Raw genomic sequence first — 137,106 nt, forward strand, 5'->3', positions numbered from 1 at the left:
AGCTTATCCGAAACTGTACAAGTAGAAGGAATAATCTTTGGTTGTAAGGTTGCAAGAATTTCACTAAGTGAAGGTGCATGAACTAGCAAATATAAAATGCAATTATATGAATGAACCCAAAATCTCTTCTACCATGATAATAAGAAAAATGTGTCACTTCTATAAGAGGTAATAAGCTGCAAGTTCATTAGCATCAAAATTACAATATTCCAAAGTAGCTTTTCTGAGTTCTTATGGATTGTCTGCCTATGATGATATCCCATAAAATAATTTTATAAGAAAGCAGTGACATAATATCATATCAATAGTTCATGTTCACCTACAAATCTCAAGAAATGTCATCTTACATATAGAAAGACTATAATAATGAGCAACAACTAAATTATACAATTGACCTGCAAAGAAATCATCATAGAACTAGTTTGAATTGGCTTTTGAAAAAAAGTAATTATTCTTTTATCTTTTTTAAGAAAATCATTTTTTATAGATAAAAGTTATTTTATATTTGGGTAGACTTTTTAAAAAAAGTTTTCAAATATTAAAAACGTCTTTTGCTTCTATTTTTTTTTTTAAAGCAAGGTATTACTGGCTTTTAGAAAAAAGCAAATAATTTACTTTTTTAATAAAAATACTTATTTTTAAAAGATGTATCAAAATGTGTTTAAAACTTAAAGTACTTTTTTTTTATAAAAAGTACTTTTTAAACTCAAATAAGCTAATTTAAACCAACATATAATCAGAAAATTTTTACTCCTAAGTACGTCCAGAGAATTATGGTCAATTATTCATCTTAAACCAAACAAATCATTATCTAACATTTATTAAATCCAAAGCATAGGATCATGTTTTAGATGAGATACATACTTAAAAATAAAAAGAATGACAGTAGACTTAAGACAGAGCAGAGAGTTTCAACCCTGTGTTTTCTCAACGAGGCAAATGAACTAAGAATTCATTCATAAAAGTCAGTTTGCACTTGGAAGACTTTAATTATCAAACCTAAGAATAGCATACTATATCTTTTAAAGATATAACCTTTGCATGTAATATACTTTTTCATAATTCATAACTAAATATGAAAGACGTAACAATGATTTGTTATCTAAAGTCCAATCCCAAGAATTTCGATGAATCTATCAATCATAATACATGTAACCTACCCCACTTATAAACAAAGTTGTACGTACCAAAGCCTAAGCAAGTTGTAAATCTGGCATGTAAAATTGAGCTTGGCATCCTGTTTTTGTGTCGAAACCCATTACCAAAGCCACATTGTTAAAAGTTTTAGGATCAATCAAGCATTCTACACAGTTCCAGAATGCAAACGTATAAAAAACATAACTCACCATGCCAAATGAGTTATATTTACTGAACAACTATTAAACAAAAATTCTTAGGATGGAAAAAAGAAACGAATATAACCATATATACTTCTGCAACATACACAAACACAAGTAACCTAGAGATAACATTTTAAACAAAATCTTTTTCAATATAAGGGCAATAATATCCACTTTTCTACATCAAATTATGACTATACCATAGAGTGAATATGGGAGTGTCCTCACCTCCGTAGTGCCCCCATTTCGCGCCTGGTGCCTCTGAGTTGTTTCTTCCATTTCGCTACTGCCACCAAGAAAATGGGAGTAGCCATTTCGTGGAAGCTGCACCTGATATAGTTGGCCCATTTTGTGGGCACCTGCCTTGAAATGATATGGAAATCCATTTCGCGGACGCCGGCCAAAAAATGGAGCTGTGCATTTTCAAAAAGATTTCAATCCATACGCATTTTGGGAATTAAAGTGTTTCACATGCGCATTTAGGTAAAAAAACCTATACCATCATATATCTTCACATTTCTTTGTTATGTAACTTAAAAAGATTTATTTATTTATTATTATTATTATTATTATGCTGGGGTTCTCCATTTTGAGTAGTTTTTCATTTCCATAGCTCTTACCATTAGGATTTTTTTCCAATAGCTATATTTAATCTTTTTCTCTCAGACTTAGATTGTTTTTATAAGGTTTTTTTTCTTTTTCACATCTTGTTAGAAATTTCTCTTTTTTTTCTTTCCTGTCTCTAATAAATGAATCGTACCTTTAACAGTTGAACCTAAAAAAGAAACCTCATAAATTATTGGCACATAGTTGTTTATTGGGTAGTAGTGATAAAAAGGATATTTTAGAAATTGTGAAACTGGACATTACATAACAATTATTTCTCTAATTTCCCTTAGTATAAGTATAGACAATAATTATTTTTCTGAGCAAGAAAATAACAGCTAGTGTTCTTACAATATTATTGCATATACTATTGCAAAAATGATAAAATTAAAAAAATACCTCCATATAATCACATCATTCTTCACATGATATTATTACACATTTTTATCTAACATTTTCAAAACACTTGTACTTAGTATTACTATGGTATTAAAATTAGTAAACTAAACATAAGACACGCTAAACAAAACATGTAACACCCATGTGTCATATACACCTGTCCTTTTAACTACAAATATAAGCATGGCAAAATAAATTTTTTTTATGACCTTAGTAAACAAGAGCTTTTCCTATGTTTTATTTATGTTGTGATATATTAATAATATTGGTCTTTTTATTGTTCAAAATTAAATTTCAAAATTTTAAGAACTCATCTTTAAATTAATATCTTCCTCTTTCCAATATTAACGATGTGTCATAACATAAATGAAATAGAACAAAACTTTTACTCTTAAAACACCTAGGAAACTCTTATTTACTATTATTAGCATGGTTGCTTAGATTAATTTGATTTGAATATTTGCTTAAATCAAAATCTGCTAAAAAAATAATTTGATTTGATCGAGTTGCTTAGATTAATTTCATCATTTTTGTCTTTAAAATTAAGTGATGGCACGTGTCTACGGCTCTTTTTTTTGTATAGAAATAAAAGTAGGGATATATTTTAACATGATAATTTTTGGTATTTTTTAAAAGTGTGAAAGATATACAAATCAGATGGTCCGATTTTTATACTTCAAATTTTTAAAATTTTTTTAACAAAAATTCCTCGGTCTGATTTTTATACTCTCACAAATCCCTCGACTCGATTTCACAAATTTTTCAGTCCGATTTTTATATCCTCACAAATCGGACGGTCCGAATTTTGTAATTCTCACAAATCGGACGGTCCAATTTTTATTTACCTAATTAAACATTTTTACATTTAAAAATAACATCCCATCAACCCACATTTTAAAAAAACATTGTTGTTACTCCAATATCAAAAACAAAATCTGCCTTCTCCGCAAGTGGTTTTTTCCCTTTAATCTGAAAAACGGAATTAATAATGCATTTGAAATTAATTGATTTAAGTTTAGTGTAATTAAATTATAGGTAGTAACAAAAAACGGGTAATCAAACCTACTTTATTCCTCTTGGGAAGTCTTTGTGTTGGACCTTTGAAAAAAAAGTCACCAAAAAAAAAAACACCTACTTTATTCAATATATATAATAATAAGCTAATATTTTTTTTTCCCCATAACCCAACTTTATTCTGTGAGAAATTTGTACTTATTTCTTAAAGATATCAGCTACTTAATTAGTTAACTCGAAAAAGTTTGGGGAAAAGTTTAAATCCCACGCCAAACAAGGTTATTATGCGATCAAATAATCATGTTTTGCTTTTGTTAGAGTATGCATGATTGCAGTTAAATTTTTTTGGCTGTCTGATTGCAATTAAATATAAAGCCAAATCCTTATTTCTTAACTGTAAAAATAACGTTTATTTTAAATTTTCTAAATAGAATCCGCGTTGTCTAATATATAAATATATATAATTAATTAATTATAATGAATGTAAAAGAAAACTTAATGATAAAAAAGTAATTTATTAAAGGGTATTTTAGTAAGCAAAATTTAATGATAAAAGATAAAATTTTTGTTAATAGATATTTTTTTAAAAATTAATTAATTTTTTTTTTAAAAAATAGATAAAGTTAATATTAATTAACACAAAAAATTTAAAATAAATTAAAGATGAGGTTTTATAAAAGTTAGAAGAAAGAAGAATGTACATTTATAAATAGAAGAAAAAAAGTGTCATTTTAATATCTCGTAGAAGAAGGAAGTGAAATTTTCTCTTATTTTTTATGCAAAAAATTATGTTAACCTTTTTTTTTTGTTAGTTTCCAAAAGTAATATATATTTACTGCCATGATTTCAAAGGGCTATAGAATTATCTACGCAAAACAAAGGTTCTAGAATTTCACATTACACTATTGTAGTTTTAAATGACTGATATTTAAAATCCATTAAATTTTAGCTAAATCTAATTTTTAAATTAAGTTTCTTTATTACAATGGCAAAATTATTTTAAATTTTAGTTTTTCTTTTTATATATAAGGTAGAATTAACATTTTATTAAAATATGTTATTTTGAGCTATACAAACTATAAATTACTACCTTTATCTAAAAACAAGTATTATTCTATAAATTTATACAAACAATTGAAATTCAAGCACGTTATTACATTTAGATACAAATATACTATATGATTAGCATATTTAGTAGATGATTTCTTGTACTAGAACACGACTTTGATATTTTAAGCTTGATAAGATGATTCTAACACGTAATTAATAAATACCTCTATATTTTTATAGAAACTATAGTCATATTCTATTTTTATTAGAAACCGGATAATGAATACTAACTTACATAAACTTTATGCTAATAAAAAATTAAAATTAAACAAAAAGGTTTCTTAAAGATATTAGGTAAAAAAATTAAAATAAAAAGATTTTACTATTACAATACATTACTAAATAAATTTATTCAAAGGAATTTCTTATGATATATTTAAAAAAAAATCTTATAACGATTAATAAAACCGTAAAAATTTACTCCTAGATTTTGTTTAAAGACATAGATTAAATACTAGATTTAAGGAATTAACAATAATAATAATAGTAAATTTAATTTAAATTGGTGAAATGATGATCTTATTCGTTTATTTAAATAAATGTTAAAAATTTAAATTTTATCATATATATATATAATAATTTAAATTTATCAGTCAATACAAATTTTTAAATAAAATTTATATTCATAATAAATTAATATTTAACTTAACAGATTAAAAAATAAATTAAAAAAATAATACGATAATATTAGAAAAAAATTAAAATTTATTTTATTTAATATTAATTAATCAAAGTTTGACTATTTTTTATTAATCATTATTTTATTAAATATTTTTTAAAATAATAATAATAGAAATAGAAATAGGATAAGGATGGAAAAATAGTAATAATATAAAATAAAAAGTAGAAAGTAGAAAGCGCAATTAAGCTTAAAAAGATAATAATAAGAATCAATTGTAATACTGGTGAGTGGGCGCGTGGCGAATGTTGTTGTTGCTGCTCCCCACTATTTCTCTACTTTCTTTCTCTACGACATTTCATCAAACACATCACAGCATAACACAAAACTACACCATTCTCACAATCACACAGAACCAGACCCAAAACGAAGAAGAAGCTCAACGGTCAACACAACAACGAGTTGAGTTGAGTTGAGTTGAGTTGAGTGTGAGTTCAAGCAACAATTAGCAATGGGGAGCTTAGTGGGACCCATCACCTAAAACCCACTTTCTCTCTCTTTTCCTCTCTTTACTCCTTCCATTGATTATATTTTTCACCTTTCACTTTCACTTTCACTCTCTTCCTCTTCTCCTTCTTCTTCTTTGCAACATCAATGGTTTATGGTGGTGGGTTTTCGAGAAACATTTGTTCTTTTGCTTCTTCTTTCCAAACTCAAAAGGCAACACCACCTTGTAATTTTAAAAGATCAGATTCGCTTTCATTCTGTCTCCTTTTTCTCAGGTACATTCATTCTCACACTCACTCACTCCCTCACTCCCTTTTACCTTCCTTTCTCTCTCTAAACCTTTCCCTCCCACCCTCTCCACCTCCTTTCTCTCACCATAAAGTTGAAAGTGATGTCTATTTTGTTTTATTTAATTAAGATTTGTTGTTTTGGGGGGTTCTCTATGTAATTATTCTTAGCTGAAAATTCTACCGTTCGGGTCCTTTTTTTTTCTTTCTGGGGGTATAATTTATTAGCAACTGGTTTGACTAATGAGATTTTCAACACTCAGGAGCAATATTTAGGACTATTCTTGCTTCTTCATGTTTTACAAGTTGCAAAAATTGATTTTTTTTGTTCTTTTTAGTTTTAAAAAGGATATAACTTAACGTTTGTCTACCTGGTTTTGACTGCAACTAGTTATTTTTTTTTCAAGTGTTTTCTGTGCTGTTTTTAGTTGGATAACGTGACTTGAATTTAGTCTCATCTCATTTTAATTTTGGTTTAGTTGGGTTTGGTTTACTTTTCTCTCATTCCTTTTTTCTTTTGAAAATAAATAAATATATGAAGGAATGCATTCAACTATGAAGGCTTTTTAAAGTTTCAAGTTTCAACGTTTGATTACGGCTGTTGATAACTGACTGATTCAACTATGCAAGCCTCTTCTATATTGTATTCTTATTCTAATTCAAAAAAAGAAAAAGAAAATTTATTCAAGGTTTCTCTGTTTCTAGGTGCATCCCTATTCTTTGATGTGCCGGTTTCCACTTGGTTACAAGCATTTTGGAAGTTGATATTCTGTAGAGAAGTTGACATATAAGTATATATACTTTATCACTCATGAAGAAGGACTTGTAAATTCAAGAGTTGTGAATAGAGATTGCAAAAGTATGGATCAAAATAAGGGAGAGAGTTGGAGGGAATTGGTTAAGAAGATGCTTCCACCTGGTGCTTCTGTACCTGATGATGGCTCTAATCTTGACTACTCCATAGCTATGGAGTATAAAGGTCCACCAGTCTCATATGAGGTACCGAGAGTCGAGCCTGTTGATGTAAAGTCAAGAGCAATTCCTACTGCTGTACCACTCTCCGGATCACAAAGATCGGTTGCTCAAGCTGGCTCTACGGTGATTGAACCAATCCCTCTGCCGGTGTCTAGAATCGCCGGAGTAACAGGTTCTCCTAGTCATAGTCCAAGGTTGTCAGGAAGCTCAGAATCTGTGGTGTCTGTCTTACAAAACCCTGATCTTTCTTCCGCCTCGCCTTCGGCTTCACCTGCTTCAGTTCATAACCCTCCAAACAATCCACCTAAGCAAGTCACTAACGAACCGAAGAGGGCACATGTTGTCACTTTTAGTACTGTTGAAAGATCTGAGAGGAAAGAGGTGGAGGTTGTGAAGCCAGTTTATCCAGAATATGTTGGGGTTATAAAAGAAAGGAAAAAGAAGAAGAAAATAAGAGTTTGTTATAGGTGTGGAAAAGGGAAGTGGGAAACCAAGGAGTCTTGCCTAGTTTGTAATGCCAAGTATTGCAGCAATTGTGTGCTCAGGGCGATGGGTTCAATGCCGGAAGGGCGCAAGTGTGTAACATGCATTGGTGAGGCAATTGATGAATCGAAGCGTCTGAAATTGGGTAAACATTCAAGGGTATTGTCTAGACTGTTAAGTCCTCTTGAAGTGAAACAAATTATGAAAGCAGAGAAAGAATGTTCTGCTAATCAGCTTCGGCCGGAGCAGTTGATTGTCAATGGGTTCCCCCTGAAGGATGATGAGATGGCAGAGTTACTTGGATGTCCCTTGCCTCCACGTAAACTGAAGCCTGGTAGATACTGGTATGACAAAGAATCTGGTCTATGGGGGAAGGTGATTATTTGTGCTCTATTACTGAGAACTTTACTGTTTCAATTTTGGCTTGATACTGAAAGTTTTTATTTTAAAATTCATGTGGTTAAACTTATAAAATTCTATATTTCCATTTGCTACCAGAAACTGGCCTTTTAACTTTGGTCCGTGTCTGTTTAATAGGAAGGTGAAAAGCCTGACAGAATCATAAGTTCAAACTTGAATTTCACTGGGAAACTTAGTTTGGATGCCAGTAATGGAAATACTGAGGTTTACATCAATGGTCGAGAGATTACAAAGCTTGAACTGAGGGTCCTCAAGGTGAGCTTTCTATATTTGTTTACAAAATTTGTGTTTGACATATTAAATCTGCAACTAGTTTGATTTTGGCTCAGAAGATTTTGACAAAATGATAAAATATCTTTTGATAATAACCAAGGAAAGATACTAATGGATGCACCTACATCTTTTTGGATGATACTAACATTATTACAAGCATTCTAAGAGGATAACAGTGAAATTTCTTGAATCAGCCTATAGTTTTTTGTTTAGTGATCTGGTTTATTGAATAATCTGCCTGGTGATATTATTGCAACAAACAGAATAACTTGATTTTTTGAATTTTCAGCTGGCAAATGTGCAGTGTCCACGTGATACACACTTTTGGGTTTATGATGATGGTCGTTATGAGGAGGAAGGACAAAATAATATCAGAGGAAACATTTGGGAAAAGGTATTCACCTGAACATTTCTAGATTCAAACATCTTGGAGTCATTCAAGGATGTATAATATTAATGGAGGTGTTTACTTTTTCTTTAATAGGCATCAACAAGATTTGTTTGTGCCCTGTTTTCTCTGCCTTTTCCCCATGGACAGCCACATGGGCAAAGAGACGAGACTAGTAATTATACTACAGTTCCCAATTATCTGGAGCAGAAGAGAGTTCAGAAGCTGCTGCTTCTTGGAATTCAAGGATCCGGAACTAGCACCATATTTAAGCAGGTATGGTTTCTATTGCAATATGTTTAGACGTGGGAATCACTTCTTTGGTATAAGCATCTGAGTTGTTTGGAATGGCATTAGAAGAGCGACCCTTTTGGGCCCTAGTTAGTATATGCAAGTGTTTAAACAAAATCATTTCAGATATTTGTAAAATTACCGATGAGATAATATTGGCTTAGAATAGTAGTCATGAGTAGTTTTTTGTTATATTTTTTTTTTTGCTCGTTCTCATGTGACATTATTCTTATTTTGTGGTACTCTTGTAATTGCTGAGCAGGCAAAGTTTTTGTATGGGAACAAATTTACTGCCGAAGAGCTGCAAGATGTTAAACTGATGATCCAGAGTAACATGTATAAATATCTTAGCATTTTGCTTGATGGAAGAGAGCGCTTTGAGGAAGAGGCTATTTCTAGAATGAGTGGACAAGGTTCTCCTGGTGAAACTACAGAACCAGGTAATATTTCATGATGTGGTAATTTCTATTGAAGTTTTGACATGTTTACTGGATAGCTAGCTGAAGACATTTAATAAGAAACAGAGTAACTCAATGTATGAACAACTATTATCAATTTGAAAAAATTATATCTTGATTTCATTTAATCAAATCCTAGATTGATTTCATTCTATACAAGAAAGGAATAAATACGATCTTTATTCAGGTAATAATGGTGAAGCAAGCAATACAAATGAATCCATATATTCCCTCAATCCAAGGCTGAAGCATTTCTCTGACTGGCTTCTGGATATTATAGCCACTGGGGATTTAGATGCATTCTTCCCTGCAGCCACACGTGAATATGCACCGTTGGTTGAAGAAGTTTGGAAAGACCCAGCGATACAAGAAACATTCAAAAGAAAGGATGAGCTTCACTTTCTTCCAGAAGTTGCAGAGTACTTCTTAAACCGGGTATTGCTCCACAAGTTATCCGTGAAATTATGTCCTTTTATTTGGTTAAAATAGCATGCATTCCAATCGATATGCTTTACCAACCCATCAACTTTTGTTGCTGCCATTTGTCATTGTTCTTTTTGTTATCCTGAGCAGAGGTGTTGCTTTTTTTTTTTCAGTTGGCCAAATATGTGGCAAGTTTTTACAATTAAGAGACATCACCTGCTAATCTCAATGTGATATCTGTGCCAAATATTATGTGCTAGACTTGTATACAGATACCTTACTCATATTTGATTAATCCATTTTATACCTTTCTAATTTTATTCCTACGACCAATCAGACTGCTGATCTTTCCTTGTAACCACTGGAATCTTGAGACTATGGTCTTTCTTGAATCAGCTATTTTTGTATCTTCATTCTTTTTTATTATTAAGCTTTATAGATGTTGTAGGCAGTCTAGTTGCTATGTATCATTTGCTTGAAAGTTGTTATTTTGCATTTACCACTTTAGAAAAATAAATGATATTCACACACAGCTAGATAATAATGTTCTTGTTTCTTACAGGCTGTAGAGATATCTAGCAATGAATACGAACCTTCCGAAAGAGACATACTCTATGCAGAAGGGGTCACTCAAGGCAATGGTTTAGCTTTCATGGAATTTTCACTTGATGACCGTAGCCAGCGGCCAGAAATGTATTCAGAAAACCTGGATGCTCAGTTACCTCCTCAAACCAAGTATATACATAAGCTATATTTATTTCTGTTTGAATCTTAGAAAGTGTTTTTTTAATGAGTGCAAAATTTTCCAGTGTACTTGAACTTTATGTCAGTTTCTCTGTCATGGTGCTTTTTCTCTTGCAACAAACTAGAAATTTTTAGCATCAATTTACATTACATAACTTATGCATATAAAAAATAAAGATGCATATAAACCCGGAAAGGTATGTAACTTGTCTTTTGATGTCTCAGGTACCAACTCATAAGGGTCAATGCCAAGGGTATGAATGAGGGCTGCAAGTGGGTCGAAATGTTCGAGGATGTTCGGGCAGTGGTCTTCTGCGTCTCCCTAAGCGACTACGACCAATTATGTCTCACCCCAGACAATGGTGGCAGTGGAACCCTCCTCCAAAACAAGATGATGCAAAGCAAGGAGCTTTTCGAGACCATGGTGCGGCACCCTTGCTTCCGAGACACCCCATTTGTCCTTGTCCTAAACAAGTATGATATCTTTGAGGACAAGATAGGTAAAGTGTCCCTCAATGCCTGTTGCGAGTGGTTTAATGATTTTTGTCCTGTCCATGCACATCACAACAACCAGTCACTTGCACATCAAGCATACTTCTATGTTGCCATGAAATTCAAGGACCTTTATGCATCCCTCACGGGTAAGAAACTTTTCGTGGCGCAAGCAAGGGCGAGGGACAGAGCAACAGTCGATGAAGCATTCAAGTACATAAGAGAGGTCCTCAAATGGGATGAGGAAAAAGAAGAAAACTACTATGGTCCACCAGAGGACTCATTTTACAGTACAGACATAAGCTCCTCTCCTTATCTCAGGCAAGAGTAAAAATGGACGGTGGCGGACATGCCTAAACTTTTGTGGTCCTTAACTGATATATACATATTTGCCCTTTTGGAGGTACATGGAAAAATTGGGGAAGGGAAAGAGAAGAGGAAAAAAGATTAGGGGGTGTGGAGAAAATATAATGTAGCTTGTGTTTTCTCTAGCATTTATGTTATTCTGTGAAATCTGAAAGATGTAAGTTAAAAGTTATTGATGATTTTTGGTAGGGTTCTTTCCAACCTCTGAAGCCTTTGTCGTGTATCTGCATGTATGCATTCCATTTTGCATGTGGAGGAGCCTGTGCATTGGTTCCCGAGCTTTTTGAAGGGATCAATTTTTACTACAGTGTAATAATAATAAATAGTAGGGACAGGAAAACCGGAATAATTGAAAGTAAAAAGAAACTTTTAAAAAAATAGGAAACAAAATTATTTCTGATTTGGTTCAAAGAGAGTAGTTATCCAAGTCAAATTAACATAAATGAATAATTTTGAATGCTAGGAGAATGTTTCATCTATATGGTTTATTTTTCAAAGGTCAATAAATGTTCCTCATGTAGTGACGTAGATTCCACAACTACTTTATGGAATTTGCTTGGGTTACAATAAATTATATATTATGCATAGTAAATGAATTTAATAAAACCGAGGGAGTATTTGTTTAATTGAAGTTTTTGTTCTAATAGTGTTCTAGAGTCAAATATGAATGTTAATCAGAACAAGATGAACCCAAGAGGTGGGCAATTACAAATTAATTAAGGGGGAACTTCTTGTAAGTGAGAGCGGGTTTTTCCTTTTTGTTAATTTTCTGTGTTTGATAGTTGCATATGAAACATGAAAGCATTGATAAGATAAGATATAGTACACACTTTTTGCTTCACGATTGAACCGATCCAAAAAGAGTCTGAAATGTACGAAAAAATTAAGCAATTATTGTTGCTTGCATGAAGCAGATATTTTGCCCCACTTAGATTCCTTTGCAATGTAAAATTACTTCACATGAAATTATCACCATGGTATACAATAAGTGAAAGTCTTATGACATTTTCAGGAGAAATGACTGACACAAAATTAAAATTTCTATAGATTTTATTTGTTTTTAACCTTTCTAATTTTATTACATTATTTTTTTTAATATGCAAGATCTAACCTGAAGATTCTATATATAGAAATAGCTATTGAATCAGCTGAACTAAGTGTTGGCATGTAAGAGATTAAATAATTGTTAAAGAAATAAAAATTTATATGCTATCATTAACTTTATGCAAATAAGTGAATAACTCTCTTTTACATATCGAGTAAACAACTAAGAGCCTCACAAAAGAAGGGAAAAAAGAGAACCAAAATAAGTCACCGCAATGAAAGAGTTTATAAATTTAGAGTGTATATCTATTTTGATCTTTAAAAAATTTTAGATTGGACACTTTAGTCTCCAATTAAAATTAATTACTCGATTGATCCTTAACAATTAATTCGTCAGTCACTTAGGTCCTTTATTTCGTTAATTCTAACGGAGGACAAAATAGTCATTGACAACTCTAACAGGAGACAAAATGGTCACTGATCTCCTCTGTTCGGAAACGACACGGTTCTTTTCCAATTTCCATCATATCTCACATAACACTAACAGTCTAACACTGTAACTTCAAACTACACAATGCATACTCCATAAATTTAATGTTCACAAGAAAAAAAATCCTCAACTTGTTCTCAACCAATTCACACTCAGAAAACTAATGCCTATGTCTCTCAACTAGTTGTCGTCTTCGATGGATCCCATGAATCTAGACAGCAAGTCTAATTGGTTAAGACTTGTCATCGTCGTTGCCATCTCCCTCCTCCTCTGCCCTAACATCTCCATGACCACATTGTCCACCACTCCGATCGCTTCCTTCAACTTCTTCTCCGAACCAATATTCAGTAATCGCTTCAGTTTCCATATGAGCGGCAAGACGACATTGCTCGTTGTAATAGCTTGGATGCAGGGTCGAAACTGTCTGCCAACTTGGAGTTCGGGAAAGAAGGAATGATGCACTCGGTGTCTATTTCAAATGAGAATTTGCATATGATGTCGAAGGAGAATCTTCTCATGATGTCCTAATGTCCAACAATCTATATTGCTTGCCGGAAAGTGGACAAAGGCATGCCCTTGGAGTAGTTGTGGAACTTGGTCTTGAGGATGTCGTGGACGTTGTTGGGGTTGGAGGTAATGTTATCAAAAACGTGGAAGTGGATGCTTTTGGTGGGTGAAGTGTAGAGGAGGTGGATGTACCAGTCACAAAGATTTAGGAAGTGTGTGGTCCATGACATGTTGAGGTAGGTGCGACACGTGTAATAATTACACCATGGCTTAATCTTGGAGCTAAAAAGAAGGAAGGAATCGATGGAAAAGAAGACTATAAAGGTGAAGAATGAGAGTATGAATGTTAGGGTTATGCGAGATATGATAAAAATTAGATATGATAAGAACAGTGTCGTTTTCGAATAAAATGGTCAAGAATCATTTTGTCCCTTGTTAGAGTTTCCAGGGACCATTTTGCCTTCTGTTAGAGTTGACGAAGCCAAGAAATTAAGTGACTGACGGAATTAATTGTTAGAGACCAATCGAGTAATTAATTTTAGTTGGAGACTAAATGTCTGGTTTAAAATTCTTTGAGAACCAAAATGGGTATATACTCTTTTTATAAACGTTTTTTATTTTATGACAACAATATGTTGTGTCATCGGATTGGTCAAGAGATAAGTTAATTCATCCATTTTTCAATATTCAAGTTTTCGAAATGATAATAGTCGTGATTCCTACTTCCTCACACCAAATTAGACAAATACTATTACCAGTGACAAGGAAAAATTAGGGGTCAATATTTTTAGTAAAAAATATAAAAATTAGTTAGTGTTAACTTAATTAAGAAAGATGCCGATTACCTACTATTTGTTTTCTAAAAATCTATATTACGAGAATACTATGAGCTGAAATATCCCTATGACTTTTTTATTATTATTTAAACTTGCTAGTACTAAAAAACACGGCATTGTAAGTTGTAACCTCAAATTTGTACTGAGCATTGTAGGAGCACTTGGTGATGAAGAATTCTGGCAAATTTATGACTGACTTGTCATGTGTGTAACACGTGCCAGTCCCCAGCATGCCTGTCCTTTCCATATGATTCCTCTTTCATGAGACTTTACCATGTCCATGTGACATTAAATGTGCCATCATGAAATGATGTAGTAACTTGCAGAAACTCAGGCATTTCTCTATGACACCAATGTGTTTATTTTCATTTGGTAGTTCCCACCCACTTGTCTGACACCTCTTATGTGTAGTCTCACCTTCTCAATTAATGCACCAATTGCTAACTCAAGTAATTGCTCTTGGATCTTCTACATTCTATACCACTAATTTGGATTACAACTTACTTTCGTTTATCTTAACTCTGAAATTTCATTTTATTAGAGATCAATCGAATCGGTTCAATCCAATCTTCTGAAATTTGGATAAGCTGGTCAAGTTTCCCCCACAATTAATTCCACCTTATTTATTCAAAACGAAGCTACCCAAATGATAAGTTCATTCATTCACTATGAAAAGTAGGTTTCTTTTTTTATTGTCAAGACTTCGAAGCTGATTATCCGAGATACTATGCATTAAACGCAACTATGCCCCCACCAAGAAATTATTGTTACATTATAGAATTTACAACTAAAACACAGCTATTAATTCAGATAAATGCAGTTTAATCTTTAATAGCACCTCAGGCATTATTAAAGGCAATAGATGATTGTTTTTGGCAATAAAAGGAATGCTCGGCAGAAAAAGGAACTTGTGAAAGTGAATTAAAATGGCCGTATCTAATAAAAATTCCAGGTACATAGTAGTATCATCACTCTAAAGCATAAAAATAGCCTGCTTCCAACTGAATCCGATGTGTCTATGCATGAAACCATAGAACCAACAATTTCTAAGTGGAGTACAAGGGTCTGTTCTCTCCAGCATTCATTCAAAAGCAGCAGATAAAACCAAATGAAGCACATATACTCAGCTATAATTCCCATGTGAGTTGGAAGTCTCTCGTTTTGTCCCCTCAGCATGTCTTCCCTTTAACTTAAGAAATTCTTACAATTGGCAGAAAACAAGCAAAGAAAAATCACGATCCAATTAAGTCAGGTGTTTCAGCCTCGATGGACAACAATGCAGTGTGTACTTTCCCCGTCCAACTGTCCAGTCGATCACGTAAGGATTTGATCTGTTGAATACCCAGAACCCTTGGTTGCACCCAGGAAACATGAACTGTGCCATCAACTTGATCAATTATACCCTCAATTAGATGAACCTGCAATAAATATTTTTTTCCCAGCATCATAAGCATTGCAAACAAAAGCACTTCAAAAAATTTTTTCCCGATCGGTGTTTACAGAATCTCAACCCCGGAGGGGAGAAAAGCACTCAGTGCTTACAAGAAAATTAACAAACGACAAACTTTAACAACTTATGAAGAAACTAATAACCAAGACAAAAGACAGACTCAAACATGAAAAGACAACCAAAACAAAACATTAGACAAAGCACCCATATCTCCTTTTCTTGATAAATCAAACACCCTCGACCCCCATCTGAGAGACAAAGAAAAACCAAAGGACACAACAGAGACCTATACACCTTAAATGCAAACATTATCAATAAAGGAGCATAATACTTTTTTCAGACCTACAGCCGATTGCCACAACACATTCTTGAATTCAATCAGCAGACAGCATATAGTTTGTGCAAGGTAATGCCCACTTCCATGGAAGAACAAGGTAAAGGAAAGAACAAAGGAAAAAGAAAGTGAAAATAATAAAATTCCAAAATGAAATTACCCTCTCAAGTATGATCTAGGACAATCTCAGCAATTCCTATAAGATAAGGATCCGCTCATTCAAAATGTACATAAAACTTGTCAAGTTCACCTATCTAGCATTGATTGTACATCTTTTTAACTTCTTATTTTCTAGAATAATCAAAACAATCACAAAATGTGAGTCGCATGAGAACGTCATCTTCATTTTAAACATGCGGGTATATTCCATTTCAATTTCCTGCTCGAGTTTCCAACATAGATAACTAAACAGTTCCTTCCATTCAAAAACCAGAAAGTTATAGAACTAATTTTAATTTCGAAACAATAGTGTGTCAAAGACGACAAATTAAACTTTGACCAGCTACATAGGTATAGCAGACAGCAATACAAGCCCTTTACATATGTATGCCTCAAATTAAATCGAGCATCAAGAGCACTTTTGAAAATGTTTAAGCAGCCAAGTCACGCAAGTCACTCCAAGAGTCCAAGTGACAACATTAGACACAAGGTTTACAAAGTAAATAACAACACAACACAATTCTTCTAGCGACACGACATCAACTCAGCTAAAATATTGACATTATGGTTAAATGTCACTGAAACAAGTACTACAATATAATACAAACCAACCGGTGGCTACTGAAAATAGGGTAATCAGGAAAGTTCATAGAAAAATTTAATTAAACAGGAAAAAAAAAATTGAGTTAATTACATTCACCCATATAAATAAGTTGAAACAGTGCTAAATTGTATAGTTGTGAAGAAAACAATATAAACTCCTATTTTATTTCATTTTATTTTTCTAGAGCTTTTGATAGAACTTACAGATAGGCTCTTCATTAGGAGATGCTCCACATCCTCTATAGAAAGTCTAGTACGATCTGCAATGACACTCAAGGGTATAGTTCGATCTTCTGAAGGCCGACTGCAAATGAACAGAACCCGTGTGAGTTGGCACTGGGAATAAAATAAATAGTTTTCATGTTCATCTACACAAAGTGAGAATCATGAAAATCTGAACACATTTGTACCTGAAAATGATCTCCATCAAGCAGAGAATGTTAATCTTTTCCAACAATTTCTGCTCATTTTGAACTAGTGCCGGTTGAGCCCTTAGAGCAGCACTATGCACCCGGCATAATTCTTGATATCGAACTAAATCACCAGAATTGAAGGCCTGCAGAATATAATAAAGCCATTCTACCTTTGTCCCAAGAAGGCTCTTAATCTGTGAAAGATATCAGAGATATTATCAGCAAACACTACAACAAAAAAGATACAGTAAAGAAATTGAGAGAGAGAGAGAGAGAGAGAGAGAGAGAGAGAGAGAGAGAGAGAGGCATTCCTAGATGTAAATACTTACAATAGGATGAGCAAGCAGTTCTCCAAAGTTGTATATGTTATCCCCAAGCAGAGCAGAGAGGGACAAATCAAACGCCAAATCCTATCAAATGACAAAAGAATACAATACATTACTTGTAACATTTGCATATAAATATATAACAGACCAAGATGACATAACAACCGTAAAGAAGACATCTGTTGAAATGAATTTATAAGAACCAGATTCAGTTCCAGTATACCAAAACTCAAAAGGATCAACATATCTTCAAATACAAAATACATCCATATTTATTTTGCTAGAGGAAGACTTTAAAGTGTGGTGATGAACTAGTATTAAAATAAAATAAAATAAAATAAAAAGCCTAGTCTTCCTATCATATGATGCATGAAGCACAGCAAGATCTAAGCAGCATAACTTGAACTAAATTTACACTAGGACAACTCTTCCGATGTAAATCTTGCCAACTTCATAAGTCAACGTAAAGAACCCAGTCCTACTAAAGACATTTAAAAGAGAATGTTCACCTCAAATAGCTCAGTTGCCATGGGATTCATTCTCATGTCATAAACCATAAACCCTAGTACCCTACAGTTAGATGCGTGCAGCGAACTACAATTGTGAGTCAGAGTCACTCTTCCCATTGTAATTTTAATATTTTATCAAATAGATATCCCCAAGAAGTATGTCTACACTTGAAGAAGATTTCAATTCTTAAAAAGCAAAACTAAAAATCTAAAGACAAAAAGTAACATCATTTTCTTACAGTAGAACCTTTTAATTCTTCAATCAACTACACATTGTACGAGACAAGCAACATCAGAAACAAAAATAGTTCATGACATCCCATAAAAAGATGGTTAACAAAACACTAAATTAATAATTAATATTAACTATTAATATACATTTTGTTATGGCAAGTATAATTCTTTAATGCTGCATGCATTAATTTTCAGAGCTTTGGAAAGGAAATGTATTTAACAGTCAAAAAAAGAAAAGTTTCAGATCTACTTGATTACTTCTGATCTACTGTTTGCAACCAAACTCTTAAAAATCATAGTGAAAGTCATAAGCAAAAGCAACATTAACAGCAAAAATTGTAATGAACTAACTATAACTTGAGACAAATAAATAAATAAATTAACAAACATTTGAAAATTCTCATGACATACCAGCTTGAATGAATCTGAGAGAGATTCAACTGATGTGTATGCCAAATAGAGAAGAGCACTTTTGTAGAACTCAGCAAACTCCTGACGCGATTTGTGGTACTGGGATGACACCCAGTAATAGCTAGCATATACAGATGGATCAATGTCTGTCATGCTATCAAGTGTACTCTTTCCATCTTCCAGAAGTTTCTTGCATTCCTTTTGGTCACCTTGCTCAAGCTTAATTATGGCAATTCGCATCTTAATGTAAAGAATAGGTTCTTCAATGCGTTGCTCTCTAGTAGCTTGAAGCTTCTCAATGACTCCATCAAGATAACCAACAGCAGCTTCTTTCTCAGAATACTGCCGGGAAACTATCACAGCAAAATGTGCAAGCTTGAGAAGGTTGATTTTGGTCTCAAAGTCTGTGATGAAATTGTTATACAACTGTATAAGAGCATCGCCAGCCTGAAGAGACAGTAAGAATAATGAGTAAAATAAATAAACCTAAGAACTAAGAAGAACATGCACCGTTTAGCTTGCCTTCTTTCACACACAGACAGTAGTCACCAAAATTTTTATTAGAAAAAAACGGAAACACGCAAACAAAATCACGCAACATAATGGATGACATTACGTAGGCAGTCGGCACACAGAAGTATAAGTACATCAATGATCGATGTAAAGTAAATATAAATTTAGCTCTTTCCAAGGTTGACAGTCTTGGATCTTGATAGTTGAAAACAATGTCAGTTGACAATTTGGAAGGAATGATTCGATCTCACAAATCGAGATTCATATATCAAATAGCAACAAAGCATTCAGGTGTTTACAAAAATCAGACTGAATGTTGATCAACGATGTTTAAGAAGGCATTCTTGGTGGTTAGCGCAATGCACCAATGTTGAACTGCCCAAAAGAATGTGATTGGATGAGCTAGGACTACTTAAGGACTTAGGATTTGGGATCCTCACTTTAAATAAAATACCCATAAAATGGGGACTATTCCATGAACATACCTCACTAAATAACTAGCAAAAAGACACTGCTGATTGAATTAGTTGAACCTTGTATCAGAACTTCACAATGCTGATCTTATTAAGTTGAACATCTATATTGCTCTGTATCTATAAGTTCCATCATATGACACTACACTCTGACCCTAAAGGCTTTAACATATTAGTCACATCTTCCTAAAAGGGTAGGTACTTAGGCTACCATACAATCTCAACCTCCACATGACAATAAACCAGGCTTCTGCGCAATTAAGAAGAAGCAAGACTTAAATATGTTAAATGACAGGGTAAAAAAAAAAAAAGCAAACCAGCCAATAAGAAGCTTCATTCACAAAACCTGGGATTTTACAGGTTCCTAAAAGGAAACAAATAGCTGCAAAAAAAAAGCCCCAAATAAGAAAGTCTAAAACCCCAGTTCAACCCTAATTCGCCAAATCCCACCAATCGAAGACTTCAATTTCGCAACAATCCCTTCCCCTTCCCGCAGAAGGGAAACACCACCATACCCTACCCAACCATGCTCAGATCCAAATCGAAATAAGAACGCCAAAAACCAAGGTAGTCCCAAAGGGGGAACAAAAAAACACTATCTGCCACACTTCCAACCAGAACAACTCACCCAAACCAAAGCAAAAGAAAGAAACCCTATCGTCAGTACAGCAGTTAGCTCCTCCACTTAAGCTCCAAAATCAAGTCCAGAGCAACACGAAAGAACCAAAAACCATAATATAAAATACATATATTTAAAAAAAGAAACCCTAATCCAAAGAAAAGAACAGAAACACAGGGGAAAGCAGGGCATGACACGGAAGCTCGAAATTCAGAAATTTCGAGTTGAGAGGGGAACCTGGAAAGCGGCGAGGGCAACGAACTGCTCGAGCTTAAGAGTAAGCTGGTGCCAGAGCTTCTTCTGATACAGATCTGCGAGGGAATTGTACCAATCAGAGAGCTCAGGATGCGCGTTCCTCAGCGATTCCAAGTATTGAAGTGCAGCCATCGCGATTCACACCCGATTCCCAAACCCAACAACACGCACCACCAAACTTGAGCTTCCTTCGCTCTCCCTTTCCTATTTATACCTCCCACTTTTTTTTTTAAATCTTGAATTAACCTTTCTTTCTTTTTCGTCACTCCAGTCTTTTTTTTTTTTTTTTTTCTCTCTCAATATAGCATTTATTTATATTTATTTTATTCTTCTTGTGCTCAAAGAAACGAATCACTTTTTTAGTTTTTTATCATTATTTATTGCTTATTGGTCTGGAAAAACTGAAAATGCACAAACCTTTGGGCTTCAGGTTACGGAGATTTCGATGCAAGGTTGGACTCTACTGAAATTATTAATTGGGCCTTTGTAAGAATAAGGCCCAAATGTTTTAGCCCATTTCTTGGTTTTTTCTTATTCAATCCACTGACAAAAAAAAACTCATATATTCGCCAACTAACCTTAGTTTAAGTGGCATATGTGATATGTTCTCCTTTCTTACTAAGAGATTTCAGATTCAAGTTCCATTTAGTGTAAACTTGACCATAAAAAAAAGAAAATATCATATGTGTGTGAGTCTATAATCTAAGATTAGGAATTGTCCAATTCATCGATAAAAAATTAAAATAAAAAATCCTATATTTAGTTTATTTTAAATAAAAAACCTTTTACTTAATTAAGTTGTGTTGATTTAATAATTAATTTATTAATTTATTTAAATAAGTGTCAAATTCTAATACTAATTTATGTAACAATCCGTTGATTAACAGTAGATTCTTTAATGAAATTCTGATCCGATGAATTAATATATTGCTACTTGCACAAAACAAATTGGAACATGTTTAATTTTGGTGGCAACTTTGCACATGTTTATTTCCCTCAGAGAGAGATTTTTTTGTAAAAAATTTTTGTCGTCTTTTTCCACAACTTAGATTTATGAAGGCCATGGTTTGTCACGTGGAATTTATTTAGGTCTTTTTTTGTTTGGTTAAGAAAAGTCAATTCGAATTTTCTTTTTCTGCTAAATAGAAAAGAAAATGATATTTATGTCTCATTAACAAAAGATAACACGTGGAAGAGCCTTCACAAATTAAACAATCTGTTCTAAAATGTTAATTTCTCAACTGCTATATATCCATAGAATTTTTTTTTTTTCATAAGTTAGAATTTATACAAGAGCTTTAGCTTTTGATTCATTTTACTGTGTTTCTCACCACTTTTTCTTCTTCTTTCTTGTTTTCTTCTGTGAGAAAGCAAAACTAATCAAACATAACTTTTTCTTTCTTTACCTTAGGCATCAGTGCATCATGCACCCCACCTTTAAGGTGAAAATCCCTTCCCTCCTTTTTACTCTTACTCTCCAAGAAGTTAATAAATGAAGTAATTATGTAGTCATATTTAGAGCACAGAATAATCATCAAAGGTTGTTTATTATGTTTATTATAATTTTAATAGTAACTAAATTCTTTTTTTTATTATTAGTAATGAGTTCAAGCTTTAAGAATGGAAAAATATGTTATTATAAAATAACCACAATTTCTCATATTATATTAATTAAATTTTAATCATATTCGTGAGGTTAAATTCAATTAGCTAAATTCTTGATAATAAGAACTAAATATTAGTAGTTCTAATGAAATAAGAAAAATAATCTTAATACCAATTATAAATATTAAAAAATTGTTATCATAGGCGACAATAATTTTAGGTAAAATAAAGATTAATTATTGTTCTCATGCACATTAAAAGCTAATAAGGTTTAAATGGTGGTGGATTAGGCAAGCATGTGATGATAATATATAATACATAAAATAAACAGCAAAAATTCCCATGATTGATGATTCCTTGCTTGCCCACCATTGAAGATAGGGAGTTTATGGAAGTCTAGCGGGTATTTATAAATAATTTATGATTGTTTGAAATGACTGAATGATGAGTTTGAGTTGTGTTTGTGACTGAATTTGATGAATATGTATTTGATTTCTCGATTGAAAAGAGGTTAAGAATGGTTCAGTTGGGACCCGAAAAAGGGTGGCTAACCCCGAGTTTTAGGGGAAGTGCCGCCGAAATTTTATAAAAATCTGAGGTTTTATTTGAAAAGTTATTTTAAGAGATTTGGTTTTGAAAAATTAAATTATTTGAGATTTATTTAGTTGAGAAAATGTGTATTCTATTTTTAAACTAGATTTATTAAAAAAAAACATAATGTTTTAAATCCAATTTTGTAAGGAGAGATTTTGTTTTAAGTATTGTTTTGAGTTTGTTTTTTTAAGAAAAGGAATCTCTGCCACAGGAGAGCAGAGAACAAAGATTAAAGGAATATATTAATTAATGAAGCGTCTGCCACAGGAGAGCAGATGTGACATTGTTTGGGCCTTAGTGCCAAATGTAAAGTGGGGACGCCCACACACTGAGAACTGTTTTCCAGATGTACGCTTATTGATTTGGAAAGTCACACTGATGCGGCCTAGCCGTACGACTTATAAGCACACTGATGCATCTGGAAAGCCATATCTGGGACTTGTGCCCGGGTAATGTCGGGAGCGGGTAGGCAACCGACACATGAGCTCATGGCCTGCGTTAGGGATAGACATGCATCATGTTGTTTGCACATTTGCATTTGATTGCGCTTGCTTGTTTTATTACTTTGTGATTGTATTGTTTGTCTTGTTGTGACTTGCTTGTACATTGAATTGAATCTCTTGCTTGTACTGTTTGTTTGTGAGTGTATTAAAGTGATTACGAGTTGACATTTGACTGAGGATTAACTATGTGGCTGAGAGACAGAAAATGTGACTAGTTTTATATTTAAAATTTGTTTTGAGTTTAGAAATTTAAAGAAAAGTAATTATTTATCTAAAGTAGAAATAAAGTATTTTCAAAAGGTTAACAAAATAGTTTTACTAAGTAAGTTAATTATTTGCATTAAATTCATTACTTTTACGGCATTCCCATTCTCTACTGAGAACGTGTGGTTTGTTCTCACCCCAAAATCTTCCACCCTTTCAGTGACACAGGTTCGAAGATTCAGTTAGAAGATGCAGACGACTAGTAGATTTACTTGTGATTCTTGTTATTTTTATAGAGTTTCCTCGCCCTTGTTGTTTTAAATTTTATTTTATCCAGAAGGTTAGGTATTATATTTGAGTTTTATATTGAATTCATTTGTATAACATTTATTATTATTAATAATTGTGTGATTGAATTACTACAAATAATTTTCTAGTATTTTCTTATAAACTGAAACGCGATATCGACCTAAAGGCTCAATATTAAATAATAAATAAGGAGAACAGGTTAGTAACTCCTTACTTTTGGTACGATCATGACGTGCTAAAAGTTAGGGTGTTACAAAACCGATTCAAAATTTGATTTACCATTTTTCGATCAAATTAATTTGTTTGGCCTAATTTTGACAAAAATAATATGATTTAATCGATTATATATATTAAATTTTAATTATTAAAAAATATGTTTAGAAAAAAACGTTTTAAATGTTTTTATCGAAATAACTCCCTTAAAAATAAAGGTGCCATAGGTACATAGACTTCACATTAATTTTTTTTTACGATATTTATTTATTCGATAGATAAAGAACTAATTTATCTTAGATTAATGAGTTGTTGTATGCAGAAAATAAAATTTAAAATTCCGATATTTTGGTTGAGAGGATTATCCAACCAGGCAATTGATTTAACCATGATCACAAAAAGAAACATTATTAATAGGGTCATTCTGACTTTGGACAACATAATAAGTGGCAATTACTATGGCCACCAACGAAACCAACCCGCTCTACAACATTTCAATTGACCCATCCAAATTCATCCACAAATAATGTCCATTTTTTATAATTTATATATATAATAGAAAATGGATATCATAAACAAATATATATCAAGACTTTAAACTTTAGTTTCCACTCTCCACTCAACACTACCAAATATTCTGTGCCCCTCTCTTCACTTATTTTAAATGAAAATTATATTGGCCTTTTTCTTTTTCAAGAGACATTTAATTCTTAGTGTTAAATTTTTTAAAATACAAAAATAACTAGACATATTATGATTTGAATCTTAGGGGAAATTACTATGTACTCTTAGAAATAGAAAAGTGTCATATTGAATTATTACACCCGAACATAAAATATATATATAAGAGATATATTTTTTATGGTAAGAAATAAAAAGAGAAAACATTACTCTAGTCCTAAAGATACTATAAATGTTAAATATTATGAGTTAAAAGTGAATATTGAAAAATTGAATAAATTTCATTAAAATATTTAAACAAATTGTAATTAGCCATGTGAACTTCCATAACTAAGATGGATGAGGATGAAAATTCTTTGAAGTGTGAGAAAGTTGGTAGTGTAAGAAAATAAGAATTTAATTATTTTATAATTAAGTTAATAAGATTTACACATAATAGAAGTTACAAATTAATGATAATTAATATTTTACTTTATTATTTTACAAATCAAAATGGGTCTATTACATATATAGCAAAAATTAGGGGGGATTTGGTCTATAAATTTTCTTTTCTAAAATATCTTTTGTTATATATACTTTATATAAAAAATAATTAGGAGTACAGTCTTAATTTATTCTCTTAATTATTTTTTTAACTTAAAAAAATTGAATCTTTTATCTTTTGATGTTTAAAATTTTTTTTTTACAAATTCAAATATTTAAAATATAATTAGGAAGATGAATTAAAATTCTCAATCATTATTCAACAAAAAAAATGTGATTTCTAAATCGTGAATACAAAGCTTTTAAATTTGAATTTAAAGGTATTTACATCTAGTCTAGATATATAATGAAAATTGAGAAAGAAGTTAGTATACAAATTTTCTTTTTTAAAATATCCTTCATTGTATATAATTTATTATAAAAAATATTTTGCTATTTTTAAGAAATGAACCCAAAATTTTTAAAAATTCCATCGATTAAAAAAAGATAGATTAAATACCATTTAAGATAATTTGAATCTTAAAAATTAAAATAACGTAACAGACATTTTGTTGAGTTATCGTATCCGTATATCGGATACATTTTGGATACGACACTAGTCTGACACGTGTGGCTGGCTATGTCCAACCGTGTTTTAATAAAAAATAAAATTTTTTTTCGAACACACTTAGACACACATAAATACTATCACTGTATTAGCGTGTCCAATCTTATTCTTAACACATTTTTTAAATAAATTTAAATATAATATACATTATTATTTATTAAAATAAAAAAATATTTTAAAAACTTGATATGATTAAAATAAGATATTAAAAATAATTAAAAAAATTAATTTATATTTTAATATCAATAAAATATCAAAATATCATTACAATTTATCTAAAAAAATATTTTATATTTTATAAATATACGTGTCTTTATGTCTAATAAAATTTTAAAATTTGTATATCAATTTTTCTGTGTGATATCGTATTCCGTGTCCGTGTCCGGACATATCACTCTCGCTTATTCCTTATCTAATATTCCATATATGAATAAATGATAATATTTCTCTTCATGATGAAGGCTGGGCAACCCATATGATTTGAATGATTAACTTTTATGACTTCAAAAGAAAGCAAAGTAGTTACCCTTACCAAAAAGAAAAAAACCCTCTATATTAAGTTATTAACCCCACTCCACAACACTACTATACTATACACACACCACAAGACAAAGACCCAAAAAAATGGTGAAACAAGTGAGTCACTCTCTATTACTCATCAAATGCTTTATTCTTTTCCTCCTTCTATTTGCAACTTCTTTGGTTTCAGTTCACTCATCAACAGAACAGAAGAAGAAAGTAGTGTGGCATAGGAAGCCTTGGATGAACCATGGAAGCTCACGTGGCCCAAGGAAACACCTTGTGAACCCAACAACACTTGATGAGAATCCATTACAGGCTCGTCAATTTCCTGTTTAGTTTTAATTTCTCTTCTTCATTCATAGTTTCATTTTCATACCCCATTTTCTAAGTTTTATTATTCCCAATAATTATGGAAACTTAATTATTATTATTAGTTCTTCCTTTTTGTGTCACCTTGTATATCTGATGATGTATTTGTATTTTGATGATTTGGTTTGATATATAGATTTATGATGAAAATGGATCAATTATTGATCTTTTATGAGTGTATATGATTGTTATCTATGATAAGGAGGAGTTGAATTTGGTCAAATTTTAGTTGCTTGGAATCTAAAAAGCTAGTGGGAATATCAGGTCAATGTTTCAATAATCACGTTGAAAATTCGTTGTAATTATTTGATGCCAAAAATAATGCACCACTCCTTTGTTTTTGATAGTGTTATGTTTAATATAATTGATGAGTTTTATCCACTCCTTAGATTTAATTATTCTGTTATAATTTTATTAAATTTGTAATTAAATTTTTATATATTTTTTAATTAAATTTTTATATTATTTTTAATTTTGTAATTAAATTATTTTTATATAAAAAATATTAAAATTATCGTAATATTTTTCTTAAAAAAATATGTAATAAAAAATTTAATTAGATTTTTAATGGTAGATATTAATTTATAAAAAAATATTTTATTAACTCTAATATTTTTTACATTAACAATGATCTAATTATAAAATTAAAAACAGTATAAGAATCTAATTTAAAAAATATAAAAATTTAGTTATAAATTTAATAAAATTATAAAGACTAAAAGAACAATTAAAGTATTATTTTATTACAAGAAATATTTAGATCAATGAATTAAGTTGGATCCTAAGTAAAGAATTTAAAGATGTCACTTAGTAGAATGGGAGATTCTATGTTTAATATAGTTATTACTTGTTTTTAAGTGTTTTATTTTTTATTTTTTAGATTTTTTATGGTAATCAATTGATATAAAAGAAGATATCTTCTTCGTCTTGAGTAATGGGATGTCAAGAACTCAAAAGCAGTCATTCTTCCATTTATGCTTGATGGCAACGAGCAAGTGGTAGTTGGTGCAAAAAATAGGAAAAAACAAAAATGATATGTATGGATAAAAAATCAACATTCAAATTATTTATTATATATTTATATATATACATATTTTTTTATATATTTTAATATATATTTTATATTAAACTAAAATTACCCAAACTTTTTAAAATCAAGTTTATTTTAAAAACATTTATTAACACCTTTTAAATTATGTCACGTTACAAATGTATTAATCGACATATATGTATATATAATGTTATGGAGAAAAAAGAGCAGGTAAATATGTTAGAGCCACCAAAAAAATATAGTGAAAATTTAGATGTAGACAAGTTTGACCAAACACAAGCACACTGCTCAAATGCTCAATCAGAATCATGGCTTAATGCATTTTATTTCAAGCTATAAAGTGCAACCTAGAGGAACCAGATTCTACTCTTCTTCAAGAGTAGACATTATAGGAGATCATAAATAAGTTCAATGTTAACTACACAGAAATTAAGAGATTATGATCAAAACAATTGAGTATGCATATAAAGCATGTAGCAAAAATATAGCAGATTCAACTTTCACAATGATACATTTGAATATACATTCATGTGTTTGAAAATTATAATTTAAATATATTTAGTAAACAAGAGGGACAGTCCGATGCAAAACATCCGGTGTTAGGCAGGATCCGGCGAACGGCCGCGCACAAATGGCGAAATATACATGGCCTAACCCAATGCATGCATCGGTGCCAAATTTCACGGCTCGAACACATGACTCTGAGTTCACCTGGAAATAACTCAATCATTGCTCTGAGACTCTCCTCCTAATATATTTAATAAATAACATTTAAAAATAAAAAGGGTGAAGGAAATACAACAATGCATCCCACTTTAAGAAGATGCAATTTATGTGAACAGATCACAACATTAAGAAACAGTACCAGGTTAGATGCCTGAAGCATTACACTCTTCAAGAAGTTTTAAGAGATTGTGCTCTGGAGCACTAAGAGATGGAAGAATCATTCTGTTAGACTGGGATGTCCGAGGCTTTGTGCCGGCAACTTCAGGTTCAAGGGCTCCTCCTTCTTTCATCACCGGCAAGTCGCCTCTTCTCCGAACAGTGGCAGATACTCGCTCCTTCCATATTCTTCCATCCTGATAATTGAAGAATTGAATGAAAAACAATGAGAAATGGATGAAACCAAACTCAGACCCCCTCTCTCAACAGTAAAGAACAACAATCACTCTCAGTGTTCGCGAATCTAAGCCTATTTTCAAATCAAAACACTGACATTTAACTCAAAACAGTCGTGTGAAACAACCTAATTGATTGTGCCATTTCCATGGCCGCCTTCAAACAAGCATATATCTTTATGTTATGATAATCTATTAATCTCTGGTATTACATGTATATCAATTTATAATTTATAATTACGGGATCCATCCCTTAAAATAAGTAATCAAATCCTCTAAATTGTTTTGCATTCATGTTATATGTTCATAATCACTAGGAAACTATTCGCTGACCAAGACAGCATTTGATGTGTAGTTTGCCGACGAAAAGAAAATTATCAATTTACTCCAGCAGCATCTAGCACACATCTTACCCTGCCTGCTGGTGTTTTCGCCTCGGAGTTTCGAAAGCAAAACAATTTATTCAAATACTATGACTGGTTTCACCGTGGCAATCAGTAACAAAGCTTAAAACTCCTGTACATCAACAGCTGTCTAGGCTCCTGAGAGCCCGAGATAAACATCAAAAGAGTTCTTTGAAGGATAGTGAGATACCATCAGATTCATAACATTGTGTCTGACATTTAAAAATAAGGGTTACGCTACATCAAGCTCAAGCATTTATGTGATTGCGCAGCAGCAGTTGTAAAATACAAGACGAAATGATTTCCCTATTTAGATCAACATGATTTCTCATTCACTTTGGAGCTCAAGCAAATATAGCAAACGAAATTTGATAAAGGTATGCACATATCACCAAAACAAAGTTTTCATAATGTAATGGGCTTCAAAAATGTATGCCAGAACAAAATAAAATGTGGTATATAAACCAAGGTTATAGTACTTTACACAAACAGATTTGGCACTTCCCTGAAAAAGCATGCAATTTCAGTCGAGTTTAATTTTGATGCACTGTAAAACAACGTCGTGCAATCACAACCGTTCTCTTGGATGACCATTCAAGCGGTGAATGTAAAAGGTAGTTACTTTTGCTAATGTGACATTATGTGATTGGATGCACTTGTAAAACGGTTTTACACTAACAATGCATCAAAATTAAATTCTTTTAGTCAAACCATCAATTGCAATATATGCCAAACTACAAACAGATGTAAATCTTACATTTAGAATTGATGGTTCAGGTAATGGGCACTGAATCGGTCTATCATTGTCAAGGGGTTCAACTGGGTGCTCAACTGGCTTAAACTCCACTGCCACTTCAATTCCATGTGGAGTTGCGGCGGCGGCACTTGCTGCGGCAGCAACCTCCGCATTTGGGGGCATTACTTCCCTCTCATCCTGCACCACAAGAAGTCAACACATGATGCAGCAACAACAAGATCATGTCAGCAATTAAAACTTTTTACATAGATGAAATTGTAACAGCCAATTTGCATAGATGTCTCTATTATTTCCACAACTCAACAGTCAACACTAAACCACATCATAAATCTTATGAATTCACCGGACAAGATAAGGTTTATAATTTATATAATTAAATTCAACAAAAATATTTTTCTCTATATGCAACAGCTATTGGATAGCAAAAGAAGAAGGGTCAAAAGGGCAGAGCAAATTGTTCTAGCCAAAGTTGATGATCTAATAGCAAAAACAAACCACTTCCAAGTGAAAATACAAAAATCAAAAGTCATACTTCTTAAATTATTATTATAATTATGTATAAACACTTGCACGAATCGTAAATTCAGCATTCATTGGTCAATCCAAGTTCAAAGAAGACAAACCAAATAAACAAACAGATAAAAGATCATTGGAATTGTATTGATCAAACGGTTCATGAAAAAACAACAAACAAAAAACACAAAACAGTAAAAGTGTAAACAAAAATAATAAATACCAGAGCACTTTGCGTCCGTCGGTGGATGTTCCTTCCAACAGAAAATCTCGAAAATATACCCACCATTTCAATTTTTCTAGGTCAACACAAACTCAAAATCCAATACCCACAAAGAAAAAAAAAACGATCTTTTTGATCCTGATGCTTTTACCAAGCTAAAGGGTCAATCCACCTTCCACTACTTCCTGTTGAAACAAGTAAAAAATGACCCTTCAAAACGGAGCTTGCATCAGATTCAGAAAAGGAGGTGCTGTATGTTGAGCGTGGAGAGGGAGAGAGGGAAAAAAAAGAAGGATGAAGAAGAAGAAAAAGAAGAAGAGAAGGATGAAAAAGAAGGGTGACGACGTTGGTTTTGTTGTGTTGTGTGGGGAAAAGATTTTGTATTAAATATTTTGCTTTGGAAAATGGAATCAACTCAGCTGAGTAGTAAGCAACTCTATACACAAACTTCAATAATAGCATGTGCCTTTCAATTTAAAAATCCAATTTTTCTTTTTTTTAATACTAAAAAATTAAAAAATATTTTAAATTTATCTTATTTAATATTTATTAATTCTAACAATGATTAATAAATATTATCTAAAGTTAATTTTAATTATCTTTTATTAATTTTTTTTGTTATTAAATATTTTTTGGTGTCGTAAAAATGTAATCTTTTCATTTGATTTGAGAAAATTATTAAGAATCATCAGAATTTATTAATTTTTATTATTATTTAATTATTAATTTAATTTTTTTAGTCAAATTTTTTTAAAATGTGTTTGAAACACATTGAGAATAGAATTCTCATAAGAAAAAAGAATTCTTTTCTTTAGTTTAAAATACAATAAAAATATAATTTTTAATTCTTAAGAGAATTTTAATTTTCACATTAATGGTCAAACTAAATCAAACTAAAATATAATTCTATTATTACTAAAGATTGAAATATCAAATTTTTTTCTAATAAACAAATAAAAAAGACAAACAAAAAATCACAAAGATAAAATAATAAAAAACACAAAATTTATTTCATTCATGCAATTAATTATTCCAAATCATGAATTTAAATTTAAAATAGAATTGAAATTCATTTCTTAATAAAAATAGAATTCTTTTCTCATTCTAATGTTTTCCAAATATACCAGTAATCCAACAATATACTTTAGAGAAAAAATCATAACGGTCTCTAAAATCATAGTGTGTGTTTGGATTAGAATTTGCAAACGAAATTTTGTATAAAATTAATTTTACAAACTTGATTTTGATAAAAAGTGATTTGGTGTTAACGTGACTTATGTTTGATAATTTTGTATCAAAATTGATTATAATAAAATGAATGTTGTTTGGATTACATTATTTAAAATTATGTTTAAACAAAAATTAATAAAAAAGACATAAATTTATATCATTTAAATCTATATTATTTTAACATTTTTTAACTATAATTATTTTTTAAAAGAATTTAAATTTATGTATTGAAAATTAGTATTCTTTTCTTATAATTTGTTAGTACCTTTTTTGTATTTAATTATATTTTTTTAAGAAAATTTATATTATAAAAATTAATAATAATAAATAAAATATATACTAATTTAAGAATACGTAGTTAAAACTTAAAAATATACAAAGTCAAATAAAAAAATAAAGTTCTACAAAAAAAATACGTATTAATAAAAATAATTAAAAAAAGATATATAAACAATGAATACTAAAAATTCTATTAAAAAAATACAATGATATACACAAGTGGACATAAAAAAATTCTAAAAAAAAATATCCATACTATTAATAAAAAAATAAATAAATAATTGATAAAAATTAAAACTTAACAAAAGTACTAATATTAAAAAAATATTTGTTTGTAAAGCATAACTATGAAAAAAATGTAAGAACTCTTATGATTGTTTTTGGTATTTTTTATTGTAGATGAGATTGAATGACAAAATTAATAAAATATCAATAAATTTTAAAATTTATAAAGTGAACGCAGAAGCTAAACGTAAAAGCTACAATTTATTGCTTCTGATGAACGGTAATTCAAATCCAGAATCATGTTCACGTTCAGAAGAAAAACATTAGCTAAACTAAAATTACAGTGTTCAAAAAGATTGAACGTGCTTCTTTTACTTCCAACATGTTTACCAAACACACCCATAATTGTATGGGATAGTCGAACATAATTTGAACGATTGTTTGCATGTGAAAGGTCACATAATTTGAATGATTCACAAAGTTTATCTTTTTCCTTAATCCATTAAATCACCGAATAAGAAGAAAAATGTATTTTTCCTACAAATTTAGTTTGTGTTGAATATATGTTACACTAGAATATATGGTCACTTATGATTACTCAGCATTCTTCCTCTCCCGGGTATGTAATGGGATTCTTATGTTCATTATTCAGATCAAGGAGTTCCATAGAAAAGTAAAAAAGCAGGAACAGAGCTCAGCTTTGCTTCGTCAGCAGGTAACTTCTGAACAATGCGCTAGTCCGTTATGGAGGTCTTCCACGACCTAGGCAAAAGTGTAAAATTTAAAGTCCGTGCTATATAACATAACAATTTGCAAAATTGTAATTCATGTAAGAATATAAGAAATTACCTCTTCACGAAGCAAAGTTTAGCTCTTTACCTGCTCTTTTACTTTTTTTTTTTCTCGAGCTCCTTGATCTGAACAATGAACATAAGAATTCCATTACATACTCTGAAGAGACAGAGTACTGAATAATCATAAGTAACAATAAAGTCCAGTGTAACATATATTCAACACAAACTAAATTTGTAGGAAAAATATCTTTTCTTCCCGCTTTCTGTAGGTTTCTTCTTTTACCTTAAATTTCTCCGACAACTGAAAAATTTGTTTTTCTGACTGGTTTTGCATGGATGTCTTCAACTCAATCTGGCCTTAAAGTTCTTCGAGCTATACCAAAGTGTAAAAGTAAGAAAGAAAACATTATTTGCATATAACCGTGAAATAATAAATTATTTTTGATGTATTACACCAGCAACTTACCATTGCTTTTGTCTTTCGAAGTTCACTTGTGTCAACTTGCATCTTAACGGAACCTAACACAACACCCCTCACTCTAGTTGTGAAATTAAGCGAGCTAAAAGTTTTATCTAAGTCCTTAACCAATGGACTGTTTTGCACGAACATCAAAGTTTTAGCATCACCCCCTATATGTTAGGGAATCCCCTATATGTTAAGGAAGAGCATTATCAATACATGCCTGCAGAAGCTGAGAGTTCTCATATGCACATAAAAAACAAAATGAAAAGAAGTAGACATACCTAAAGAGCCTTGAAGTAAATGTGTCAATTTTGAGTTTCTAAAACTCCCAAAAACAAATATCACTAAATATTTATTAAGAATAGTAAAATGTAAGGATAATGGTGTTATACCTATAGGAAATGTAACTACTCTTGGCTGCTAAAGCAGATATAACATTGCCAAGAGCCGAAAGAAATCGGTTGATATTTTGCGCTTTCTTAAGCCGCTCCCTTTGCACATTAGTCTTTTTGTAAGTCTCATTATCCACCAAATCCACAAGCCAAAGGTTCCTCTTAGTACACTCACTATTGAGCAAATTTTTAGCCATCACCATTATACAAAGTATGCCGGAAAAGGAAGTAAGAAACAAGTAATCATTACAAGTATTCAAAGAAGAAATTTCATTTTGATGAAGAGAAGATATATATACTAGAGAGCTTCTTATAGAATGCAAAAGCTTGGTACCAGTGAGATCTACTACTATATGCTGATTAACATTATTACTTCCCACTGCTCTACCTTTGCTTCCAGCTTGCAGTACATCCCAGGCCTCCATCACGTTAAAAAGAGCTCAAGAGTCCTATAATTTACTCCTCTATTCAGCTCTGTTCCCTCCATGGTAAATGTCTTTCCTGTTCCTGTTTGCCCATAAACAAATATGCATACATTGTAGGTCCAACACAGATGTTACCATTGATGAGGTATCAGCAAAAACATCAACTGTAAAAACAAAGCAACACTGTCGATTTACGAACCACCAAATTCCAGATTTTGCACAATAAAATAAAATATATAAAATAGTACTAATAAAATAAAGCTTTATATGTATACCTTGATCATCTTTTGGTGTATATACTCTGTCAAATTTGAATGGTTGTTTTGACATTAGTTGTCAAAATTCCATCCTTTGCTGCATCAAAATCCACAATTGTAGTACAGCCAGCGGAGATCTCGTCCTTAGTTAAGGGACGGCAACGGCAGAAAACCTTAATGTTCCCTGATATTCTTAACAGAAATGTGTTAGTGCCTTTGGCTTAGAATACTCCAAATCAAAACAACTTTTGCTTATAGACCATGTAAGATGTACCTTCAGACTCTTGAAGTTCATTGAAGAGCTTTTTTCTCTCTGTCATCTCTTCATTGTACTTCACTTTGAGATCTTCACACTGCTTAACTGCAAAAAGTTTAGTCCCTTAAATATTTTTGTTATATTTCAAAACCAAAAAAGTTAAGTGCAACTCAACTCTTGAATAAAGAAAAAAAGAGAACAAGTGTATTACTCAAGCATACCCAATTCCTGAATTGCAAATACCATCTTATTTAATTCTGGGATTGAATCAACACATTCATGCGCTTCCAGAGAAAGTTGACAATAATCACTCTTCATCAACTGCAGGGCAAATTAGGTGCATGTACACTTAGAATGCAATTCTGATCATGATAAAAATAATCTCTCTTAAATATAAATGTTTCCTAGATTTTCATAACTGACCTTTACTTTCTCCTGTAAATTGCTAATTGCTTCTGTCCTTTTCTTCTTATCAACTTCATACCTGCTAGAAATGCTCAGCTCTTGAGCTTGTTTTCCCACAGTTTGATCTACAAGGACAATGAAAATAAAATTAGGAAATGCTACCAAGAAGCCAAAAGCACTTCAACGATATACAAGTACTTTAACAACCAGTATCAAGATAACTGAGAAAAAACACCAATGGAACAATGAGCTCTCCCGACTTAGTGTATCACATCATGGAAAGAAGAGGAAATAACATTGGCAAAGGGATTCAAGAGCCCTAACTCTATCCTAGCCTGAGTATATCTTCCAATTTCTCAATGCCCTCCCTCCCTTGGGAACAGTGACAGTAAGAACACCATTCTCTATGGATGTCTTCACCTGATCCATCTTGGTGTTCTCACGGAACCTGAACCTCATGAACTTGCCACTCACTCAATATCAGCCATACCCAAATCAGAAAACCAGAAAACCAGTAACAGTATTATTCCAGAAAATTAACAACATCATTTTAAAAAATCAACAACTTAGGATAATAAAAAATGATCAAAATCAGTAATGCAGTACTATTAACTCAACAAATCAAGATTATTAAAATAGTAAAAACAGCAACTCAATCAACACCTATTAACAAAAGTACAAAAACAAGTAAAAATAATTCAAGCAGCATTATTTACCGGAGGAAGGGTCGTTAGCTCGACTGCGACACGGAGAGATCGAGAGCTCAACGGCGACACAGAGAGATCGAGAGCTCAACGGCGACACACAGAGAGGGCTCGACGGCGACAGAAATGGCTCGACTGCGATAGAGAGACGACGGCGAGGGGAAGAGAAACGACTACAGGCGATGTTTCCTGATGCCACCACGGTCAGTTCCACCCGCGGCGACAGCACCGTCCACCCGTTCGGCGATGAGACCTAGCGACGCGAGGAGATGGGATCCAGGAGAAGATGATCGGCGACGACGGCGCTGGGAACTGGGTGATGGCTCCTGGCTTCGTGCTGCTGTTGGCAGGGAAGAGAGAGGGGGGCTGGGTTCTGCGTGAGTGAAAGAGAGAGAAAATGGGGAGGGTTTATATATTTTTTTATTTTTTTCATTTTTTTTAAATTAAAAATCGGGAAAAAACCGTTCGATTTAAATGGTTCACCGGTTAACCGCCAGTTCAACCGGTTTTTTATTGGTTTTTTTCAAATGGTTTTGTACTTCAATCGAACCGGTTAGATGATCAATTTCTGATTTATCCGGTTGAACCGGTCGGTCAGGTTTGATTTTTAAAACAATTGAACCAACAATTAATCATACTTCAAGTAATAACGGCAATGGTTAAAAGTTAGAACCAACAATTAATCATACTTCAACAATTATTATTACAACAAATTAGATTTATACCTAAGGTTAGCGGAAGACAGGAAAGAATGCAGAGCTGGTGGCGGGCAGAAATAGTGGCTGGGGTGGAAGGGTTGAACAGAACTGGTTACACTCGCGACGACAACTAGTGCTGGTGGTGGTTGCGATTTCAACGGCTGAAAGGAAAGCTGGTTGCAGAACGGAAAGCTGGCGCCACGGGTCTGTGCAGGTGAGTGACTTCCACGAATCATGCGGCAACGGCGGTGGCTGGACGGAAGTTGCGCCGGAAACTCGTGATGGAGACTGAATGTGGTGAGGGCGAGAGGTGAGAATGGAGGGCTGGAGGGCTGGAGGGGAGACTCGAGAGTGGGTGTGTGGTGTCTAGGTGAAAGAGTCCTAGGGTTCCTTTTGGGGGCCAAGTCAAAACGCGTTTTTTTGGCAAAATTCAAAAATCGGCTGGGTCACAATTCGGTTTGATCGACCGGTTTCTGGCCGGTTCAGCAGTCTAATTTCGATTTTTGAATTTGACGGTTTTGTTTTTTGTCCGAACCGTGTTTACTAAAGGTTTTCGGTTCGACCGGCCGGCTCTAACCAGTTTTCAAAACATTGCTTTTAAGACATCTTGCTCCTCCTATTATCGTCATGTCAGCAACATCGCTTACTTGGCAAAATTTTAGAATTAACTACTAAATTTTTACCAAATAAACTATTATTTCCAACTCAACAAAAAAAATATACAAAAGAAACTAAAAAAGACATTGAATTCATATTCTTATATTTATTATATTTTACCGTTATAAACAATACAATAAATTTATAACCCCGATAATTAATTTATTAATTTCTATAAATAGCTCATTAAATGTAATAAACATCCATATTACAAATGTTATAATAATATTATTAATCATAATAAATTTTACGTTACAAATATTCAAATTTCATACTATTTGAATTATTTATATAAGTCTCTTATCACTATTCCTTCAAATTTAGAAGAAAAATTTTATTTCCAAACTACACAACATCTCAAATTTACTCAATAAAACATCATTCTTTAGATAATATCATCAAACAAACAGACAATTGGTTTATCAAAGTTCGCGTGGTTTGTCTATGAAAAACATTAACACCCACAAATGAAGAGGAACATTTTTGCTTACAAATGATTATATTAGATGAAAAGATACAAAACAAACATATTTATTGTATTTTTAAATTGAATTTACGAAAAAATACTTTAATTATTTTTTATTTTTTATACTTTTATATTATTTTATAATACTTTATATATAATTGTATTTTAATATCGTTAAAATTATACTTCTTTTAATATGCTATTCATTGTTCCTTTTTTAATAACTTAAAAAAAAGGGTAAAGTACCAAATTAGTCTCTTACGTTTGGCCGTTATCCTGTTTTGGTCCTTAAAATTTAAAGTGTCCTTTTTAAATCCAAAAAAGTTTCATTTTGCTTCAATGTAATCCCACTGTGAGGTTAAAATTAAATAATTAACGGAATCAAGATTCATAATCTGGAGAACAAGTACAAACTCCAAAAGCACAAAATCAATCGTGAATGTATCAATACATTTATTTATCATTCTCTTTAGTTCTATAAAAAATATTTCATTTGAATTGTAAGAAAAATGATAAATAAATGTATTAATGTATTCATGGTTGATTTTGTATCTCTGAAGCTTGTACTTGTTCTCTAGATTATCGATCTTGTTCTTGTACTACAGTTATGTAGGACATTCCGTTAGTTATTTAACTTTGACTTCACGGTGGGACTACATTGAACCTAAATAAAACTTTTTTAGATTCAAATAGGACACTTTAAACCTTAAGGACCAAAATAAGATTACATCCAAATGTAAGAGACCAATTTAATACTTTATCCTAAAAAAATAAATGTAATCAATTTTTTTACTAATCCAATACTTATTTTAGGTTCAGAATTCAATTAAAGGTTTCGATCAAAGTACTACAACAACTTTTACTATTTGATGGCGAAGCAAAAAAATTGTTGGGCACAACTATTTTAAATCTAATGACACTCCAAAAAAGTAATGACATTGAAGCACCACCCTAATTGAAAAATTTGTGCAATCTTACACTTATATTTGAAGTCAAAGTAAATAATTTTAATCTCAAATAAAGTTTTTAATAACAATATACTGTTGCTAAAACATTTATTCTAACAAAAAATACTGAATCTCAACACCATTACAACAAATAAAGCAGGTAATACTTCAAAAAAAAAAGTTACTTATTTAAGACATCATTTTTATTTATAATTTAAATTATTCATTGATTATAGGAACCAATTTCGCCAACACTAATATCACCAGTCGAAGATTTCATACTCATCAAGAAATTAAAAAGAAAATCATACAAATTCAAGACACATCTAGAAGTCTATTAACTAAAAGTTTGAAACAAATACCAAAATCAAACCATTAAATAAAGGGATTTGGATCCTCTAAAGTTTGAATTTCACTTTAGAGAATAAAGTGTAATCTTCTACCCTTGAATAGTTTCTCTTTCATATTTATTCTTGGTCTCACCTATGAAATCAATGGTGAGAGATCACACTTTAATCTCTAAAGTGAAATTCAAACTTTAGAGGATCCAAATCCTAAATAAAGATATTATTTTGTATAACTCCAACATCCAAATCTTTTGTATTACAAATAATTTTAAATAAAATATCTTTTAAATTTAACTATAATTTACACATATTTAATTTAATTCTACAAAACATAGAAATTTTTAATATTTATTATATACTATTATTAATTTATTGCTCCGCAGATCGCACGGATCTTATTTTAGTGTCAAATAATTTTCAAACAAGCTCCAAGAGTGATGCTGCGCGTTTTGGATAGGGTTGGTTAGGATTTCTCTAATCCAAAACCAAACGGCGCCGTCTTAGCAAAAATTAAAAAATTGGCCGAGTCATTGGCCGAGTCACGATTCAGTTCGCCGGTTCGACAGTTGAATGAAGCCTCTTTCTCTTGATAGGGGATAACAAAGTCATGAACATGAAGAATCCGTTTTGTTCCAATGGCTGGGATTTCCATTGTTAAGTTAGCCAAGAAGGAGCAATGGAAGGTTGCAACCTCCCAATGAACCAAAAAAGTGCAAGCGACAATTATTTTCTCTGTTTTTCTTTATGCAAGGTATAAAGTAGAAAAAGGGCCTTGTTAATTATGTCGTTATAGTTCAATTCTTTTGTTACTTTATTAAATATTAACAAGAATAAGAAAAAGGCAGAGAATAGTATTGAAAAAAAAAATATGTATTGAAGTTATGTTTTACATAATACAAGAGTCATACTATTTATAAAGATATTATTAACTAAATAATTCTCAACTATTTATTAAATATCTTTTGTGTTGTTAATATGTTGGACTGATAGAGATTGATTTAATAAATAAAAAAAAAGGTTGGTTCCTAAAGACATGAACGTGTCATATGGTATCAGCCCATCAGAAATGAGTATTGATTATTATTTTATTTCAAAAATGTTTCAATATCGGATTAAGTAACATTAACAGTGTTTTGTAATTTAATACATAACTAGAGTGAGACCCGCGCAATGCGCGGAGAAGTAGATCACTTATATTATAAATAAATTTTAATAAATGTTATATTAAAAATATTTTAGAGAACATAATATAAATAGATTTTGAATTAATTTTTTTGAAAAAAAACATAGATTATTTATATTAGAGTTATATAAAACTGCATTTTCATTTTTTTTTCATTTTTCTATTTGCATTAATTGCTACACTTTGTTTTTTTTTTTGCGTTTTTTTTTGTAAATAATTAAAAAAATGAATGAATGAGAATGAAAAACATATAAAAATGTTAAATTAAATTTAAGAAATTTTTGACAATTAGTATGAGAGATTAAAAAATGAAGAGTAGTAAGAGTATGTATAAGTTGTAGAATTTGAATATTTGTAACTGAAATTTTTTATAATAATTATTATTATGACACTTTTAATGTATGCTTATTGCATTTAATTAGTACTTGAATAATAATAGATACGAGTTTTTTGTTTTAATTTTTTTAAAAATATTTTACTAAATAGTGATTGGTTAATTTTTATCAAGTCATTAGAATTGTTGATGTGGCATCATTAGCAAAGAAAAGATGGCTTAAACTCATTGTGGAGAAAGTTAGTATGAGCTTTTATATATTATAAATAGATAGAATATAAATAGATAGATAGATTTGGCAAGATTTGAGTGGTGGATTCTAAAATTTTGCCAAGTAAACGATGGTGCTGACATGGCGTTAGTAGAAGAAGATAAATAACTTAGAAGTAATGTGGGTAAACCTAATTTTGATTGTGACTGTTGGACAGAACCGTTTAAAAAAGAGGAATACATAAACCTGTGCTACTTGCAATGAGTTCACAATTAAAATGTTATTATTTATAACAAATAGATAGGGCTATTGAAAATGATATTGAACAACAGAATGAGAAGAGTAAACGGCAAAGTTGAAAATCTTTAGGAAGATATTTGGGACGAATTTCCTACGTTGGCGGCATCGAATGGTGACGTTGGTCTGAGACCCAGAATCAAGTTCCGACAGGAAAACCGCAACAGGAGGAATTGAGTTTGCCCTGGTTTCTGCAATTTATGCAATGCGGCTCCGCCAAAATGGACATCGTGATGGACAATTTGTTTTGAGGAAAAAACAATGGCTCATGGGACCGGAAGAGGATGGAGGAAATAGGATCTTGGTACGGAGAGATGCCAAGAGGAAGAGAGTTTCGAGAAGTATGAGAAAGGTAATAAGCTCTTTGGTTTTCAGAGCTTTTTTTTGGGTAAATGTTAATTTGTGTTATTGTTGTTTTAGAAATAAGGATTGATTTGGAAAAAGTTAAGTTGTTGGTTTTTATTGTGTTTTTTAGTTGTTTTTGTGTTTTTTTTTTATTTAAAAATAAAAGTTGATTTGGCAAGATCTGAATGGTGGATTCTAAAATTTTGCCAAGTAAGCGATGATGCTGACATGGCGTTAGTAGAAGAAGAGAAATAACTTATAAGTAATGTGGGTAAATCTATGTACCTACTTTTATATATTAAGAATAGATAGTAGCATTAGCATGTGAAGGTATCAGACTCTTGAAGATAAAAAACAAGAATGAAAGAAGAGAGAGAGCGAGAGAGAGAAAGAGAGAGAGAGAGAGAGAGAGAGAGAGAGAGAGAGAGAGAGAAGGAGGAGAATTTTCTGGAAAATGAGATGTATTAGCTGAACTAACTAGTTTGTTACAGTGCATTAGTATTTATAGTGAGTGAGCTCTAACTACTTCTTATTAGATGTAACTGACTCAGTTTTCTTCTAACTGGTTTCTCTAACAAACTCTAATATGTTGCACGTGTCTTATCATGTGGCATCTCAATACTCTTATCATCAATCCTGCTACTTGAGTTTCTGAAACCTGTACTTTGTTCTTTCTTGTCTATTGTGCTTTCTGAACTCTTAACATCAACTCTGTTGTCTGGGCTTCCAATTGTCCTGCTGTCATTACATCTTCTGTCAGCAATTCTCAATCTCAATTTGAACTTTTGGAAGGCAGGGCTTGACAGAGGTTTTGTTAAGCAATCTGCTATCTGCTCTTGGGCTGGAATATGGATTACATGTAGTTTCTTTTCGGTCACATAGTCTCTAACAAAGTAGAGATTGAGTTCAAAGTGCTTGCTCTTGTTGTGTAGGATTGGATTGGCTGAAAGTAGTACAGCACTCTGACTATCACAGTATAGGTTTGGTTTGGTGGTACAAGGTATCCTCATTTCATTCAACAAGTTCTGCAACCAAATGACTTCAGCAAGTCCAGCAGCTATCCCTCTATATTCAGCTTCGGTGGAGCTTCTTGATACTACATGTTGCTTTTGACTGGACCAAGAGACAAGATTTGGTCCATAAAAGACACAAAATCCACTTGTTGACTTTCTGTCGTCTACATCACTTCCCCAATCTGAGTCTGTGAATGCATAGATTCTACTCTCATCAGACTTTTGGAACCTTAATCCATGCTGAAGTGTCCCTGCTAAGTACCTGAGGATTCGCTTTACCGCTTTCCAGTGGCTATCTAACGGTTGGTGCATGAATTGCGATACTTTGTTTACTGCATAAGAGATCTCTGGCCTTGTGATTGTTGCATATTGGAGTCCTCCAACAACTGATCTATATTGTGCTGGATTTTGAAACAATTCTCCTCCTTGCGCTAAGAGTTTCAGACTAGATGCCATTGGAGTAGGCATTGCTTTGGCTTTTTGCATCCCTGCTTTAACTAAGAGTTCTTTGATATACTTTGTTTGGCATAGAGTCATTACTTGGTCATTGTTTCTTACTGCCTCAATTCCCAAAAAAGTAGTTCATTTCCCCCAAGTCTTTTAGTGAAAATACTGCATGTAACTGGTTGACTAAGGCTGTGATTTCTGCTTGAGAATTTCCTGTGACTAGAATGTCATCTACGTATACGAGAACATAAGTCGCTGATGCAGGTGTGAATTTGGTGAAGAGTGACGTGTCTGATCTAGTGTTGTCGAAGCCAAACTTGTTGAGAGTGAGTTTTAGCTTGGTGAACCAAGCTCTGGGGGCCTGTTTCAGCCCATATAATGATCTTTGGAGCTTGCAAACATGGTGAGGAGTGTGGGTGGAGATGAAGCCTTCTGGTTGAGTCATGAAGACAGTTTCTTCGAGGTCGCCATTTAAGAAGGCGTTGTTGAAGTCGAACTGTCGGATCTTCCATCCTTTTGCTAATGCCAAACTCAGCAGTGGGAGGTCTGATCACCGGGCTGAACACTTGATCAAAGTTAATTCCCTCTTTTTGATGAAATCCCTTTGCCACAAGCCGTGCTTTGTACTTTTGAATTGTACCATTTGGATGCTTCTTGATTCGAAAGACCCACTTGTTTCCAATGGTAGGGGCTGTGCTTGGGGGCGGCTTTGGCACTAGTGTCCAAGTGTGATTCCTCATGAGGGCCTCATATTCTTCTTCCATTGCCCGCTTCCAATGCTCGCTGGTCAGTGCTTGTTCAACTGTTTGAGGGACGCATTGGGAGAGGTCAATGTCAGCCTCTTTGAGCACTGCTGCATAAGTTTTCGGCTTGAAGATGCCTGACTTGCTCCTTGTTTGCATGGGATGGTGATTTGTAGTAGCTGCTGATAGTGCAGGTGGAACTATCTCAGTCGGGGCTTGCTCAGGCACATTTGCAGCTAAGGAAGTTTCAAGAGAAAAAGAGTTAGCAGCAGTGACATCAGAATCATGATTAATAGACAAAGAAAAAGATGAAGTAGATAATGGTTCAGATATATAATTGAGCGTATTGGAAGTGTCATTCAATGTATGCAATGCATGATGGTGTGGTTGGGGAGAAGATGTGGGGTAAGGGGTTGGTGTCACTTGGGGTGCTGCTGCAGTAGGAGTGGAGGTGTTGTCTCGAATTGAAGATTCTGGTGTTGAATGGATGGTTGAGACATTGTAATGACTAGAAGTGCTTGCTGCTGAGGTGAGAGGTTGTGCTGGAAGACTTGGTGATGACCTTGATGAGGAAGATGGGGTGGGCTGGTTGGGCAAGATGGTGGCTGGAGGTTGGATAATGTTGGGTTTAGGAGTGGAATTGAAGTTGGTTTGATGTAGAAGATTTGACAAGGAAGGTGTGAAGGTGGAAGGTGAGGTGTGAGGTAAGGATTGGCTTGGTTGATTCCTAAAGAGTTGGTTATAAGGAAATTCATACTCATTGAAGATGACATTCCTTGAAATGATTTCTTTTCCACTTGGCAGGAGGCATTTGTAACCTCTGTGGTTGGGAGCATAACCTATGAAAATGGATTTTTGGGATCTATGATCAAACTTGTGTGCATTGTAAGGTTTGAGAAGTGGGTAACATGTGCATCCAAAGGGTTGTAGGATACTATAGTCTGGTTTTGTGTTGGTGAGGGCTTCAAGAGGTGTTTTGTTGTTGAGAGTTTGGGTGGGTAGTCTATTAATGAGGTAAGTGGCAGTGAGGGTTGATTCATCCCAAAAGTTTAAAGGAAGGTTAGCTTGGGCTAGCAATGTGAGTGAGGTTTCTGTGATATGCCTATGTTTTCTTTCTACTAGGCCATTTTGCTGATGGGTATAGGGACATGTAAATCTGTGTTGAATGCCATTTGTTACCAAAAACTGCTTGAATGGTGTGGACAAGTATTCTCCACCGTTGTCTGTTTGTAAGGCTTTGATTTTTAGCCCAGTCTTGAGTTCGATTGCTGACTTGTATTGCTGAAATGCTTCAAATGCTTGGCTTTTGGTCTTCAGTAGGTATGTGTAAGTATACCTTGTGCTTGCATCAATAAAGCAGATATAGTACCTGCAACCTGATCTGCTGTATAAGGGTGCTGGCCCCAAATGTCAGAAAATATAAGGTCTAAAGGTGCATAGTTAGAATGAGACTCAAGATGAGGTAGTTGGTGAATTTTACTAATACAGCAAGCATTGCATAATGAAGGATCATAGCTAATTTTATTCATTGAATTATCAGAACTTGAAGCATTACATTGATTCATCACTAGAGTTACCACCTTATCAGATGGATGTCCTAATTTTTTATGCCATAATTGGCTTGTATCACTAACCCTTTTACAAGTGACATGGGTTTCTGCATTTGAAATAGGACTTACTAAGGTATTTACAGACAATTGAGAGGCAGAATTACAAATTGAAATTGGACTTGTGACAACTTTATTTGCTGTTGAATTACAATTCAGTTTGGCTAGGTGAGAGGGTGTAGCAGCTCTCTCTTTATTATTCAATGCTGAACTCGCATTGGCAGTGGCTTGCACATGCTTATTTTCAGATTCAACATATGTATTTTTGGAGTTTTCAACAGTGTTTGCATTGAAACAAGTAGGATTAACAGGTACAGACTTTGTTCTTGGGCCAATTTCGATCCCTTCAAACTTGTAAAGTCCTTCTTTAAGCAATCCTTGAAGGAGGATTTTCTTGGAGATCTGACATTTAACATTACACAGATAAGGCCAAAACTCAAAAAACACACCATTGTCTAAGGCAAATTTGGCTACACTCACTAAATTTTTGGATATATTAGATACATGTAATAGGTTTTGCAATTTGAAAGGTTTGTTAGAAAAAGATGCATGCATGAATGAACTTCCAATGTGTTCAATATCCATACCTTGGCCATTACCTCCAAACACTTGTTCAGTGCCATCATAATCAGATCCTGTGATGAGGTTCCTTTTGTCAAAGGTGATGTGATGAGATGCACCCGAATCAGGGTACCAAGCTGTGTCTGGGAGAGCTGAAGGCAATGTAAGGAATGCTTGAGGATTGAGTGGTGCGGGAGGCTGAGTTTTCACTTCTTGAAATCTTTGTTGAGAGTTTTGAGAGCTTGTCCCATTGTGGAATGCTGCTGAAGGTGGTTGCGCTGCATTGAGGGGCTGCATTTGTGGATTCATGAAGTCTTGGTTGAACCTATGAAAACACTGCACTACTGTATGGCCAAGTTTCCCACAAAGTTGGCATTGTGGCCTACTGCCCTGCCACCATGATGACCTTCCTGTGCCTCTGAAATAGCCTCTGCCTCTCGAGCCTCGAAAACCTCATCTGTAGTTGTTGAACCCTCTTCCTTGAAATCTTTCTGGAGTATCCTCTCTTTGAGCAATGTTTGCCTGAACTGGTCCTAGCTCCGTTCTTCTAAATCTGTCAACTAATTCTTCTTGAGCGAGCAAATGAGATTCAAACTCGCTTTCTGATGTCTCTTCAATCCTTGCTGTTGCCACGGTGATGAAAACATTGTATTCTTCGCCAAGCCCTCCCAGTGCAGCTTCAATATACTCGTCTTTGGTTAGTGGAGCTCCAAGTGCACTAAGTGCGTCAGCAACTTGATTGATCTTCGCCATGTATTCGGTGACTGGAGAACCGTGCTTCTTGAGTGTCTTTAACTGAGTCTTGAGATGCTTAATCCTCGATTTGACTCTAGATTCAAAATATTCACTTAACACATTCCAGATCTGGTATGCATAATCGTACTTGATTACACGGTTGACAAAGTTAGACTCCATTGTTGCTGTTAACCAAGCCACAAGGCACTGATCTTGCACTTCCCAGTCTGTGTAGCTTTGAGCTTCGATTCCTTCATGTCTGTCTGATTCTGAGCTAAACCTAGCAGGTACCATCCTTGGATCAAGATGACTTTGAAGCTTGTTCACCTTTATGCACGCTAGTGCTTGTTTCTTCCATGCTTTGTAGTTGTTCTCGTTGAGTTTAATGGCTGAAAACACAGCGAACGTGTTCTGATTGAGGAAGCTCGTTGGAGCTTTTGGTGTTGGCGCAGTGTTTTCCATGGATCGTTGAGCTCTGATACCATGTGAAGGTATCAGACTCTTGAAGATAAAAAACAAGAATGAAGAGAGAGAGAGAGAGAGAGAGAGAGAGAGAGAGAGAGAGAGAGAGAGAGAGAGAGAGAGAGAGAGAGAGAGAGAGAGAGAGAGAGTGAAGGAGGAGAATTTTCTGGAAAATGAGATGTATTAGCTGAACTAACTAGTTTGTTACAGTGCATTAGTATTTATAGTGAGTGAGCTCTAACTACTTCTTATTAGATGTAACTGACTCACTTTTCTTCTAACTGATTTCTCTAACAAACTCTAATATGTTGCACGTGTCTTATCATGTGGCATCTCAATACTCTTAACATAGCAAACCTCTCTAATGGTTAAACAAAAATATGCAGTACATCTTAGGCTTATCAATTCCAGGGCTTCACCTTAGACTTAAGAGAGAGATGCATTGTATTTGTTTATAAGGATTTTAAATGAGTCATACACACACAAATCAGCACAAAAGTATATATTTGTTGGCCATCATGATGCTCCCCACGTACACCTCTCATCATTGAATTTTTTTCCCCAGAGAAGATAGATCACACTATCATGTGCACTCTTTTTTCTTAAATAATAATCACTACAAATATATATGTTGTTCCCTCAATTTACTAAGTATTGTTGCCATAAGGTTGTCACTTGTCAAAATATATCCATCTATCTTTTTACCATATATTAAATCAGAATTCAAAAGGGTGCCGCAGAATTAATCACGTTGAAAATACTGCATCTCCTCCTTCATTATTATTATTAGAGCTTACTAACTAGCTTCTACGTGTTCTGATTATTTGACTCTCAAAAACTGGCCTATAAACTACAGGTAGCTCAAATTTGCAATGAAAAAATAAATTAAAGAAACACATTATATAATTGATCAAGGTAAATATATTAACTGATATATAAGTGCATAAAGTATGTTATCTTGATTCAAAGACCTTATGAATGGCATGCATTGATACATTTTCTTTTGATCGAAGAATTGAAGCCATAAAGCTCAGAGCTGTTGGGCTAGCATAACTTTTGGACACTAGCAGGTTTTGTTGGACTTAGTTGACTGGCAGAATCTTCTTTGAAAGCTCGGGTTTAATTTGACTCCACTTTTTTCTCCTCTATTTCCTTTTGGACATTTTTGGACACTCTTAACAGATTAATTATAATTTAATAAACTAACAATTAAAATCTTTAATTCAACATTTGACTCTACTTTTTTTTTCACTATTTCTCTTTTTTTATTTATTCTCTTTCATTCAAACAATACAAATTTAGGGAGTTGTAATGAATAAGATAGGATAGAGTTTGAACTCTATCCTAATTCTATATGTGAGTCGAATTTTTTTATACAAACTTAGTCATATCCTACTTGTATATTAAAATTCGAAAGTGGTCCCTGAGATTAGGTGAGTTACCCATAATCGTCATTGACTTCAAAAATTCCCAAAAAACATTCCTCACATTCAGCTTCAGGACCCATAGTTGTCCTACTACCCTTTCCGGCACACAGTCAGCAAATGGAGTAATGATGTGGCACCTCCCATGCCATGCTAGAGCCAGCAACGACCAGTTGACGTGGCAAATCTTTATTTTCTACCTAATGTGGTCCTGATCCCTTTAAAACCATTACTGTATGCAGTATCTCTTCTTCCATTCTCCTTCGTCCCATAATTGTGATTCCACCATTGTGATTTAACAGCGATTCTGTTGAAGCTCTGAAGCGATATTTGGAGGTGAAGAGCAAGCTAGTGGGAACTCGATACGCTCAACAAGCAGTAGATACAGATTGAAGATCCAAAATCGTAGTAGGACTGCGCGTGTACCAGAATGGTGTGGTTGCAGCTGCCGAGCTGTTCTCCGGTGATCTGGGACAAGTTCCAACCCAAATAAATTATTTTTTGGGTGCCTAAATTACAATGTTAGCTGTAATTGTTGTTTTTTACTGATTTTTCATTCCTTCCCCAAATTCTAATTTGGTTATTGAATCATTTATTGATTGTAAACAATTAGTAAAAGATGGTGTGATTTATTTGTTTGGGCAGATGTCGAACAAGAGGCTGTGCCTGCAAAATCAAAAAGTATTAACTACACTGATGACTAGAAGATGACAGAAGGTTGAAGGCTGAAAAAATTGGAATCTGATGTTAGGATTTTGCAAACTAGTGCCACATCATTATTCCGTTTGCTGACTGCGTGATGGAAAGGGTAGCAAGACAACTATAGGTAGTGGAGTTGAATGTAAGGGATGCTTTTAAGAAATTTTGGAAGTCAAGGACAATTATGAGTAATTCACCCAATCTCAATCTCAAGAACTACTTTGGGGTTTTAGTCCTTACTCGCGGGTTAAAAACATTCCAACCATAACCCTACATGTTCTGAACCTGCAAGTATCCAACTCTATTCGCAGATTACAAAAAAGATGTAATATTATTATATAATTTGATGGACATACAAATTAAAAATTTAATACAAACAACACAATCATTCTACAAATAACACAATTATTCCGTAAATAATATAAAACATCAAATGTTTAATTATATATAAAAATCTTTAATAAAATTAATAAAACAAACACAAATAAAATTAATATAAGTCTATAAGCATTTTATTTGATATAATTTTATATTTATATATTACTAATATAGAATTGACTTTCATAAAAAAAAGACGTGTTAAATCATTAATAAATGACTTTAATTTAGTAATACTTGATTTAACATCTACCTAAAATATATTTTTAAATAAATATATAATATATACATATATAAAATGTGAATTATTTAGATAGAATTAAGACTCAATCGGTAGTTTATTTGTTACAAATCAAATTGACAATCTTATTTGATCTTAGTCGAATTGAATACTCAGAGGTTGGTATATGTTGCGGTCCTAAATAGTAAATACAATACACTAATCAAGTGGTTAAACGACAAGAAATGAACAAAGTGAAATCCCTTTTGAGATTTGAATTTGTTTATTTCATTTAAAAAATGAGAAAGAGAGCAAATAGGGTTGGCCTTGATAAATAAGGAAGAGAAGCTCCCAACTGTTGAGTTCACTGCTTCACAAAGACGATGGACATTGGCGACGACATTTTCTTCGATGACTGGGAGGACGCCATGCTCAACCAGCTCATCCAAGCCGAAGAGCTCGTCCTCTCTTCCATCGCCAAACCAACCCAACAACAACAACAACAACAACAACAACCCCCGCCACAACTGCCACAACCGCCGCCACCGCATTCCGTTTGTGAACCCTTAGGGTTCTCTCCTCCTCGAGAGCTCTCTCAGAGGGCTCCCGATTTCGATTCTTTTCCTCTTCACCATCGTCATCATCAGCACCACTCTCCCCCTCGCCCCGCAAAACCCTCTTCTCATTATTCTTATACATCTTCTTCTTCTTCTTCCGGTTTTGCCTCTGCTCCTCCCCGACCGCAAGATTCCGATAAGGACATCGAAATCGAACGGCTGAAGGTAATGTCGAAAATGTATATCAAACAATTTGTGGTTTTGGTGTGCAAGCTTGGAATTGAAAGTTGTGTCAGTCTTTTTATTTGCCTTAAACATCAGTAATATGATGCCACATTGTGTTATGATTATTATTGATATGGTAACGGTGGCAATGCCTTTTAGATATTTCAAAATATAACTATAGTGTTAGGATAAGTTTTGCTAATGGAGGTGTTGAAAGTGTAAGGTAATTGGATTTAGAGGACCGTTTCAAATCAATGCTGGTTCATATAGTTAACTGTTGATCGGCCCCTACCTGCATGCACTTTTAAAGTAGATTGATGAACTTGGAGTTCAAATAGCTAAGCTTCAGTTAAGCTTTTTTCTTATACTGAACTTGATGTTAATTTGTTGATGGCAAGATCAGACGGAGCTGGGACGTGCTTCAAATCAACTTGCAAATATGGTATGTTGGTATAAACTATACTCATTCATTTTGTTGTTGGTTGATGAAAACGTCATCCTTTGTAATTACAAGTTTCAGTAAGTTGGCGGTATGCTGTAACACAGTTGCTTGTTTTCAGGAGAAGGAGTGTCTCATGTTAAAAAAAGAAAGAGACAAGAAAGAGGAACAACTCAGATTAATATCTTTGAAGAACGAAGAAGCAATTGCGCGTGCTAACTGTTCCAAGTCTGTAGACAAGTGAGCCAGTTTTTATTTTATTTTGCACCTTGTATATAGATGTTCCAGTTATTTGGTTCTTTCCCTTTTAATGTTTATCAGGATTACATGTTAGCTATTTAACGTATTGTTGCTTTTATTTCATAATCATTGGACTTTGTGTTAGGAAGCCTATGGTCTGAAGCAGAAATAACAATAAAATTCAGTCTTTTTAAGTGAAACTGCTCTAGAATATATTCTTTTTTGCATGTGTCTAATTTATATCACTTATCGATAGTCTACATCAAGATTGGCCATAACCTATAGCCTTGCCAATTCGGTATTAATCAACAGTATCAGCTAAACAAATGGTTCACCTGAAGTAGCCCTTATGTTTTCTGTCTTCTTTTACATTATTAAACAGTTCTGTTGTACTCAGTGAAATCACTGTTCTATTTCTTGGTTCTGAACTATGAATAACTGATTAATGTCTGTTGCCAGGCCTGACAATCATAAATTCTCCTCATTTGAAAATGGAATGTCATCAAAAGATCCAAGTGGTGAGACATGATTTACCGTGCTATCTTGAAAGAATTCTGTTGGCATCTGACATGATGTCACCCTGACATGATTTTTTTGTTGTGTGCTAGTTGAGAAAACTTTTAAATCTAAGGGGGTTGAAACTGACATGGTTAGTCACCAAGAAGCTCAAGCTTCTCTAAGCAATGCTGTCCCTGCTTATCTTGATCTTTCCCAGAAGTTGCTGGCAATACAGGGAACTTCAGTTGGCAAAAGACTGGGAAGTAATGCAATATCGAAGTTGCTTGTGTGTTGCCATAGAGACTTTTATACTCTTTTTGGATTCATGAGCATGAGTCTTCCCTCTGAAATACAAAGAAAATTACTCTCAGATATAAGCTCATCTGGAAGAGCTATACAATATCTCAAGGATTGTTTTCATACTGCAGAAGCAGCCAAGGTGTCACATCTCTATCTTGTGTTGACAAAGGTATTAATTCAACTGGACATTCTTTCTCATTCACTGTTCAAATTGGTTCTCTATAAAACATAAAGCTGACATTTTTAGCAATTAAGTCTGGGCATCTCAGTCTTTATTTGTTTAGTGTGTAAAATAGGTTTGTGATTGGTGATCTATATTTTGTTTAGATTAGCTTTATCATCAGAGATAATTTATTTGTGGTTAATTTATCAACTAGGTTGTTTACACATTTCTTAGTTGTGTATTGGATGCATTGACCTGTTGTTATTTAGTTGGTTATATTTTTCAACAATGGTAGTTGAGGTTGTATTTCATCTATTTGTTTGCTTGTATTGCAGGTAAATGATGGAACATACGTATTGGAAAATATGATTGAACCATTACTTGATCTCTGCAGTATGGAAAATGTAAGGACTCAGAGCTTTTATTATACTGATTTTTCCCCCCTCCAATAAATGCCTTATTTGAAGCACTTGTAAGATCATATCGCAATGTTTCAAACACTTGTAGCATGGATGGTATCTTAAGAATAGTAGTGGTTTCATTCTTGAAAGATGTCCGATGTTACCCTTTTCTCCTGTTTTCTGTGTTACATCCTTTGCTGACAAAATTCTCTTTTGTTGCTTAGGTTGTTATTGTCCAGAGCTCTCTATTTATACTGCATAATCTTCTGAAGTTCCTACTGGAGGAATCGAAAATTAATTCGGGAAGAAGGTTTGTGTTACTTAAGTTACAATATATCTACCCTTGTTTTTAGCAACTTCATATTGATTGAATGTGTTTATCTTTGGTACACTCGAACTTGCAATTCAAGCTGGTCCCTTTCTCTTTTTGTTCTCTTGGTATTTGTATTACATGACATTTTTTGTTAACCTACAAATGAACCAGTGCTCCAGCGCTTCATGTCTGGACTTGGTTTGTTCACTATGATAATAACACTGGGAAAAAAAATTGAATTGGTGCTCGGTTTGGGAAACTTGCCATATTAACCAAAGAGCTGCAACAAAATATGATAAATGTAGAGAAGGGTTATTTCTTTTTTTCTCTCCCTGCCATTATACAGTTTTCATGTTCCTTTGGTGTAATAATATGTTTGGGTGGAAGAATGGGCTCTGGGGTAAAGAATGGTTGGTTGGTTAATCGTCAATTATCACTATTGATTTGATAAAAAAATGTTTAGTTGTAGTAAGAAATTGTTTAATCATGTTGAGCATTTATGTTAAGCCATACAGCCTACTTGTGAACTTATGATTTGATCTTCCCAGTGCACTCTGCTCAGGGACAATGTCTATACTGAACAAATTTGCATTGAGAAGAAAACCGTGGATTCTATTCAATTAGAAAGTGTTAAAGATGGAACGCTCTTCAATGAAGAAGTACTAAGCAGAAAGGAGTGCTGGAACCTTCAAAATGCATCGCCAACTCATGTAAATTGGCTTAACCTTTTTGAGACAATGCACCAAATTGTCATGAGGATCAAAGAAGAAAGCGTCAGGGTGGAGGCACTGTCCATCATAAATCTGGTTCTTCTCAAGAGTAATGCTTACTTTGAGAGGGCCCAGTAAGTTTTCCAAAATAATGTTTTATGTTCAAAATTTGATTTTCAGAGACATTATGTTTAACCCAAGTGTAATTTGTATAAATGCAGGTTTAACCAGAATATACTCTTTAAAACTATATCAGGATTGCTCAAGAAGGATGCTGGACTTATCGTCAGAAGACATGCTCTAAGACTTCTTTATTTAGCGCTAAATTGTAAGTTTGCACCAATGATATTTGTCAATATTTTTGCATTGAGTGCTACATAGTTTGGGCCCTATCTCCTTCAGTTTAGTTGTTTTTTTCTTCAGTTGCTATATATAGACTTTATGCCTCATTCATCTCTTTTCTTATTTCTTTATAGAAAAGCATCTTTTAATAGAAATGATCTATTGAAAGCTTATAATTTACTTGTTTTGATCTTGGTGGGATTTTCTTTTTGTTGGTGGGATTTTCTTTTTGGGGGGATTATCATTTATTTTTTAATTTGTTAAATCAAGACTTGATCATATGGGGAGTAAGCCTCAGCGAAATGCCAAGGTTGTTGCCTTGTTAGTTGTTACATTGAGCTACACAGGAAGTGAAAACAGTTGCTGTTTTCTCTTTTTTTTTTTCTACACAAAATGCTGAAAATAGAAAATACTAAAAATCAAAATGCAGAAGAGCAAACAAGCCCTTATATTTTTCAAGCATTCCATTAATTTTATCCCAAGGCTTTTATATACCATTATAATATTTCACTTTCATGTGTTCAAGGTCCAAACCTGTTGGCCACTTTTTGCTGTGGTTGCCGAGAAGGGGAGAGTACTAGTGCTATGGATGGTCATGCATCTGTTTCTGATTTCAAAGATTTTGGAACCATCCTTCAGGGATTGGGTGACTGTGTAGCATCTTGTGGAGGTGGCTTACTGGTAAAATAAGTACTCTTTTTGAACTTTGGAATATTTTTGTGTGGCTTACTGATTCCAATGTCTTTTCACGCGTATAAAATAAGCACGCTTTTTGAACTTTGGAATAAACAGTGAAGATTAAAAGTTCTTGTTCATTAATATTGGATAGAAACAGATTAAATGGATGTCTATTATTTCAAAATAGTTTCCACTTAACATTCAAGTTATTGGAATTTCAGGAGTTGAAATTAAGCAGAAATGCCATTCTTGTGTTGGCATTCCTTGCATCGTCCGGGAAACCTGGTTTTGAAATTTTCATTGGACACAGGCTTTCTAGGGGTGTAAACTATCTTATGCTGATTTTGCAATTGTTGGTATCAGAGGTGGACCATGAAGCTAGAGTAGGTAAAGAACTGTCAGAGATTTCCAGGGAGAGGTAAAAAAAGAACTGGACTGTCTGGATACAGTAACCAAAAATTTATTTATTCTCCTCTTCAATTCTTGTCTTCTTTACTTTTCTGAAGATGTCTCTAAATTTATACTCAATTATTTTCGTGATTACTTTCTCATTTATTTTGTAGTATCAATTTTTTTGACCAAGTAAAGTAAATCACAGTAAGAATAGGTCCTCTTGCTTTAGGTCATCTGTGATTTCTTACCATTCATTATTTGATATCTTGTCTTGTCCGGGTCTCACATTTTAAATGAACGGTAAAAGATCGCATATATATTTGTTCTTTTTTGAGAATACTTAGTCAAAACTAGTTCGTTCCACATGTATGCTATGTGATTCTAAGTCTGATTTCTTTTGACTCATTCTGAGAAGCTGTTTATCAGGACCATTTTGATGCGGGAGATACTTATACTACTGAACAGACTTGTGTCGAATCCTTCATATTCTGCCACTGTGTTGCGCAGCTTATCGAACACAAGGGATATGGCTGGTTTGACAGTAGATGTTGCAATCAGATTATCTCGGAAGATAAATGAGTGCATTCTACAGGACAGCATGGTGAAGCATATAAGAGAAACTGAAATCGTTGACCTTGCTCGTGTGTTCAAGAAAAGGGTATTCACATATTTAGGAGATGACTTATTATGAAGCCCCATCTTTCCGTTAGATTTTGTATATAAAATATATGCATGTTTGTACACGTACCATTCTACTACTGTAGGAATTGAGTCTTGTAAATTTTGCTTTGGGGAGAAAATTTGTATTGGCTTCACACAGAAATCTGTCTCCTAAAATTTTGTAGCAGTGGAAGGCTTACTCCTGAGGCTGTATAATTTTGAATGTGGCCATCAAACATTCATAAAGAAAATTTTAGTGGATGAAATGTTTATTATTGTTGTTATTAAGAAAATCTCTCTTGGATATGGTTCTTGTGTCCATACCATACGGCATACCTACGTAACATTTTTCTTTATATTTCAATGTATAGTTGTGCACTGTATAATTTTTTTCAATTTTTTAAAAAATTCTATGTGTATACTAAAAATGAATTACTAAATCAGTTATTATATATTTGTAATTCATATTTTGTATTTTAATATGTAATGTGTGACTGATTTTGTGACTAATATTTGGAGTACATATAGTATGATTGAAAATTTTTTATATAAAATTTTAAATCTTTTGAAAATATAAAAGACAAATAGCCGTTGCCAGAAAAACCCATCAGCTTCATCTGAAACTAAGAAATTTTCAAATTCTGGTGATCGCGCTTCAGAGATTTATTGAAGCATAAAGCATTTGAGTAATATCTCTATTCCGTTCTCTTCTTCCATCGCTAATAACAATGTGCTCCAGGTTCGGAAGCTGCTTCTCTCAACGTTGTAACTGTTTCTCTCTTAAAATACATTTCGATCTCAATCATTCATGAAGGAAAGACTTGCTTTACGAATTGAATTCCTTTCTTGTTGAATTGTCTGCAGAATCGAGGTCATGGAAGCAATTCAAGCAAAACCTTTTGGAGCTCAAACAATTTATGCGTTCAGTATCAATATCAGGATTTAGGAGTTCATGAAGGTAATGCACTGATAATGCATTGATTATACCACCAATCTTGCAATAGGAAGCTCTGATAATGCACTATTTTAAGTAGTAATCGTAAAATGATTGGGAGAGAAATAGGATTAGGATATGTAACGTAAGTCGAATTATATACAGTGTGTTTATTGAGCAATATTTACAGTATTTACATTAATCATAGATTATACAAAGGTGAACTAAAACCTACACCTTTATTCAGAGTGCTGAGATCTGTACAGGAAGTGAGGTTTACTTTGTACAATTATTTCTATATACAAAGTTTAGGTTATTTACATGAATTTACATGCTGCTGGTGTTTAATATAAAGCTACACCTTTGAGAGAGTGCTGCGTTCATCACTGCGCATGACAGTGCCGGACCGTGGAGAACAGTCTTTGAAACTGTCCAGTGGGTAGACATCCCAACCCCCGTCTCTCCAGTAGGTAGAAAAGACTTCTGGTATATGTGCAACTTTCCAGTAATCTTTCCCCGGACCCTGTGGACATATTGTCTTCATTAGTTCATCAGGCATGTCAAAAAGCTCCAGGACTTTCAGCTTAGTCAAGAGTTCAACGCCTGATGGCACATTTTTCAACAGTTGGCAACGCTGGATGATAAGCTTTTCTAGGCATGGCATTGCATCCTTCCCCAGAATCACCTGTTTTAGCTCAACAAATCTGTCGAGGCCTAGAATCTTGAGCTTCTTGAACTTTCCACATTGAAAATGCAATGTGTCGCCGGTGTATGCTTGAAGTAATTCGAGATGTGAAAGGTTTGGCAAATCCTGCAGATATTCTAGTGGATCTTGTTCTAAACAGCTCCATTTCAGAAACAACTTGGCCAGGTTATGAAGAGAAGGCATCCAATCAGGTAAGTCTAGAAGGCGTCCTGACAAATACAAGCGCTGCAGATATGGAGGGGGTGAAGAAAGAAATTCTAGAGCAATGACTTTATTCTCACCCTCAGAGGCAACAGAGAGGGCACAGAGATTGACCAACCTCTCAATGGACAAACAGAAAGCCTTGCCATCCTCCTCTCTGAGATTCCTGATGCCTAACCTTCTTAACTGACATAGCTCCGCTAACTGCCTAATGATCTTACCACAGCCTTGATTTGCCTCTACAAAGCAAAGCTTTTGTAATGACTGTAGGTATCCTATTTCAGAGGGGACTTTAAAACCCAGTTTAGAATGGAATTCTCCATAACCTTTGACCTTAACCTGATACACAAGGAGATGGCGAAGTTTCTTAAGATTTAGTATGTCTGCAGGCAATTCTGTGATGGAAGTCTTCTTAAGATCCAGTGTTTCTAGGTTCTTCAGCTTCCCTAATATTTTTCCAGGAACCATATTCACCTTTGTATTCCTTAAGCTTAGATACCTTAAACAATATAGGCCACCGATAGCTACTGGAAACTTCTGCAAAGGTGCATCTTGAAAATCCAAAACAGCAAGCAGTCTAAAACCTCCCGGAAACAGTTTGCATAAGGATAACTGTTCAGCAACCCCAAACATTAGAAGAGAACGGAGTTGAGAAACAGACCTCTGTTGCTGTCCATTTGGCATGGTGTTATGCACTGAAAGGCGTCGAAGCCTTTCAGGCCATGGCACACTTTGTTCTTTGACAATGGTTGCAAAGTTTTCATCCTTAGATTTCAAAATGATGATTTCCCGTATGAGATCATGGATGCGCAAAGTTTTGACCCTTCCATCTGTCGTTGTCCCTGCTACTTGTATTAAGTTTCTGTTCAGGAGCTCCTTGAGGTAATCTTCTGCAACATCTTCCAGTGTTTTGCCTTCTTTGGCTTCAATAAATCCTTCTGCTATCCATAACCGAATCAATCTCATGCGCTTTATCAGATGGTCCTCAGGAAAGATGCTCAAGTACAAGAAGCAGTATTTTAAGTAGTAAGGCAAATCATTAATACTGAGGCCAAGTACTGTTTTCAAATTACCAAGTTTGTCATTGTCTTGAATTTCAGCACCAAGACTATGACAAATCATATCCCACTCTTCTATCCTGCACTTGTCCTTCATAGCCAGGACACCACTGATTGCTACAATTGCCAGGGGTAAGCCTTCACACTTTCTTAAGATACATTTACAGATGCTGGTCAAGTAGGAGGGGCATGATTTTCCCTGAAAGGTCTTTCTAGTAAATAGATCCCAGACTTCATCTTCTTTCAAGGGTTGCAAGTTATACACCTTACCCTTGGATTGTATGCTGCAGGCAGAGGCTAAATCAGATTTCCGTGTGGTGATCATGACCCTGCTGCCACAGTTATTGTCAGGCAATGAATATTTGACAGCTTCCCATTCATGCATATGCCAGACATCATCAAATACCACCAGGTACCTCCTCCTTTGCAACATGTCCTTGATAATCAACTTCAGCTTATCGCTCCTCATGCTTTCCAGGCCATCTGGAACCGGTCTTCTTATTTCGGAAAAGATTTTCTGGACCAAATCTCTGAGAAGCTCCTCAGTTTTAAAAGACTGGGAAACAGTAACCCAAACACAGGCTTTGAAGTGTTTTATTACTTCTGGATCATCATACACTTTCTTCACCACAGTGGTTTTTCCCATCCCTCCCATACCAGTAACAGAAATTACTTTACGCCCTGGGCATCCTTTGATCAACCAACTGATCAACTGCTTTTTTGGCTCCTCTATACCCACTAGGTCAGTGTTCTCCAGGAGAAGGGCATCCCCTCGTTGATCATGCCATGCCTTACCTGTTTAAGAATATATTTATTATACCATTCTCACAAAGGAGAAGTATATCATAGCAAAATACATCGTTACATATCATGGCCAATTGATGGTATCTATAATATATCAGATGAAGCTTTTGGGAACCATTTATAGATCGATCTATTCTGTAGTAGTAGTAGTAGTAATATAAGGCATGTTTATGACATGAGGTTTTAAATTGAAAAGGGAAGGTCTGAAGAGTAATTATTAGTCAATTTCTCTGCAAATCTTTCCCTTCCCTCCCACTCTGAATCCTCAACACACAAACAACCCCTGAAAGACTAAAGAAAACAGTTTAGCATGTGTTACAAATAAGTATAGTGAAAGGCTTCAACTAGACTTAAAGTAGCAGAAGCTCACTGACTATAAATCTAGCTAATAGTCAGCTAGAACCCAAGGAAAATAGAAATATAGAATTAAAAATAGCATAATTGATTTCATCAAAAAAAAGGGAAAAAGCATATTTGAAAGTCCTGAGCCTTAGCTTTAGGACACTCAACAGTCAATACTTTAGCTTGAAAGAGTGGCAGAATTAGTTCTACCTGTATAATTTGAAGCCTGTGAAGCAGTGTCAAATTTAGCTAGGACTCCCAAAATAGTTCTCATGCGGGAGTTGATGCCTTTTAAATCAGAAGCAATCCGATAGCGAGCTTTCATATGCCTGATTTGGCCAGAAAATCGACTGAGAATAACAGAGAATCCATTTGTGTGATCATATGCCTGGACAAGTTCTAGTTCATCGAGAAGATCTTCAGCATCATGAGCAATGTCTCTGAGTTGCTTAATGCAAACTTTGAGTTCCTCGTCACTCTCTTGTTTTGCATCTGCAACTCTTAAGAAGGCTCTTATGAGCTCCAAATGTCCTTTAAGGTGAACCACTTCTTCTTGGATGCCTGGGAACCATGTCACCTCATTCTCAAACACAGATACTAATCTTTGGAGAAGAAAGGCTATGGCACTCTCAGCCATGATTGTTTCCTTTTCCAGGTTAGTCACATATTCTCTGTTAGTCCTGATTTTCCTCTCCAAGTGGCTCACACTTAGTTATATGAATTTTATTTCTTTATAGTTTCTCAGCCGTAAAGGCACCTTTTTTTATTGGTTAATCTAAAAGTCACGCTTTTGGTTGACTGGTAACTGAGTAATTTCGATTGATTTTTCCTGTTCTTATTCACTAATGCAATTACTGGTGCCCTGTGATAGGCCACCGAGGAAATGGGGTTGTAGTTACCCCGTTAAGAAGTAAGAGTCATGAAAAGAGATAAAGATTCTTGACATTTTCTTTCACTTATAAAATGTTAAATATGACAGCATCACAAGTAGTAAAGTACTTGTCGACATGTAAAAGAAACTTATAATATGCTGCAAAAGCATGCCATTTTTTTTTTGAATATTTTGAATATTATGAATGGCAGCTATCCAAGTTGTTTTTTGGAGTCAACATCCAAGGTTGAGGAAGAAACGCGTGAAGCTGTAAGAACGTAGCATTTGCTATTTAGAAGTCAGTTAACTTTCCCAAATTTATCCTTAGAAAAAAGTAACTTTTTATATTTCTAATACATTAAAAAATGAGGAGTGCTAGGGGGCAGCAATTTTTGGGTTTTGTAACCATCAATTGGCCATCAATCATGTTTTTAATGGTGTGAGATTACATGAATTGACCATCCAGTGGTGAGAAATCACTCACTTTTTTTTTTTTATGGTTAAGTGCTGGTCACAAAATACAAAAGTTGCTTGCCCCTAGACTTTCTCTTAAAAAATTTGCTAGATGAAGATAAGTTTTGAATCTTAAAGTATTTTGGAGGATAAAACTTTTTGTGAATGGGAATGGAAGTATGGGAACCACTTGTAGCATGTGCTATAAAGCATGAGTAAGTAGTCAAGTAAGTGTTTAAATATACATGGTCATTCATTGAAATGTATCAAAATATAATGCGAGTCAAATTGGTTCTTCTATCAATTAGGTAATAACATGTGATATAAATTATTATGTTACATATCATCATTTAATTGATAAAAGGACTAATTTGGTTCGTTATTATATGTTTCTGTTTTCCATAAATCAATTTGAGACATCTAATCTTTCGAGAATCAAATTGACACACAAATGATATGATACTATTCTGAACATTAACTCAATACACAACTGCCAGAGGAAAAAAAAAAAAGAAAAAGATCGACCCAAAAAGAACGTCATTTAGGAGCTGAAAAGGGTATCGTTGGGATATGCTTATATCTGGCATAACATATTCTCATATAGAAGGTAATCTTCTTTAGCATGAATACAACCTTGCTATTTCTTTAGCATTTCCCTTCGTTTGGGATAAGATCAATTTTCTTTGCCTTATTCAATGCTCTGTGGAATGGTGTCATTGTCTGGACTCTGGAAGCGTTTATGCTGGACCAATCATGATTTTCTGTTATACAAATATATAATATAAAAAAATACTATAATATAATATTTCGTGTATTTATAACCTACGGGTGACATCACAAAAAGGATATTACTGGTCTTTCAATGTAAACCATGAGCATAACTTGTTCAATGAATCTAGCTGACATGTATATTTCAATTTTGTCTCATCGACCTAAACAAAGCACCGTCATCCGATAGCTACTGTATCCATAATGGAAGAATGATGAACTTAGAAGGAACCAAATCATAGGTAAAGACGAAATGGATTGATGTTAGAAGCAAAGTCATAGGTACTGAGGTACAGTTAGTCTCGAGGAAGGATAGGGACATAGGAACCGCTCTGTCGCTCTAATTTTCGTTAGTACAAAGAAGTCTATTACAACTTGAGCAGCAAGATTTCTAGAATTCAATATTCGAAATTTCGAATACATACACACGTATTCCGAAAAAGAATAATCATACTTCGTAGCTACGCTTAGGAGTGAAATCACGTAAACTACAATCTCTTTTTCCCTTGTTTCAATTTGATGGTTTCAGTGGCTAAGAGAAGGGGGGGTTGAATCTTAGCCCTCTTTTTAAATGCTGGCACTTGCTGAACTTCAGAGAAGACTTTTCTATTTTTGCTCGTCACTTGACACGAGCAACTTTGTTTTGTCTCGTCCCTTGCCACGAGACTTTTTGTTTTGTCTCGTCACTTGGCACGAGATAATTCTGGCTTTTGCTCGTGTGTGGTAGAAAACAGAAATGGAGTAGAAAGAGAAAGAACTTGCACCCAGATATATCCTGGTTCGGCTGCTAAGTGCAGTGCAGCCTACATCCAGACTCCATCACAAACATGATGGAATTTCACTATAATCAATCTGATTACAACTTGTAAAGTGCTAACCCAACTTACAAGGGGATTCCCACAGAATCATGATACACAACAAAGATGTACAAAGGAACTCTAAGACATCAATGGCTTTTCTTTTAATTTTGCACTCTCTGCCTTTTTCCGCTCTATGGCTTTTTCATTACAAACCTCACTTGTTTGCCTTTTACCATGAGACTCAAGACATGACAAAATTAAACAGAAAATTACTAAACAGAGAACATTGAAGGAGAAGAGAAAAACTGTTAGCTCAGGTAGCTCTGAGAACTTTGTGCCTTGCACTCTCAAATTTTCTCCTTGCTTCAAACAGTGGTTGTTCCCCTTTTTAAAGAAGAGGAAAGCCTCCACACTTGAAGCCAAAACCGAACCAACTTTCTTCCTCCTTCAACAAACACAGAACCGGTTCGGCCACTCAGAGAGAAGAGATAACCATGCATTAACCAACATGCAATTACCTCAAGTCCTTTCTTGATCATCAACCTTCATCAATCCGGGCTCTCCATCCTTGGCTTCCTCTCCAAGATGGATTTCTGACCCTTGATGCCTCATGATGATGATGACTTCATCTGCTTCAATCCCTGCCTTCAACCATCACTTCGCCACTCTAGCTACTCCCTGTGGTGGTTGAACAGAATCAAAGACAAGCCATGCTTCAAGAATCTCCTCTAGCTGGCCGAATCTTCTTCTTCCATTTTGAGCATGAAAGGCTCAAGATAGCTTCACCAAATCTAACCACATTTGGTAAGCATCTTAGCCACAGCTCATCTTTCTTTTGGTATGTTTTCTTGCCATCATTAGCTTGATGGTCTTGATGCATGCTACTCTTTCCTTTTCTTCGTTGAAGAGCACGGCGTCCATGGTTTACTGGACAAGGACCAAAGAGAAAAGAAGAAAGAGATGAGAGAGAAATAAAGAATCTGAAAGAAAAGCAATACAAAGTGGTTGATCAAATTAATTAGGCATAGCTTGCTTTTACTTCCCTATTGAGTGGTGTGTAAGTCATAATAACCATCAATCACATCAGCTGAATTTTTCTCTCTCATGTTCCCCATGCATTAATTAACAATGTAATAGATTTTGAAATCCATCACTTTGTTAGAGCTTGGTTCCGTTGGAAGCACTATGCTTTCATTTTTCTTTTGTTTCGGACCAAGCATGGAACCTATTCTCTTTAGTATAATTTGGGCTTGTGACAATATGATCAAAGCTGGCCCATTTGATAAGCATTTGCTTTCCTGATACAATTGTGTAGCGGATCAAGCATAGGAAGCAAATAAGAAAGCATTTGGTTGGGCTTGCAACATTAATATTTATTCTGGCCCATTAATATAAAATTTCAGCCTCATAGTATAAAGCATGCAACAAGGCTGCTTATTGGGCTTAAGTCAGAAACTTATTTCCCGGCCCATCATAAAACCTGCAACAAAATTATTAATCAAAATATGTTAAATGAGAATCAGATTAATAATTTTGTAATTAATTATTTTTAACAATGTTTAGTCATCACAAATATTAATTTAGAGTTTTCCAAACTCATCAATCTCCCCCTTGATGACAAACATTATTAAAATTGAAATGGAAAGAAATTTAAAGATTGAGTAAGGAATACTCCCTTTGATTTTGAATTTCTCCCCCTTTCAAAATGTCACATGGCTCCCCCTTAATATATGCTATTTTACCAAGGAAAGCATAAACCTGTAACATTTAAAATCAAGCTTCAAGTAACAATGTTATTTAGCAAATTTTATAATGCTAAATGCTTGATTTATGAGCAGTTTTAATTGATAATCAAAACTCATTTGATATCATAACTGATTTACTGCTCAAACTAATTTATACAACACAAAGCTATCCAAATATTTTTCAAACATTTTCCTGTTTTAGAATATCAGAGCAAAACAATATGATGAAAAATATTTGACGAACAAAACAAGGCAGTTTTGATATGTTACACAATTAAAGGAACTGCCAAAAATAAATTTTTTAAACCAACAAGTTTATCAATGATGAATCAATCAGCCAGGCATCAAAATAAATCAATCATTATAATCCAAATGCCAAATAAACTAATCATGATAAACTTCAACATGCAGTTCAAACAGTAATAATCATAGTAAAACTGATGCATTAACAACATGCATGTATTCTTTGAACAAGGGTAATCATGAATTTTCAAACTGAAAATTTCAACCCCTGTTTCGTTCCAATTTCAATTTTGGAACCTAAATTTCCTCCCCCTTTTGTCATCAAAGGGGCACCTGCAGAAACCATAATTAACATAACAAAATATTAAAGATAAAGTAGCAGAAATGTATCAAAGCATCCTAGGAAGTATCCTAAAGCAGTGAGTATCAAGTCATGCTTATACAAAAAAAAGATTGAGTCTAATGGAGCCAATATCAAACAGAAAAAAAAAATCATAATCATCAGAGAATTGCATGTCCTCTTCTTCAGCGCCTCCTTCACTCTTCTCCCAAATCCTTGTGAAGATGTTCCAGCATCAAGTGACCCTTCTTTGCAGTTTTTCCAAGCTTTCTCATTCTCATAAGCCTGTTTCCGGGCTTCTTATGAGACCGAAACATCATGTCAGCCATGTTTGAGAATTCTCCCAAGATCTTTTGAAAGGACCTGATGGTTTTGGAAGATTTGGCCTTCCCTCATGCTCACTGTCCGATTTTCTTCCTTTGGTTTCTTTAGTCACTCCTCACTCGGATTGTAGACACATCGTTTTCTACCTTCTCATTCAACAAATCAACTTTAAAGTACTCAAATATTCCAGTTAAAAACATACATAAGGCAGGTTAGCCTTCTGGTGCTTCTAACAGAATCCCACATGTGTCTAATCATAATATAACCAAAAGAGATAGGAGTAGAAGTAACCAAGGCAACAATATGAGACAGTCAGAAAATGTTACTCGGTTATGTGAGTGCTTTGGGGTGTCAGAATATGAGTGATGATCCTGTGAAGCAGGGAGTTGATTGGTCCAAGGGATTGTGGGTTGGAATGGTGCCATGCAAACCAGAGAGATTCTTGCAATGTGGGAAACGGTATTGTGTGAAACACCAACTTGTGTGTCCCATTTTTCCGCCATATATGCACGCGGACCTTCATCCTTGAAGCCTAGGGCCGCTCCAATTGTCTCAGCATCAAGGGCTATTTGAACCCTTTTGACATAGGAATGAAGAGTTCCATCAATGAGTCGCATATTAGCATAGAATTCTCGAACAAGACCTGGGTACACTGGCTTTTTGATAAGGAGCAGAGGTTTCCAGTTGAGAAGTTCAAACAGAGAGGGAATGTTGGTGTTCTTGAGATTGTCGAGACTAACAAGATATGTAGTGCACAAGTGACGTTTCTCCACACCTCTTGTGAAACTCATAAGAGGTGCATGAGTTGAATCTGCTTGGATCAAAATGAGAGTGAGACTTGACATACTTGTCTCGGAATTCCATGGATTCCAAGTTCTGAGGTTCGGTTGTGTCATTTAGTGCAAACCCTTGATTTTTCTTTGAGCCTTTTCCGGGGGTAGTCTTCTTCGGTGATGATGGAGGAGGTGAAGGAGTAGGAGAAGTGTGAGATTCTTGCTCTTCTTCTTCAACTGCGGGTTGTTTGTTCTTTCCTCGGCCTGAGCTCTTGTGAGCAATCACCTTCTTTCTCATGGTGGTTGTTTGTTTGGATGGTGGTTGAAGGAGAAGATGATGAGTTGAATGAATGTGGATATGGGTGTGGGTTTGAGGTGTTGATGGTTTCCCAGAAGAATTCTCTCACTCTTTCTTGGCGCGATTTCTTTTTCATAGTAATGAGAAATGAGAATATGAAAGGGTGTGGTTGATAACCGAGTGGAGTGGGAGAGAAGCAAGGTGGGTGACGCATTAAATGTGGCTTGGAGAGGTTATTGCCCAAAAATGATTTCCCTTTTAACTTTTGAAATCAAAAACTGAAAAGTGGTTACCTTAAATCAAGGGATTAGATGGAGAGAAGGATTTGATTTGACAATAACCACTTCCAAGAAGATATTATGACACAAGAAGGAAGATTCTTAAGTACATAGAGAGATAACTAACAAAACTGTTAGGGTAGGGTTATGGAAATTTTGGTGGGGCCCATAAAATTTTGAATTCTGCGTTCCCTCCCCCTAGACCACAGCTCTTCCATTGTGCCATTTATTTTTATCTCGTCCAAACCTACGAGCAAAACAGAACAGAGTCACAAATTCACAGATTTTCAATAAAACTCAATTCAAGCATTCCCAAACTTTTTCTCATGGTACAGAATCTGTCTTCACAGAGAGGTTTTGTAAAAATATCAGCAATTTGGTCTTCAGATTTTACAAATTGAATATCAATAGTACCCTTTTGCACATGTTCCCTAATAAAGTGATATTTTATCTCAATGTGCTTAGTTCTTGAGTGCAGAACAGGGTTTTTTGAAATGTTTATAGCACTCATATTATCACAAAATAAGGGTATACTATTGATTTTTAATTTGTAATCTTCCAATTGTGTTTTTAACCAAATTAATTGTGAACAACAAGCAGATGCGGAAACATATTCGGCTTCAGCAGTGGATAGAGCCACTGTGGCTTGTTTCTTGCTTGACCACATGTTGAGTGAGCTTCCAAGGAAGCAACACATGCCGGAGGTGCTCCTCCTATCCACCCGGTCTTCCGCATAATCTGCATCACAAAATCCTACTGCACAAAAGTCATCAGATTTAGGATACCATAATCCATAATTACAAGTTCCCTTAATGTATCTAATGATGCGTTTAACAGCCGTAAGGTGGGATTCTTTTGGATGTGATTGAAACCTTGAACATACACCCACACTTTGGACTATATCCGGTCTAGAGGAGGTAAGGTACATGAGTGAACCTATCATTCCCCTATACCTTGTTTCATCCACATCTTGGCCATCATCATCCTTTTCAAGTTTATTTGGGATGCATAGGAGTGCCCATTGATTGGAATTTTCTAGGCCAAACTTTTTGATAAGTTCTTTTGCATACTTTCCTTGATGAATAAAAATACCACTAGGAGTTTGCTTAATTTGGAGGCCAAGAAAGAAAGTAAGCTCTCCCATTAAACTCATCTCAAACTCACTAGTCATGAGTTTTCCAAACTCTTCACACAAGGAAACATTGGCCGAACCAAATACAATGTCATCAACATAAACTTGAACAAGAAGGATATCATCATTAGATGTCTTAATGAATAAGGTAGTGTCGGTGGTTCCCCTTTGAAAATGATTTTCCAACAAGAAGGCACTAAGCCTTTCATACCAAGCTCTTGGAGCTTGCCTAAGACCATAAAGAGCCTTAGTTAACTTAAAAACATGATTTGGAAATTCTTTATGTTCAAAACCGGGGTTGAGCCACATACACTTCCCTATCAATAAAACCATTAAGGAAAGCACACTTAACATCTATTTGAAACATTTTAAAACCCTTATGGGCAGCATAGGCAAGAAGCAACCTAATTGCTTCCATTCTAGCTACCGGAGCAAAAGACTCATCAAAATCAATACCCTCTTCTTGATCGTAACCTTGGGCCACTAATCTAGCCTTGTTACGAACAACTTGTCCATCCTCACCAAGTTTATTTTTGAAAACCCATTTAGTACCCGTTACCTTCTTACCATCCGGATGAGGTACTAAAGTCCAAACCTTATTCTTGTCAAATTGAGCAAGCTCCTCTTGCATGGCCTTGACCCATGATGGGTCTTCAAGAGCTTGTTTGACATTGTTGGGCTCTATTTGTGACAAGAGAGCAAGATTGTTAGGTTCGGTTTGCCTTTTGGTGGATGATCTTGTTGTTACTCCTTGAGAGGGATCACCAATGATGAAGTCATGAGGATAACCCTTCATAGACTTCCATTCTCTAGGCTTTCGGACAGGTGTTGAACTTTGATGAACTTCTGGTGGTCTCACTGTTTCAGTTTCTCGTCCCTGCTCAGGAGACAAAACGGAAGTTTCTCCTTCAATCTGACGAGACAAAATTGGACTAGCAGATTCTTCATTTTCAACAGTTTTGGAATTTTCTTTACTTGTTCCATCCTCTTCACAATCTGAATCATTTTCCTTCACAATACTGGGAATTAAGTTAGAATCACAAAAGGTAACATGTATGGATTCCTCTATTGTCCTATGTTCTTTGAGATAAACTCTATAGGCCTTGCTTGTGGTGGAGTATCCAACAAACATTCCTTCATAGGATTTTGGATCAAACTTTCCAAGATTTTCTTTATTATTAAGCACAAAGCATTTGCATCCAAAAACATGAAAATACTTAAGATTTGGAGGGGTTCCTTTCCATAGCTCATAAGGAGTTTTCTTTAACCATTTTCTAATGATTGTTCTATTCAAAATATAGCATGCTGTGTTCACAGCTTCAGCCCATAAAAATTTGGGAATTTCATTATCACATAGCATGGCCCTAGTCATTTCTTGAAGGCTACGATTCCTTCTTTCAACCACCCCATTTTGTTGGGGGGTTCTAGGGCATGAAAAATTGTGAGAAATCCCTAAGTCATCACAGAATTTTTCAAAATCTTGATTTTCAAATTCTCTTCCATGATCACTTCTCAAATGGGCAATTTTCAAGTCTTTTTCATTTTGAATTTTCTTACAAAGGGTGGAAAAGGCATAAAATGCATCATTCTTATGAGCAAGGAAAAGTACCCAACCAAATCTAGAGTAATCATCAACCACCACAAGACCATAGTGTTTTCCTCCCAAACTTTGAGTTCTAGTAGGACCAAAAAGATCAATATGTAACATTTCCAATGGCCTTTTGGTTGAGATTCCATCTTTTAATTTAAAAGAGGATTTTACTTGTTTGCCCAATTGGCAAGCATCACAAGTAAGATCCTTATCAAACTTGATGTTTGGAATTCCTCTAACCAAATTCCTTTTGACTAGCTTAGAAATTTGGTACATGCTAGCATGTCCCAACTTTCTATGCCAAAGCCATTTTTCAGATTCAAGAGAAGTGAAGCATGTTACATTTTGTTCCTTTAAATCCTCAAGAGTTAATCCATACACATTATTGCATCTTTTAGCTTCAAATAAAACATCCCCAGTTTTCTCACAAACAACCAAACAAACAAACTTCTTAAAGATAACATCAAAACCTAAATCACACAATTGACTAACACTAAGTAAGTTATGTTTTCAAACCATTTACAAGAAGCACATCATTTATACAAGAAGAAAGTTTTTACCAACTTTTCCAACAGCCACTATTTTTCCTTTTGCATCATCCCAAAGGTAACAAGTCCTCCATCATATTCATCAAGCTTTATGAAGAAGGTTGTCTTTCCGGTCATATGCCTAGAGCATCCGCTATCCATGTACCACATATTTCCTTTTTCTTGGATGCTAGACAGACCTACAAATTAAACTCAAGTGACCTTAGGTATCCAAATTTTCTTGGATCGTTTCACGTTAAACCATCTCTTATGTCCCAAATCATTGTAATCAAAAACAACTTTGTAAACTTTGTCACCAATCATTCTTTCACCAAAGAAGCATTGAACTGGAAAATGACCACTTCGGTTGCACATTCTACAAAATCTTGGAGTTGTAGTTTTGTTAAAGTGAGTTGGGTCTTGATATGTTACATCATTTGAAGATGAGGCAATATTTTCAAAATGTAATTTTTCAGATTTATAAAATCCCAACCCAGCTTTATCATAAAGAGGTTTTTGAGCCAAGATTTGGTTCAAATTTTCAGAACTTTGGGTGAACTTGGCTAAGTCATCTTTAAGTCTTTCAACCTCTTTGAGCAACTCTTCATTTTGCTTAAAACAGTTCACATATGCAAGAACAGAATGATCACTTTCACAGCTTCTAACTTGGGCTTTTAACAACTTGTTTTCTTCCACAAGATCACAAGCAGTTTCGGCCTCTCTTAGTTTTTCTTTGAGGAAATCATTTTCAGCTTTAAGAATGAAATTTTGCTGTTCAAGATCTTGATTCTCAGTTAGAAAACATCTTATTTTTTCAGAAAGGTGATCTATCATGAGATGAAGGTCTTCAGTGTTAGAGTTTTGAAATGATACCTGATCTATCTCATTTGCCATGAGACAGTGCTGTGATTTAGTCTCAGACTCTTCATCCTCATCATCTGAGTCATTTTCCAAATCTTCCCATGTGGCCATCAGTCCCTTCTTCTTCACCTTTTTTCGGCTTCTCTTCTTTTTTCAGCTTGGGACAATCAGATTTGAAATGACCCATTTCCTTGCAATTGAAACAGGTTACCTTGCTAAGATCTTTCTTTGTCCTTCTGGAGCCGCTGCCTTTGCTTTTGAGCTTTGCCATTTTCCTGAATTTTTTTGCAAACAACACAAACTCATTTTCAGAAGAGTTATCACTGGATTCATTATCCAGAGGGTTAGTCACAGAAGAAAAAGCAATTCCTTTCTTTTTTGAATCTTTTTTCAAATAGGAGTTTTCAAAGGCAAGTAAGTTTCCTCTCAAATCATCAAGTGTCATAGAATCTAAGTTACTACTCTCAGAAATAATTAAGGCTTTTGTTTCCCACTCTTTTGTGAGACATCTCAACACTCTTCTCACTAGCACAGATTCTGAATGTGTGATTCCAAGAGCATCTAAGCCAACAGTGATGATATTGAACCGTTCGAACAGTTCATCAATGGACTCTCCTTCCTTCATTGCAAACATTTCATACTCCCTGTTTAACATATCTGTCCGAGTCTTCTTTACAATGGTAGTTCCTTCATGAGTGATTTGCAACTTGTCCCAAATTTCCTTTGCCGTTGTGCATCGTGATACTCGTCGGTATTCCTCAAAGCTGATAGCACAGTTGAGCAGATTGGTTGCCTTGGCATTTAACTCCACCGTCTTCCTATCTTCCTCAGTCCAGCTTGCTTCTGGTTTAAGAGAGACTACACCTTGAGCATTTGTGGTGGTTGGAAATTTAGGACCCTCCAAGATGATCTTCCAAAGTCTGTAATCCACGGCTTGAACAAATATCTTCATCCTCTCCTTCCAATAGGTATAATTTTTCCCATTGAAGAGGGGAGGTCTGTTGCTTGATTGACCTTCAGCCAGATTGTATGATAACACATTTGTGCCACTGTTTTGCCATGAGGATCTTTACTCCAAGCTGCAAAGCTTGATCTCTTTGAGACCAAGCTCTGATACCAATTGATGGTTTCAGTGGCTAAGAGAAGGGGGGGTTGAATCTTAGCCCTCTTTTTAAATGCTGGCACTTGCTGAACTTCAGAGAAAACTTTTCTGTTTTTGCTCGTCACTTGACACGAGCAACTTTGTTTTGTCTCGTCCCTTGCCACGAGACTTTTTGTTTTGTCTCGTCACTTGGCACGAGATAATTCTGGCTTTTGCTCGTGTGTGGTAGAAACAGAAATGGAGTAGAAAGAGAAAGAACTTGCACCCAGATATATCCTGGTTCGGCTGCTAAGTGCAGTGCAGCCTACATCCAGACTCCATCACAAACATGATGGAATTTCACTATAATCAATCTGATTACAACTTGTAAAGTGCTAACCCAAGAAGGGGGGGTTGAATCTTAGCCCTCTTTTAAATGCTGGCACTTGCTGAACTTCAGAGAAAACTTTTCTGTTTTTTGCTCGTCACTTGACACGAGCAACTTTGTTCGTCCCTTGCCACGAGACTTTTTTTTTGTCTCGTCACTTGGCACGAGATAATTCTGGCTTTTGCTCGTGTGTGGTAAAACAGAAATGGAGTAGAAAGAGAAAGAACTTGCACCCAGATATATCCTGGTTCGGCTGCTAAGTGCAGTGCAGCCTACATCCACTCCATCACAAACATGATGGAATTTCACTATAATCAATCTGATTAAACTTGTAAAGTGCTAACCCAACTTACAAGGGGATTCCCACAGAATCATGATACACAACAAAGATACAAAGGAACTCTAAGACATCAATGGCTTTTCTTTTAATTTTGCACTCTCCCTTTTTCCGCTCTATGGCTTTTTCATTACAAACCTCACTTGTTTGCCTTTTACCATGAGACTCAAGACATGACAAAATTAAACAGAAAATTACTAAACAGAGAACATTGAAGGAGAAGAGAAAAACTGTTAGCTCAGGTAGCTCTGAGAACTCTGTGCCTTGCACTCTCAAATTTTCTCCTTGCTTCAAACAGTGGTTGTTCCCCCTTTTTAAAGAAGGAAAGCCTCCACACTTGAAGCCAAAACCGAACCAACTTTCTTCCTCCTTCAACAAACACAGAACCGGTTCGGCCACTCAGAGAGAGAGAGATAACCATGCATTAACCAACATGCAATTACCTCAAGTCCTTTCTTGATCATCAACCTTCATCATCCGGCTCTCCATCCTTGGCTTCCTCTCCAAGATGGATTTCTGACCCTTGATGCCTCATGATGATGATGACTTCATCTGCTTCAATCCCTGCCTTCAACCATCACTTCGCCACTCTAGCTACTCCCTGTGGTTAGCAGAATCAAAGACAAGCCATGCTTCAAGAATCTCCTCTAGCTGGCCGAATTCTTCTTCCATTTTTGAGCATGAAAGGCTCAAGATAGCTTCACCAAATCAACCACTTTTGGTAAGCATCTTAGCCACAGCTCATCTTTCTTTTGGTATGTTTTCTTGCCATCATTAGCTTGATGGTCTTGATGCATGCTACTCTTTCCTTTTCTTCGTTGAAGAGCACGGCGTCCATGGTTTACTGGACAAGGACCAAAGAGAAAAGAAGAAAGAGATGAGAGAGAAATAAAGAATCTGAAAGAAAAGCAATACAAAGTGGTTGATCAAATTAATTAGGCATAGCTTGCTTTTACTTCCCTATTGAGTGGTGTGTAAGTCATAATAACCATCAATCACATCAGCTGAATTTTTCTCTCTCATGTTCCCCATGCATTAATTAACAATGTAATAGATTTTGAAATCCATCACTTTGTTAGAGCTTGGTTCCGTTGGAAGCACTATGCTTTCATTTTTCTTTTGTTTCGGACCAAGCATGGAACCTATTCTCTTTAGTATAATTTGGGCTTGTGACAATATGATCAAAGCTGGCCCATTTGATAAGCATTTGCTTTCCTGATACAATTGTGTAGCGGATCAAGCATAGGAAGCAAATAAGAAAGCATTTGGTTGGGCTTGCAACATTAATATTTATTCTGGCCCATTAATATAAAATTTCAGCCTCATAGTATAAAGCATGCAACAAGGCTGCTTATTGGGCTTAAGTCAGAAACTTATTTCCCGGCCCATCATAAAACCTGCAACAAAATTATTAATCAAAATATGTTAAATGAGAATCAGATTAATAATTTTGTAATTAATTATTTTTAACAATGTTTAGTCATCACAAATATTAATTTAGAGTTTTCCAAACTCATCAATCTCCCCCTTGATGACAAACATTATTAAAATTGAAATGGAAAGAAATTTAAAGATTGAGTAAGGAATACTCCCTTTGATTTTGAATTTCTCCCCCTTTCAAAATGTCACATGGCTCCCCCTTAATATATGCTATTTTACCAAGGAAAGCATAAACCTGTAACATTTAAAATCAAGCTTCAAGTAACAATGTTATTTAGCAAATTTTATAATGCTAAATGCTTGATTTATGAGCAGTTTTAATTGATAATCAAAACTCATTTGATATCATAACTGATTTACTGCTCAAACTAATTTATACAACACAAAGCTATCCAAATATTTTTCAAACATTTTCCTGTTTTAGAATATCAGAGCAAAACAATATGATGAAAAATATTTGACGAACAAAACAAGGCAGTTTTGATATGTTACACAATTAAAGGAACTGCCAAAAATAAATTTTTTAAACCAACAAGTTTATCAATGATGAATCAATCAGCCAGGCATCAAAATAAATCAATCATTATAATCCAAATGCCAAATAAACTAATCATGATAAACTTCAACATGCAGTTCAAACAGTAATAATCATAGTAAAACTGATGCATTAACAACATGCATGTATTCTTTGAACAAGGGTAATCATGAATTTTCAAACTGAAAATTTCAACCCCTGTTTCGTTCCAATTTCAATTTTGGAACCTAAATTTCCTCCCCCTTTTGTCATCAAAGGGGCACCTGCAGAAACCATAATTAACATAACAAAATATTAAAGATAAAGTAGCAGAAATGTATCAAAGCATCCTAGGAAGTATCCTAAAGCAGTGAGTATCAAGTCATGCTTATACAAAAAAAGATTGAGTCTAATGGAGCCAATATCAAACAGAAAAAAATCACTAATCATCAGAGAATTGCATGTCCTCTTCTTCAGCGCCTCCTTCACTCTCTTCTCCCAAATCCTTGTGAAGATGTTCCAGCATCAAGTTGACCCTTTCTTTGCAGTTTTTCCAAGCTTTCTCATTCTCATAAGCCTGTTTCCGGGCTTCTTTATGAGACCGAAACATCATGTCAGCCATGTTTGAGAATTCTCCCAAGATCTTTTGAAAGGACCTGATGGTTTTGGAAGATTCTGGCCTTCCCTCATGCTCACTGTCCGATTTTCTTCCTTTGGTTTCTTTAGTCACTCCTCCACCTCGGATTGTAGACACATCGTTTTCTACCTTCTCATTCAACAAATCAACTTTAAAGTACTCAAATATTCCAGTTAAAAACATACCATAAGGCAGGTTAGCCTTTCTGGTGCTTCTAACAGAATCCCACATGTGTCTAATCATAATATAACCAAAAGAGATAGGAGTAGAAGTAACCAAGGCAAACAATATGAGACAGTCAGAAAATGTTACTCGGTTATGTGAGCTGCTTTGGGGTGTCAGAATATGAGTGATGATCCTGTGAAGCAGGGAGTTGATTGGTCCAAGGGATTTGTGGGTTGGAATGGTGCCATGCAAACCAGAGAGATTCTTGCAAATGTGTTGGAGAACGGTATTGTGTGAAACACCAACTTGTGTGTCCCATTTTTCCGCCATATATGCACGCGGACCTTCATCCTTGAAGCCTAGGGCCGCTCCAATTGTCTCAGCATCAAGGGCTATTTGAACCCTTTTGACATAGGAATGAAGAGTTCCATCAATGAGTCGCATATTAGCATAGAATTCTCGAACAAGACCTGGGTACACTGGCTTTTTGATAAGGAGCAGAGGTTTCCAGTTGAGAAGTTCAAACAGAGAGGGAATGTTGGTGTTCTTGAGATTGTCGAGACTAACAAGATATGTAGTGCACAACTTCAACTGCGGGTTGTTTTCTTTCCTCGGCCTGAGCTCTTGTGCAATCACCTTCTTTCTCATGGTGTTGTTTGTTTGGATGGTGGAAGGAGAAGATGAGGTTGAATGAATGTGGATAGGGGGTGGGTTTGAGGTGTTGATGGTTTCCGAGAAAGAAGAATTCTCTCACTCTTTCTTGGCGCGATTTTCTTTTCATAGTAATGGAGAAATGAGAATGAAAGGGTGTGGTTGATAACCGAGTGGAGTGGGAGAGAAGCAAGTGGGACGCATTAAATGTGGCTTGGAGAGAGAGAATGATGGAAATAATGACATTAGTGGGCGGTTAATGACCATTATGGGCGGTTATTGCCCAAAAAATGATTTCCCTTTTAACTTTTGAAATCAAAAACTGAAAAGTGGTTACCTTAAATCAAGGGATTAGATGGAGAGAAGGATTTGATTTGACAATAACCACTTCCAAGAAGATATTATGACACAAGAAGGAAGATTCTTAAGTACATAGAGAGATACTAACAAAACTGTTAGGGTAGGGTTATGGAAATTTTGGTGGGGCCCAAAATTTGAATTCTGCGTTCCCTCCCCTAGACCACAGCTCTTCCATTGTGCCATTTTTTTATCTCGTCCAAACCTACGAGCAAAACAGAACAGAGTCACAAATTCACAGATTTTCAATAAAACTCAATTCAAGCATTCCCAACTTTTTCTGGTACAGAATCTGTCTTCACAGAGAGGTTTGTAAAAATCAGCATTTGGTCTTCAGATTTACAAATTGAATATCAATAGTACCCTTTTGCACATGTTCCCTAATAAAGTGATATTTTATCTCAATGTGCTTAGTTCTTGAGTGCAGAACAGGGTTTTTTGAAATGTTTATAGCACTCATATTATCACAAAATAAGGGTATACTATTGATTTTTAATTTGTAATCTTCCAATTGTGTTTTTAACCAAATTAATTGTGAACAACAAGCAGATGCGGAAACATATTCGGCTTCAGCAGTGGATAGAGCCACTGTGGCTTGTTTCTTGCTTGACCACATGTTGAGTGAGCTTCCAAGGAAGCAACACATGCCGGAGGTGCTCCTCCTATCCACCCGGTCTTCCGCATAATCTGCATCACAAAATCCTACTGCACAAAAGTCATCAGATTTAGGATACCATAATCCATAATTACAAGTTCCCTTAATGTATCTAATGATGCGTTTAACAGCCGTAAGGTGGGATTCTTTATGTGATTGAAACCTTGAACATACCCCCCCACTTTGGACTATATCCGGTCTAGAGGAGGTAAGGTATGAGTGAACCTATCATTCCCCTATACCTTGTTTCATCCACATCTTGGCCATCATCATCCTTTTCAGTTTAGTATTGGGATGGAGTGCCCATTGATTTGGAATTTTCTAGGCCAAACTTTTTGATAAGTCTTTTGCATACTTTCCTTGATGAATAAAAATACCACTAGGAGTTTGCTTAATTGGAGGCCAAGAAAGAAAGTAAGCTCTCCCATTAAACTCATCTCAAACTCACTAGTCATGAGTTTTCCAAACTCTTCACACAAGGAAACATTGGCCGAACCAAATACAATGTCATCAACATAAACTTGAACACAAAGAAGTATCATCATTAGAGTCTTAATGAATAAGGTATGTCGGTGGTTCCCCTTTGAAATGATTTCCAACAAGAAGGCACTAAGCCTTTCATACCAGCTCTGGAGCTTGCCTAAGACCATAAGAGCCTTAGTTAACTTAAAACATGATTTGGAAATTCTTTATGTTCAAAACCGGGGGGTTGAGCCACATACACTTCCCTATCAATAAACCATTAAGGAAAGCACACTTAACATCTATTTGAAACATTTTAAAACCCTTATGGGCAGCATAGGCAAGAAGCAACCTAATTGCTTCCATTCTAGCTACCGGAGCAAAAGACTCATCAAAATCAATACCCTCTTCTTGATCGTAACCTTGGGCCCTAATCTAGCCTTGTTACGAACAACTTGTCCATCCTCACCAAGTTTATTTTTGAAAACCCATTTAGTACCCGTTACCTTCTTACCATCGGATGAGGTACTAAAGTCCAAACCTTATTCTTGTCAAATTGAGCAAGCTCCTCTTGCATGGCCTTGACCCATGATGGGTCTTCAAGAGCTTGTTTGACATTGTTGGGCTCTATTTGTGACAAGAGAGCAAGATTGTTAGGTCGGTTTGCCTTTGGTGGATGATCTTGTTGTTACTCCTTGAGAGGGACACCAATGATGAAGTCATGAGGATACCCTTCATAGACTTCCATTCTCTAGGCTTTTCGGACAGGTGTTGAACTTTGATGAACTTCTGGTGGTCTCACTGTTTCAGTTTTCTCGTCCCTGCTCAGGAGACAAAACGGAAGTTTCTCCTTCAATCTGACGAGACAAAATTGGACTAGCAGATTCTTCATTTTCAACAGTTTTGGAATTTTCTTTACTTGTTCCTCCTCTTCACATCTGAATCATTTTCCTTCACAATACTGGGAATTAAGTTAGAATCACAAAAGGTAACATGTATGGATTCCTCTATTGTCCTATGTTCTTTGAGATAAACTCTATAGGCCTTGCTTGTGGTGGAGTATCCAACAAACATTCCTTCATAGGATTTGGATCAAACTTTCCAAGATTTCTTTATTATTAAGCACAAAGCATTTGCATCCAAAAACATGAAATACTTAAGATTTGGAGGGGTTCCTTTCCATAGCTCAAGGAGTTTTCTTTAACCATTTTCTAATGATTGTTCTATTCAAAATATAGCATGCTGTGTTCACAGCTTCACCCATAAAATTTGGGAATTTCATTATCACATAGCATGGCCCTAGTCATTTCTTGAAGGCTACGATTCCTTCTTTCAACCACCCCATTTTGTTGGGGGGTTAGGGCATGAAAAATTGTGAGAAATCCCTAAGTCATCACAGAATTTTTCAAAATCTGATTTCAAATTCTCTTCCATGATCACTTCTCAAATGGGCAATTTTCAAGTCTTTTTCATTTTGAATTTTCTTACAAAGGGTGAAAAGGCATAAAAATGCATCATTCTTATGAGCAAGGAAAAGTACCCCAACCAAATCTAGAGTAATCATCACCACAAGACCATAGTGTTTTCCCTCCCAAACTTGAGTTCTAGTAGGACCAAAAGATCAATATGTAACATTTCCAATGGCCTTTTGGTTGAGATTCCATCTTTAATTTAAAAGAGGATTTTACTTGTTTGCCCAATTGGCAAGCATCACAAGTAAGATCCTTATCAAACTTGATGTTTGGAATCCTCTAACCAAATTCCTTTTGACTAGCTTAGAATTTGGTACATGCTAGCATGTCCCAACTTTCTATGCCAAAGCCATTTTTCAGATTCAAGAGAAGTGAAGCATGTTACATTTTTGTTCCTTTAAATCCTCAAGAGTTAATCCATACACATTATTGCATCTTTTAGCTTCAAAAAACATCCCCAGTTTTCTCACAACAACCAAACAAACAAACTTCTTAAGATAACATCAAAACCTAAATCACAATTGACTAACACTAAGTAAGTTATGTTTCAAACCATTTACAAGAAGCACATCATTTATACAAGAAGAAAAGTTTTTACCAACTTTTCCAACAGCCACTATTTTTCCTTTTGCATCATCACCAAAGGTAACAAGTCCTCCATCATATTCATCAAGCTTTATGAAGAAGGTTGTCTTTCCGGTCATATGCCTAGAGCATCCGCTATCCATGTACCACATATTTTCCTTTTTCTTGGATGCTAGACAGACCTACAAATTAAACTCAAGTGACCTTAGGTATCCAAATTTTCTTGGATCGTTTCACGTTAAACCATCTCTTATGTCCCAAATCATTGTAATCAAAAACAACTTTGTAAACTTTGTCACCAATCATTCTTTCACCAAAGAGCATTGAACTGGAAAATGACCACTTCGGTTGCACATTCTACAAAATCTTGGAGTTGTAGTTTTGTTAAAGTGAGTTGGGTCTTGATATGTTACATCATTTGAAGATGAGGCAATATTTTCAAAATGTAATTTTTCAGATTTATAAAATCCCAACCCAGCTTTATCATAAAGAGGTTTTTGACTAGCCAAGATTTGGTTCAAATTTTCAGAACTTTGGGTGAACTTGGCTAAGTCATCTTTAAGTCTTTCAACCTCTTTGAGCAACTCTTCATTTTGCTTAAAACAGTTCACATATGCAAGAACAGAATGATCACTTTCACAGCTTCTAACTTGGGCTTTTAACAACTTGTTTTCTTCCACAAGATCACAAGCAGTTTCGGCCTCTCTTAGTTTTTCTTTGAGGAAATCATTTTCAGCTTTAAGAATGAAATTTTGCTGTTCAAGATCTTGATTCTCAGTTAGAAACATCTTATTTTTTCAGAAAGGTGATCTATCATGAGATGAAGGTCTTCAGTGTTAGAGTTTTGAAATGATACCTGATCTATCTCATTTGCCATGAGACAGTGCTGTGATTTAGTCTCAGACTCTTCATCCTCATCATCTGAGTCATTTTCCAAATCTTCCCATGTGGCCATCAGTCCCTTCTTCTTCACCTTTTTTCGGCTTCTCTTCTTTTTTCAGCTTGGGACAATCAGATTTGAAATGACCCATTTCCTTGCAATTGAAACAGGTTACCTTGCTAAGATCTTTCTTTGTCCTTCTGGAGCCGCTGCCTTTGCTTTTGAGCTTTGCCATTTTCCTGAATTTTTTTGCAAACAACACAAACTCATTTTCAGAAGAGTTATCACTGATTCATTATCCAGAGGGTTAGTCACAGAAGAAAAAGCAATTCCTTTCTTTTTTGAATCTTTTTTCAATAGGAGTTTTCAAAGGCAAGTAAGTTTCCTCTCAAATCATCAAGTGTCATAGAATCTAAGTTACTACTCTCAGAAATAATTAAGGCTTTTGTTTCCCACTCTTTTGTGAGACATCTCAACACTCTTCTCACTAGCACAGATTCTGAATGTGTGATTCCAAGAGCATCTAAGCCAACAGTGATGATATTGAACCGTTCGAACAGTTCATCAATGACTCTCCTTCCTTCATTGCAAACATTTCATACTCCCTGTTTAACATATCTGTCCGAGTCTTCTTTACAATGGTAGTTCCTTCATGAGTGATTTGCAACTTGTCCCAATTTCCTTTGCCGTTGTGCATCGTGATACTCGTCGGTATTCCTCAAAGCTGATAGCACAGTTGAGCAGATTGGTTGCCTTGGCATTTAACTCCACCGTCTTCCTATCTTCCTCAGTCCAGCTTGCTTCTGGTTTAAAGAGACTACACCTTGAGCATTTGTGGTGGTTGGAAATTTAGGACCCTCCAAGATGATCTTCCAAAGTCTGTAATCCACGGCTTGAACAAATATCTTCATCCTCTCCTTCCAATAGGTATAATTTTTCCCATTGAAGAGGGGAGGTCTGTTGCTTGATTGACCTTCAGCCAGATTGTATGATAACACATTTGTGCCACTGTTTTCTGCCATGAGGATCTTTACTCCAAGCTGCAAAGCTTGATCTCTTTGAGACCAAGCTCTGATACCAATTGATGGTTTCAGTGGCTAAGAGAAGGGGGGGTTGAATCTTAGCCCTCTTTTTAAATGCTGGCACTTGCTGAACTTCAGAGAAAACTTTTCTGTTTTTGCTCGTCACTTGACACGAGCAACTTTGTTTTGTCTCGTCCCTTGCCACGAGACTTTTTGTTTTGTCTCGTCACTTGGCACGAGATAATTCTGGCTTTTGCTCGTGTGTGGTAGAAAACAGAAATGGAGTAGAAAGAGAAAGAACTTGCACCCAGATATATCCTGGTTCGGCTGCTAAGTGCAGTGCAGCCTACATCCAGACTCCATCACAAACATGATGGAATTTCACTATAATCAATCTGATTACAACTTGTAAAGTGCTAACCCAACTTACAAGGGGATTCCCACAGAATCATGATACACAACAAAGATGTACAAAGGAACTCTAAGACATCAATGGCTTTTCTTTTAATTTTGCACTCTCTGCCTTTTTCCGCTCTATGGCTTTTTCATTACAAACCTCACTTGTTTGCCTTTTACCATGAGACTCAAGACATGACAAAATTAAACAGAAAATTACTAAACAGAGAACATTGAAGGAGAAGAGAAAAACTGTTAGCTCAGGTAGCTCTGAGAACTCTGTGCCTTGCACTCTCAAATTTTCTCCTTGCTTCAAACAGTGGTTGTTCCCCCTTTTTAAAGAAGAGGAAAGCCTCCACACTTGAAGCCAAAACCGAACCAACTTTCTTCCTCCTTCAACAAACACAGAACCGGTTCGGCCACTCAGAGAGAGAAGAGATAACCATGCATTAACCAACATGCAATTACCTCAAGTCCTTTCTTGATCATCAACCTTCATCAATCCGGGCTCTCCATCCTTGGCTTCCTCTCCAAGATGGATTTCTGACCCTTGATGCCTCATGATGATGATGACTTCATCTGCTTCAATCCCTGCCTTCAACCATCACTTCGCCACTCTAGCTACTCCCTGTGGTGGTTGAGCAGAATCAAAGACAAGCCATGCTTCAAGAATCTCCTCTAGCTGGCCGAATCTTCTTCTTCCATTTTTGAGCATGAAAGGCTCAAGATAGCTTCACCAAATCTAACCACATTTGGTAAGCATCTTAGCCACAGCTCATCTTTCTTTTGGTATGTTTTCTTGCCATCATTAGCTTGATGGTCTTGATGCATGCTACTCTTTCCTTTTCTTCGTTGAAGAGCACGGCGTCCATGGTTTACTGGACAAGGACCAAAGAGAAAAGAAGAAAGAGATGAGAGAGAAATAAAGAATCTGAAAGAAAAGCAATACAAAGTGGTTGATCAAATTAATTAGGCATAGCTTGCTTTTACTTCCCTATTGAGTGGTGTGTAAGTCATAATAACCATCAATCACATCAGCTGAATTTTTCTCTCTCATGTTCCCCATGCATTAATTAACAATGTAATAGATTTTGAAATCCATCACTTTGTTAGAGCTTGGTTCCGTTGGAAGCACTATGCTTTCATTTTCTTTTGTTTCGGACCAAGCATGGAACCTATTCTCTTTAGTATAATTTGGGCTTGTGACAATATGATCAAAGCTGGCCCATTTGATAAGCATTTGCTTTCCTGATACAATTGTGTAGCGGATCAAGCATAGGAAGCAAATAAGAAAGCATTTGGTTGGGCTTGCAACATTAATATTTATTCTGGCCCATTAATATAAAATTTCAGCCTCATAGTATAAAGCATGCAACAAGGCTGCTTATTGGGCTTAAGTCAGAAACTTATTTCCCGGCCCATCATAAAACCTGCAACAAAATTATTAATCAAAATATGTTAAATGAGAATCAGATTAATAATTTTGTAATTAATTATTTTTAACAATGTTTAGTCATCACAAATATTAATTTAGAGTTTTCCAAACTCATCACAATTGTTTGTTTGTTTGATGTTGTTGTTGTTGTTGTTGTTGTTGTTGTTGTTGTTGTTGTTGTTGTTGTTTTCCCTTTTTTTTTTTCAGGAGCTAGATGTTTTAAATCAGAAGGAATGGATTTTAAGTGGTTAGTAAACAATTGATAATTATGTGAATAACAGGTTAAATATTAACTAAAAAGTTGTAGATTGAAATTTAAGTTATTGGATCATGTCAATAGGACACATATTTTATAGAAAGTTAGACATGAGTTCTATAATGCATTCACTTATTATGATGGGTTTGATTTGTTGACTCTAACCCATTAACTGTTTGGTGATGTACTCATTATACTCATACCCAATCAAATAGTTTTCAGCGTAAAGAGCTAAGTTTATCTTCAAATCTTTCTAGTGTTAAAGTTCACATGAGGGAATATAAATTTAGAAGGCATGTAACCATTTCATAAGTACTTAAAAAGGTGAGAATTTTTAACATGATTTGAAATGGCTGCTGAACCATGAACTGATGGAAGTGGCTGGGTTCGGTTCAGTGAATCAGTGAGCTTTGAATTGCAAGGAAGATTAGTCAATGCTGTTAGTGGTAAATACATTTTGGAAAAAGTACAAAAGTATGATATCTTATAAGGATAGTACCATCAGAGTAACAGTTTAATAGTAACCCTATGACCATTTTATTCACAGCTACAAAATCCAAATCCGTCTGTAAACCAAAAGTATTGAACATTTTATTCACCAGTCTCTAAACTCAAGAAGCAAAAGGATGCTCCTTGATTTATTTGGTTGAAACTTGTAAAGACATTTGCTGTCATTATGCAAGCTGATGGAAAACAGAAAAAGAAAACCAACTTATTTAAACCTTCCAAAGTGTGCGAATTTCATGACTGCTCATAGCAGCATCATGACTGCAGTCATAGGCTCTCTCTGCAAAAGTCTCCAGTGAGTACACATCCCAATCACGATCCCTCCAGTATGAGGAATAAACAGCTGGGACATGTTGAACTCTCCAATTATCTTGGCCTCCATTCGGAAGTAGTGCTGTAATCAACTCTTCAGGCATGTCAAAAAACTCTATTGTTTTTAACTTACTTAGGTGTTCAATGCCTTTTGGTGCCTGCTTGAATGACTTGCAGCGCTGCATGATGAGCTTCTTAAGACCAGGCATTGCTCCCTCCTCCACTATCATGTGTTTCAATCCATCTAAATCATCAAGGCCTAGAATCTTCAGACTTGGGAACCCCTTAGCCCTGAAATGCAATGTCTCCCCAACATACACATGAAGAAGCTCAAGATGCCGTAGATTTGGCAAACCTTGAAGATATACCAGAGGATCCTCCTTTAGCTGGCTCCATTTTAGATGCAGTTTGGCCAAATTCTTGAGTGTGCTAATCCATTGTGGAAACTTCTCTAAGCGACCACTCAAGTATAAGCGCTGAAGGAACTGAGGCGGGCTGGAAATGTTGTGAATATCAATTATCTTGTCATCTTCAATTGCAGTTACTGACAGTGATTGGAGGTTGATCATCTTCTCAATGGAAGAACATAAAGCAGCTCCGTCTTCCTCCCTCATCTTTCTAATGCCGAGCCTCCTAAGCTGAATAAGTCTTCCTAGCTCAACCATCAAAGCTTTACCTCCTTGGTCTGCCTCTATAAAACATAGCTTCTGCAAAGATTGCATCTTTCCTATTGGGGCAGCCAACTTGAAGCCATGCCTTGAGTGGAAATATGCATAGGATTCAACTTCATAGCGGTACACCAGGAGATGGCGTAACATGTGCAGCTCCACAATTTCAACTGGCAATTCAGTGACATGGGAATGTTTAAGATCCAAAGTCTCCAGTTGTTTCAGCTTCTTAATGGAACTGGGAATTCTTTTCACCTTTGTGTTCCTTAAACTTAGATACTTAAGAAGGAAAAGGGTAACAATTCCATCAGGAAATACCTCCAAAGGTGCATCCTGCAAATCTAACACTCTAAGCAACTTATAACCAGTGGAACATACTGCTTGTATAGAGAAATGATCAAGTGAGTCTGATAAGGCAAACATTAGGAGAGACCGAAGTTGGAATGTTGTCCTATTTTGCTGTATGTTATGTGTGGTGTTGATGAGTGATAAGCGTCGAACTCTCTCTGGCCAGACTATGGATTGTTCTTTGACTACTGTTGCAAAGTTCTGATCCTTTGACTTCAAATTTATGATCTCCCTTAAAACATCATGCATTCGACAAGTCTTCATCCTGCCATCACTGGTTTTTTCTACCACTTGCAACAGACTTCTGTCCAAGAGCTCCTTTAGGTAGCTTTCCGCAACTTCCTCCAGGGTCTTTCCACCTTCTTCAATGACAAACCCTTCGGCTATCCATAAGCGAATCAATCTCATATGCTCAATAGCATGAAATTCTGGGAAGATGCTTAGATACATCAAGCAAGATTTGAGATAGTAAGGTAATTCATTGAAGCTTATCAAAAGCACTTTGTTCATGTTCTCCAGTTTGTCATTGCCTTCAATTTCAGACCCAAAACTTCTGTAAACTATCTGCCATTCTTCTATGTTTGCCTTGTTTGTTGTGGTCAAAGCACCACCGATTGCTACAATGGCTAGTGGCAACCCCCCACACATTTTTAAGATTTTCTGACAAACTTCTTCCAGATGAGGAGGGCATGAGTTATCCTGAAATGTTTTCCTACAGAAGAGAGACCAGGCTTCTTGTTCAGGTAAGAATTCAGGGTGAAAGTCCTTACCCAATTCAGTGCAGGAATACAATGCTACGCTTTTGTTGCGCGTGGTAAGCATTACTCTACTTCCTCGGTTGTTATTAGGCAAAGCAAGTTTGACTGAATCCCAGACATTTATATGCCAGACATCATCCAGCACAATGAGGTACCTGCTTTGCTGAAGTAGATTCTTGATCACCTCTTTCAACTTGTCACTTCTCATTTGTCCAACTTCTTCAGGAGCTGGTTTGCCAATGACATTATGGAGCTGGTGAACAAGGTCTTTGAGGAGTTCTTCTATTTGGAAAGGATGAGAGACACTAACCCAAGCATGAATCTTGAAGCGCTTCTTCACTTTGGCATCATCATAGACTTGCTTTGCCAATGTAGTTTTCCCCAAGCCTCCCATCCCATGAATGGGAATTACAAAACGACCTGCTTCATTACTGAAAAGCAAATCACACAGCTGCTTCTTGGGTTTGTCAATTCCTACTAAATCAGCTTCCTCTAGCAGAAGTGCATCTCCTTGGCTGTCAATCTTTGATGGCAACCGTGGACTCAACCTAGAGCCTACCCTGTATAAGCTGGGACGTTCCTTGGAGATGAATTCAAGTCTAGATTTGATCTGTTGTATTTCTGATGCAATCTCATGCCGAGCTTTCATGTTCTTGATCTTCGAAAAAGTAGAAGATGATTTGTTGTCTTGATAATTGAATTCATCTATAGCATCTTCCATAGCTTCAGCAATTTCTCTCACACGTTGAAGCCATACTTTGAGTTCAGGATCTTTTCCTTCCAGAGCATCAGCCACCCTTAAGATGGCCATGTGGCGTTCCAGTTCTTCTTTGATGTACTGAATTTCATGTTGGACCCCTCTCTGCAGATTCACTTCTTCTTGAAGTAAGGCACTCATCTTGTCCAGCAGAAAGGAAACGGTAGTTTCTGCCATTTTCTGTTGCACTTCAACGTTTCAAAGTGCCTATACTCTTCCCCTTGATAGGAAAATTTACAAGAATTTGATGGAATAGGAGTTGTGATTATTATCACTTGCTAGAAAAGGTTGCAAGAATCTGATGATTGGGGGTTCTGGTTATTCTTTTTGATGGAATGAAGGTGTCTTCTCTGCAAAGTAATAGTTGCAAACATGCAAGTTGATGATAATATCTATGAATTCCTGTGTGGTTATATATAGTTGTCTTCAACTTTGATTGCCAAAGTTATAATATTCTCAGGGTCAGGGATGTACTATTCATAATCAACAAGGTTGAAATGGTCAAGCTACCATTGATTTTTTTTCTCCACGAAGGATCCTGTTTGGTGCTGAAGGCAATGCTTGTGGCTCGTAAACACCAACTTGAAACCATATCTTTCCACTACCAAAACACACTACATAGAATTTTCGACTATCCGACGTTTTTCAACGAATGTTTCACAACGCAAATAAACCTTCAAAATAAATATTACACACGTAGACAACATAGAAGCACATGACACCACTCTAATTTAATTGCAAAACATATATTTCAATGTTCAATTATTATTTAGATAATTATCTAATGAATTAATTTTGTGGTAATATGAAATTCATCCCCTCTGTGTGTTGCATAATAATTCAATGATGCCATGCTGTTTGGAGAATAAATTATGGTGTAACAACTTTTAATTCAGTAATATTTAAAAAAAAATATTCTTTGGCATGCTATCTCAAGTATAAATTTGATTCTTTTTGGTAAAAAAGCATTTAATAAGATTATTAAGTTATTTTCATAACCATTTAAAAATATGATACCACTAGCAAAAATCTCCTCCAGGTATCTTTTCACACATATACATCCAATCATATGTCCATAATTCCAGTCACAGGCATATGGTGTTCCAGAATATGATGAATGGTATAACTGAATCAAAATATAAATTCTAAGTATTTCGAGAAATAAAAATAAAAATCAACCAGATACTATTTTATTTAGTTTGCCCCTTTCTTTGTTACTCTATTAAACCTGCTAGCTGTAACACTGAATGCATCGTTTGACTTGGTGTAATCAAATTGACATCAAAATTGGTCACATTGACAGAGTCCTCTTACACAAAAGTTATAAGGAAAACAACCATCACCCTAACACTACCATGAGTACCATCTTTTTTTGTGTTGGTAAACTAAAATGTTAAAACAATTTTATTCATCAACCTCTGAATTCAAGAAGCAAATTATGCATACAATCTGATGGCAAAAAAATAAAAAAGTTGCCATGACTGACATATGCAATCTGACGGAAAACAGAAGTTTGAAGTTTGAATAGTGAATGAATGCTAAACCTTCCAAAGAGTAGGAAGCTCTAAACTTCTCATTACAGCACTAGAATCAGTCTCTCTCTCCCCAAAAGTGTCTAAAGAATAGACATCCCAACCACCATCCCTCCAATATGTGGAGTATACAACTGGAACATGTTGTACTCTCCAATTATCTTTGCCTCCATTTGGACGCAGTGCTGAAATCAATTCTTCAGGCATGTCGAAAAACTCGATTGACTTTAGTTTACTTAGGTGTTCAATGCCTAATGGTACCTGCGTCAATGCGCCGCAGCGCTGGATGATCAGCTTCTTAAGTCCAGGCATTGCTCCCTCCTCCATTATTATAGATTTCAGTCCATCTATTTCATCAAGGCCTAAAACTTTTAGATTTTGGAACTTGTCAGCCCTGAAATGCAATTTGTCTCCAACATAAACCTGAAGAAACTCAAGATGCCTTAGATTTGGCAAGTCTTGAAGATATACCAGAGGATCCTCCTTTAGCCGGCTCCATTTTAGATGCACTTTGGCCAAATTCTTGAGAGATTGAATCCATTGTGGGAACTTCTCTAAACGTCCACTCAAGTAGAGTTGCCGGAGATACTGAGGAGGGTTGGAAATGCAGTGAATGTCAATGATCTCATCTTCATTGATTGCAGTTATGGACAATGACCGGAGATTGATCATCTTCTCAATGGAAAAGCACAAAGCAGCCCCATCTTCTCGCCTCATCTTCCTTATGCCAAGCCTCCTAAGTTGTGTAAGTTTTCCAAGCTCAATCATCAAGGCCTTACTTCCTTGATCTACCTCTATGAAACATAGCTTTTGCAAAGATTGCATCCTTCCTATTGGGGCAGACACCTTGAAGCCATACTTTGAATGGAAGTAAGCATAGGATTCAATCTCATACCGGTACACCAAGAGATGGCGCAATCGCTGCAGCTCCACAATTTCAACAGGTAATTCTGTGACATTGGAATGTTTAAGGTCCAATGTCTCAAGGTGTTGCAGCTTCTTAATGGAGGCTGGAATGCTTTTCACCTTTGTATTCTTCAAACTCAGGAACTTTAGAAGGTAAAGATTGACAACTTGAGCAGGAAAAACCTGCAATGGAGAATCCTGCAAATCTAACACTCTAAGTAACCTATAACCAGTGGAACATACTGCATGTAGAGAAAAATCATGGTTAGCATCTGATAAGGCAAACATTAGCAGAGATCTAAGTTGGAATGTCTTGTTTTGCTGAATGTTATTCATTGTGTTTATGACTGATAGGCGTCGAACTTTGTCTGGCCAGGTTATGTCTGGTTCTTTTGCTATGGTTGCAAAGTTCTGATTCTTTGATTTCAAAGTGACAATCTCCCTAATGAGGTCGTGCATGCGACACGTCTTCATCCTGCCATCACTGGTTTTCTGTACTACTTGTAGCAGACTTCTGTTCAAGAGCTCTTTGAGGTAACTGTCTGCAACTTCCTCCAGTGTCTTTCCATCTTCTCCAACCACGAACCCTTCGGCTATCCACAAACGAATCAATCTCATATGCTCTATGGCATGAAATTCTGGGAAGATGCTTAAGTACAACAAGCAGGATTTTAGGTAGTAAGGTAACTCATTGAAGCTCAGGGAAAGCACTTTCTTCATGTCCTCCAGCTTGTCATTGCCTTCCATTTCAGCCCCAAAACTTCTGCAAACCATTTGCCATTCTTCTATGTTAGTTTTATCCCTTGTGGCCAAAGCACCACTGATTGCTACAATTGCTAGTGGCAGACCCCCACACAGTTTCAGGATATTCCAGCAAACTTGTTCCAAGTGAGAAGGGCATGAGTTCCCCTGAAATGTCTTCCTACAAAAAAGTGACCAAGCTTCATGCTCAGACAAGAATTCAAGGTTATATACCTTACCAAACTCAGCACACGAAGACATAGCCACGTTTCGCTTGCGCGTGGTAAGCATTACTCTGCTGCCTCGGCTATTGTTGGGGAGAGCATATTTCACAGAATCCCAGACATTTACATGCCATACATCATCCAGCACAATCAGGTACCTGCTTCTCTGAAGCAAATTCTTGATCACCTCTTTGAGCTTGTCACTTCTCATTTGTCCAACTGCTTCAGGGGCTGGTTTGCCAATCACATTGTAGAGCTGTTGAACCAGGTCTCTCAGGAGCTCTTCTAACTTGAAAGATTGAGAAACAATCACCCAAGCATGAATCCTGAAACGCTTCTTCACTTTTGGGTCATCATAGACTTGCTTTGCCAATGTAGTTTTCCCCAACCCTCCCATTCCATAAATGGCAATCACATCCCTATTTGGTTCATCTTTGAAAAGCAAATCACTTAGCTGCTTCTTGGGTGTGTCAATTCCTACAAGATCAGCTTCCTCTAGCAGAAGCGCGTCGCCTTGGCTATCAAGCCTTGACGATAGCCTCTGACTAGACCTTGAGCCTATCCCATACATGCTGGGACGCTCCATGGAGATAACATCCAATCTGGATTTGATCTCTTGTATGTGTGAACCGATCTGGCGCCGAGCTTTCAAGGTTTTCCATGTGAAAACAATCTTGTGAGTAAGAGAAGAATTGCTGCCATGCATATGTTGATCAACAAGGCGAACATTGAACTCATCTATAGCATCTTCCATTTCATAAGCAATCTCTCTAACTCTTTTGATCCATTCTTGGAGTTCATGGTCTTTGTCTTCAAGTGCATCAGCCACCCTTAAGATGGCCTTGTGCCGTTCCAGTTCGCCTTTAATATGCCGAATATCATCACTCACCCCTCTCTGGAGATTCACTTCTTCTTGAAGTAAAGTAGTCAGCTTGTCCAATAGAAAGGACACTGGACTTTCTGCCATCTAACTTCAATCTTTTCTTCTCTCTTTTTCAATGATTTCTTTTTGATAAAAGAACTAAGAAGTCTGGTTTGTATGAAGGACTTGTGAACCTGTTTTCTGGGTTGTAGTTTTTATTCTCAGGAATGCGTTCTAATAAGCACTAGCAAGGAAATGGTCAACCACCATTATATTACTATTTTCTAAGGTCCTTTTGCTTGTAGCTCACAAAGTCCTACATAATAAAACCATGTCTCCACACGATGAAAAGGATGTTTCATGGTATTTTCGGGGAACAAAACAAGAAGACATACTATGAGCAAACTTTTGTTTTTTAATTCAAAAGTCTAAGATATTGCCAATGATAAAACCCAATTATATATTACCCATCATAAGCTGATTTTAAAAGAGGAAACTCGTCGCTGCAAATCACTTTTGGCATATGGTACTACTTGATCAATACTTTAGAATCTACACTGCGTCATGTGTTTTACCAAAATCGTTTATAGGGATGAATTTGTTTCTGTGAAGAGAGGGCAAAGGCCTAACCATTGGGGTTGCCTAAAGGACACTGACCACAAAATTGGCTTGGCTACATTAACAGAATCCTGAATATTTTAAGAAAACAAGTACATAGAGTTTCCTTGTAACTTCTGGGTGGTTACTTAGTAAGTTTGTTTAGCTGGAAACGTTGATTCTTATTGTTTTTCATCAACTATTGTGGTCTCTAATACGCGTCCAGATTATGCAATTCTTTTTGGGTGTAGACTTATGTACTTACAAATAACAGATTGCACATTGAGCAAATCATGTGCAAACTAACTCAATCCATGCGCCATGATGTGGAATATTGACCAATATTTTTCTATATTTAAAAAATTATACAAAGTTCCACTTGAAATTTTGATATTTTCTTTTTCTCAGCATGCCTAAATTAAAATGCGGATAAAAATTAGACCAGCATCACACTTGAAATTTTATTTTATTTTATTTTATTTTCTCAGCAGGTCTCACGGAATGCCGTACTAATACTGCGGATAATGATGTCCAAACCACTTTACCTAATCAAATCCATTTTTCCAATCTAAGCAAAGATCACCATAGTGATTAATGTTCAAATCTGCAATCATGGGTTCCTTTAACTTTTCGAAGTTATTAATTTTTTAAAATTCATCATGTTATGAAAGAAAATAAAAAATTGGTTGCTAACTGAAGAAATGAATAGACGATTGTGTTTGGATTTGCGTTGGAGTGGAGATAAGCCCGTTTGAGTTCTTTGAACGTTTTATCTTTATGTTTGGCAACATTTTTATGCTGTAAAAGCAGAAGTGATTCATGTCTTCAACTCACATTTAAAAGTTAAAAATTCTATCTTTTCCGTTCACCTACGTTGGATTAAACTTTATGTTCTATGTACCAATTATATTCTTTATTGTTCATATGTTTATTTTTTTTATAATACTTTTTTCTAATACTCTCTTATATATATTATTATTTTTTTATAAAAATTCTATTTTTTTATATGAGTTCTTTTATTGTTATTGTTATTTTTTTTTTTGTATGGAATATTTTTTTTACTTTGCATTATAATTTTATTAATTCTATTAGAGTATTAAAAAATATTGAGAATACTAAAAGATATTAAAATTTACTTAAATATTTAAAATAAAATTATAAGATAATATAAAATAATTATTTAAATTCATGTCTTTTATAATTTTTTATTTAAAAATAATTTTGAATAATGTAATCCAAACAATATTTAGTTTACTATAATCTATTTTGAATAAAAATTACCAAACATAAACCACGTTAATACTAACTTACTTTTGATCAAAATCAATTCTACAAAATCAATTTTATACAAACATCCGTTTGTAAATGGTAATACAAACACACTTTAAAAAATGAAGAGTTTATGATTGAATATGAAAGGCCAGGCCTCGATAAATAGGTATAAATAATTCTGTGTAAATCCACACTTAATTTAATCTATGGTATATGATTACAAACTTTTTTGCTGACCATTCCTACGAGGCGCCTGTCGCCGCTGATTTCAAAGGCTTAAAAGTTAAAATACATAACATCATAATTAAAAATGCAAAAACAAATATATTGTTCATAATATAAAAGTTAAAACAATCATGTTATATATAAACAAAAAAAATAAACAAATCAATCACATATATACATACATATTAAAATACAAAATATATCTTAAAATCTTAAAATATATATAAAACAACACATAAATATACACATATATAATTATCAATTTTTAATATGCACAAAATAATATTATTAATATAAAAATGCTTATAAAGATCGAACAATTTCTATCAGCATTGTGATATGATTTTTTTTTTTGGTGACTGAAATAAACTAAAAATAAAGAAAAACTAAATAAAAGATCTTCTTAAATAGAAGAATAATCCTTTTTAAGACTACTTTTATGTAAATTCCTTTCAATAATTCTGATTTTAACGTTTACGACAAATGAAAAATAAAAAATTTCAGCTCTACAGGCTGCAGCCACAATGAAATTCAATTCCACAATTGTCCATTTGCAATTATGTCAATTGTCAACTACGTCACTGTTAACAGTTGTAATTCCACGCTAATACTTACAATATCGAGTAATATATTTCCACGCACTTAGGGATGAATAGTTTAACATATCCATCCTCAAAGATAATGCACGTCTCTTAACCACAAGAAGAGAACAGACTTCATGCTTAATCCAATTCAAATAAATGACAAGATATAAAGAAATTAATTGATGCAAAAAAATATACTCGTCAACACGTCTTAAATGAAAGTCACCTTGGCTCAAATGGTCACAGCTTAGCTATGAGGTCAGAGTAGTGACTGATTATCAAGGGCCTTAATTAGAAGATAGAATATACTAAGGAAATATTCTGAAAGAGGGTAAAAAAAAGAGAGAAAGTGGGGGGTAAAAATATGCCAGAACATTTTTCTTGTAAGATACAGTTCAAGGTGTGAACATCTTCTAAGGCATATGTGTTGCCAAACAGAATGAAATAATTACCACTTACCAGGAATTTTCTTAAAACTATTTAAGTTCAGAGCAAATGATACAAAACCTATAAAAATAAATTAATAACTGAACTCCTGAAACATAAATTATAGAATTTAATAAACCATTATAGATGCTAAATTGTAGTTATACATAGTGAATACAAGGATTATCATCTCACGAAAGAAAAGGACAAAATCTTCTGATCCATAAATGCTACGAGAGGAAAAGACTAGCTAATCGACTTCTGGCTCTAATAATATATGCTTATTTCCTTTTTAAAGGAACAAGTAACCAGGAGGTAAAAAGAATAAACAACTGAATTCCAATATCCATCCAACCAAAAACTAACCGTAAGTTAGCATGCATTTAGTCTTCGTCAGAGTTGTCAAATGTAATTTTTTGAGACTTCGGTGCATCAGCGGAAATTTCCTTAAAGTGGGCCCCATAAAACTTGGACTCCTAATATAACAGAAAATGATAGTTTAAACATCAATAGAATATCTTGCACAAATTCTAAAGGATTGCAATCCAAAGCAAAATTTGTCGCAACGGTCACAAACCATCAGAAACGAAACCTGATCAGGTGCATAGAGAGAAGTGAAGAAGAAAATATACCTTTTTCTTTACATGTGTGCCAAATTTCAAAAGGGCATCTGGCACAATTTGTCCAGCTTCTCTTAATACATTCACAAGCTCCCCAGCAAGACCCTGAATATTTCCATTCAATAGTGGCAAAAAAAAAGTTGAGAAACAGCATGACAGGCAAATAAAGAACCTCAAATACATCGGGCATGGATACCACCTTATTCTGCTGTGTGAAGAATGTATGGGCAACACCCTTTTTACCAGCTCGTCCAGTCCGACCAATTCTATGAACATAATCTTCTGTAGTTAAAGGAAAACTATAGTTGATAACAACTTCAACATCTGGAATATCCAATCCGCGTGCAGCCACATCAGTAGCAATCTGCCCAATAAATTATAAATTAGGTCAAATAAATGACCGAACAAAGCCACACACTCTGTGCAGAACAATTGAAAGACCTCAAACCCTATTTATGCACACTATCCACAACAGGCATTCAGGGGAGACAAAAAAATGCAGTTAAAAGAAAACAAAATAAAAAATAAAAATAGAAGGGAACGCTCAGTTGATAATCTCTTTGCCGTTCTATTCAGTTTGGATGAAGATCAGTGGAAATAACAGTGAATTTATGTCCATTCACTAGCGATGTAAAAGATGGCCTTTAGGTTTATGACAGAACCTAAACTAGTTTATCCAATAGTATAGTATATTGTAACATATGGCAGTCACAAAGCTAACCTTGCAAAACTAAATGTTGACTCTTATCACAAACGGAAGTTGGATGTAAAGCATTATATGGATAAGGCAGGAAGATAAATTACTGCTAAAAAGATATTTACATGGTAAAAATGATGAAAGGAAAATAATCAACCCCCCAAACATGTCAGTATTTCAGAGAAAGGAACACCAAATCTTGCTGGTATTCAAGTACCAATTCATAATCATAATCGCAGTTTGAAGCAGCATACCATTAAAGGATAGCTCCCATTCTTGAATAATGAAAGTGCCTTTGTACGATCATGTTGTGCTTTGTCTCCATGTATGGACACAACCTTCCAACCTCTGAAAAGAATTTATCATGTCACAAGTAGCTAATGTCAACAACAAACACTACATGTGTACACACACACACAGCATACCCTTGTTGAAGCATCCTTTCAACTCGTGTGGTTTCCATTTTGTACAAAACAAAGATCAATACTCGGTTCCTGATAAAAGGTACACACTCTTATCAACATGTAGAACAAAATAGTTAAGTCTGAAAATATCAACTACCAATATGCTTCATGATAACTCGTCCTTTTTAGGCTACAAAATACATGTATATGTTCATTGAAAACCAAATGAACACTGGAAAATGTTAGGAATTAAGGATAGCAACAACTTGATCCAATATATTAACTATTCACTGCTTCCTGGGAAGATATCTCTAGTTTTAAGCATTAATTATCATGGAGAGAGACCTCTGAGATTTGTGGTATTTTTCCAGTAAAGCAACCAGTCGGTTATCACGCGCACGGTCATCCAAGACCTATGAATGCAACAAGATTTTTCCACTAGTCAACAAAAGCATTTAAAACAAACAAATGTAGACTAGATTTGGTCAAATACAGACCTCAACTATCTGCATGACATCATGATTCGCAGCTAAATCTTCTGAACCTACAACAACCTGTCACAAGTTCAAAAATCAGTTTCCACAACTAAATAAAAAAACTAGTTGAAAGCCTCTTCTAAAATCTAGATACAGACTTTTACAGGGTTGGGATCCATAAACTCCTGTGCTAACTGATGAACTGGTAAGGGCCAAGTAGCGCTAAACATCACCATTTGGCGAACTGCAAATTATTAGAATTCCTTCAATAAAATAAATAAGCTGGGAACAAATTGTGGTAATAAAATATATTTACACAACTCATTGTTGAATCAAATTTTGAAACTGTAGATCTAGTGCATCAAGTGACAGAATTCAAGGTAAAGGTCAAGAACTAAAATTGAAAGAAGAAAGTTGATATGAAGAAAACCAGGAACAATTAAACTGTAAGCCTCATACCAGAGCATGTCTGACCCAGTATAGAGCGGACTACTTGTTCGAAACCCATGTCAAGCATCCGATCTGCTTCATCAAGCACCTTAGACAAACAAACAATAATTTAAGCATCTACTTAACATAAGAATAGAAGCATTATAGAAATACACAAATACAGAAGGAAGCAAAATGATTGTTGTCACACTGGAGACCAAGAAATGGAGGTTATGTAAAGCAGAGCCAACAAGAATTAGATGATACACGAATTATGTCTAAATTCAACTTCGGGGAACTCCAACACCAGCATTTAGTATATGTACAATGAAGTAATTCACATTAAGGTGATCTGCGCCCACTAGCCACTAGTTAGACCACCACGAAAATACATGATTGATTGACAACTTGTTTTCAATTTCAACTAGAAAAATGCACTATGAGTGAGAACGGATGAACAGCAGTTTGCTAGAAACTTTACTACTTACCACAAAAGATACATCTTTTAGGCTACAGACACCCATTTCAATCAAATCCTGTATACGACCAGGAGTTCCAATGACAATGTCCTGGATAAAAGAGATAAGCATTGTTAAAAGATTCATTTGTTTAAAGTTATTAAACCGAAGAGGTGGGGAAAACAAAGGAAAGGAAAAGCTATATAACTTACGATGCCAGATTTCAGTGACGAGATTTGTGGCCCTTTGGAGGTTCCACCATACAAACAAACTGACTCCACACCACAAGACTTACCAGCATCACACATAACATCTGAAATCTGCAATACAAATAAGAAAGCCTTTAGATGCATATTTATCATTTAGCAAATTAACATCTGTACCCATTAAGTCGAAGATCCAAGTTAAATTCACCAGAGGTTATATCCTTAAGAAACAAGGAAACTTTTTTACAGTATGAGGAAGGAAAATCATGACACCCATCTCACTAATATATCACGAGTCAAGATTACGGTCATAATCAAATGACAGGAAATTATAGCATTCCGAAAAAGAGGGATATATGCTAATAGCTAAGGACATGTACTTTGCACACTATTGAAATAGGAGGTTGAAGTCCATCACGCCTCATGGTTTCTGTGTTTGTGTACAAATATATAAAATTATATGTGAATAACAAGGAGGTAATGTTCATTTTAGTCCTTTGACTAAGTAGGAATAACTCCATTTAGATAGACACTTAATCAAAGCTACCACACACATTGAAATATCTATTATCATCAAAAGAGATTTGAATGTAATGCTGCATCTCAATGAAGTAAGCAATAAGCAAAGTGCGACACAATGGTTTTGAAAGATAAAGAGCCTAAAATCAATGAAACAACAACCTATGCATTAAAATAAAAGAAGCATACTTGTTGAGCTAGCTCCCTGGTAGGAGAGAGCACGAGGCAAAGAGGGTTCCGACCCTTCACCGCTTTATTCTTCCGCTTGCTCAGAACGTGCATAACGGCAGGAATCCCAAACGCCAGCGTCTTCCCTGTCATAACATACATAAAAGCTCATCAAAATCACACTCCGAATTCATTAAATTTTCATCACAAGTCATTCACAACAACACACCTGAACCAGTTGCAGCGATTCCGATGAGATCACGACCGTCCAACAAGAAAGGCCATGCACGTGACTGAATCGGCGACGGCTTCTCGAAGCCCTTGCAGCACTCCAGCACGTTTTCCGGCAGCCCCGAACCAGCGAAGCTCTTCACCGGCGCGTACTTCGCCTCTCCGGCGTTCTTCCCGGTAACCGCCACATGCCCGTCGGTAACCGACTCATCTCCTCCTCCGCCGCCTCCGCCAGCTCCATCAACGGATTCAGCTTTGGTTTCCTCCACGTTCTCTTCCGAATCGCGCTTGTGCTTCTTCTTCTTCTTTTTCCCCTTGTCGGATTCGGCGCCGTTTTGAGGCTGGATCTCGTCGAGCTTTCTTTTAGGACTAGCGGTTCCGTTTTGTTCTTGGTTGTGTTTGTCTTTGTTCTTGTGCTTTTTCTTCTTCTTCTCGGATTTGAGTTTGGGACTGTTTGGGGCTTCTCCTGCTGGTGATGGCACGGCAACTGGTTCGGCTGCGACAACGGCGTCGTGTTTGCGGCCCATCGTTTTGGAGGTGGAAAGTGTGGAACGAAGTGAAGTGAAGGAAAGTGGAAACCGCTACGCAGCGCGCGAACCAGTGCCCGAGAAGAAACCGCACAGAGGCGCAAGTACGAAGGCTTTGTGTAGTACTTGTTAGGGTTTTGACTTTTTTAAATATTTGACCTCTTTATAGTTAGAACTTAGAACTCTAAATTAAAAGCAAATTAAATACATCATCACTTGAACTAAAAATAAAAAATATAAGGAAAATACACTAATTTTTTTTCTTTAAACAAAAATATGTAAGATAAACAAATATGGGAGTGTTATTTTAGTGGTGATTGATATATTATTTTACAAATTTGTCATAAAATAATATATATAATTTACATAAGACTAGTTTTTATTGACATAATCATTACATTGAAGTTTACAATTAGTTTTGCATATAATTGGAATTTTAATTATAGTTTATTTTGGTTTACAAATAATTGGTACAACCATAAATTATGGCCAAATGAAATTATAGAGCTTTTTCAAAGGGCATATTCCCAATGAATATTTCCAAATTTGCAGCGGCTTCTGACCAACGGCAAAGAGGGAGAGAGGATGGGACTGGAGAGTGGGGAGGGTTTGTGGATTGTGGCTTCTCTCACGATTTTTTTTTTTTGGGTCAAGGGTTTATGGATTTCTGATGCGGTGATGGCTCAGCTCTTCGAGAATGAGCTTAAGGCAGGCAAGGCCCAATGTTTGAAAAGAACCAAAAACAAATCACAGCTCTGCTTCATCATCACATAATAAAGCTATTGTATAATTGTATTGTAGCCAATTTGGATTGCTATAGTAATACTAATCTATTTAAATAAATATTAAGAGTTTGAATTTTGCTTAATCAAGTGACCTCTTGAATTAAGACATATTGTAAAAAAATAAAATAAAACAATTGCTAGTGATCAAAATTATAGCCATTTGCTAAAAAATATATAATATTAATTTTTTTCGTAATTTGTGTTAAAGTAGTATTTTTTAAAATAATATAATTAAAAATACAAAAAAAAGTTTTACATTCATGTTATTTATCTAATTAAGTTTAACTAGGTTGTTATAATGTGTTTCTTTTTCATGGACTTCTTTTTCTTCTAGTTTCTTCTTACATTGTTGATGCTATTGTCTCTTTTTATTCTCCTCTTTTTCTTTTTTTTCTCTTTCGTTATCATCGTCGTCACCACCACCATCACCTCCTCTTCTTCCTCCTCATTCCTTTCTCATTTAAATTTATTATCCTCATTCTTTTTCCTCCTCGTCTATCATCATCATCATCATCGTTATCGTTATCGCTGCTGCTGTTACTTTTTCTTATTCTCCTCATTTGTCTTCATATTTTTCTTTTATTATTGTCGTCATTGTTGTCACCACCACCACTACCTTCTCTTCTTCCTCCTACTTCCTTTCTCATTTGAGTTTATTCTTCTTCTTCATTTTCCTCTTCCTTTACCATCATCATCATCATTGTTATCGTCGTCATTTTTTTTCTTTTCTGTAAATTACAATGCTTCTTTTCCTCTTTCATTCTTTTTTTAAATTTGTTGCATGTAAGATTTCAATCCAATAAGTGTGTATTAAAATTTAATTGAGAAGCGATGCTTTTAAAATAAGTAAGAACAAAAAGAAAAGAATAAGAAGTAAAAAATGTAGCATTAAAAAAATATTTCTGTGATTTTGTAACAATATTTCAGTGTCAAAAATAATAAATTTCAGTATTTTTTATTTATGGTAATAATTAAATTCAATAAATGTGAAATTACATTCATTCAACTAAATAAGATTCTAATCTATTATAAACATGTTCATTTAAGTAATGTCGGTATTATCTTGTGATCTTTTATGTAATTTACTTTTCACATTCATTCAATTAACAATATATGTGGCTCTACATACTCTCACTAATAAAACTTATATTTATTATGTTTGAACTTTGAACCAATTTAATTGAATTTAATTTCAAAAAAAAAAAACTTAAATATGTAGTGAGACTATAAAAAATATGTGTATAACTATTTTTTTTAATTAATAAAAATATATTATTATTTGTTATTATAAAAAATTTTAGTCAATGAGTAATAATTCAAATGACATAGTCTCCACATACTCAATTAAGAGGTTGCACTTCGAGTCTCTTATCTTTAATAAAAAAAAATTAAAAATGATAACTCTTCTTTGTCAACAATAGGACTATTGTCCAAAATACTAAAAAATTAGGCCCATTTCTCTAAAAATTACACACTCACTTTTTTAGGTTATTTAATACGAACAAGAACAAGCTCTACATTGGTGAAAAAAAAAGGTATAATTTGGATCTTGATGGACCAAGGAATAAATGAAGATAATAAAAAATTCAAGGGCCAGTTTACAAATAGTAAAATTTAATAAATGGGATAAATTTGGATATATCCTTCTTGCAATCTAACCTTTTATATTGTTCTTGTTTTTTGTCTATTATTATTATTATTATTATTATTATTATTATTATTATTATTATTATTTTGATTATTAAAATTATTATTACTATTATTCTTCTTATTATAATTATTAATGTTATTATCATTGTCCTTATTGTCAATGTTACGACAATAATAATAATAATATTAGGGCAGATTATAGGCCTAACAAAAATATCCTAAAAATTAAAATAAAAAACTGTATTTTAAGTCATATTTTAAAGACATATATTTATTTTTTTCAATAAAAAATTGTTAATTTTATTAGAATATGATTATTATTTCCCTGATTGTTGTATATTTATCTATTTAGCCAATATATTTAGAGCGGTTTTTAATTCATATTTTTAAAGAATTAGTTTTCTTCTGATAATTAGTATTTTGTTTCAAAACAAAATTTATTAATTCATTATTCACTATTATTTATTATTATTTCATTTCTTATTTTACTTAATTTAAAATAATTATAAAATCCTATTTAAAAATTTTGCAAATTTAATCATGTTTGATTATATTATACATTATAATTTTAATTTGAGTATTAAAAAGGCTAAAATTTCAATTTTACTACAAAATGATAAAATATTCTTTAAGCATTCAAGTAAAAATACTAAATTATCTATTTCAATGGTCATATTTTTATATGCATTATTTATATATATAATTTAATAAATAAAATTTATTAATGTTCATTTAAGACTATTATATAATTTTATTAATTTTTTAAAAAAAGTAATGCTATATATCTAACTTTTTTATGAATCAAGTTTAACCAAGTTAAATAATAAAACTAGAAATAATGTTAACCATAATTTATTTTTATTATGTTAGAATAATTTAATTAAAATTGATTAAAAAAATTTAATATGTAGTATTATTCTTATTAAACTTATCTAATTATATTTATACAACCTAAATTTTTATGGGAGATTATTAATAACATCTTATTGGTCAAAAACCTTATTACAATGACTATAGATAGAGTCTAAATAACTTGATGTGAATATATTTTTTTAACATTAATTTTAGATAAAAAAAAAATAGTTCTGACATATAATTGAAAACTTAAAATGCAATTAATAAAAAAATTTATCTATAAGAAGAATTATTAATGAGATCTAATCTAGATATAATAAAAAATAAATCATATAAACAGAGATTTTGCATCATAGGTAGAGTTAGATGCAAAATTAACAATATTTTTTAATTAATTTCTTTTAATTTATTCAATAATAATAATAATAATAATAATAATAATAATAATAATAATAATAATAATAATAATAATAATAATAATATATTTGTCTAACTTTATTTACAATATCTCTATGCATGTTAGTCATTTTATTCATAAATATATTATTAAATAAGTCACAAAAAATTATATTATAGTAATTATTGCAAAATATTTAACAAAAAAAAATAAATATTAAACTTTTAAACAGGCATTAAATGTTTTTAATTCAATATATTTCTTAAAAAAAATTTTTAAATACCATAAATAATAGTACGTATCATTTTCCACCACTAATATAGAATTTGTGAGCTTAATTTTTAAAGGTCCGGTTTCTATTTTTTCTATTGTAGACAATTCTTAAAATCAATAAGAACACAAGAAGGTAAATGATAAAAATTTTAAAATATGACATCCAAAATGTAGAATATGATCTTAATCAACAAACTTATCAGCATATGCATTAGTATCTTAAATTTTTAGTGAAGCTTGCATATATCTTTCTCTTATAGCTAGTATCAAAGATTTTATTCCATGTAAATGTAAATAAATATAATTTTACTGTTATTAAAAAATTTATTTCATGTCTAATCTCTTCATATTCACTTAAAAGTCACGAATTTAAGTGTTACTCTTAACTTAAAAAAAAATACAAAATCTAAATCTATTATAAATCTTAAAGCTCTACTTAAATTATAAAACAACAATTTAAAATTATATTAAAACCGACAAAAAATCTATCATCTCAATTTTTTGAGAACTATTGGATTAGCTTAATGTAAACTAAGATGGATGGGTTAACTTAATAAAATTACTGGAAACAAAGTGTGTGTTTGGATTATATTTTGCAAACTATAGTTTGTATAAAATTGATTTTGCAAACTTGCTTTTGATGAAAAGTAAGTTTGTGTTAACGTGATTTATGTTTGGCAATCTTTATATCAAAATGGATTATAGTAAAATAAATGTTGTTTGGATTATACTACTCAAAATCACTTTTAGATGCAAAATTACTAAAAGAGACATCAATTTAAATAATTTTTTATATTATTCTATTATTTTACTTTAGATATTTGAATAGAACTTATTAAGAGACATGATAAAATACTAATAAAATACATAAAAAATAATACGAGATATCATAAAAAATTCATATAATAAAAAAAATTCATATGAACTAGAAAACAATTAAAAATAATAATATACATGAAAAAACAGAACACTAAAAAAATAATATAAAAATATTTATCATATAAATAAAATAAATACAATAAAAAATAAAAATATGAAAGATAGTATTATACATTTTATAATATCAAAGAAAAAGAAAATGTTCTATAAATTTTTTTAGTACCGTTAGTACTCTTTAATTTAGTATCATTTTAGACTATAAATTTTTATTATTTATGACTCTTTTGTTACTTATAATTAGTATATAATAAAAACGAAAATAAAGTACAGTCAGAAGTACAATAAAAACGAAAAAAAACATGCAAACATCGTATATAATAATTACGATCAATAACATATATTATATAAAAAAAATATAATAATAAAAAGTAAATAAAATTCATACGAATAAAACCAAATAAAAAATAAAAAAATTTATACACAACATAAATATAGTACAATAAAGAATAGAAAAAAGAATTTATATAAATAAAAAATAATAATTTTTTTCATCTGGACCGTGATTGAAATAAATTTATATGAAAAAAAAATTAGAATGAAAAACATACGTAAAGAACTATTGTAAAAGTTATATGGTTACTTGCATTTTTTTATAGAAGAAAACAAAGGATAAAGTTGGTAGAAAAGGAAAAAAAATTCTCATCTAATTTCTTAATGATAACAAAACTTTTCCAACGTGAACGCATAAGCTAGAAATTTTTGCTTCTGATAAACGTACGTTTAGAGGTATAAGTACTTCTAGGTTGAGAGTTCTAAAAGATTGCCAAATATAAAAGTGGAACGTTCAAGACGCTCAAATGAGCTTCTCTCTTCCTCAACGTGAACCCCAAACACACCCAAAATAGTTCATTTGCTAATTTTATCTAACTAATTTAGTTTTTTAAAAATTTCAAATTAATTTCACAATTTAAATTATTCTCAAATCTTTCTTTTTCAGATGTAGGAATTTAGTTGGCCAATAACATGATTCCACTCGTGTGTTGTGTAAGATTACCAAACAGCACCTCCCGCGCCTTGCGAACAAGCCAATCCAACTTCAAGAAAAAGCGTGAAAAGTGCTTTCTCTCACCGCACGCACTTCAAATTTTAAAAACAGAGTGTCTCACTCACTCACGCAGTCACGCACCTAACTGTTCGTTCGTTCGTCCGTTCGGTTATTCTGTGGCACTCCCAACGCACATTTCTCCCTTCAAAAAATTTAGGGATCTAAATCTAAGCTCTCTCATTCACCATGAATCGCCACCAGGATCCTAATCCGTTCGAAGAAGAAGTTAATCCTTTCTCGGTAATCTATTCTCACTCACATTTTCACATTCTCGATCTCTTTCTATTTTTAGTGCTTTTTTTCTTCAGATCCGATATTGTTTCTCTTAAACTAGCTAGATTTTGGTGATGGACCTGTTTTTCTATAAATGAAAAAATAAAATGCTTACGTGGCTTCTACTTTGATCTGGATCTGTGGTTTGTTAGTTTGGTCTTTTGCTGTGATTTCACTTCTCTTGTTCGGAAAATTGAGAACGATTGTGTTTGCGAATCTGCATTGAGATGCCAAATCCGCGTGTAGCTTAGTGTGCATGTTTGTGGATCTGAAACTACGTAAGTTTGCGGTTTCTATTATTTGGTCTATGAACTCCGCGTATTTTAGTGAATGCTCGTACTGCTATAGGCTATGAGTGTTTTCTCTGTTTTATTTTAATCGTTAGCTTTTTGTCTTTCCCAGTCATGAACTCATGATTGATGTGGCATAGTTCTATTCTTTGCTGGATTGTTTAAGTTGAAGTGTTGTTCTTGCATTTAAACATATATGATGTGGTATGTAGACATAATTTTCAAATTGTGCCTAGCAGAAATGCTTAAACGTTGAATAACTTCTTTTTGCTGTGGATCTGCTGCAACTTTGAAAATGGCACAAAAATTGTGATGATCACACTGGTTTTGCTGTCTTGTCTCCTGCATATTTTTGAGTTTGCAGTGTGTTGTTGGTTTCAATTGCAAATATATCACAATATTGCCAATATGTAATTTAGTGTTTTACCATTAAAGACAGAATTTGATTTACTTAATGATTTGAGCTTTATTTTAGATCTAATTTTGCTCTTTATGAGATGTTTGATTGAAACCATGTAAGTTTTAATTAACTAATTCTACCAGCCAATCTTTGTAAGCCATCTTGTTGAGATAATGTGGGTGTTATAGTTTCATTCTGGTGTGCAACTTGTTAGTTTTCGAAGTTTTAGCAATTGATGCTTTATCATTTTCATATGTGTCATAAAATAGCCGTTTCATTCTATTCGTGGAAATCTTACAGAATGGTGCTGGTGCTCCTGGATCAAAATCACGTATTCCACAAATGTCATCTGAACCAGTGGGCTTTGGCCAAAGACATGATGCCACAGTTGATATTCCTTTGGATGTTACAACTGTAATGCCTTGCTAATTCAATGATTTTCTTAAGACTTGGATTCTCTTCAAGAGGCTGATTATGCTTCTGTGATGTAAATATAGGACTCTAAGAAAAAGGGACAAGAGCTAGCAGCTTGGGAAGCAGATTTGAAAAGGAGAGAGAAGGTTGATTTTTCAACTTTTTCTCTAGGATCTTGCTTTTTAGCATATTTATTGTTGACTCTTTCGGAGTACCTATAACAGTTACATTTATTAACTGTCTTCATCTATATGTTCTTATTTTTTATTCTACTATTAATTAACTGGTATGCTTTGCCTTCAAGGATTTTGACTCTTTCAAAATGTATATGCAGGAAATAAAAAGAAGAGAAGAAGCTGTTGCTAAAGGTGAATAATGAGACTCAAACATGTGACCTTCTTGATTAAGTATCTTTTTGTTGTATTTCTAGTTTATGAGGTGACAAAAAGAAAGAGGAGAGGAAAAATTGAAATTTTAAATGGAGGGAAAACTTGTAGAGAAAAGTTTGTTTCTCGAGTTTTCATTCCCTCTAATTCTTCAGTTTCTCTTTGACTGAAAAACAAAAAATTTAAAAACTAAATCCAAGTCAGTAACCTGTTTTATTTTCAACATTTGCTTATCAGCTGGTGTGCCTGTTGATGATAAGAATTGGCCTCCATTTTTCCCAATCATTCACCATGATATTGCCAATGAGATACCAGTTCATGCTCAGAGGCTGCAATATTTGGCCTTTGCAAGTTGGTTAGGTATGGTTGCTTAACTATCTTATTATTTATTAGGCAGCCTGGTTGGTTGTTTCCGAGACATATTATGTGTTCTCTTAGTTAGAATGAGTAACTGCTTGTAGGTCTCCCAAATTAAAGGAAATAAATCTAAACTCTGTTGTGCTTTTTCATGATCTAATTTTCAATATTAGTAGACATGTGGATTTTTCTTCACAATACTATACAACCAACTTGTTCTTAATTTTTTTTTTTCCGCTTATCTTTTTTTTATATCTTTTCAGGAATTGTTCTATGCCTAGTTTTTAATGTAGTTGCTGTGATTGTCTGTTGGATCAGAGGCGGCGGTAAGCTGATTCTTCTACTCTTTTGATATTTCCAGCTCCCTCTTTCTAGTGAAGTGATTTGGATTTGTGTAAAATAAGTGCAGGCTCTAAAATTTTTTTCCTTGCGGTTATTTATGCTCTTCTTGGGGTTCCACTTTCATACGTGCTTTGGTACAGGCCCCTCTATCGTGCTATGAGGTAAACCATGTTAAGCATTGATAAAATTGCCTAAGTACAAGGGTTTGTGCCTAGTATGGTTCCCTTTTAGTTAATAGGTGGGGAGGTTTTAGTGTATCGGTTTATACTTTATAGTCTACTGACTTAATTGTTTTTTATATGCAGTACGGATAGTGCACTGAAGTTTGGTTGGTTTTTCTTGTTCTACTTGGTAAGCTGTTCTATTGTTTGACGCTAGCATAATATTCGTGAGATGAGAACAACTTATTAATTCTTTTTTTAATTACTGTCTTGATGCAGATTCATATTGCATTTTGCATCTTTGCTGCAATTGCGCCTCCTGTTGTTTTTCATGGAAAATCATTAACGTAAGTTCTGCATATTTTCCTTATAGAGCTTGTCTAATTAAAGTTCCATAAAGTTGTTGCTATTTGATTCATATATGTACTTGGTATTGCCAATAATTTTGGCGAATTTAGAAATAGACTAAGGGTAGAAGTTTTCAAAACTTGCATCTTAGAACATGCTGGTTTGTACATTTCCAATGATAAGATTTTTACTGTAGGTCGGGGGTAGTATGACTAGAATTGAATGTTTGTTCTGCTTCTGTAAGAAATTGCTATTTGGTTTAATGACCTCGCTTGGAGAATGTCGTGTATATTAAAGCATCAGGGCGTTTGTAATGTTTTTGGTGGTCCAAACGAACACTTCACTTGTGTAGGCATATGCAGGATTAGAGAGGCAACACATACTTATTGATATTATCTCGTCATATTATTTTTCACATTGAGGTGGGGAGGGACTATCATGTCTCTAAATACACCAAAAATGGAACTTAGCACGTGTGCTTTCTATTAAAAATACTTGCATGTCTTTTTGGCTTTTATCTTATGGTAACCCTTTTACTTAGTCATAAGTATTGGTGCCTATTAGATGAATATAGTCTTTTCTTTACATTTGAATTAATTCATTAAAAATTTCAGGGGCATTCTTGCAGCAATCGATGTTTTCTCAGACCATGTATTGGTTGGGGTAAGTTGTCTTTGATGGATGCATTTTTTTTCTTGTTTGGTGAAACTGTTTCATCTATTCCTTGAAATATCATCATTTCAGCCATGAATGTTTTATTCTGTAGTGTGGTAACTGATGATAGTTATTTATTAAAAATTTAGAAGCACTGTCAGTCTTGGTTGATCTTATAGCCCTTGAAATGTAAAGGGAGACATGCTTTTAGGTACCTTAAAATGAAAAGTGTCTTTAAGATCTGATTAATGAATGTCATACGTACATGGAGACAGTTTAAGATAATGTTGATGTCCATCTCTTGTTATTTGCACTTGATCTTATCTGAGAAACAAACAAAATGATATCCAAGGAACTAATTCAGGACCTTCAATTCAGATGAAGGGATGTATAGTTTGTGGGAATTCGACATATATGGAACTAGAGTGACTGGTGCCTAGCTTCTGTAAGGCATGAGTAATGTGAGATTAGTGTTTCTTGTTTGATATATTTTTTTGTTAGAACAAAATGATCTTGATGCTCTGGAATTGAGGATATTGGAAAAGCTGTTTATATTGTACACTTTTCAACTTGAATTAGGTTCACAAAGGAAAATTTCTGTACCTTTATGAAAAAATTCAAGTTCCACAGTTGTTTGCTTGTGCTTGCATGTTCAAGTCCAATTTATGTTTGGTGTTGTTGCAGATATTCTACTTGGTTGGATTTGGTCTATTTTGCTTGGAGGCTCTTCTAAGCTTGTGGGTGCTTCAGGTGAGGGATAAGACATTTGCAATCAAATATTTATATTGCTCCCCAGCTTTGGAAAGTTCAAAACTTCAAATAATATCAACATGGACTATTTACTGCAACTTTCAGAATTTAAATAATAATAATAATAATAAATCTCTAAAACATGTCCATGATTGCAAACAATGGTCGCAGATGTTAGTTATTATCCTGGTAGGTGGTAGCATATATTGAACAGTGGTTTGCTGATTGTTTCTTTCCCTTGTGTCTGCAGAAAATATACTTGTATTTCCGGGGACATAAGTGATGTTGTTCTCAGGTTTTGATCCATCGGCATTTATGATTCAGTCACCGGCCATTGTGGCTTAGTATATTCTTTATTTTTGCCTATGCGCTTCCTTTTGCGTCACAATATCTAATTTGTGATATTGTTCGATGTTACTCTAGTGATTGTATGAAAGTTTAGGGTGTGTAATTTGTAGTTTGTGAAGTCTAGTGTATTTCCTCCAGTGAGATAAGAATTTGATTTTGATAAGCATGTGTAGTAGATTCCCATTGTTAGTACTAGTTTAGTGGCATTGTATTGGTGATACAGATCCACCTAGACCCTAAATTTGCTGATCATTCAGACAAATTGTATTCCATTATACTTATTCAATTACCGTCATGGAAATGATTTGTATGTAGCCATCCGAAAAAACAAAGAAAAGAAATAAAATAAAATGAGTTGTTTTTATCAACAAAGTTGATTTTGAGATGTTATGAACATCTAATGCGCCAGCTACAACCTTGGACATAAGCTCGAAACAGCTGAATTCTAACCTTGAACAGAAGCGTATAACTGTTTCTCATTTAAAAATAAAAAAAACCAATGAATTATAACCTGAGTGTTTCTTCAAAGTGACAATTATCGAAGAGCATACAGGTTTATGTGAATTTATTATTACTGATATTTCTTGGTAGAGAATTGGTTAAAATCTTCCTACAAATTCCCCCTCTTTAATTATAATCCGAGTTTATTCTGCTCAGATTAGAAAAGAAGCAAATGTCAGGTTATATTATATTTGCATGTGACTAAATCCATCTCAAAATTTTCTGTTCTTTTTTCTTAATTTATATTATTGAGCCTATTCTATGCTAGCATTACAGTACCTTTTTTCGCAAGTTATTCTCAAAGTGTAGCGCATAAACAAGTAAAACGAACATGAATAAACAAGAATACTAGATGCCACCAGGCAAAACAAATGGTGTAATCTAGAAATTTCAGTAAAGATACGTCTTTGTTGGCACTCAGTTGAAATTTGGAAAAGTTATGCTCAAGCAAAGGGTTCATGGTAGGTTCCCAATTCAAATGTCTAGAAAACCAGCCATGTCGCCCACTTATATACGAATCAAGCCACGGGCACTTGAAGTAAAACAGCAAGCTTCTTATTTCTTAAGGCTCTATATATTATATTTCGTTGGTTGAAAAAGTATATGTATTATATGAGCCTTCCATTTATGCTGTTTGGTTGTCTTATTATAGCATACTTTACGTGTCATATTTGAATAGTCATATATGGACGTCTGGCTGCATGCTTTACGCCAATGGTTTATCGTACATAGTTATGATTAAAATAATTACAAGTTGATATAACATTAGCATTTAGAGTAAATCTCAAAAAGAGCATATAAAAACCAATTTAGTTTGGTAGTATGGTTTAATTTACTCGTTCACTTTAATAAATATTAAAAATTCGAAATTTTTTTATCTATGCATCAACTAATTGGCCATAAAATCTTTATATATACAGCAATTATAAAAGTTAGTTTAGTAGTTAACTTATTAGTTCGTTTAAACAAGTGACGGAAGTTTAACGATAAATTTTTAAATGAAACTCGTACTGCGGCAGATTATTACATATAAAATTTTTTTATTTATAAAATATACACTAATCTCGCTTATGATATTCAATATTTATTTATTTATGAGCATGATATCAAACTACTCTGTGGAAAGAGAGATTAGAGTAGACATAAAACTCTCCTGAAAATTATTAATTATTGCAAGTCAAAGAGTATCTATAAATCATTCCACCCTAAAGTCAGCACTGGCCAACCATATGACCCAAATGTTCTCCTTCTTCGTCAATTATAGTGTAATAATATTAAGTGAAAGGAATTCGCTTTTGCCTGAACACACGCACGTAATTTGTCGGCGCAGAGTGCATATGCAAGAATCTACGTCTAACTTCCCTTCCTCAAGTTTTGAAGAAGGTTCCAATGAACATAATACAACACAAACAATTGATTTAACCAAAACAAAGTTCTTAAACCATCTGCTGAACTAATTAAAATACTATATACTCCAAGTTTGATGGAACACCATATTCTCATATTGGCAGTGACATAACTAGCATTCTTGCAACTAGCTATTGCTTTATAAACCATAATTGAATTTGTTTAATTAAAATTATTATTATTCTATATGGTGGCGACATATGGTCAAAAATTAGACTAATCACTATATTGTTAGTATTTGACCAATTGTCCATTTATTTGATTCTTCACCAATATGAAAAAACTACACGTTTGTGGCTATGTGGCATATGCTTATGTACCTTACTAACCAATGTCCACATCTTTTTATATGAGACTACTGGAGAATATTGTGTGGTCCTTGATAAAAAGAAAAATATACATGGCTTTCATCATGCATGTTTCTCTACAGCAAGAAAATGAAAGGGGAATGAAATTTAAAATTGGGCAATTCTTACACACACATAGATATTAACAAAGACTGAAGAGTCCACCAATGGATTGAATTGGATGGCATTTGCTCCGCATGAAATCTACTTAATTCCACACCCTTGATCCCTCATCTTCAAATAGCCACTATGAAGATGCCACGTGGCATGTCAAATATCCAATCTGCATTAGCAGCCTTAAATACTAAATAGTGGTCTCTTAACCTTTTTTTTCTTTTAAGTTGCAATCCCATTAAAATAAATTCTATTTCTAAAAATATGATTAATTCGACTTAAAATTCATAGTTATTTTTTCTATCAATTTACTTGATCAATAATAATAATAATAGTTTCTATAAGTATAAATTTAATTATTTTCATTTTCTTTCTCCTAATAATAAAGTAAAATATCCTTGCTACTTGTCATTTTCATGTTTTCTTGAAAAAATAAAAAATAGTAGTGAGATATGAGAGGACAACTATGCCCTTCTGATGCTGATCAATTCCAATTATCAAATAAACCCATACTTCTGTAGCCTTAGAAGAAGCTACAAGTTTGTCCAAAACAAGGGGTAGTAACAAGAACCCATACACAAAACAAGATGAAGACACATTACTTTTAATTTTTCACTATATTTCTTTTATTTCCTGCCATACATATTCACATAGCCTTTTGTTTTTTCGGATTCAATTCCACCTCTTATTTTTATGTGTTCCATACTTCTTCTTGGAACGTCCCCTATCATAATCCTCAAGAACAAAAAACCCCACATATATAAAAACTCACTTCTTCTCTTCAAATTTCTCTTTAACACCTTTCTTTGTATAGAGAGAGAGAGAGAGTGGGGAAAGGGGAAGAGTAACAATGGCAGCTTGCACTCTCTACTCCACACAATGTTTCAACACAATCTCATCAACCCCATCATCAAAAACACATTTAGGATTCCACCAAAGACAAGTAGTCTTCTACACAACAACCAATAACAAAAGAAGCAGCAACAAGAGAAGCGGAAACAACAATACCGGCCGCTATGTAATAACATGCGCGGCCGGGGACACGGTGGTGATTGGTCTTGCCGCAGATTCAGGCTGCGGCAAGAGTACCTTCATGAGAAGGCTAACAAGTGTGTTCGGGGGCGCGGCGGAGCCGCCCAAGGGCGGAAACCCGGACTCGAACACACTTATTAGTGACACAACCACCGTGATATGCTTGGATGATTACCATTCATTGGATAGAACTGGAAGAAAAGAAAAGGGTGTGACTGCACTTGATCCAAGAGCCAATGATTTTGACCTCATGTATGAACAAGTTAAGGCTCTTAAGGAAGGAATTGCAGTTGAGAAACCTATTTACAACCATGTCACTGGTCTCTTGGATCCACCAGAAGTCATCAAACCTCCCAAAATCTTGGTCATTGAAGGTTTGCATCCAATGTAAGTACATATCCTTTCATCATTTCTAGTTATAATTTCTTATTTTTTCTTATAAATTAGTAATATTTTATTGAAAGTTAGCTCAATGTGTTAGTGCATATGTATGTTACAGTTGTTTGATATTTTCTCAATAAAGCAAGGTGTTTGTGTGAAGAATATAAGATTAAATTGGGACACGGGTCGTTATGCTGAATGATACCTTATCTATCTCTAGATAGATTGTATGGCGCTCAGGAATTTTGATAGAAAACTTTCTAACCTTCCAAGATATGGTGGGTCCCTAGCATGCATGCCTACGTGGATTTTATGTATATAACTCTCTAGAGTAATTAATACAGTTAGGCATAAAATTTTGAAATTTTGAATAGAACTTTCTGTCATTCAGATTATTTTTTTTATTAATTTAATATTAATATTAATTAATTATAATAAAAATATATAAAAAATATATAAGATTAACTATAAAATATTTTTTGTTAGTTTTTTTATTTAAAAAATTTTAAATAATAAAATAAAAAATTAAAAAATATTTTATAATTAATTTTATATATTTTTATACATTTTTATCATAATTAATTATCATTAACATTAAATTAATAAAAAAAATCTAAATAATACTTTTAATTTTTTAACGTCATACATGCCTAATGCTAATAAAATATCTGAGTAATATATCAGTTATTGAATATAAAACCATATTAAATTTATGAAAATGATACAAAAAAATATTTATTTTCTTTGCTTTTATTTTTTTTAAATATGACTCAATTCAAATAGATCAAATAAACAATAAAAGTTCCGGTATAAGTCGAGAGTTTTTTTTATATAAGTTTAATTATTTTGTTGATCTCTATTATTTTACTAAATTTTTAATTAAATTTTTATATTTTTTTAATTAGATCTCGAAACTAATATTTTTTTTAATTAAATTTTTACCGTGACAAAATTTTTTGATTTTAGTATAATATTCCGTTTTCAAATTAAAAATACCTTCAATTTTTTTCTAAATTCCTACTTGTAATGGACTATTTGTATAATGTGTAGCTATTGAGTTATAAAATGAACATCCCCATATTATTTAGATAATAAACATATTCCCAAAAACTTAAACTAATTTTGATCTTTCGAACCTTTCGAATTTAGCACTCTAATACATACCACTCATCCAAAAACTTCAATTGATGGAAAAAGATAATACTAATAATTATATCTCTAATATTCCATACACTTTCATTGTGCACATTATACAAATATTATATTGACTCCTCGTACTTTACCTTTCTATAAAGACAAAATTAATCTTCTCACTCCACTTCTTCCTCCTGTTTGTCTTTCTCCTCTACTCTCGCTTCTTCTTCTTACACCCTCACTCCTCTCACTTCACCGCACCCCCTCCTTTTCCTTTCCCTTCCTCTTTTCCTTCTCTCTTTTCCAATTCTACATCTGACGACCTCTCTTTTTACCTCTCGAGCTCAACCTTAATGATCAGAACACAAGGCCACTAATAAAACCTTCTTAATCAAAGTGAAGCCATCGGTCTCAACTATATCAATTTTCTCATCACCAACGCGCTTCCAATTAAAGCATTAAAGCAAAAGAGCAATAATCAAACTTATTTCTCTAATAGTCAACCCTTTACTGCAGCATGCCTTTCTCCCCAACCCAAACACAATCAACGTTTTCAATTTCCTTTTTCTCTCGAACCTTTCCGACTTGAAGCTCGTTGCTTCATCCCAGTTTTTGGGGTCCGGTGACTGGCCCAACGATTTATGAGGACTATGGTATCTTTTGGGATCTCATAGTCTCCTATGGTGCACTCTTCGACAGAAAAATGAGATAATAGCAAGGATGTCTTTATCTTTATCTTTATTATCGTCTATTCTTGTAGTCTTCTCTCCTTTATTATCGCGTGATCGTCATCAAACAATCATCTACGTAGTTATTAAAATAATCATTAGTAAAATAATTCTCTATATACTAAATATCCAGTATATTTATAGAGTGAAGAGAGTCGATGACAACGTATAAAGATAGGAAAGGAAATCCAATAAAAGATCAGTCACACAATGACAACTTCGACTAGGCGAAGATGTGAATCTGTTCCATGGACTTCAAACCCAAACTCGCAACGGCCAAAGATGGAAGAGGAGAAAGAGTCGAATTGGTATTAGAAGAAAGGCAGCATCAATCTCAAACCCAATGAGATAAAGAGGATAATGGCGGATACTTAGTTGATGCATGCAAGGGTGTTAAAGAGAGGATATATATACACCATAACTCCATGAGAAAGAGAGAGAGAGAGAGAGAGAGAGAGTGATGATGACAATATCGGTGCAGGCCTTGAAGGGAAACGTGCTGCAAACTAACGGAATTGAATTATTTTCTGACCATATACTCTCAACAATAACTAAAAAATAGAGTGTTTAGAATAAACGAGGACGCACGGGCTGCTGTGACGCGATCTCCCGTTGCTACGACGTGTAAGTGGTATGCTGAAAGGCTGGGTGGCGTCGGCGGTAAGATGGACAGCATTGGTTAGACGGTGTGGGATTGGACAGTGAAAAAGTGCTTAGGATGACTCTGTGGATGGGAGATTGAAAAATGAGAGGTTATCGTAATATTGAAATAAGTGTGGCAACTGTAATTTGATTTAAATTCAATTTTTTATTTTTTAAATTTTAAAATCTGAAATTAAAAATAATTAATTGATATATGATTTTAATTTTAATTTTTTTATTTTATTGTTCATATAATTTAGTATTTTTATTATTTTTTGATATTTTTTTAAATGATTGTATTATGACAAAAAGTAATCATATTAAAAATTAATTATGACAAAAAATTTAATTTTAAATTTGTATTGATTATAACAAAAATTCTGTAATAAAAGAAAATTTATTGATAGAGAAATAGTGATAATGAAAAAAGAGGATCAGAAGATGATGAAAGACGGTAAGAATGAAAAAAAAAAGAAAGGGTGAGAATAAATTAATAAATTTATACTTCATAAATATTTCATAAACATTTTTTTAACGTTTATTGTTAATATAAACTTAATTAAAAAAATTAATATAATATAAAAATTTAATTAAAAATTTGATAAAATTATAGAAACTAATTTAATAATTAAACCTGTTATTGTATATATATGTAGGTTTGATGCTCGGGTCAGAGATCTCTTGGACTTCAGCATCTACTTAGACATTAGTAATGAGGTTAAATTCGCATGGAAAATTCAGGTAAGATTCCCTGGCGTTATCTTATTATATTATATATAAGTCTACCTTTTAATAAAATAAGTGCTATATCTTATAATTAATTATTAATTATGTGACAAATATTTCAGAGAGACATGGCAGAGCGTGGACACAGTCTTGAAAGCATCAAGGCTAGCATTGAAGCAAGGAAGCCTGATTTTGATGCTTATATTGGTATTACATTGAAAAATTCATATTCTTAGAAATACAAAATTGTGTCTAAATATATAAATTTTATTTTACGTATATACAATTATTTTTATATAAAATTAATAATTAAAAATTGTTAGATAATAATTTAATCAAATTTATCAAATTAGCTAATAATTTATAAATATTAATTTTATATAAATTTTTACTTTATTTTATTTTTTAGATAAAAAAAAATACCATTTTTTTTTGGGTAGACAATTATTTAACAAAGGACAGAATATTAGTCATTGATCATTATGTTTTATGCATACAGATCCTCAAAAGCAATATGCAGATGCAGTGATAGAAGTGTTGCCAACTCAGCTGATCCCAGATGACAATGAAGGGAAGATTCTAAGAGTGAGGCTGATACAGAAAGAAGGGATTAAACACTTTAGCCCTGTTTATTTGTTTGATGATGGTTCCACCATTTCTTGGATTCCATGTGGAAGGAAGCTTACATGCTCTTACCCTGGCATCAAATTCTTCTATGGACCTGATACTTACTTTGGAAATGAGGTATACACATGTATACTTATTATTCACTAATCTTTCAAAACTTCAATATATCTTTAGTAAAAACTTTATATGAAAATATTGTTTTCATGTGAAGTTAATGGTTAAGAAGTGGAAACTCAGGTACAGTCGACTTCACGTGAAGTTGATATCTAAGAGTCGTTAGATAATTTGACTGATTTGACTAAATTTTTATCTAACTACTCTCAGATATCAACTTCATATGAAGTCGACTTTACCTGAATTTTCACCTGATTAAGAATTATTAGATTAAATTATCATCACTAATGATTTTTAACCATCAATTTAACGTAATTCCCTGAGTTGTGACCAAAACTTTACAATGGTCTTTCATAATGAATTTTGTTCATCATCTAACAGTCAATCATTAAGTAATTAGTTAATTAATTAAACTTTTGATGAACAGGTGTCAGTTGTAGAAATGGATGGTCAATTTGACAGATTAGATGAACTAATATACGTAGAGAGCCATCTAAGCAACCTGTCAACAAAGTTCTATGGAGAAGTGACTCAACAGATGTTGAAGCATGCTGACTTCCCTGGAAGCAACAATGGCACTGGTCTCTTCCAAACCATTGTTGGTCTCAAGATTAGAGACTTATATGAACAGATCATAACCTCCAAGGCTGAGACCCCTGTTGGAGCAGCTAAGGCTTAGATCCATTTCATATATATACAGCCATTGAATTTGATGATATCATTAGATGAAATCAATCATTTTCTTCTTTTAATCAATGTTGGCTTCTTGTTTTGGTGAGATCTTCTTCATAATGTAAAACACTCTTCTGTATGTATCTATCTATATATATATATGTATGTATGTACAATTATCTTATCTCTTGTAACTCATAATATCTAGAAAATAAAAAAAGTTAAAAACAAAAGGAGCTGAGATTTTTCAGTTATATATGTTGACATGATACTTGATATCTAGTGTACATTATTCATATATATCATACATTGGTTTCATTTTTCATATAAACTATGCTTTGACTCAATAAGTAAGTATAAATAACGGTGAAAACTCGGGTGCAATCAATTTCACGTAAAGTTGATAGCTAAGAATAGTTAGATGAAAATTTAGTCAAATCAATCAAATCATCTAAGGACTCAGTTATCAACTTCACGTGAAATCCGACTACACCTGAGTTTTCACTACAAATAACATATGAAAAAATGTCAAATTAAGTTCTTTCGAATCATTTTCCAAATCATGGATCTTTAAATTACTAAAATCCACATGTGATTTGAGTAAAAGAAGTGTCAAGAACTTAAGAAAAGAAAAGAAAAAGGACTAGACATGGGGAGCAATATCACCCTGCAAGAGAGTCTCAATTCCAGGAGGAGGAGAAGACCACACCTGAAGATCATTCGCACTCTTGGAAGCAAGCTTGGCCAAGTAACCGGCAGCCATATTCGCCGACCGGAAAACATGGCGAAGCTGAACGTTCCACGGCCGTCGAAGCAGCCTCCGAATCTCCTTTACAAGAAGATCCACTTCACCAGACCTCATCACCATACCATCATCAGACTCAGAACACTGAAAGAGACAACGCGCTCGAACACAACCCGTTTCGCAGCATAGATTTCGATGCCCCTGGTCCCAAGCAAGAACAAGGCCCATTCTCAAGGCACCAAGCTCCACTTCAAGAACATTGGTGGAATCACTGCGAATTGAAAACCCTAGCAGCCATTGACCTGTTTCAGATCTAAGCAATCCTCCACAGCCACTCATGGCATTGGTTTCGACGACGCTACCATCTACGTTGAGTTTCACCCAGCCTGGACTAGGTGGCCACCAATTTAACTCGGATTTCGCTCCTCTTCTGCTAACCTTTGAAGAAGATAGTAAGAACTTTGTTATCTCCTCAAAACTTGTTTTCTCTTTGTTACTCTCCTCTGTATCTGTTTCTGTCTCGTCATCGGAAGTTTCCGATGTGCTTTCGCTCATATCATCATAATCATCATTCTCTTCCTCTTTCTCCTCGTCCTTCTCGTCCTTCTCGTCATTATCACCAGTAGTTCTGGCAGAATCTGTCAGAACTACTAGTGATGATGACGACGGCACAGGTGAGGCAAATAAATCAGTGAAGCCTCTGTAGTAAGGACTGCAGGTGTAATATGAATTGGAAGGTGAGGTTGGTGCGGTGGTGACACCCTTGGTGGCGAGTTTAGTGGTCGGAGTACGAGCACAAGTACGGAAACGAGAACGAAGACGAAGACGACGCAGAGGAGTTGCAGTAGAAGATGCTTCAAGGGGATCATCTTCAACATGAAGACGTTCATGGATGTCACGTGAATCGAGGTTCACCGATAAGGAACCTGTAGAACCACCGCCGTTATTATTATTGGTGGTGGTTTTACTGCAAATTCTTTTGAAGCAAAGCATGTGATTCATGTTTTGAAGAAGAATTTGGCAGATAGAGGATGATATAGAGGATTATTGCTTTCTAGTGTCTCCCTAAATAGTAGCTATCGATTCCCCAAGAACAAGGAAAAGCGTTCATATCCATGCTATGCAATTGGAAACGGAACTTCCACACACAACGTTACAAGCTAGGTAGAAACTTATTCTAATGAATTAATTGTGTTTTATATCAGTATCATGGCTTTAGGTGAAAATTCAGGTGCAGTTAACTTCACGTGAAGTTAATAGCTAGAAACTGTTAAATAATTTGACTGATTCGACTGTATTTGAGATTCCATCGTCGATTTATTATTATTTTTAGTTTAGATTTTAAAAATATTAATAAAATAAAATCTTAAATATTAAATAAATAATATACGACAAGAATATTTATTTGTTATGAATATACAAGAGATTTTCTCTTTGAGCATTACAATGAATCAACATGTCATTCCAATTATCACAGTTTCCTGTAGAGAATGTCAAAAAAAATTACATTCGTTCATTCCAATGTTAGGTATCTTAGACTTCAACCCAAAATTTTGAAATATGTTTGATTGGAGTTATAAATTAAATAAGTTTCATGCTATATAATAAAATGTGTCATTAATATCGATATAAATGTCTTTTTTCTGTAAAGTGTAAACACTTTAGCTGTTTCCTTGATTCCTATACTTAGTACGTACATAGCTTGTGTTTTATAGTTTGGTGAATTTAAAATCCACAAGACTTCTCAACTCATTCAAGTCAATTGAATGATCTTTAATTTATACTATATACAATGAAAACATTCGAGAAACTTGATATAGAAAATTTTCTTTTTAAATATTTTTATTATGTATGTATAATCTATAAAAGGATTATTTTGGTAATTATAAAAGTTAAATACATGATTTATTAGTTTTAATTTAATATATTTATTGATTAATATCAAATTTATTATTGTTGTTATTATTTAATTTATAAAAAATGATTAACAAACATATTAGTGTTTTTTTTTACATGATTAAAGTCCAGTTTAGGTAAATAACTCAGTTCAGTTACTTTTAAAAAAATAGGTTAAACAATAAATGACTATATTAAAAGTAACTTATAAATAAATTATTTTGTATTTAAATTTTTAGTTTTAAAAGTATTTATTTTATAAAAATATAATAAAAAATAATAGTTGTTACGGTGGGTAACCGGAGATAAACGAGGTGGATGGCGTTTGTTGGCCCAAACGTATGAAGGAGGAGGACTCCGGGTGGATCTGCAACTCGGGAGGCTCCGTCCGACTTGTTCGCGTGAATGAATGGGGGGTGGTACCTGCAAAGACACTCCGATGCTTAAGTTAGCAAGAGTGTGAGCAGGTCTAGAGAGTATTGGGCTTAGAGATACCTGAGGGGTGTCAGTGTATTTGTAGTGGTGAGCCAATAACCACCGCTGGTGTAGTGCCGTATCTTTAGGATATTAACCGTCCCATTATCTTGGGGAGGTTAAGATATGGCTTTAGGAAGCGGTTAGAGAGATTTTAGGGGCGGTTACTCATTTGAATGAGTGTTTATCTGCCAGCTAATCTCATGTCCGACTTCTTTAGCGCAAGTCGGGACGAACACCGACTTCTTATGTGAAGACCGGCGTTTAGTAAGGCTTAATCTATTGGATTAGGCCTTTTAATTGGACCTGGGCCCTTATCATTGGGCCAGGGTATGAACAGTGCCCCTACTTGAGCCCAAGATCCTTTTAAGGCTTGGGTTCAAGTATTCAACTCGGGCTCGTAGCCGACTTTCACGGGTTTTGGAACCGACGTGATTTTCGCGACCTTTTGTTTCTGACAGTTACGTCAATTCAAGCGTCGTGTCCGTTGAGGAAGCGTTTAGGGATTGAGGGCTTTGGTAACGGTGCAATCTCATTAATGACTGCCTCGTTTTTACTATTATGCCCCTTAGCCTATTTATAAATACTTTCCCTCTCTTTCGTTTTTCCGTTTCTGCAATCTTTCAATTTTCTCCTTTCCCTGTTTGTGCTTTATTCTTGTGCGTGAAGATTTCCGCTCTCTCCAACCTTCATTTCTTGGATAAAGGTTAGTTTTATTTTTTCCATGTCATGCCTTATGTTTGCATGTTTTGTTTTGTGAGTGGATAGGTTGGCCTGTAGATTCTAGCTTCGTATCTCTCCTCTTTAGGGGCCGTGTTTTTTTATTTTTCTTTTTCTTTTTCTTTTTGTAGGTTTCTGCCACTTTTCTTTATATAAAAAATGGCTTCCGTAGATGTTCTTTCTTTGTGGGTTGATGACACTGTCCTTGGGGAGGAACCCCTGGTCGACGCTGAGTTTATTACTCATCTTCGTACTCATCACCGGCTTTGTACTTCAGAGGAGGACGAGCCAAAATATGAACTAATAATCCCGGGTCCTGAAGACCGGGTCTGTTTTGGGAGAGTTAATGAGGCGGCCCCTCATTTTTTCTTCATGTATGAATGTATGATCACCCGTTTGGGTGTTTTTCTTCCTTTCTCAGATTTCGAAATATCTGTTTTGCACCACTGTAGAGTTGCCCCTACTCAACTTCACCCCAATTCTTGGGATTTTTTGAAGATCTATCAGTTTATTAGCCACGCTCTGGACTTTCCGACCTCTTTGAGGATTTTCTTCTTTCTCTTTCATATGACTAAGCCCTTTAGTGGGCTAAACAACAAACAGCAGTGGGTATCCTTCCGCGCCATACAAGGTCGGAGGATTTTCACCCTTTTTGACGAATCTTTTCATGACTTCAAAAACTATTTTTTCAAAGTACAAGCTGTAGAGGGTCACCACCCCTTCTTCCTTGATGAGCACTCTTCCCCTCGCTTTCCCCTTTATTGGTTGGCGGCCTCCCCTTGTGAAAAGTATGGTCCAGATGACCTGGACGAGGTGGAGGCGGCTATTGTGGGGTTTTTCCGAGAAGCGTGGGGGAGGGCCCCATACTTGGATACCAGAAAAATCCTCCAGGGAACGCCGACTTTTGTTCAATCTCAATTAGGTAGTGCATGCATTCCTCATTTCCGAGTTGTTTCTACCGACTTGAATGTTACCGACTTGTAACTTTTGTTAGTTGTTTTCTTGTAGATATGGCAAAGAAGAATGCTCAGGAGGCTTATCAAAGGGTCCAGGAGGCTAAGGCGAAGTCCCGAGCTAGGTCTGGTGGTGCCAGGGCGATTACCTCTCCTCCTCCTCCTCCTCCTCCTCCTTCTAAAAATACTGGCACTCCCTCTCAACCCATTGTCCTTTCTTCCTCAAGTTTGTCTCGACCACCCCCTTCTGCCCAAATTCTCTCTGAGCCAGAGAAGAAGAAGCGTAAGACTTCAGAGTCTGGCTCTTCTTCTTTTGATGGTGGGGTTAAGGCGGATGCTCTGGCATTCGTCCGAAAGAACATCTATCCTTTTATAAGTATGGATGATGTTTCTGTTCGAAACCACCTCACCACCATGGCCGAGGAGAGTTTTAGGACAGCGGGTGTTTGTGGCAAACTTTTGGATCTTTTTGAGAAGACTCCCCTTAGCTCTTTGGGGGCAACCTCACGGGTTGAGGAGTTGGAGGGGAGGCTTCTTATTTATGAAAAACATGAGAAGGAGTTGAAGGAGGAGAGAGATAAATTGAGGAAGGAGAGGGATCACCTTAAGGAGGAGGAGGGTAAGCTGCGGGCTCAATGTACTTTGGAGGCGAATTTGAGGAAAACGGCACAAGACAGCTATCACAGTTTATTTCAGGATATTGTGGCCGTGAGGAAGGACTTGCTGAATTCTCGGAACGCATACGCCGAGTTGGAGGACTCTATTGCCGATGGTGCCGAGGAGTCTTGGAGAATTTTCTTGGAACAAGTCAGAGTTATCGCTCCCGACTTGGATCTTTCTCCTCTACATCCGGACAAGGTAGTTATTGATGGCGCCATCGTTTATCCTCCTGCCCCTGAGGTTGTTTCCGAGTCAGATTTGAAGACTCGGGGGCAGAGGATTATTGAGTCTCCTCCTCGAGATCCTCCGAGTTCGTCCTCCGTTCCTCCTCCTGGCCCTGGTGGTGGTGATTCCTCTGCTTCTCTGAAAAGATAACTTTATTTTTTATGGCTATATGGGGGCTCGGCCTGTGAGTCCCCCCTTTTTTAAACTTATTCATTGTTGTTGGTTGTGTGAACAATTTCCTTTTGGCCTTTTAAGGCCGTAAACAAAATATTCTGACCTGTGCCCTTTTGGATAAGGGTTTTTGAACAAAAGTGAATGCCCCTTTTTTGGATAAGGGTTTTGAGTTGCCTTGTGCGTTTTGAGTTACCTTGTGCGTGTATGCTTTTTTGATATCTTGAAAATCCTTTTGATCTCTTTCTGAAAAACCTTTTTATTTGTTTGTCTTTCTCGTTTAAGGACTTTTTTGGGATGCCCTTTAAACTTCTTCTTAGGTTTTCATATCTCTTTTATTATTCCTCATATTCAGCTTTTTTGTTTTAGTGAGTTCTTATGACTTAGGTTATTTTTGCGATGCGTTTTTCTTTTACTCGGGTTTATACTCCGATCTATGGATCGAAGTGTTTCCAAGTTTTCCTACTCGGGGCCTCGTTCCGACTTATGAGTCGGGTTAGTTCCCGAGTTTTTACGATCGACTTGTATAACCTCTTTACACCGACTTGTACCTCGTCGTTTTATCCTGACGACCATCTAGGTCGATTCATGGGATTTTCACGTTTTGTCGAGCTTAAGTCGGCGCGTTTCGTAGAAAGACTTAGAAAAATAAAGGAGGATATTGTAAGAGATATTATAAATAAAAAAGATCTTTATTAATTGAGGAGGTACCTTCTTTTGCTACTAAGGGTCTTGATAGCCTATTTTTCCCTTAGTCTCTACTATGATGCCTCGTTAAAAACCCTTCTCCAGAAAAAACCCTTTTTTGGGAAAAAGTCATGAAGTTGGGAAAAGAGTACATCAGGGAGTAGAGTTCGCTTTTAACTGTAGTACCTTTTCATATTACAAGCATGCCACGACCTTGGTAGCTCAGTTCCGCTTAGGTCGGTTACTTTATAATAACCTTTCCCTAATACTTCTTTGATTTTGTATGGTCCCTTCCAATTTGCGGCGAGCTTTCCTTCTCCCGATTTGTTGACTCCAATGTCATTTCTGATTAGGACCAAGTCATCTGTAGCAAATGTTCTTCGAATGACTTTCTTGTTGTACCTTGTAGTCATTCTTTGCTTTAGTGCAGCTTTTCTTATCTGGGCACTTTCTCGGACTTCGGGGAGCAGGTCGAGCTCCTCTTTGTGTCCCTGTATATTTCCGACCTTGTCATGGAGAATTACCCTTGGGCTTTGCTCATTGATTTCTATTGGAATCATGGCTTCTACGCCATATACTAGTCGGAAGGGTGTTTCTCCTGTGGCGGATTGAGGAGTTGTCCTATAAGCCCATAACACCTGAGGGAGCTCTTCAACCCAAGCTCCCTTTGCTTCCTGTAGTCTCTTCTTGAGTCCGGCCAGTATGACCTTGTTAGCTGCCTCGGCTTGCCCGTTGGCTTGTGGGTGCTCCACCGAGGTGAATTGGTGCTTGATTTTCAGACTGGCTACTAGACTTCTGAAGGTGGCATCGGTAAATTGAGTTCCGTTGTCTGTAGTGATGGAATAAGGTATCCCGTACCTTGTGATGATGTTTTTGTAGAGGAATCTGCGACTTCTTTGAGCGGTGATAGTGGCTAATGGTTCTGCTTCTATCCACTTTGTGAAGTAATCTATTCCCACGATCAAGTATTTGACTTGTCCTGGTGCTTGGGGAAAAGGACCTAACAAATCCATTCCCCATTTTGCAAAGGGCCAGGGAGAGGTGATACTGATGAGCTCTTCTGGTGGAGCTACGTGGAAATTTGCATGCATCTGACATGGTTGGCACTTTTTCACAAAGTCTGTGGCATCTTTCTGCAAGGTCGGCCAGTAGAATCCTGCTCGGATTACTTTCCTGGCGAGTGACCTTGCTCCTAGATGGTTTCCGCAGATCCCACTATGTACCTCCTCCAACACCTCGGTAGTTCTTGAGGTCGGTACGCACTTTAGTAATGGTGTTGATATCCCTCTTCTGTAAAGGACATTTCTCACCAAAGTATAATGTTGTGCTTCCCTTCAGATCTTTTTAGCTTCTTTTTCCTCTTTAGGGAGGATGTCGAATTTCAGGTATTCGACTAAGGGATTCATCCATCCGAGGTTTAAACCGACTACATCAAGTGTCTCTTGTTTATCTTCTGTTTTTGCTACCGAGGGTTCTTGAAGGGTTTCTTGAATCAGGCTTCTGTTGTTTCCTCCTGGTTTGGTACTTGCCAACTTGGATAGGGCATCCGCTCTGCTATTTAGATCCCGAGTTATGTGTTTGACCTCGGTTTCTGCGAAGCGTCCAAGATGCTCCAGGGTTTTTTCCAAGTACCTCTTCATATTAGGGCCTTTTGCCTGATATTCTCCGCTTATTTGGGAGGTCACCACCTGTGAGTCGCTGTAGATCGTCACCTTTTTAGCGCCGACTTCCTCTGCTAACTTTAATCCGGCAATCAAGGCTTCATATTCTGCCTGATTGTTTGAAGCTGAAAATTCAAATTTTAAGGAGACCTCTATTTGGGTTCCTTTTTCATCTACCAATATTATGCCTGCGCCGCTCCCTGTTTTGTTGGAGGATCCGTCTACATAGAGTTCCCATGTAGTCGGCTTTTCCTCTTGTTCTCCTGCATATTCTGCAACGAAGTCGGCGAGGCATTGGGCTTTTATTGCTGTCCGAGTTTCATACCTCAAATCAAACTCGGAGAGCTCTATCGCCCACTGAACCATTCTTCCTGCAACATCCGTCTTTTGGAGGATTTGCTTCATAGGCTGGTTTGTGCGGACTCTTATTGTATGAGCCTGAAAGTAAGGTCGTAACCTTCGTGAGGCTATCACTAAGGAGTAGACAAACTTCTCTAGTTTGTGGTACCTTAGTTCAGGGCCTTGCAGGACCTTACTGATGAAGTAGACCGGGTGTTGTCCGACCTCGTCTTCTCTTATCAGGGCTGACGACACAGCCCTGTTTGCTACGGATAGGTATAGGACGAGGTCTTTTTCCGGTATTGGTCGGGTCAAGATAGGAGGTTGGCTTAGGAACTTTTTGAATTCTTGGAACGCCTCCTCACATTCCGGAGTCCATTCGAATTGGCATGCCTTCCTTAATAAGGAAAATAATGGAAGGGATTTTAGTGCCGAGCCTGCCAAAAATCTGGAGAGGGCTGCAAGTCGGCCATTGACCTGTTGAACCTCTTTCAAACAAGTCGGGCTTTTCATTTCTAAGATGGCTCTGCATTTATCGGGATTGGCCTCAATTCCCCTTTGTGTTAGCATGAACCCTAGAAATTTCCCTGCCTCGACCGCGAAGGCACACTTTGCAGGATTTAGCCTCATCCCATGCGACCTTATGGTGTCAAAGACTTGTGAGAGGTCGGTTAAGAGGTCGGCTTCTTCCTTGGTTTTTACTAGCATGTCGTCGACATATACTTCCATTAAGCTCCCTAGGTGGGGAGAAAACACTTTATTCATCAATCTTTGATACGTGGCTCCTGCATTTTTTAGTCCGAATGGCATGACCACGTAGCAATAATTGGCTCTCGGCGTGATGAAAGATGTTTTCTCCTGGTCGGGTTCATGCATCGGGATTTGGTTATATCCCGAGTAGGCGTCCATGAATGATAAGTATTGATACCCCGAGCTGGAGTCAACCAGGGTATCAATACTTGGTAGGGGATAAGGGTCCTTAGGACATGCCTTATTCAAGTCGGTATAGTCGACGCACATTCTCCATTTACCATTCTGTTTTTTGACTAGCACTACATTGGCTAGCCATGTTGGGTATTTGACCTCTCTAATAAAGCCGGCTTCCAGGAGCGCCTGTACCTGCTCTTCTACTATTAGGGCTCGTTCTGGGCTGAGCTTGCGTCTTCTTTGTTGCACAGGTCGGGACCCTGGGTAAACCGAGAGTTTGTGGGACATGAGCTCGGGATCAATTCCGGGCATGTCGGAAGCCTTCCATGCGAAGAGGTCAGAATTAACTCTCAGGAGTTCGCCCAACCTTCGTTTTAGGGTTTCCCCTAGGTTGGCTCCTATGTAAGTGTTTTTTCCTTCCTCCTCTCCGACTTGTATCTCCTCGGTTTTTCCTCCCGGTTGGGGTCGCAGCTCCTCTCTGGTCCTTGTGCCGCCTAACTCTATGGTGTGGACTTCTTTGCCTTTTCCTCTCAGATTTAGGCTTTCGTTGTAGCACTTTCTTGCCAATTTTTGATCTCCTCTCACTGTTGCTATTCCTCCTGGGGTTGGGAATTTCATGCAAAGGTGGGGAGTAGATACCACTGCTCCAAGGCGATTAAGGGTAGTCCTGCCGATTAAGGCATTGTAGGCTGACCCTTCATCGATGACTATGAAGTCTATGCTCAGAGTCCTTGATTTTTCCCTTTTTCCAAAAGTGGTGTGAAGGGGCAAGAAACCCAGTGGTTTTATTGGCGTATCCCCTAATCCATATAGGGTGTCGGGGTAGGCTCTCAATTCTTTTTCATCTAACCCTAGCTTGTCGAAGGCGGGCTTGAAAAGGATGTCCGCCGAGCTTCCTTGGTCTACTAGGGTTTTGTGGAGATGGGCGTTGGCTAGGATCATAGTTATCACCACGGGATCATCATGCCCGAGGATTATCCCTTGCCCATCTTCTTTTGTGAACGAGATAGTGGGGAGGTCGGGTGACTCTTCCCCGACTTGATAGACTCTCTTGAGATGTCTTTTGCGAGAGGATTTAGTGAGCCCTTCTCCCGCAAATCCTCCTGAGATCATATGAATATGTCTCTCTGGGGTCTGCGGTGGTGGATCTCTTCTATCCATATCATCTCGCTTTCTTTTCCCGTGGGTGTCCGACCTTTCCATGAGATATCTATCAAGCCGACCTTCTCTGGCCAGCTTTTCTATCACATTTTTAAGGTCGTAACAGTCGTTGGTGGAGTGACCGTATATTTTATGGTACTCGCAGTAGTCGCTGCGGCTTCCCCCTTTTTTGTTTTTAATAGGTCTAGGGGGTGGCAGCCTTTCAGTGTGGCAAATCTCTCTGTATACATCCACTATAGAGGTTTTGAGAGGAGTATAAGAGTGATATTTTCTGGGCCTCTCGAGACCGAGCTCTTCCTTTTTCTTGGCTTCCCTTTCCCTCTCTTTAGATGAGGGAGGGGGTCCAGGTCGCCAACTCAGGTCTCTTAACTTTGCATTCTCTTCCATATTGATGTACTTTTCCGCCCTTTCTTGTACATCGCTTAGAGAGACGGGGTGCCTTTTAGATATGGACTGTGAGAAGGGACCTTCTCTAAGTCCATTGACTAACCCCATTATGACTGCCTCTGTGGGCAGGTCTTGGATCTCCAAACATGCCTTATTGAACCTTTCCATATAGGCTCGTAAAGACTCTCCGATCTCCTGTTTTATTCTCAGGAGGCTCGGTGCATGTTTTACTTTATCTTTCTGAATTGAGAACCTCATCAAAATCTTCCTTGAGAGGTCTTCGTAGCTAGTGATTGATCTCGGGGGGAGGCTATCGAACCACTTCATCGCTGCTTTCGATAAAGTGGTCGGGAAAGCTTTGCATCTCGTAGCGTCGGAGGCATCAGCTAGATACATCCGACTTTTGAAGTTGCTTAGGTGATGCTTCGGATCTGTGGTTCCATCATAGAGGTCCATATCAGGGCTTTTAAAGTTTCTCGGAACTTTTGCCCTCATTATGTCCTCACTGAAAGGATCCTCTCCACCCGGGAATTGATCTTCTTGGTCGTCGCGGGAGTTGTGACCCTTGAGGGAGGATTCTAGTTGTAAGAGTTTTCTTTCTAACTCTTTTCGCCGCTCCATCTCCTCTTTGAGGTACCTTTCGGTTTCCTTCTGTTTCTCCCGCTCTTGCTCCAATTGTTCCAGGCGGCTATGGACTAACCCCATTAATTCAGCTACGTGGGATGGTCCGCCTTTTTCTGATTCACGCCCATCTGAGGAGTTTACCTTCGGATTTTTCACTCCGGAGGTGCCCTCTCTATGTTGATTGTTATCTTCCTGGTGTAGGGCCAGGTCTTCATCGTTATTACCCATGCCTAGATTCTCTTGTTCAGAATCTGTCTCGACATGGCCTTCTTCGTGGGATCTGTCTGCCATCAATGGATGATCTCTCGGGTCCCCGGCAACGGCGCCAATGTTACGGTGGGTAACCGGAGATAAACGAGGTGGATGGCGTTTGTTGGCCCAAACGTATGAAGGAGGAGGACTCCGGGTGGATCTGCAACTCGGGAGGCTCCGTCCGACTTGTTCGCGTGAATGAATGGGGGTGGTACCTGCAAAGACACTCCGATGCTTAAGTTAGCAAGAGTGTGAGCAGGTCTAGAGAGTATTGGGCTTAGAGATACCTGAGGGGTGTCAGTGTATTTGTAGTGGTGAGCCAATAACCACCGCTGGTGTAGTGCCGTATCTTTAGGATATTAACCGTCCCATTATCTTGGGGAGGTTAAGATATGGCTTTAGGAAGCGGTTAGAGAGATTTTAGGGACGGTTACTCATTTGAATGAGTGTTTATCTGCCAGCTAATCTCATGTCCGACTTCTTTAGCGCAGGTCGGGACGAACACCGACTTCTTATGTGAAGACCGGCGTTTAGTAAGGCTTAATCTATTGGATTAGGCCTTTTAATTGGACCTGGGCCCTTATCATTGGGCCAGGGTATGAACAATAGTATTATAAGAGATATAAGTCAAGAGCTAAAAAAATACTTTTGAAGTCCCAAACCGGCCCTAAATCCTACAACAAAGAAATTCGATCCCAAAGTCCTACCAGTCCTACACTAAAAGCCCTTAGTTAACACGAGCATGTAATTGTTACAAAAGCAACAATAAAGTAGTGTTTGATAGAGAGACAAAGACTGAAAGACTAATACTGAGAGATAGAGACTTAGAGACAGAGAATGAAATAAATTTTAATATTCTGTTTTGTGTAAAGTGAGAGACATAAATTAAAACAAGAATGAAGCTCTAATTTAATTTGTATAAATGGTAAAATTGGAATTATTTAATTGAAATAAAGTTATTTTAGGTATAAAATGTTATTAAAGTTTCAGTCTTCGTCTCTAAAAATTTTAGTCCCCTATGTTCCTATTTTTTGGAGGTATTGAAATACTAAAATTTTGAAGACAAAGACAGAAATTTTAATACTAGTCTCTAAACTAGCAAACATGATACTGAGTCTCAGTCTCTCAATTTATGTCCTAGTACTTCAAAACAAACGCTACCTAAAGGAACTGAATTTTTTGTTTTTTATGTATCTACAATAACAAACGTTTTGGGTGTACTACTAGCATTGCGGGTTCAAATTCAATTGACATATGTGACTACCTTCACCTTCTATTGCTTTGCAAGATGGAACTTCAAACTTTATTCTAAATATTCCCAATGGCAACAAAGAAAAATAAAAACAATTTGGATCCAAGATGATCAAAGTGTGGCTACGTGCACTGCAAATAAAAAGTTTGTAGAAAAATCTTTGATCAAATAAGATAAAGAAGTTCAAGTTGTATGGTGGTTTTGGAGGAATATGAACATGCATGATCAAATTATCAAAGATAACCAAATTGTTGATTATGAATGCAAGAAGTGTGTTCAAATATATATGGTTGATGACATAAATGAATGCAACTTATGTGTTTACATGCATATTGTACCAAGTTAAAATTTGTATGTTCACATGAATATGTTGTGCATATTCTTGTTAACTTGTTCACATTAGTTGCCTATATAAAAGCAAAAGTTTAATACTTCAAAGTGTGCAACTTCACAATGTAAGGCTATAGAATGAAAGAGCATGAGAATGGGTTAGAAAACTTCACCATTAAAAACTTATGGATTAGAATTTTGCGGGATTGTTACTCTCTCTTTTGGTTTTGGTTAAAAAAAAAATTGTGTACGTAGACCTTTTTATATTAACTTTATATTGGTAACAAATATTTTATTTTTGTTTACTTCTCCTTGAGAATTGAAAAGATATGCATTTTGATTTAGTATTGCAAAGTATTTTATATATACCTAAAATTTAGGATAATTTGAGTATTTTATCATCCTTTTAATATTTTATTAGAGATTGTAATTTAGGTAGAGTTATTACTTATAGTGTGTTAAAACAAATCACGTCAATTTTCTTGTGTCAATCTTATTATTCTACTCTAACATACTATTATGTTTATCTCCTAACAGAGTTCATAAAGTTTGAAGATGATGATATCTACCATATTTTGTAATTACCTACCATTGATAAAGAGACTCTTGACATTTGTAGCCTTGAAGAGAAGAGCTGCAATACAACTTTATGTGGTTCTTATCATAGATGGTCAATGCTAAATCCATTTAGGAAGACAAATTTATAGTTTGGAATGTGATGATAAATTCAGGTCCTATCAATGACCATGATTTCATGTCATAAATGGAATTTGTAGTTTGGCCTTTTACAAGTAGAATAACAAATACTTATACAAAATTTCAAGCACATCTGCATCAAGTGTCATGTTTTAGAAGAGAATAAGTAAATAATAATTATAAGAGTTTGATAAAAAAAAACAAATTCAAAGTCCCTTTTGATATTGTCATTCTAAAAAAATCTCGAATTTTAAACATTTAATAGTAAAAAATAAATAATTTAAAAAAATTATGTCATATTATATTAAATATTAACTAATAATCTTTTAAATCGTTAAAAAAAACTATTTTTTATAATAATGCTCCGTATCTAAGTTATATTAGCAATTAATAAGTTCAACCAAGTCATTTGTATACACGCGTACATTTTTTGTTTCGTGCTCTTTTTGCTGCTTTTTCTTCTTCTACGTTGTTCTTTCTTCCTCTTCTTCCTTTTTCTTCTTTTTTTGTCTGATGTTGTTGCGTCTTCTTTTTTTTCGATTCTTTTTTTGTTATCTTTCTCTCTTATTATCGTTATCTTCAACAATTTTGAATTGAATGGACTGGAATATAATCTAATGCAATTGAATAAAGTGATAATGAATAATTTTATCATTCTTTGCTAAAATCCGCGTTATTTATAAATTTGAATTTGAATATAATGCATGAGTTTCTGAGTTTATAAAATACACAATTTTCGATTCATTTGTTATTACACAATAGTAGTGTTATAATAATATTTCGGTTCATTTGCAGTCCAAGTGTGTTATTGATAAACAATTTGTCACAATAGTTAGGATGACTTTTAAGATAAATTGAATGAAATGGAATGAAATCTAATACAATTGAATAAAGTGATAATGCATAATTTCATTCTTCTTTGGTAAAAAAAAAACTCAATCATCAACAAAAACACATTAAATTTATTTTTGGACCCAAATAAACCTCAGTTAAACTAAGAAATGAATCAAAATTATTTAAAGAATAAAAAATTTTATCAATATTTACCAGCTGCATCAAGTGAATCTCAATTAACACACAAAATCGAAATTAGTTAAGGTTTGAACAAACAGTAAAAAAACTCAATCATCAATAAAAACACATCAAATTCATTTCTGAATCCAAATGAACCTCAATTAAACTAAGAAATGAATCGAAATTACTTAAGAAATAAAAATTTGAGTCAATACTTATCACCAGCATCAAATCAAGTGGACCTCAATTAACACACAAATAAACCAAAACTAGTTCATATTTGAATAAGCAGTAAAAAAGAATCAATCACCAACAAAAACATATCGAATTCATTTCTGAATCCAAATAAATCTCAATTAAACTAAGAAATGAATCAAAATTACTTAGGGAATACAAAATTTGGTCAATACTTATCAGCAATATCAAGTAAAAAAACATGAAAAAAATCAAACAAAGAAGAAGAAACGCATAATGCTGCAAGATCATTTGATGGATTTGGATGTGTTTTTGTTCATGATTCAATTTTGTTTGTGTGCTTATCTTTTAACGCAATCATTAAGTAATTTCGGTTAATTCTGGATTTAAATAAGGTGCACTTGGTCTGTAATTATTTTGAAACGAGTTTTTTGTATCGTCATCATTAAGTAATTTTGGTTCATTTGGAATTTAATTTTCGCTTAATTCTGGATGTAATTTTAGTTCATTTTTGAGTGAATTTCTAATCATTCAATTTTGTTTGTGTGCTTGTTTTCAAACGCAATCATTAAGTAACTTGGTTCATTTTGGATTTAAAAATGTGCATTTGGTCTGTGCTTGTTTTGAAACAAGTTTGTTTGTGTATCGTTATCATTAAGTAATTTCGGTTCATTCGGAATTTAATAGTTCATTTTAGATGTAATTTTAGTTTATTTCGAAGTGAATTAAGGTACATTTAGTCTCGTTGTTCACAATTCAAAATATATAATGCTGCAAAATTACTAAGGAGAGAAAGAAAAAAAGAAAAAAATACAATAAAAAAATGACAATGAAAAGAAAACATGCAAAGAAAAAAGAATGTGAAAAAAAAAAGAACAAAAAGAAGAAAAAGTAGGAGGACGAGGAGGAAAAGAAAAAAGAAGAGGATGAGGGGAAGAAACGAAAAGAAGGAGGAAGGAGAAAAATGTCAAAAAAAAAGATGATGACGACAATAATAATGTATCTATACGTATAATCACGTTTTTCTAATGAAAATAATTTTTGTTGATGTTGAATTTACTTAATTAAATTTAGATGATAATAATACTTGGACGTATAATAATAAATCTGTTTTTTTTTTTAAAGATTAACTTAGTTGAAGAGCAATCATTAAACTATACTTGTTATCATGACATGAACATGTTGCATTTGAAATATAGTTGTCAAATAGTGTTAACTTTTTTTTTTTTTTGCTTGTTTAGATATATTCTCCTAATTTTTTTTTTCTGTTCTTGGACTTAATTTATACTTTTAAAAAGTATTGTCTATGTTTAGATAGTTTATTTGCAAATTACTTATTAAATCTTTTATTCTTTTATCAAGGCAAGCGTATCTTTTTTTATTATTAGTAGTATACAAGCTTGTGTGATATATAAAGTTAACTTTTATTAATTATTCTAATCAAATACATATTTATTTAATTATTCTAGTCAAATATTGTTATGTTAAGGTAATGGACAATCATAAATAGGTTGTTAAACAGCACCGATGCATTATAAAAGGGTTTATTTTTTCGCCGAGAGATGCAAATGAGAATTTAGTTAGTAAAAAGTTTATTTTTAGCTAGAGAGATAAAATAATTATTTTTGAGACATTCCTTAAAAAAATTATAGAAAAATGTTTATTAAAAATTATATATTTTCTTCTTGTATAGTAATTTAAACTCTGTGCGTTATAAAAAGATTTAAAATTTTTAAATTAATAATACTACAGAGTTAATAATTTTTTTTAACCATTAGTTAATCAACATTAATCTTTTTATACATAAATCAAAATAAAGTCCAAATACAACATAGTGTTAAAAGTTAAATGCTGATTAAATATTGAGTATAATTTATTAGAATCTATTGGCCTTGAGACTTTTCTTTTTTTAATGAGTAAACTATCATTTGTACCCACGAAAGTTGAATACGCTGACATATGTACCTATAGAAAAAAAAATTACCATTTGTACCCATAAAAAATAATTTTTACAGGCAAAATTATCCAAACCCTAAAAAATTATCTAAAATTCCTAAATTACCCTTCTCTCCACACTATCATCTCTTTCCTCCCTCCTCTCTCTCAATGTTCTCAGCCACCTAATCCCAACATCAACCACAAACCACCTCTCACCCTCCTCATCATCGTTCACCCTTCTCCGCTAGCAACGTCGCGGACCTCCGCCAGCCCAGAAGCACCGCGCCAGCTTTTCGGCCTTGAAATTCAGTTGAGACGCTTTGAATCCGGGAAGCCACCGCATCAGATTTAGTAGCTCCCTCTCCTTCACGTCCTCCGGAAGCCCTGTGATGAATATCGTTCGAACCTAACCCAACACACAAATCACTTTCCATTTTTCAAACAAGAAAGTTGTAAGAAGATGAAAAGGAGAGCTACCTCTTCGGGGGGGGGGGAGGAGCAGGGGGAACAGGTGCGGCGGCAGGAGATGGCGAAGGGGGAAGAGCGGCAGTCGCAGGGGCCATTGCTGGTGATAGGGGTGGATGCCAGCGCCAACCATGGCTACGATGAGATTCAGAGAGAGAGAGAGAAACCCTATTCTGTAACGTATGAAAGGGATTTTAACAAGGAACCTGTTTATGTCACTGGAGCAACGAGATAGTGATCTTGAATCTGAGAAATTGATAATTTTTTGTGAATGTTCTAAGAAATTAGGATTTTATTTTGAATCTATATATGTTCTATTCTTCAATTTGATCTAAGTTTTTTATTTTTGTGATTTTGAAGAGGATAATGGCTAGGATATGTTGATGTTGGCTTCATGGTGGACTTGTACCGTAAAGGTGCTCTTCTTCTCCTGAGAAGCGACAGCAAGTGTTGCTGTGACTGTGAGGATGAAAGAGAAGAGGGTGTGGCAAGGAGCCATTGGAACAGCAGTGGGGACTCACTGGAAAGTCATGGTGAGAGTGTGTTAGAAAGGGAAAGAGGGGTGGTGGGTGGGTGAAGAGGGTGGTGGTGGGATTTGAGATTAGAAAGGGAAAGAGGGGTGGTGGTTGGGTGAAGAGGGTTAGGGTTAGAAAGGTGATTGGGTGAAGGAGGTGGTGTGGTGGTGAAAATAAGGATAATTTAGGAATTTTATATAATTTTTTAGAGTTTGGATAATTTTGCCTGTAAAAATAATTTTTTATGGGTATAAATGGTAGTTTCTTTTTTCTATGGGTATTTATATCAACGTTTTCAACTTTCGTGGATACAAATGGTAGTTTACTCTTTTTTAATAAGACTAAACTACCATTTGTATCCACGAAAGTTGAAAACGTTGACATAAATATCCATAGAAAAAAGAAATTACCATTTGTATCCATAAAAAATTATTTTTACAGGCAAAATTATCCAAACCCTAAAAAATTATATAAAATTCTTAAATTACCCTTATCTTCACCACCACACCACCTCTTTCACCCAATCACCTTTCAAACCCTAACCCTCTTCACCGAACCACCATCCCTCTTTCTCTCTCTAATTTCAAATCTCACCACCACCCTCTTCACCCACCCACCACCCCTCTTTCCCTTTCTAACACACTCTCACCATAACTTTCCAGTGAGTCCCCACTACTGTTCCAATGGCTCCTTGCCACACCCTCTTCTCTTTCATCCTCACAGCAACACTTGCTGCCGCTTCTCCGGAGAAGAAGAGCACCTTCACGGTGCAAGTCCACCATGAAGCCAACATCAACATATCCCAGCCATTATCCTCTTCAAAATCACAAAAATAAAAAAC

The 137,106-nt window shown here is 34.8% G+C and overlaps 11 protein-coding genes and 2 long non-coding RNA genes across 22 annotated transcripts; 5 read left to right on the forward strand and 8 right to left on the reverse strand.

Annotated features, from left to right (window-relative positions):
* Positions 1 to 5,423: 5,423 nt before the first annotated feature.
* Positions 5,424 to 11,383, forward strand: LOC130980118 (extra-large guanine nucleotide-binding protein 3). The gene is made up of 9 exons (XM_057903759.1): positions 5,424 to 5,870; positions 6,588 to 7,715; positions 7,878 to 8,015; positions 8,323 to 8,427; positions 8,518 to 8,697; positions 8,975 to 9,152; positions 9,358 to 9,605; positions 10,156 to 10,328; positions 10,563 to 11,383. The coding sequence occupies exons 2-9, from the start codon at positions 6,744 to 6,746 to the stop codon at positions 11,158 to 11,160; spliced, it is 2,592 nt and encodes an 863-aa protein (XP_057759742.1). The 5' UTR covers positions 5,424 to 5,870; positions 6,588 to 6,743; the 3' UTR covers positions 11,161 to 11,383.
* Positions 11,384 to 14,969: 3,586 nt separating this feature from the next.
* LOC130981717 (26S proteasome non-ATPase regulatory subunit 13 homolog B) lies at positions 14,970 to 20,611 on the reverse strand. Its single transcript, XM_057905367.1, has 6 exons — positions 20,354 to 20,611; positions 18,512 to 18,958; positions 17,361 to 17,441; positions 17,029 to 17,225; positions 16,823 to 16,922; positions 14,970 to 15,490 (listed from the first exon to the last, which is right to left on the reverse strand). Exons 1-6 carry the CDS (start codon positions 20,501 to 20,503, stop codon positions 15,305 to 15,307), a joined length of 1,161 nt encoding a protein of 386 aa, XP_057761350.1. The 5' UTR covers positions 20,504 to 20,611; the 3' UTR covers positions 14,970 to 15,304.
* Positions 20,612 to 26,043: 5,432 nt separating this feature from the next.
* LOC130982844 (uncharacterized) lies at positions 26,044 to 26,684 on the forward strand. The gene is made up of 2 exons (XR_009087204.1): positions 26,044 to 26,206; positions 26,280 to 26,684. It is a non-coding gene; the product is annotated as an uncharacterized LOC130982844 (long non-coding RNA).
* A 1,300-nt stretch (positions 26,685 to 27,984) lies between these two features.
* On the reverse strand, positions 27,985 to 30,906 carry LOC130982932 (uncharacterized). 3 transcript variants are annotated; one of them, XM_057907083.1, is made up of 4 exons: positions 30,528 to 30,906; positions 29,792 to 29,968; positions 28,378 to 28,591; positions 27,985 to 28,223 (listed from the first exon to the last, which is right to left on the reverse strand). In XM_057907083.1, the coding sequence occupies exons 1-3, from the start codon at positions 30,591 to 30,593 to the stop codon at positions 28,382 to 28,384; spliced, it is 453 nt and encodes a 150-aa protein (XP_057763066.1). In that variant the 5' UTR covers positions 30,594 to 30,906; the 3' UTR covers positions 27,985 to 28,223; positions 28,378 to 28,381. The 3 variants fall into 3 exon arrangements, with proteins under 3 accessions (XP_057763066.1, XP_057763065.1, XP_057763064.1); XM_057907082.1 differs by having other exon boundaries at positions 27,985 to 28,260; XM_057907081.1 differs by having other exon boundaries at positions 27,985 to 28,591; positions 30,528 to 30,905.
* A 1,657-nt stretch (positions 30,907 to 32,563) lies between these two features.
* LOC130979671 (uncharacterized) lies at positions 32,564 to 34,887 on the reverse strand. Of its 7 annotated transcripts, none has more exons than XR_009086710.1 (7): positions 34,867 to 34,887; positions 34,611 to 34,776; positions 34,245 to 34,417; positions 33,522 to 34,084; positions 33,339 to 33,428; positions 33,111 to 33,178; positions 32,564 to 33,023 (listed from the first exon to the last, which is right to left on the reverse strand). It is a non-coding gene; the product is annotated as an uncharacterized LOC130979671 (long non-coding RNA). The 7 variants fall into 7 exon arrangements; XR_009086708.1 differs by having other exon boundaries at positions 32,566 to 33,023; positions 34,299 to 34,417; XR_009086706.1 differs by lacking the exon at positions 34,867 to 34,887 and having other exon boundaries at positions 32,567 to 33,023; positions 34,299 to 34,499; positions 34,611 to 34,642.
* A 15,193-nt stretch (positions 34,888 to 50,080) lies between these two features.
* LOC130982452 (protein SENSITIVE TO UV 2) lies at positions 50,081 to 55,949 on the forward strand. Of its 2 annotated transcripts, none has more exons than XM_057906462.1 (12): positions 50,081 to 50,513; positions 50,917 to 50,955; positions 51,074 to 51,192; positions 51,652 to 51,710; positions 51,801 to 52,159; positions 52,489 to 52,557; positions 52,779 to 52,864; positions 53,430 to 53,711; positions 53,799 to 53,905; positions 54,446 to 54,600; positions 54,819 to 55,015; positions 55,417 to 55,949. In XM_057906462.1, the coding sequence occupies exons 1-12, from the start codon at positions 50,115 to 50,117 to the stop codon at positions 55,679 to 55,681; spliced, it is 2,136 nt and encodes a 711-aa protein (XP_057762445.1). In that variant the 5' UTR covers positions 50,081 to 50,114; the 3' UTR covers positions 55,682 to 55,949. The 2 variants fall into 2 exon arrangements, with proteins under 2 accessions (XP_057762445.1, XP_057762446.1); XM_057906463.1 differs by having other exon boundaries at positions 51,074 to 51,180.
* Positions 55,950 to 56,724: 775 nt separating this feature from the next.
* LOC130982590 (disease resistance protein RPM1-like) lies at positions 56,725 to 60,586 on the reverse strand. The gene is made up of 2 exons (XM_057906627.1): positions 59,906 to 60,586; positions 56,725 to 59,344 (listed from the first exon to the last, which is right to left on the reverse strand). The coding sequence occupies exons 1-2, from the start codon at positions 60,330 to 60,332 to the stop codon at positions 56,940 to 56,942; spliced, it is 2,832 nt and encodes a 943-aa protein (XP_057762610.1). The 5' UTR covers positions 60,333 to 60,586; the 3' UTR covers positions 56,725 to 56,939.
* A 23,188-nt stretch (positions 60,587 to 83,774) lies between these two features.
* LOC130982131 (disease resistance protein RPM1-like) lies at positions 83,775 to 87,352 on the reverse strand. The gene has a single exon (XM_057906001.1). It carries the CDS (start codon positions 86,957 to 86,959, stop codon positions 84,149 to 84,151), a length of 2,811 nt encoding a protein of 936 aa, XP_057761984.1. The 5' UTR covers positions 86,960 to 87,352; the 3' UTR covers positions 83,775 to 84,148.
* Positions 87,353 to 88,173: 821 nt separating this feature from the next.
* On the reverse strand, positions 88,174 to 91,689 carry LOC130982038 (disease resistance protein RPM1-like). Its single transcript, XM_057905871.1, has one exon. The coding sequence runs from the start codon at positions 91,150 to 91,152 to the stop codon at positions 88,321 to 88,323; it is 2,832 nt and encodes a 943-aa protein (XP_057761854.1). The 5' UTR covers positions 91,153 to 91,689; the 3' UTR covers positions 88,174 to 88,320.
* A 2,579-nt stretch (positions 91,690 to 94,268) lies between these two features.
* LOC130982129 (DEAD-box ATP-dependent RNA helicase 5) lies at positions 94,269 to 99,035 on the reverse strand. The gene is made up of 13 exons (XM_057905998.1): positions 98,358 to 99,035; positions 98,150 to 98,274; positions 97,448 to 97,555; positions 97,266 to 97,346; positions 96,808 to 96,886; positions 96,507 to 96,592; positions 96,370 to 96,426; positions 96,218 to 96,285; positions 95,894 to 95,962; positions 95,723 to 95,816; positions 94,971 to 95,135; positions 94,784 to 94,876; positions 94,269 to 94,627 (listed from the first exon to the last, which is right to left on the reverse strand). The coding sequence occupies exons 1-13, from the start codon at positions 98,884 to 98,886 to the stop codon at positions 94,535 to 94,537; spliced, it is 1,647 nt and encodes a 548-aa protein (XP_057761981.1). The 5' UTR covers positions 98,887 to 99,035; the 3' UTR covers positions 94,269 to 94,534.
* Positions 99,036 to 104,868: 5,833 nt separating this feature from the next.
* Positions 104,869 to 109,854, forward strand: LOC130978971 (secretory carrier-associated membrane protein 4). The gene is made up of 12 exons (XM_057902305.1): positions 104,869 to 105,070; positions 106,094 to 106,207; positions 106,291 to 106,353; positions 106,542 to 106,575; positions 106,831 to 106,953; positions 107,214 to 107,276; positions 107,360 to 107,453; positions 107,598 to 107,643; positions 107,733 to 107,800; positions 108,416 to 108,464; positions 109,140 to 109,205; positions 109,456 to 109,854. Exons 1-12 carry the CDS (start codon positions 105,017 to 105,019, stop codon positions 109,486 to 109,488), a joined length of 807 nt encoding a protein of 268 aa, XP_057758288.1. The 5' UTR covers positions 104,869 to 105,016; the 3' UTR covers positions 109,489 to 109,854.
* Positions 109,855 to 112,678: 2,824 nt separating this feature from the next.
* Positions 112,679 to 118,232, forward strand: LOC130981614 (phosphoribulokinase, chloroplastic). Its single transcript, XM_057905189.1, has 5 exons — positions 112,679 to 113,341; positions 116,496 to 116,580; positions 116,688 to 116,772; positions 117,065 to 117,309; positions 117,734 to 118,232. Exons 1-5 carry the CDS (start codon positions 112,773 to 112,775, stop codon positions 117,983 to 117,985), a joined length of 1,236 nt encoding a protein of 411 aa, XP_057761172.1. The 5' UTR covers positions 112,679 to 112,772; the 3' UTR covers positions 117,986 to 118,232.
* LOC130981615 (uncharacterized) lies at positions 118,221 to 119,870 on the reverse strand. The gene has a single exon (XM_057905190.1). The coding sequence runs from the start codon at positions 119,723 to 119,725 to the stop codon at positions 118,622 to 118,624; it is 1,104 nt and encodes a 367-aa protein (XP_057761173.1). The 5' UTR covers positions 119,726 to 119,870; the 3' UTR covers positions 118,221 to 118,621.
* Positions 119,871 to 137,106: the final 17,236 nt, after the last annotated feature.

Source organism: Arachis stenosperma, chromosome 5 (genome assembly GCF_014773155.1).
Source record: "Arachis stenosperma cultivar V10309 chromosome 5, arast.V10309.gnm1.PFL2, whole genome shotgun sequence".
Classification (NCBI taxonomy): Eukaryota; Viridiplantae; Streptophyta; class Magnoliopsida; order Fabales; family Fabaceae; genus Arachis; species Arachis stenosperma.

Coding starts and splice junctions, on each gene's coding strand:
- LOC130981614 (XM_057905189.1), top strand. CDS start 112,773: ATGGCAGCTTGCACTCTCTACTCCACACAATGTTTCAACACAATCTCA. Junction 113,342..116,495: donor ATTGAAGGTTTGCATCCAAT/GTAAGTACATAT, acceptor ATATATATGTAG/GTTTGATGCTCGGGTCAGAG. Junction 117,310..117,733: donor ATACTTACTTTGGAAATGAG/GTATACACATGT, acceptor TTTGATGAACAG/GTGTCAGTTGTAGAAATGGA.
- LOC130982131 (XM_057906001.1), bottom strand. CDS start 86,959: ATGGCAGAAACTACCGTTTCCTTTCTGCTGGACAAGATGAGTGCCTTA.
- LOC130980118 (XM_057903759.1), top strand. CDS start 6,744: ATGGATCAAAATAAGGGAGAGAGTTGGAGGGAATTGGTTAAGAAGATG. Junction 7,716..7,877: donor AATCTGGTCTATGGGGGAAG/GTGATTATTTGT, acceptor TCTGTTTAATAG/GAAGGTGAAAAGCCTGACAG. Junction 9,153..9,357: donor TGGTGAAACTACAGAACCAG/GTAATATTTCAT, acceptor ATCTTTATTCAG/GTAATAATGGTGAAGCAAGC.
- LOC130978971 (XM_057902305.1), top strand. CDS start 105,017: ATGAATCGCCACCAGGATCCTAATCCGTTCGAAGAAGAAGTTAATCCT. Junction 106,576..106,830: donor AGAAGAAGCTGTTGCTAAAG/GTGAATAATGAG, acceptor TTTGCTTATCAG/CTGGTGTGCCTGTTGATGAT. Junction 107,801..108,415: donor TTTCATGGAAAATCATTAAC/GTAAGTTCTGCA, acceptor TAAAAATTTCAG/GGGCATTCTTGCAGCAATCG.
- LOC130982932 (XM_057907083.1), bottom strand. CDS start 30,593: ATGGTGGGTATATTTTCGAGATTTTCTGTTGGAAGGAACATCCACCGA. Junction 29,969..30,527: donor GACGGACGCAAAGTGCTCTG/GTATTTATTATT, acceptor CTTGTGGTGCAG/GATGAGAGGGAAGTAATGCC. Junction 28,592..29,791: donor CTGAACCATCAATTCTAAAT/GTAAGATTTACA, acceptor TTCAATTATCAG/GATGGAAGAATATGGAAGGA.
- LOC130982590 (XM_057906627.1), bottom strand. CDS start 60,332: ATGGCTGAGAGTGCCATAGCCTTTCTTCTCCAAAGATTAGTATCTGTG. Junction 59,345..59,905: donor ACAGGCTTCAAATTATACAG/GTAGAACTAATT, acceptor ATTCTTAAACAG/GTAAGGCATGGCATGATCAA.
- LOC130982452 (XM_057906462.1), top strand. CDS start 50,115: ATGGACATTGGCGACGACATTTTCTTCGATGACTGGGAGGACGCCATG. Junction 52,558..52,778: donor ATCTCTGCAGTATGGAAAAT/GTAAGGACTCAG, acceptor TTTGTTGCTTAG/GTTGTTATTGTCCAGAGCTC. Junction 53,906..54,445: donor TCTTTATTTAGCGCTAAATT/GTAAGTTTGCAC, acceptor CATGTGTTCAAG/GTCCAAACCTGTTGGCCACT.
- LOC130981615 (XM_057905190.1), bottom strand. CDS start 119,725: ATGAATCACATGCTTTGCTTCAAAAGAATTTGCAGTAAAACCACCACC.
- LOC130982038 (XM_057905871.1), bottom strand. CDS start 91,152: ATGGCAGAAAGTCCAGTGTCCTTTCTATTGGACAAGCTGACTACTTTA.
- LOC130981717 (XM_057905367.1), bottom strand. CDS start 20,503: ATGGCTGCACTTCAATACTTGGAATCGCTGAGGAACGCGCATCCTGAG. Junction 17,442..18,511: donor TCTCAGATTCATTCAAGCTG/GTATGTCATGAG, acceptor GTCATTTGATAG/GATTTGGCGTTTGATTTGTC. Junction 15,491..16,822: donor TCCTAATGAAGAGCCTATCT/GTAAGTTCTATC, acceptor TATTTATTGCAG/GTTCATCTAATTGAGGGTAT.
- LOC130982129 (XM_057905998.1), bottom strand. CDS start 98,886: ATGGGCCGCAAACACGACGCCGTTGTCGCAGCCGAACCAGTTGCCGTG. Junction 98,275..98,357: donor AATCGCTGCAACTGGTTCAG/GTGTGTTGTTGT, acceptor ATGTTATGACAG/GGAAGACGCTGGCGTTTGGG. Junction 95,963..96,217: donor AAATACCACAAATCTCAGAG/GTCTCTCTCCAT, acceptor ACCTTTTATCAG/GAACCGAGTATTGATCTTTG.